Genomic DNA, 123,523 nt, shown 5'->3' on the forward strand with positions numbered 1-123,523 from the left:
AAAGCAGCCACCCCCGGCGCTGGGCTCCCGCATCCCCCGTCGCCCCGCGGGGAGCGGGGGAGCCCCGGCGCAGCCGCAGGGAGAGGAGGGGGCCGATGCCGGCGGAGGGGGGGGGTCCGCACCGCTCGGCGGCCGGCCCCGGAGTGCGAACCACCCCGGCTTACCTCTGGATCCGGCCCGCGGCGTCGAGCCCCGGCGTGCGCGTGTTCGAGGGATCCACAGAGATTTCAAGAAGGTAAAGATCAGAAACAGACTTTGGTAAGTAACCACACTTTTAGAAAGTAATATATCATTTTTGAAACATATCAGTGCATACTTCTTATATGAAAATATACACAATTGTATTTCATTCTCCAAAAAAGGAACAATTAAAAACAAAAGCAAACTAGCCCAAACACAATATATTAGCTGTTTTTTTGGGTTTTTTTTGTGTTTTTTTTTGTTGTTTTTTTTTCTTGTCGTCGTCATCCTTTAAAATTTTTAACGCTACACTTTGTTCAGGTTACACTTTTTTTGTCTTTTTTTTTTTTTTTGTAAATGTTTTTTTTTTCTTCATGCATTGTACACCTTTATAGCCTTTGAGAATAAATAAGCTCCATTTTGCTTCCACATCTCTAAAAACTGCAGCATTTTAACTATTGTCATTTAAATCGTGCAACTTTTTTTTTTTTGCAACACCCCTTTTTAAAAAATGGAAAACATATATATATTTTAAAACTAAACCCTATACAACGCAAAAATTCCAAATTAAAAAAAAAAAACAAAACAAAACCAAAAAACTATACACAATTGTAACTGTCAACAGTACAGATGAGCACAAGAAATAAAATTAGATCAGAAACATATTTATAGAAGCACAAAGGAGGGTGCTGTTTAGATTGTCATTCTTCTTGTTACCTTTTGAAAATAAGGAAGAGTTTACTGGATACTACAGCCTGGGGGGAAATAAAGAATAATGGCCCGGACCAAAAAAAAAAAATAATATAATAATAAAATAACCCCAAGCCCCCGATAAAATAAAGACCCCCGACAAACCAACCCCCAAAACCGGTTCACCGCGACGGTGAAGCTAATGCCGTATCCGACCCGGGGCATTCCCGCTTTTCCCACGAGCCGTACTTGCCCGTGGCACCAGCCCAGGGGATCGTCGAGTCCCGCCGCCGCGCTGCTGCGGATCCGCTCCGGCGCGGCGCGGCGCGGCACGGCACGGCACGGCACGGCACGGCGCCAAACCGCTCGCGCTCTCCCCTCCAGGTGGATCTAAACCTGCATCTCTACATAACCCAGAGCGTTTTTATGTCTCGGTTTTTGTTTTTTCCAGGCTCTCAGCTTCAAGGTAGAAGTGCGAACTTGGGAGTCAGGGTATGAAGTTAATGAGCAAAAATGTTTTTTGGTTTGTTGGTTGTTTTTTTTTTGTTTTTTTTTTTGCCCCCTCGGGGTTGCTCTGCACCGATGCTCCGGCGGCGCGGACGGCGTCGAGTGCCGGGGGGGGGTCTTCACCGCCTCCTCCCCGCCGGTGTCTCCGGAGCGAGCTGCTCTGCCGGCACCTCCTGCCGCACCGCTCCCCAGCGGGGGAGAAACCGCTTGGTTGGGTTTATTTTCTTTTTGTGAAGAAAAAAAAAATATATATATAGAAAATGAGACCAATGAGACGTCGTTAATCCCGCCTAATTTCCAAAGCAAGGCCGTGCAAAGAGCTCAGGTGCGTGTCCGGTGCGCCCGGCATCGCCGGGTCAGGGGGGCCAGCGAGGGCGAGGAGGACCACGGTCCGCAGCGTCTCTCCCGCTTCCCAGATGGACAAACGGAGGCGGAGGGAGGGAGATCCGCTTCTGTCGCCGATGCCGCGCCGGCATTTTGGAGGTGAGGTCCGAGCGTCTCCCCGGCACACGGCGGTACCGGCTCGGGGAGAGGGAGACGGGGGGGTTTAACCGCACAAAACCTGCCGGGAGCCCTCCCCGGCGTCGCGGGGCTCCCATCGCCTGCCCGAGGCCCTCCGGAGCGTGGGAAGAGGAGAGGGAATTAAAAATTCATCATCAAAAAAAAAAAATCATCATCATTTGGAAAAATGGTGGCAGAAATTTGATACTTCAAAGGTTTTCATGGGGAAATTTTAGCCGGCCCATCTCTCGGGGCCTCGCTCCCGCAGGCAGGGATTTCGGGGCAAGGTGCTCGCCCTGGGCTTTGGTGAGATGCCGGTACCCGGGCAAGGCTCGGCGTGAGCCGGCACCGCAGCGCATCGGCTCATCGGCGGCTCCGGCAGCTCAGCCCCGGGCTGAGCATCGGCCACCCCGGTCCCTCTGCCGGGTCTCCGCACCCGAACCGATTCCATCGCCGGGGAGAAGAGGAAAAGTCAGGGTAGACGTGGGCCCAGAAGGGACGTGCCGGCGGCCTTTCTGCAACGCCGTTTTTAGCAGCAGCTCGCGCACCACTGTGCCCGACCGGGCAGGGTGCGGCCACGTTTTCCCTCTTTGGCCATCGTTTCTCCCAGTTTCACCCAATTTTTGGAGTATCCCTCCTCCTCCAACCACTCACTTTAAGTCGCCCCTGTTCATTTCCTAATAATCATCAACTTTTTTGTCTTGCTTTTCCAATTAGAAACTTGGCGAAAAACGCTTGCTCGGGAAAAGTTTATAAAAAAAACCTCATAAATTTGCTTCTGTTTTGCCATCGTCCCAGTATGTTTTTATGCAATACGACTCATTTCAGCGGGCTGAGCTGGACACTGGATGCTCGGCGGAGGGCTCTAGGAGGGGGATAAATCCTACCGTGACTTTTTGCTCCTCTCTCTTTGCACCAGCGTGGGGGGAAGCCGGCCCCAAAGCAGCTCCCGGCTCCTCCGCAGCCTCCAGAGCCCATCCAGGCTCCGGATGCCGACGGAGCCGTTTGGCAAAGGTGGCATCCGGGCAGGTTTTGTGCCGGTTTGCGACCGTGACCCCAGGGGTGAGCGGGGCCGGGGCCGTCCCCGCGCAGGCGGTACAAGGGTGACGAGGCGGCAGGCTGGGACGGGGACGAGGGACCGGCATCCCGGAGAAGAGCGCCTGCGGGGAGAAAGCCATCCCTAAAGCCTAGCCCAGCCAGGAACGGGCTTTTCTCCTCCAAAACCTCAAGCCCTGAGCTGGCTGCGGCGTTTTGGGGTCAGGGCGCTGATGCCTGCCCCTGGGAAACCACCGGAGCAACCGGTAGCACAAAGAAATTCCTTGGTTTTTCCTCCTTTTTCCTTCCACTAAATCACCCCGTCGAGACTTCAGCAGATTTTCCACACAGCTCACCCTCACCTTTTGAGGCCTAGGAACCTTCAGGCAAAATCCCAAAGGATAATTATTTCAGTTGCATCCTTCAATAAAAACCATTTATTCCTATTTTTCTAATTTAAAGCTTTGGCCCATGTGGAATGGGAATGCATTTTTAAAATGCATTTACAAATTTTGGTTGGTAAAACCCGCAATTTTCTTTAAAAGCAGCAAGAATGCATCCTTCCTCCTCAAAGATGCTTCGCCCAGGCAGGGGCGAGACTTTCCCCTCTGCATTTGGGAAAGGTTAACCGCACTTTTAAATAAATCACCATGGCCAGAAAGAGTGGAGTTCCCGTTCCTGCTGGAAAGGACGCTGTCTGCATCTGTTTTTCACGGAAACAGGATTAAGCCTTAAAAATCTGCCTCTTCTTCCCCCAACACACCTTTACAGGACCCGGGCAGCACACGCAGGCTGCAGATGCGTCTGCATCGCATTTAATATTGAAGCCGGGCTCTCCGGGCCGCCCTCGGCCGATGCCAGCCTGCCTTCCCAGCCGGTTTAGGAAAAGCCTTTTTTAGGAAAAGCCTTTTTTAGGAAAATCTTTTTTTTTTTTTTAGGAAAACTGGCGCCTGCCAAAGCCCTTCAACCTTTCTGAGAGCTGGATCGTGTCCGAACCGCCCCTCGCTGCGCATGGCCCTAGGAGAGCCCAGGCGCTGCTCGAAAGCGTGTTTCGGGGATGCTCCGTACCCCATCTCCCCTCGGAGCCCGTCCTGCCGCAGGCGCTCTTCCCTAGGGATACGGGCCGACCTCCCGGTGGGGACCAAGGTCCCCGGGGTCTCGCTGGTCAGCGGGCACCGACTGCCGCCTGGTCCGCCCGGATCGCGGGGATGAGCGTCGCCAGGGTCTGCTTTTTTTCGGCGAGGACGCAGCTATTTGATTTCCGTCCCCCAATTCCCCACGCGCCCGGCTATTCCCGAGCCAGCGGCCCCCGGCCGAGGAGCGCCGTATGTACTGCGTGCGTCGCCTGCTGTGCTAGAATGAATGCCTACAAAATCCTAAAGCTATTTCTCAGGCAGTTTATGATAATTTCCCCCCACCCCATCCCATCCCCATAACCCGTTTCGCCCCCGCGCCCCCCACCCCACCCCTCCCACCCCCTCCCCGCGGCCCCGCTGCGAGCCGGCGGCGCTCCCAGGGACGACGGGGACCCGTTATGTGACCCAGGTATCCAACCGCATGCGCTTTACGGAGGGGCTCTCCCCCTCGGGCTCGCTGGTGGGTCGCAGGAGGCCCAGGGATGAGCCGAAATCGGGGCGGGCGGGATCGTCCCGCTCGCTGCTGCCTTCGTAGGAGCTGGTGTTGCTGCTGAGGCTGTCGACGGGCGAGCGGCCGGTGGGCTCGTGCCGGGGCTGGTGGGGGAAGGTGCTGAGCGGGGTGGCAGTGTTTCTTTCCCGGTTGGGCGAGACGGGCTCCGACTTGATGCTGATGTTGGGGTTGGTGTTGACAGTCAAAGTGGTGGTGTGGGACAAGTGACTCCCTTGTCTGGGCATCCGGATGGCGGGGGGACGAGGTTGGGAGAGGAGGAGGAGGAGGAGAGCAGGAGGGGAGGAAGGGAGAGAAACAGACGGAGGAGGAGATAACGGGAAGTCTCTCATTATTCATCTTTTCAGTGGCCTTTTACCCTCCAATCCACAGAATTCATAACCCGCATACCCTGCGTCTGAATGAATCCAGAATTATGAATCTGGATTAGATAATTAATCTGGATTAGATTACAAATCTGGATTCATCATTAGAATTATGAATTATCAGGACTCCAGAGTTCATAATCGGCACACTCGCCACGACGCATTGCTGCCGAGCCAGGATGAGACCCCGCACAACCCTGCGGGCAGCATCCCCCCTCCGCCAGCACCCCGCGACCCAGCCCCATCCCACCCGCCGTCCCCGCAGCAGCGACCCAAACACGCGGAGGAGAGGGACCGGCTGCGGCACCCCCGGCCCGCGGGCACCCCCCGGCTCTGCCCCAGCAGCCCCCGTGGGCTGCCCAAATCCGGCGGAGGGCTCGGACGGGCCGTTTTCCTCCAAGCCGGCAACCGCTTCGGCCTCTCTACTACAACCCGAAATTCCGTCCCGGCTTTCTGCCCGTCCCGCAGCCCTGCTGGTGCAGGACGGCAGCCGCTGGGGAAGCTGCTGCCTGCCCTGCCTGGAAAACGTCCTCCAGGCAGTGGAGAAACGCGCTGAACTCGCTGTGCAAAAGCCTGGTGCAGCCATGCATCCCCTGGCACGTCATGCCGGGCTGTCAGAGCTCACTCCTAAGCTGGCATTGGGGCAAAGTCACTGAATCCCTCCCCTTCCTCAATTCCTACCTCCTTTTGTCCCACGGTCTTAGTGTGATCACAGGCAAGTTGCTTCAATCTTTATTTTGACTAAGATACTCTGAAAAAGCTCTGCGTGTGGACGCTTTATTCCAGACTAAAAGCGGATCCACTTCAGAAAACCTGCTTCAATATAGAAGTGCATATATCTTTTTCCCTGGAGTAAAGCAATTCATTTCCAACTTTAAAAGCTACCCTCTTTCTACACTAGCAGGACCACTATTTCCAGACACCCTCCTCTGCAGCGACCATTCCATTTAACTCTGCTGGACCTCAGCTCCCCCCACGTGAGGACCACCCTCCCGCTGCGGCCAGACAGCAAGAAGCAGCTCTCAGAGAGCATCACCCAGCACCCCGCCGCCCTGACGTCATCTGGGGACTCCAGGGTCACTCCTACGACAGTGGCAGGGACGGGATTCCCCAAACTTTAGGAACCGGCTGCTCTGGCTCCTCCAGCCGCTGCGGGCACGTCTGCTCCTGCCTCCTCCAAGCATGGTGGCAACCCGCTGTGGTTGCCGGGGCCCTGCGGCGGGAGGCTGACGATAACCCAGCAGAGGAGTCACGGCTCAGGTTCTGCAGGTTTGGCACCTTGGAGGAATTCCCCGTTTCCCTCTTTCCTTTCCCAACATCAGCTCAGGGGCCCCTGGTACCCATTTCACTTACATTAAATTTCCTAGCGATACAGGAACCAGGTGCTGCTGCTGCTGCGGCTGCTGCTGTTGCTGCTGCTGCTGCTGTTGCTGCTGCTGCTGTTGCTGCTGCTGCTGCTGCTGTTGCTGCTGTTGTTGCTGCTGTTGCTGTTGCTGCTGCTGCTGCTGCCAGGCAGAGATGTTGCCAAGGGACAGCCCACCAGGTGAGCTGAATGCTGGCAGCGAAGACAACTCGGCGCTCGTCAGCTGATAATCTGGAAAGGAAGGAGCCCTTCAGTCATTTCAATGTCAAACCTACTCCGACAGAGTCCCGAGCCCTGCAAGAAGATGGAGACCGGCTCGAGAGACACAAAAGAGCCACAACGTACAGAATATCAGCTACCGCCGTGAGTTGCACGGGGATGCTGGCCACAGGACGCGTCTCTTAAAATCATGGCCTGGTTTGGGTGGGAAGGGACCTTTAAAGGTCACCTAGTCCGACCCCCCTGCCATGGGCTGGGACATCTTCAACCAGATCAGGTTGCTCAGAGCCCGAACTTGACCTTGAACATTTCCAGGGATGGGGCATCCACCACCTCTCTGGGCAACCCGTGCCGGTGTCTCACCGCCCTCAGCGTGACAAATTTCTTCCTTAGATCTAGCCCGAATCGAGCGTCAAGGTACGAGCCACTACAGGGTCCCCACTTCCACACCATCCAACGCCCACTGGTTACCACTGCCCCCCCCCCAAAGCGCAGCAATGGCAAATGCAGCCCCGCGCCCGCACCGATTCCACTCAGGACGGCCCGCGGCGCGTGGCAAACCCCCACGGACACCTCTCCGGCGGAGGGCGGCCGGGTGTAAACCACACGGACACACCTTTCCTCTGGCCCCCGGGGCAGTAAACCCCCGGTAGGTGCTGACCCCCGCCGTGGGTGCTCCATTCCCCTGTGGGTACTCCCTCCCCCCGTGGGTGCTCCATTCCCCTGTGGGTGCTCTGTCCCCCGTGGGTGCTCTGTCCCCCCGTTGGATGCTCCATCCCCCGTGGGTGCTCTGTCCCCCATGGGTGCTCTGTCCCCCCGTTGGATGCTCCATCCCCCGTGGGTGCTCCATCCCCCATGGGTGCTCTGTCCCCCGTGCGTGCTCTGTCCCCCGTGGATGCTCCATACCCCGTGGGTGCTCCCTCCCCTCCGTGGGTGCTCCGTCCCCCCGTGGGTGCTCCGTCCCCCCATGGGTGCTCCATCCCCCGTGGGTGCTCCCTCCCCCCATGGGTGCTCCCTCCCCCCCTGGGTGCTCCATACCCCGTGGGTGCTCTGTCCCCCGTGGGTGCTCCCTCCCCCCCGTGGGTGCTCCATACCCCGTGGGTGCTCCGTCCCCCGTGGGTGCTCCGTCCCCGCGCGGCAGCAGGGGGCGCTCCCCACCCACGGCCGGGCCACGCACGGGGAGGGGAAGGAGATGCTCCTTCCCACGCACGACTCCGGGAGCATCCCGAACCCCCGCCCAGCATCTCAAACCCCAGCCCAGCATCCCCAGCACCCCAACCCCACCCCAGCACCCCAAGCCCCACCCCAGCATCCCCAAAACCCCAGCCCAGCATCCCCAAAACCCAGCCCAGCATCCCAAAACTCACCCTATCATCCCAAAACCCCAGCCCAGCATCCAGAAACCCAGCCCAGCATCCCAAAACTCACCCTATCATCCCAAAACCCCAGCCCAGCATCCCCAAAACCCAGCCCAGCATCCCAAAACTCACCCTATCATCCCAAAACCCCAGCCCAGCATCCAGAAACCCAGCCCAGCATCCCCAAACCCCCACCCCAGCATCCAAAACCTCATCCCAGCATCCCAAAACTCACCCCATCATCCCCAAACCCAGCCCAGCATCCCAAAACCCAGTCCAGCACCCCAAAACCTAGCCCAGCATCCTAAAAACCAGCCTAGCATCCCCAAACTCCAGCCCAGCATCCCCAAGCCCCAGCCCCAGCCCAGCATCCCCAAAACCCCAGCCCAGCATCCCCAAACCCCACCCCAGCATCTAAAAACTCACCCCAGCATCCTAAAACCCAGCCCAGCACCCCAAAACCCACCCCAGCATCCTAAAACTCAGCCCAGCATCCCAAAACCCAGCCCAGCACCCCAAAACCGGGGCGGGGGGTGGATTTTACAAAGCGTGGCAAATCCTGAGGCAACACAACATGGGCCGAAAGCAACTGCTCGTCCAGGAGATGCTCAAACCCTTGGCCAGGCGCTTCCCCCGACCCCTCTGCATCTGCTGCAGATGCCCGCAGATCCCGAGCATTTATCGAGCGCTCGCCCTCCCTCCCCGAGCCCGCTCCCGCTCCCTTTTCTCCCTTTCTTCCCCTGTCGTTTTGGGCGTCTTGTGGTTTCAGCCTTCCCCACCCCAGCGGGGCCAAACTTGCCGGCAGCGGCAGAACACAAAGAGGTGGCTGCAAAGGCGCTGAACCGCTGCCAAAGCCGCCGGGCTGATCGGAGGCACACCCTACAGAAAATCCCAGGACTGGGCTCTTCACCCTGCACGCTGCTTTACCCCCAGCACCAGCCATTCTGGTTTAGGAGCTCCTGACACCCACTGGTTACGACAGCCGCCTCCGCAGCTAACGCCAAGAGCTTGAACTGGAGCCATCCCGTATCTCGAAGCTGCAAATGGTTGGGTTTGACTTAATCAGGCTGCAGAGCCGGCACGGGAAAGGGCACGCAACCCGGGCCAGCGGGAAGCTCAGCACAACCTCACCGGCCTGAAATCGAGACAATTCCCACCCCATTAATAGGTGAGCCCTGGAAAGACGAGGCGGCAACAGCCCAGGAGTTTGCACAGGGCATCTGCACCCTACAGCCCATCTACGCGGCGATAACCCCTGCTGCAGTTATCGCTAGCAAACATCTCAGCCACAGGCACCGAAGGCGCCCGAGTGGGAACGCTTCCCTGCCTGCGGTCATCTGCAAAAGCAAAATAAATACCGAAAGCTGAAATTCAGCCCCCCCCTCCGCCCGGAGCGGTAGCAGCGCAGGGCTCAATTAAAACCTATTTTGGGGCCGTCGGCTGTACGCAGCCCGGCTGCTGGACCACACGGCCGACGATGACTTCCACGCGGGGAGAGGAGCCCTACTCGTCACGCACAGCCAGGCATCTTCTGGCCTACACCTACTAATTAGGAGAGGGAGTTCCCACCACGCCTATTCTGGGTTCTTCCAGACAAGCAGCTTTTGACATTTTTGCAAACTTTTCTCTGAGCAAATGCCAAAATGAATTACGCAGGAAACCAGCAAGTCCTTAAAGTCTTCGTGGAGGTTTGACAGGTCGCAGAACCAACCCTTCGCTCGGGCAAGTGCGCCGTAACCATCGCCTCGGGCCGGTTCGAACCCCACCAGCCCAAATCTGATGGGCCTACAAGCAGGCCGGTTTGCATTCTTCCCAAACTTTTGGGGGCCTGACGCTCATTTTCATTAAGCCCCTGTTACAACATCACCCGGAGCTCTCAAGAACCTGGAGATGGGTGTAGCTGTAATTAGCATCCACTTAAAAGCACCTTCACGCTGCCGGCGCAGCGCAATGGGCTATAGCGTGACAGGATCGGGCCCTCACAGACCCTCTGGATACGACAGCGACTTCTCGTTATTTATAGGAGTTTCCCCTTGATTTTAATCCCATGAAACTCTTGGGCTCGACCACGTCTTGCGGCAGCGAGTTCCACGAGTGATGCTGCAGCTGCGCGGGGAGAGCCAGGCACGTGCTTCCAGCAGCACGTTTCCCTCTCCTATTAAATTATCCATAGAACCAGAGAATCGTTAAAGTTGGAAAAGACCCTTAAGATCATCGAGTCCAACCGTTAACCTATCACTGCCAAACAGAAAAAGCTCTTACCCGGGCCGCGCGCTCTTACCTGTGTTGTACGCCGTGGGCATGGCAGAGAAAGGCAGCCCCTGCGTCAGCAAACTCGGAGTAGCCACAGAAACAACCGGCGTGGTTAAAGAGTGAGTTGCTTGGGAGACACCTAACCGCTGCGTATTCTGCTGGGGAAGCAAACGGAGAGGGAGTTACAACCCAGGTGTATTTTACTCTGTCGTCCTTGTGGGTTGTGGCCCCCCAAAAACCTCGGGCTGCAGCTGCCCCCCTGGGCATGCACCAGCCTTTTCCAAGCAGCCGAGGCTGATCACAGAGCCCGTGGGACTGAGCAGGATTGATCCTCCGGCCACTCCGCATGGCAACAAAGCCAAGGGCAAACCACACCGGGGACAGACATTTCGGACCCTTGTGACATTCACTTGCAGGTCACTCGGCATCGGCCTCGCGTCACCTTTCTGCCCAGGGCTGGGCTTCACCCGCAAGGACCAGCAACGTTCCTGCAAGCATGGAGGGGGAATAACAGTGGGATGCCTCAGTCTGTATTCCCTCCGATGTACAAAAAATCACTGTTTCCCAGAGGATGCACTGTGCTCCTCAGGGAGTGAGACAGGTACCGAACAAAACCAGGACCAGCTAACGCGGCGCAGAGCCGACACGTCCTCCTCCCTGCAGCACCCACGTCCACGAGCGTGCCTCTAAGGCAAGCTGGAGATGCGAAGCACCAGTCTCAGGACTTTAAGGCACTCTGGCATCCTTAAACCTAAAATCCAGTGCTCAGCAACCTGCCGGCTTGATGCCCTCATGGGGTTTGGGTGACTCGGGCATTAGCAGGTCCACTGTGGAAAAATTCTGCCCTTGGACCAGTGCATGCCAGCCTCCCCCCGTGGTTTTCCAGGCACTTATGTGGGTGGATCTACGGGTCGGATTCAGCCCTGTTTACAAGGCAGATAATCTGGGCTGTCTCTGCTGATCTGATTTAAATCAGACTCAAGAGGCTTGACTTTAATCTGAAGCACCCCGGCGCACGTCACCCTGTGAAGACTGGGGCAGTGCCCAGCTTAAATCACGCCTGGCATGAGGCTGGCTGCGTCCCCGGGGACGCGGCGGGGAGCCTTCCTCCCCGCTCGCCGTGAGGCGCCGAGGGCTCCCAGGGCCTTTTAGGGTTGGGCATGGGACCCTGCGATGGTTCACGGCCATGCAGGACTCTCCTGGGATAAGGGTGGAGGCTAAAAGCCCTGCCCTTGCCACCTCCGGAGGGTGACAGCACCCCGGCGTGCTGGATTTGCAGCACCCTGCACCCAGATGCTGCCCAGCCCGCAGGTCCCTCCCCGCCACCCAGGGAAGGCGATTACCAGGGCTGTAATTGCTAAAGCCCTGGGGCTGTAGGAGCAGGTTTTCCTGGCCCAAATCCTGCTGGCAACCATCCTCGGCCGTGCCCACTGCCCGCGGGTTAAGGACGCTGCAGAGAAATGCCTTCACGGTGGGCAGGATTCAGCCCTGTCCCTCTCCTGTGCACCGGACCCTGAGCCAGCCCAGCAGGATGCGACCCGCAGCTCCATCCCCTCCGCGCCCTGGTAGCCTTGCACCGGGGCTCTGCGGCTTTCCGGGGAGAGCGCCGGCACGGGGATGAATACGGCTGCGACAGAGGGCTGGGGCGGTGGGACGCTGGCGTATCGGCCCCGGGAACGGGGCAGCAGCCATCGCCGTTACAGCACGAGGCGAGCGCGGGGATGTCAGACCCGGCTGCGCCGTAGGAAGCCCCCAAGTTTTCATCCCGATTCATGCAGGTAGGAGGTGCAGAGGTGTGCAAGCTGCCCCCCGCCCCGCGCCACTCACACCGCCGTGCACCTTGCAAAATGCTCCCGGTTGCAAAGTTACAAAACCATGCAGGCATGCTCCCGGTGAGATCGCTTGTCGCCGTGGGCTCGGTGGATGGATCCTGCTCTACCCTTCGGATTAGGAGCGTGTAAGAGAAATGGGGGGACGCCTCTCTGAACCCACTAAAAGAGCAGACCGCGCTCGGAGCCTAACGCTGTCAGGAGCAAACCCACGAGGTTGGCGGGGGCTGAGAACTGCGGGCAAAGGGTTAAGGGCAGCGGGGCAGGTCTCAGCGGAGGGGCAGCTGACTCATCCCGCTGCCTGTGTGTAAAGAGGTGGGAGTTGCCATTTAGAGAGAAGATCTGGTGTGTAGGTTGAGCAATATGGAAGGAACAAATCTGGGGAGAAGGTTAGCAGAGCAGGGGGGGGGCATCTGCACCAGGCGGGATGAATCCGCGGAGCAGCCGAGGCAACGCTCTGCTTTCCCCTTCCCGATCCAGCTGTGCTGAGGTCCCTGTCCCCCACTCCTGGGTTTCGTCACCCTCCACCTCCCCGCTGCCAGCTCAGCTTGGGCGAGGGCTGTTCTTCACTTCAGGCAAAAATCAGCCGGGTTAGCTCAGACTAACAATTAAAACCGTTCATGCCAACCCGGCTGATTTTTGCCTAAAGCAAGCTGCTCCTCCAGCTCGGAGACAGGCAATGCCCTCTGGCAGCGGGAACGGTGATGAGCAGATGGGGAGGCGGGTGGTGATTGTTTTCACTCTGCAGATGGGGAAACTGAGGCACGGAGCTGCTGGGAGGAGGGCCATTAAGCAAGAAGGGTTTTGGAGCATGGAGAGTGGCAGAATTCAAGTCTGCCAAAGCCCTGGCCAATCCTTCCCCTGGCCAAGAGTGTCTCCTTGCAGGCTGCGAGAGGTATTGGCTTACTCCTGTGTTTTTGGAGAGCTTTTCCCTGGCTGCGTTAGCTGCATCCTACAGCGGCTCTCGCCCTTTCCTCGCTGCGCTGACCTGTCGCCCATCTGCCCTGCACCAGAATAGCAACAGAACAGGGTGAATCATTGCCACAAACAAGGTGGTGTTCACTTTGCTGGCGGGGGGAGAAAAAAAGCCGTAAAAATAACACAGAAAACAGCCCCTGTGCACAAAGAAGGTTTAGGGAGTGCACTAGCCAGCCAGTGGATTTACACAGGCTTTAAATAATATCCTTAATATGGGAAGCGCCTGATTTACTCCCTATCTCTCATGTGGTGGCAGTGGGCCAGGTCTTCCCGTGCTGTAAACCGCGGTGGCTCCAGCGAAGCCCGCGGGGCAGGGTCCCGGGCAGCGGCGGTGCCCAGGCTGGCTCCGCGCAGCCCAGAAGGGACCCGGGCTGACCCCCCCCCGGGGAAACCAGCACAGCTTTTTTGGCCTCGCTGGAGAAACAGGCGCTGTACAGCTCCTGTCAGCTCCTCCTTTTCCATAGGGAACCTGATTTTCCTAAAAGGGCGTTTTTCTCGGGATTGATTTTCTGTGGCAGGACTGGATGTGACATTTGCGCTGGCACCCGCGTCCCGCCGCGTTCCCAGCGGAGGGCAAAGGGGCCGGTGTCCACCCTCTACGTGCGCCCCGCGCCTTTGCCGAGCCAGGGCAGGGTGCGGGGACCAACAGGACAAGCGGCCCACGTCCCACCCCGCCGCCATGCGCGCTCAGCGGGGAACTCACCAGAGCCAAGTGGTCCTCCGTCTGCCCGCGGGAGAACAGAGAGAAAACCGAGAGGCACCGTTAACTCCACAGCCCCGCCAACCGCCGCGCCGCCACGCTCGCCCGCACCGCGCCCTCGCCTACCGCGGGGCACGTACGGTTACGCTTGTATGGGTTACGCTTGTGCCCGGCGCAGGGCTTTGTACTGTGCTGGTTGCAGGGACAGGCTTTGCACCGTGATGTTTGCATCCAGCATGGTGCAAACAGGAATCCAAGCCTTCCTCCTCGGGTCTCCCCGCCGGCACGGCCCCGGCCAGCTCCCACCACTACGGCATGGATTAGGTGTCCGCACCGCATCTGCTCCAGCGCAAAGTCCACCCTGCAACCAGTCTGCTGGCAGGGGACACGCTCCCACCCCATCTCCTTGCAGACCTCTGCCGGGCACTCACCAAATGGTGCATCAACCCCTTCCCGCTCTGCGAGGTGATCACGCGTAAATCCGGCTTGCGGCTGTTGGTGGGGAGCTGCGTGCTGTGGGAGGGCGGTGGCGGGGACTTGGCAGGGATGATCTTGCCCAAGCTGCTGCCGTTGGAGACGGGAAGGAGACCTGGAGAGGCTCTGGCACTCACGTAGCCGTTTCCTGCAGGGAAGTTGGTGACAGAGAGGAAGGAGGTGAATGCACGGCGGTGAAGGCACGGCGACGGTGAATGCACGGCGGTGGTAAATGCATGCACGGCGAGCGGTGCCGCAGTGGGGCTCCACGGCTGCTCCTCCTCGGGAGAGCAGCACCACGTCCCCCCGGGCTCCCCAAAACCCTCCTGCACACCAGGCAGCTCATCCGCAGCCCCGAGCAAGCTCGGCAGCACCGGCAGCCACTCCAATGCCTGCGGCGGGTGCGTCCTCCCCACCGAGACCAGGCAAACCTGCCCCGGGCCAGGCAGGGGCAGAGGCAGGGGCAGAGGCAGGGGCAGGGCAGGCAGCCGGCCCCGAGCTCCCAGCGCCCGGGGCAGCTCCTCAACCTGCAGGAACCCATGATCATTACTGCAATAACAACCAATAAATATTACAGGCCTGATTTGCAGCAAGGCCTCTTTATGCTGCTCTGGCAGGGTACTGGGGCCCTAGCAAGGGGGGATAATTACTGTTACGTTCACTTTTAAGGTCTCTTTATGGTACCGGAGCAGAGAAAAGGGGCTGTGGCAGAGCGAGGACTCGGTTCACTTATCCCACTGCCCCTTTGAAGATCTGAGGTTCCCTCCTCCTCCTCCTCCTGCTGCCCCACTTAAGGATTTTATGTGCAAAGGGGAGGGGGGGGGAGAAGAAAGGAAAGGAAGAAAAAAATTTAAAAAGGAAAAGATTTGATGAACATCAGGAAAGGAATAAATTGGATCAGATTACTGTTCTGATGAGGGCTTTTTTTTTTTTTTATGAATAGGCCCCAAAGATAGAAAGGCGTTTAGCAATCACCAGGATTCAGCCCTCATATTCATTGCACGTTAGACCGGGAAAAATAGGTCGCTGATTGCATTATTAATCACATCTACCATTGCGCTACATCTGCATTTCAGCAGGCGGCTGGTGGCAGTGACGCCGCAGCCGTGGCGCGTGCTCATCGGGGGCCAAGCGCCAGCCGCTGCCTCTCCCAGAGCTGTCCCAGGGCCGGACACATCGGTGATGGGGTAAACTGGGCACGGGAGACGGCCACGCGCCCTGGGAGCCACGGGTCTGATCCCACCGATGCTGCCGGGGACGAGAGATGCTGCCCCACCGGGCGCCTGGGAGCTGCCCGTCAGGGATGCCCATGGTGGCATCCCTGTATCCGTGTCCCTGCCCGAGGGACGGGACCGGCTTTCCCGTCCCCAGCAAGGCGTCCTCCCAGTCCTGAATCACCATCAGCAGCCGTGCATAAGGCACGTGCCCGGCACCTCAGGTCCCGGGTACCTCCGTGCACCGTGAACTACACGCATTTTGCTTGCAAGGCCACCGGCTTTTATATTTATTAACAACGAAAGTGCATAAAATTCCTCGGGTGACCTTCGCTACCCACAGTGCCGGCAAAAGCCGACGGAGGCAAAGCCAAAAGAAATGTTAAACCCCTCGATATTCTCCTTCCCAAGGTGGCACGGACACGGATGCACACGCGGCTCTCATGGGAGCTGCCACTTTGAGGTACGCCACGGTATCGTGCGCGTCAGCTGGGGCTCGGGGTGGCCCCGGTGCTGGAGGGGAGCAGGTTCGGGTCCCAGCACCGCCACTCACCCCCAAAGGAGCTTCCCTGGCAGGGGATCTCAGGCGCTGCCATCGGAGGAGTCCCCCCAGCCTGGATCCAAGCTGGAGAGAGAAGGGCTGTGCTCCCGCTGGGATTTCGGGATAACCGTGACCCCAAGGGGTCCAAAAGCGAAGCCCCCGGGCTGCCTTTGCACCACCCTGGTGTGAATTTGAGCCTGGCAGCACCCCGTGCCCTCACAAAGCCGGGGATGGCCAGGGCACAGCATCAAGCAGAGTGGGCAAGGTGCTTCCCACCCCCAGAGGCACCAAGGACGGCGCACGACGGCGCACGCCGTGGTGGGCAGGCGGGACGCGGGGACGCAGCCCGCATCGCTGCAGGATCGGGCCAGAGGCACCCGGCGGCTGATGACTCAGAGGCAGCAGGTGATCGCTCGGTGCCGCAGAGATTGCAAGGGAGGAGGAGAAGGAGGAGGAAGAGATGTCCCAGGTACCCGAAAACTGCAAGCACGGTGCCAGAGCCGTGCTCCCCTCCTGCAGCCGGCGTGGGAAGCCCTGGGGATGGCAGGGGTCCGGGGACGGCGGGGGTGCGGGGCTGGCCGCGGCCGGGTTGTCCCTGCTCCTCACGCCCGTTTCCTGGAGCGGCGGCAGGAACGCAGGGAATGCTCCGGTGACGTCAATGCTGACATTCACAGGCCCTGCCAAGCTCCGCGCCACCGCGGCTGCTCCCAACAGCTGACGTGGGGGCGGCCTCGGGGGGGAAAAGGGGCCGCGAAGGTGGCTGGGGACCGCGGCACGATGGCCCCTTCCCTCTGCCTTCGAAGGAGCAGTGAAGCTCCATCTTGGGCACTGCAAGGGCGCCGGGGAGACGCCAGCCCCACGAACGGCCCTGGCAGGGTTTGCTCTGGAGGCACAGCCGGGGAGAAATTCCCCCGGCGCTGGCATGGCTGCTGCCCGGCACAGGGAAAAGGTTATTCCTGGCAGCGGCCGCGGTGCAGGGGATGGGGATGGGCGGCCGCGGTGCTGCAGAACCGCATCTGGACCAGCCCTGTCCGTGCAACCGGTGGAACCCGAGCTCCAATTTGGTTTTAATTGGGGCAACACCGAATTCCACGCTCCTCCTCTGTGCTGTCGGCTGGAGCCCCATCGCGAAAAGCCCCGAGCGGGTGACGAGCCAGGCTCCTGGTGCAAGGCTGCCTTCCCCGCTCCGCCTCGCCCGGGGATGGACGGCATCCACCCCGCTAAGCCCTGGACCGCGGCCCGTCCTGCCCCAGCCCGCAGCAGCGGTGCCGGTAGCAGCAGCTGCTTCCCAGCGGGACCCGGGGGCTGTCGCTGGTTTTTGGGTTGTACCTACGCAAGCGCCGGCCCCAAAGACCTCACCCTGCAGACAGCGGAGGCAGACTGCGGGGAAGGAGGTATTATTAGCGCATTTTATAGCTGGGGAGCTAAGCCACAAGGTCTGAGCCTCGTTAGCACTGAGGCTCTCGCAGTGGAAAGGGACCTTAATGAGCTTTTTTCCTTGCAGTAAAGTTCCTTTATAGGGCCCAAGCGCAACGAGGAATCAGGTGTTAAGTGACTCACCCGAGGTCAGGGGAGGAACTGGTTGCAGCGCGGGGAGCTAAACCCAGAGCTGCCCAAACCATGCTCCTCAGTGGCCATCTCAGTCGTCCCCTTGATTTGCAGCTCTCCCAAAGACCCCGGGGAGATGCCGGCCCCCAGGATGCGCACCCCGCTCCTGCTTCGGTCTCTGGGGTCCCCACTGAAACCAGCAGCCCCCAGCAAAGGTGCTGGTCTGGAGCTCCATGTGCCAAACCCTCCCGCTGCCAACAGCGGCAAAATCTTCCCTACCACTTCTCCATCGACCAACGGCGCTGAACAGCAAAGCAAAATCCTACGTTACGTGTGGGGAAACCGAGGCATGGAGAGGCAAACAGAGCCGAGGGCGCAGGTCCCGGCGCCCACACCGCTTGCCGAAAGGCAACGGCTCCTCACTTACCCACGGGGCTTGGGCAGGCTCCGTTCGTGTTGTTCAGGTCTCCCCCGAGCATCGCCCCTGCAAAGCAATGGGAAACACGGGGTCACCGTCCGCTCAGAAACAGGGTGAGCATCCCTCCTTTGGCGGGGGAGGAAGAGGGGGAGCACGAGGAAGGAAGGCAGAGGAAAATGAACGGTGGTGCCTTCCTGGGGAGAAAGTCCTGGGCAAAATGAGCAGCATTCCTGGTGATCAGGTTGGGAAACATTATCCAGGCAGATCCGTTTCCTTTGGGCAGGAGCCAGGCAGCACAGGAGCCCGCTCCAAAGGAGGCGGCTTGGAAAACACTGCGGCTATTTTATTCCAAGCCTCCCTTTGGGGGACACGGGGCCAGTGCTGCCGGGGAAGAGAGCCCCAGCAGCAAGACGTGAAACACTATCTCCCCTGTAATGTTCGCACCGAATGGAAACCATCCCCGAGCGCTGCCAGGACGCTGCTACGATTCGGCCTCCCACGGTCCCAACGCTTGGAAAGCGCTGCCGCTCCCCGCCGTGCCGGGAAAAACCGTACCAGAGGCCTTTTTATCCCCAGTAAACTGAACGTTTTGCCTCGCCTGCAAGAAGATTTCATTTTTTTCTGCCTTGTTATTGAGTTATTGCTGAAAGCCACCTATTCACAGCCTGGCCATGCCACGGGCGGTGATTTCGGCCAACAGCCGGCACGGAGGCTCCGGAGCTGCGACCGCAGTCATCCCAGAGCCCTGGGCAGGGGAATGAGGAGCCTCTGATCCCAAACCCCACCTCCAACCACCGCCCAACCCTTCTCACCCCAGAGGGGGAAACCCGAGATGGAAACCTTTTTTCCAGCCCCCGGCTCTCGGGTCCGGGCTTGCAGCGAGAGGCTGAGCCGCTGCCGTGCAGGAAAGCGCATTTGGTCCCCACGTGGGAACTTGATCAGGGATGGCGGTGGTCCCAAAAATATTTTACAGCTTGAGAAAGGGCGAGGTGACCCCCAAAATGTGGCAGCCACGGCCCTGCAGCGTCCTCCCTTCAAGGGACAGGGATGTGAAGTCCTGGAGGAGGGACCCCACCAGGATCTGGGGGCTGTGCCCTGCTGCGGGACCCCACTTGCACCCCAGACCTCGGCACCCGCACTGCTGAAGCGGGCTCATCCCCTTGGGCGAGCGATGCCGACCCCGTCCCCAGCCCCATAAACCCCCTTGGCCGCCCTTCTCCCGCGCCGTCCCCGAGCAGACGGCGTCGGCCAGCGCCGAGATACCAACTCAACGCTCTGCTGCGCATTTGCTTTGGAAACAACGCCGCAGCGCTCTGCTCGAGTGCCTTGCTAAAAAAACGTAAGGAAAAAAAAAAGTTCTTCTAACATGCAAGGGCCTGGCTCCTATAAACAGGATTTCTTCCGTGTCCCAGGCAGCGAGTGAATGGGACGCAGATGGCCGGACTTGGAACACCTCTGCGCTCGCAACCGCGAAATTATCCCCCTTCAAACGAACGGCGAGCGAGCGAGATGGAAACGGCGAGCCTCCAGCGGATTCTGCATTACAACGAAGCCTCCCTTTTCTTTCGGCAGAGGGGCCTGCGAGAGGGCAGGGGAGATCCCTGCCGCCGGAGCTACGGCCGTCCCTGCCCGGGGAGGGCTCTGCCGCCCAGCCTGGAGTGAGATGTTGCTCTTTGGGACCGGTCCTAGAGCAGAAAGATGCCTCTCCCTGAGGTCTGGGGGCCTCATCCTGGTATCCGAGCACTTCCAGCCATCCCCGAGACCGTGCAGAGCGAGCAGTAAGCAAACAAGCTGGCTTCGAACCACGGCTCCTGCTGCATCCCAGCCCAGGCACCTCTTTCTGCTCGCTCCGACCCAGCCACCCAACCTGCTTCTGGAGGCACCCCCCAGCCCTTCTCCCACCCCTCCAGCCCCTTTGCAAAGTCCCCCCTGAGCTCTCACAGCCCCCGGGACCGCAGCCAAGTGCCCACCGCCCAGACGTCCGGGCGGTCACCCTCACCGGCTCTGCCATTTGCAGACCATCTGTGACAACCAAAATAGCAGGCAGGGGCTTTCTGCACGCTATTATTATTTATGATCGCACTGCGGGAGAGCCGGGCCGTGGTCACACGTCGTCGTCCCCCCCCTCGCCGCTGCAGGGGACGCGGGTGATGAGCTCCTCTCCCCTAACCTGCCCTCCGCCACCCATCGCCAGTCCCCGCTGGAAACGACTGCTCCCTCCGATCTGTCAGCAGATCCGCATGAGTAATCGCTCGGCGACCAACTGCAACCAGCACAGCCCGACTCAGAAAAGCCCTTTTTAGGCAGCAGTCCCGTGTCACCGGAGTGCCACCGGCGAGCGGGATGCCGGCAGCCACCCCCAAGCCTGGGAATGGCGCCGGGTGACTCATCTCCTTGCGCTGCCCAACCTCAAAACAGATCCCTGCAGGGATCTGGCTCTCGAAAAGACCTTGGTAAGGCGAGGGGGGGGTCGCCCCCAGTTTGAGGCCAAGGCACGAACTGGGGGTATCAACCTCTGACAGGAGGGCAGGAGCATGGGCAACAGCCCTTCCAGGCTGCTCCGGCCACCCACGGGTGCCTGGGCAGGGGATGGAGGCAGCAGGGGTGTCCCCTGCCTCCCGGGATGCCCCGTGCTCGGTGCCGCAGGCCCAGCGAGGCTCTCGCAGAGAGGATGAGGAGTAGGGGGTGCAAAGGGTCACGGCATGGCTCACCTGCGCTGGCCGGCCTCTGTGGCAGCCCCGGGGACACGGTGTTTCTCTGCAGTGCCGGCTGCTGCGGCGAGAGGAGCCGGGGGTCCGTCAGCGAGGAGGTCACCAGGGACTGGGTCACCAGCGAGCTGCCCGGGTTGCTGAACTGCAGGGTGTTTTGGTTGGTCACCGGCACCGTCACGGGCATGGCGAAGTTCGGAGCGGGCACTGCGGACTGAACAGAGAGCAGGGGGTAAAGGGGAGCAGGCGCCGCCGGGCGAGGAGAAGGGGTGAAGTTCCTCGCTTTGCAGGCTCTGAGCAAGAGCGGGCCTGATCCTGCATCACAGTAGCAGCAACACCCCACTGCTGAAAAAGGGGGGACAGTCCGGGGCCCCTCAAGCCCGCATTTCACTGCTGTGCTGCACCCTGCCCATGCTGGCATCTCGAAGGGATGCACCGGAGCCCGGATCCCACCAGGGAAGGCCGGGAAGAGCAATCGTCTCTCCACTCGGACACGTCAAAGCTTTGCAACCGGTTGCTTTGGTCTCATCTTCAGACCGTATTTATTTACCCCCAGTATTTTCAGGGCAGCCTGCGGAGAGGTGGCTGGAAACACCCCAAAGCATCGAGGCGGGCAGCAGCAGGGTGGTTTGCCCCTGCCAGCACCGAGAGCGGCCGAGCTCGGCGCTGCCCTTCATCCCACCGCAGAGGCCAAGCAGCCTGCAGGGATTTTACGAGGCCGTTCCTCATCCGGTGGGATGGGAAGAGCCCTCCCAAAGAGCTGGCAGCAGATCACCAGTTTGGGTTGGCACTGCTGCCGGTGGCCGAGCATCTGGGAAAGGCTCGTTTTGCTCCGCACAGCCCCCGGGTGACACTGGGATCCATCCTGGCACCTCTGGGAGCTGCTGGGAAGGAGGAGGAGCTGTCCCCAGGGAAGCAGGAGCATCACTAAAGCCCTATCCTTGGCTGCGGGTCGAGGACCAGCTTCACCTACCAGCGTCCCCGCTGGAGCCAGGCTCGCCGTGATTATCCTAGCTGTCTTATGTCACTGATTTGCTCTTCGTTAACAGGAGCAGGCACCTGCTTAGAGGCTTTAGCGGGGGCTTTGCTAAAGTCCCACTTTTAATTTGTTCAGGGCTGGAGAGGGAGAGCAGCCCAGCGCCGGATGGGACCATTGCGGGGCCGGAGCTGGGACCCCGCAGGCCGCAGCGGCGAGGGCAGGGGGAGCCGAGCATCCCCCCCATTGCTGGGTGGGGGCTGCTGCCCTGCGGCCCCCTCCCCTCCAGAAATCTGCTCCTAGATGGGTGATTTTCTTTTGGGGTAGAGGGGAGGACGGGAGGAAGGAGTGGGACGGTGCTCACCCACGCCTCGCTGCTGGAAACCCTCCCCGCCAGCCTCTCAAGGGCATCCCGTCCTTCAGAGATATCCTGTGGCTGCAGCCAAGCTCAGAGGACGGCGGCTCTGAGCCTGCGCTGCGGTACCGCTCCGAGGGCCGCCAGCCCGCCGTTCAGAGGGACCGGCCTCGGCGTTTCCCAGACCTTTACACGCTGCCGGGGTGAGCTGTAACGCAGAGCCCTCCCTCTGCTCGGCCCCGGGAGCTTATTCTGCACGGCTGCAAAACCGGGAGGGGGAAGGTTTCTTGGGCGCTGCGTGAGCACCGAAGCAGCGTTGTGTAATAAATCACTGCAAACGCGGCTGCGTGCGTGCACGTTCCCGGGAAAGGAAAGGAAAAGCTAACCCCCGTGCATCGCATCTTAAGCAATGCCGTGATAAAGCCAGGAGGTTGATACACCAACCCGAGAGCAGAGTTCGGCTTTTAATCCGTATCTATCCCATCGCACCTTCAAACAAGCGTCAGGCCGACGCCGCCCCGGCGTGCAGCGCGATGCACACCCAGGCCACCAGCCAAGCGGTCCCAGGTCCCCCCCACCCCAGGGAGGACACAACTAGGGAAGGCGGCTCGCACATCAGTCCAAAATCTGGGGGAGAAGATGCACACATCAGCCAAACCTCAACAATTTCTGTTTTCACTAAAAGCGATTACAAACACCAAATGCAGAAGCCGTGCCGAGGCCTCTCTTTAGCGAACAAAGCTGTTGTTAAGCTTCCCCGGCTGCCGAGTCTGGTTAGTTCTCATCACACACAAAACCAACCCAGCTGGTTAAAAAGGAAAAGCATCTTCTTCAACCACACACGCTCCACCTGCATCACTCAGTCCCTGGCTGCCCAGGGAGGTTTAGTGGGGGAGCCAGATGCTACGCCCTGACTACGAAGCGCCCAGCACCTGAATGCCACCAGCCAAAATGACTTTAGGGCACGGACCGTTCCCTTACGGCACGTCTGGATGCTGCCTCTCGTGATGGGAGCCTGCTTGGAGCCCTCCCTTTGCAGCAGAAAAATACAGATGCTAAGCAGTCCCTGCTTTCTGAGGTCGTTTTGCACCAAGGATAAAGCTCTGCTGCCTTTTTGACCTATTTTGCACCGCAGCAGGGCTCGTGCAAGGCACTGGTGGGGTGCATGTCCGTACCCCCACCCCACACGAGCCTTGGCAGGGTGGAAACCTCCGGGAGGATGAGGCAGAGCCAAGCCTTGCAGAGCTAAGCCTGCACTAAACCCACCCCGGAGGGCTGGGCTTGCTGTCACAGCGGAGCTGCGAGCAACCATCACCGCCTGCACCCCGTTTCGTTTCACCTCCCCAGCTCTCCCAGGGCTTGGGGCAGCCACCCCTCCCCGAGATGCAGTGGATGGAGATGAAGATTTTGGGGTGCTCGGGAGGCTCCCGGAGCGATGCAGCGCTCACCTGCTGAGTCAGCAAAAAAAGAGCCGTGGATTTCACAAGACCCAAATTTCAAGAAAAGCCAGAATTTTAATTTGTGGGGGCTTGCAAAGCACAGAACGACAGAGATTTTTTTTGGGGGGGGGGGGGGGGGCGTGTGTAATTTTTGCAGTGCTGCATCCAGCCCTTGAAAACGAGCCTCCTTTCTGCTCCTGGCAGCATTAATTATGGCTGCAGCGACTCGGGGCTAATCCCTCTGAAGAAGCCTTGCCTGCATCAATAGTCTCTGCTCCCTTGAACTAACAACTAATTTGAAACGTGTCCCCCTCCTCCTCCCGTCTCCTGACACAAATCCCTTTCAGCGCTGTCCTGATGCCACCCCGGTGACGGCTCCGGGATCACAGGCTAAAACCTCCCTGGATTTCTGCCGCGGCCACCAGCTGCCCCGAGGGCTCGGTGGATTTGGGGGGAATTAATGCGGAATAGCCCAAACCAGGCTGAGCCTTGCAGGGATGCGAGGGGCCGGCACCCAGCGCCTGCTCGCACGGATGCTGGGGTCGTAACCCAGGCAAAAAACCCTTTTTGGGGGAAAAAAAGGGGCAAAAAAGGAGGCCTTAGTCCTGTATTTGCAGGAAAGGGGGGGAGAAGAGGAATATCCTCCTGCGCTGCCCGGCCAGAGCCAAGGAGGCTCAGGAACGCCGGAGCTAATGGGAACGGCTTTCCCAAGGGTTGTTCCCGCTTCTCCGGGTGGGAAACAGGAGGGACCCTCGAGGCCCCTCGTGCGTCTCACCCATCAGAGCCGGGGTGCATTCGGGGCTGCGGGGGGCTGCGCGCATCGGCTCCCAAGGCACAGCACGGCTCCGAAGCAAAGCCATGCAAAATCCAGCCCCCCCGGCACCTGGAGGCATCCGGGGAGGGGAAAGGGGGGGCTGCAGACCACCAGCTACTCACTGCGAGCCGGTAACTCTGCATCATTTTATCAAACTCCTCATCAATCTTTTTATATTTCTCCTCCGTCTGCGGGGTCAACGCAAACACTTCATCCCCTTCCGGGCTCTCGCACTCCCTGTGCTTCTTGTTCAGCGCCTGTTACGTTTGGGGAGGGTGACACGGGGAGGGGGGTGTCGGGGAGGGATCGGGGGGACGAGGTTGGAGGGAAATCGAACAGAAGAAAAAACAAAACAAAAAAGAACATATAATGAAGGTTTTCCGGCCAAGGGGCAGGTACTTACACCGTATCGCTTGAACAGGATATCCAGATCCTCGTTGCCTTTACGGTATTTATCCTCCATCAAGGGGCTCTGGTCTATCGAGTCATCGCCGTCGGGCTCCGGGCTGTCACAGCCGTTAAAACCTTTCTTTCTTAACGTCTGAAAACACAATCGGGACAGTTTGAGATCTGGGAGTGGGGATGGGGAACGTGGGCAGCTGCCTGAGACGGGCAGGTCCCCCCCAAAACATCCCCTGGCCCATAAAGACGAGGACTCGCATTAACGCCTGCACCCCAAGACGGCGTTGACCTGAATGGGGTTAAAGAGTCAGGATCCGGCCCTCGGGTTTCGACGCTGGGGTGTCTCTAATTAAGGAATTACAACGCGGGGATGGATGGAGAGAAACTTCTTTGCTTTCAAAGGATCTGTTTACACCGGAGCTGAATTTGGCCCCGTACCAGCTCAGACGCATTCGTCACCTACAATTACAACAACGACAAGGAGGGGAAATAAACCTTAATGATATCTGCTCTCCTGCTAAAAATAGGGAAAACCTTCTTACCCATAGGAAAATAAAAACCAAAATAATAAGCAAAAAGCGGCTTGCCCCTGACAAAAACAGGTGGGTGGCATTTACCAAATGCAAAGGTTGCACCCCAGCAAGAGCATGGCAGGAGAGGGCACGCGGCCCGGCGATAGCCCGCGGGCGCCGGAGACGGCGGTGACAACGGGGGTGACACGGGGGTGACGGTGACAACGCCCGGGCAGCAAACCCCATGCCAAGACCCGGCTGCAGGAGCAGCAAAGGTCCCGGGCGCTGCTGCAGAGAGTTAACGAGGCACCGTCGTTAACGGGAGCCCGGTAATCGCGCGGCCGGGCTAGGCGTAGGGCATCGCGAAAACCCCAAAAGCTCCTCGTTCGTGCTCAGTAGCCAGTTTGCAGATTGCGTTACGCATGCACATTTAATCATCCTATTTTCAAAATACCAAAAGCAATTAGGCGTTATTATGGAACCATCACTTGCCAATTTATTTTTTTTAGAAGTCAAAGCTACAGAATTTCCTGGAAGTCTTGATCTCTTTTCATGCCAAATTCAGCCGGGGGGGGGGGAAGAGCCTTGACAATTCTCCTCTGTCTTCCTAAACAGTAATAAACATCTCTATTTTGAGGCCAAAACGTATCCTGGAGTGGCTCTTCATCTACCTGCGAGCTCCGGGAAACACGGAGCTTGTAGGGGAATTTTTACCGGAGTGGATAAAAGCCGGCGACGTCTCCAGAAGGGCTGGAAATGCCGCGGGCAGGTTTGGCTCGGCATCGGTACGGCACAGCCCAGCCTCTTCCCGCACCTCTTGCTTGGTGGACGCTTGCACCGGGTGGCAACGGCCGAGCAACAGGCACCAAACCCAGCCCCCAGCCTGGTTTCCATCCAGCTGAAGCTTTTCACAATATTTTCAATTAAAATTACTCCTTCGCGGTCGTAATTTTAACGCTCGGTACTTAGATTTCACCTGCGGAGGGGAAAAGTCCTCATCCACGTCCAGCTCCGCCAGCGAAAGATCTGGCTCCCTCTTGCCCATGGCGGCACCTGAAGCCCTGTTTGGTGTTACCAATAATTCCTGCTACCTAATAATTATTACCTAATTACCTAATAATAATTCCTGGTACCCCTAATTTGTGTTATTTATTGTCTCTTTTTAGAGAAGGGTGGTGGGAATCTGAGTCACTGGCATGAAGGGGAGGTTCCCAGAGCTTTTTTCTGCAGGTTCCCGAGGATTTTTCCCTATTATTTTTCTATTTTTGTATGTGCCCTCGTTTGTTTTTAGAATGGGCCAAAAAAAGGAACGGGTGCTGCCGGTGGGGAAGGAACGGCTTTGCCTTTTTTTTTTTTTTTTTTTTTCTTTTTTGGAAACTGCTTTTTGCGGATTTTTTTTTTTTCTGAAACCTTTTGTTTCGCCGATGCAGCCCGAAGACGGAAAGTTGAGCCCTTCTTTATTAAAAAAAAAAAAAGGTTTTTTTCCTCCTTCTCTTTCTCTTTCAGAAGCAAAATGGAAAAAGTCGTTCCATGAGCAGTGGAAGGGATGAAGGCAGGTTTCCTTCGGGCGCACGCAAAGGGTGCCAGCTGGGGAGACTCTCCGGTGTCTAATAGGGGGCTGTGCTCACCTCGCAGCGGTTCTCTTTGCAGGGACAGTAACTGGATCTCTGGCCTCTGCCCTCCCATCCCTGGCTGGGAAACATGAAGGTAATCCCTCGCATCCCTGGGAGCTCTTCTCCTCTGCCCAAGGCTGCCAGCGGGTTCAGGAGTCGGGGGGTCGGACAAGCAGCCTCCACCCCCCGGGACCCTCGAAGATGGGAACCGCACAACCGAATTTTCGAGAGGTTTCAGCCGAGCAACAACATCCTTCTCCTTTCTAAAATCTGCAGCAATGAAACGGCCCAGGAGGTTTTAAGCAGCTTCCAGTTCCCCCAGCTCTGCCCCATATTTACCGCCCAAAGAAAGCGGAGGGAAAAGCAACGGGCCGCCGCCGCCGCCCGCGGCCTTTTGCCGTTCCTAAGCCCGCATGAAATCATCCCAAGGGTTGTTCCCACAACGACTCCATCGAGGAAAGCGGAGCAACGGGGTGAATGCAGCTCTGTTCGCCCAGACCCAGAAACCCCGCTCCGAGCAGCTCACAGCATCGCCCCGCTCCGCAGTTCCCAAGGTCTTTCCCCCTCTGTGGCTCTAATATATTTGGTGTCTAATACAGCTTCAGCTTAGACAGCAGCTGTTGCCTCGCGCTCTTCCCTCTCCCTGGCCACTAACTTCATAAAATTAGTCATAACTTAATTGTCTTTGAGACCCACATCTCCCTGCCGCGTTCGGTTCGCAGCATCCCGAGCTGTAAGGGGTCCCCGCTCCCGCAGGAAACTCGCCAGCAGCCCTAGGAAGCATCGAGCCGGTTGTGCACGGCAGGGAAAACCCTTCCCGGGCGCCGCAGGCAGCTGCCTGCAGCGTGAGATTGGATTATAACCCTGGCCACAGCGCGGGGCTGCCGGAGCTGCGGGCAGGGAGGGGAGGAAGGGGACGGGGACGGGCTCCAGAGCTGGCACGGCAGAGGACGGGGACGATCTGCGGCGCAGCGGGACGGGAAGCACCGGCGGCGGTGGGTGACCGGGGCCTGAGTCGCAGCGGGAGACGAGCCAAAGCAGCGCGGCTCGCAGCAATCTGCTGCTCAAAAAGAGAGCTGGGACAACAAAATGCCATTTCTAGCCATACGAGCGTCGGCTGCTGGGTTTTGCCTTTTTTTTTTTTTTGACAAAATTTCTGCTTTTTGACAAGATGCTGTAAAAGGAAAACAATCCTGCTGGAGCGAGAACGAAACCCAAAGATTCCCGTTTTCAGGATCTCTGCAAGGGCTTTTAGAAACGAGCTTTTCTTCTCGTTCCTCCTCATTCCCTTCTCCGGGGGAAAACCAGAAGATGCAGAGAGGCACGAAACTTTTTTGTCACTGGGTTGCATCCAGTGGAGCACGACTATTTTTCACATAAAGTAGATTTAAAATTCAATTCCTTCACAGCAGAAAATTTTCAAAGGAGACAAGCAGGGTGAGAACTTCACATGGAAAAAATAAAACCAAAGAAAAAAACGCTCATCATCAGCCCATCTCCCTGCCGCCCCCGGGTCCCCCCCAGTCATCGGGAGTCCCCCCATGGCGGGACCCGCTGCAGGTCCTGCTCTTCCAGGTGATGCTGGAAAGAAAACGATCCTAGCTCATACGGGAGCAGATTTCCAACCCGAAAAGGGTAAGAGAGCAGCAGGAAAGGCAGAACATGTGAGAGGAAACGATGCTCGACCAGGATGTGGTCGACTTCCCTTAGGGGAGGGAGACTCAACCGCCCCGGCTGGGGGGAAGTCTGGCTGAGGATGAGGGCAAGGATGGGAATGAGGATGAAGACGCGGCACCGGCAGCGGCCTCTGCACTTCGCCGCCTCCCCAGCATCCTGCAAAATGCCTGGTTTTACGCACCCTGGGGAAAAACAACCCCAAGGAGAATTAGGGAAAAATCAGCCCCTCCCCGGGATATTCAGGCAAGGAAAGGAAAGAAATCGCTGCGTGACTTTAACTGGCTCTGGAGCATCCCCGTGCCCCGCTCGCTCTGCTCTCGTCCAAGTCCCTTATCAGAAACTGGCACGTCAGGCGGGCTGCGAGGAAACGAGAAGCGACAGCGAGGAGCAAAGCCGGTGTGATCCCAGCCCGGGCGCGCACGTGGCACCCAGCGTGCCTGTCTGGGGGCCTCAGCTGTCCCCCGCCTGATTAAGGAAACCCCCCTCTCTGCATTAAGAGAGATTTTCTCAGACTTAAAAGCTTGCGATGGCCAGGACTTTGCCGGGCACAGAGAGAGCCGCAGGGGTTGCGTGGCTGAACCCCACTCCCGGCAGCCGCTGTCGATCCCTGACACAGCTGAAAGACGGAGGTGCCCCCACAGGGGATGGTCCCCGAAAGGCAGCCGGGGTGCTGAACCCCTCTTGAGCACTGGGTACACTCATCCCGGAGCAGCTCTGCCTCTCGCTAAATATCCAAGAGGATAAACCCCTCAAGGGCATCCCCGTGCAGCATGTGATGGGGTAGCCCCAGTGGCCGCCGCGGACTGCACCTCCCCAGGACAAAAAAAAAAAAGGGGGAATCTCACGTTTAGCGTTGTTTTAAAAGATAATCTGAACAAACCAACTTGTACCGCCCGGAGCTGGTGGTACCAGCGCCTTTGGCCCCAGCAGCCCCCCAGCCCGGCCGGGAGAAGAGACCCTGGCTCGGCCAAGCCTCCAGAGCCACCACTTGCTCCCCCTCTGCCAGGAAAATGAAATCAAAAGGCTTCTGCCTGAGTCCACCCTGGTCCCGATTGCTCCTCGGCCTTTCTGAGATGCTGCCAGACTCGTTCAGGGTTGCATCCCTCTGGTAGAGAGGGGCCACAGGCGTTACAGGGAAGGCAGACGCACGCAGCGGCCCCTTAAAATCCACTTAAAATCATATTTGGTAGCAAATTCACAGCCTGTGCCTTCACGGTTCTATAAATGCTTGATGCTGGGGGAGCTTCGAGGATGCGAAGATGCTCTTGGAGGAGTCAAGTTCAACTGGGAGCCACCAAGAAACCTGAGATAAACTGGGTCTGTGTCCGGTGGGGACGAAGCCGGGCCGGTGGGACCTGACCTGGGCGAGGGGAGATGGCAAGCGAGGAGATGGAAATCTGCACCAGGAGCAGGAATGGTCTCTCAGGGGTAGGGATTTGGGAGAGAAAACGGTAAAAAACTTAAAGCAGCCCTAACCCTGCTCCAAGATGAGACAAGGATGGGGAGGGATGCTCGAGAACCTCAAAATCTGCCTGCACCCCAGCGGCTTTCGCTCCGAGGCAGCTCTGCCGGCAAAACGTGCCGAGCCCGGCACGTTCCGGCTCTTTTTCTTGCCATCTACCAATATCCTTCCGCTCCCGATGTTCCTCTCCTTGGCTTTGGATGCAGATCCAGCTTTTCATGTGGTGCAAACACAGTATTTCTTTGGGTGCCAAGGACTGTGTGTAACTTGTCGGCTTGGGAGTGTTTGCATCTTGGACCATAAGGGAACAGAGAACGCTGCCCAAAATGTTTACGGTATTTTTAGGCCAAGACAAATCTGTTCGACGCTGCGAGCGCCGCAGTCTGAGCATCCCGGAGAGGCTGGGTGAGGCTGCGCTGACTAGCACGGCGGGGAACCGCGCCTGCAAAACCCTGGCGTTTTCACGGTGGACGGGCACTACCTGGCTCAAACGGGCCAAAAAGGACACTTTTGAACCATTTCTAAGGCCGTACACAACTGTGAGCTGGCAGAACAGTCTCCAAAGCCCGGCCAGGGCAGGCAGGTGCTGCCGGTTGCTTGGCCATGGCTCAACCCACTTCTGCTGCGGCGGCACGTCAGGGGGAACTGGGTGGACACCGAAGTGAAAACCTCAATCCAAACCTCTCAAAAAGACATGTTTCACGGAGAAAAAAAAGCATAAAAAGGCAAGATTTAGGAGGTAGGTTGGGTTTTTTCCTTCTCCTTCATGAAATCAAAGCCCCAGCGCGCTACCCAAGATGCACCAAAGGGGTTCAAAGGCAGAAGCGGCGCAGCCCGAGCGGCAGGAGAAGCCGATTCCTCCAGCGGCGCTTTGAAGAGGCGAAGCCTCGTGCCACGCGAGGTCCGAGCGGAGCCGCTGCCTCCGATCCACCCAGCGCCCTCCGCGGGGCTGTGCCGCTCCGCTCAGTCACTGACGGCTCTGCGGGTGTTCATTTATGCCCTCCTGTAACGTCAATAATTACCCAGCCATGCCTTTCGCTTGCCCAGGCGTAAAGGCAGCTGCCCACATGCTGAAAAGCGACAGCCGAGCAGCTCCCAGCTTCGTGGGCAGAGGGAAGAGGATGCAACCGATGGCTGAGATGCCGCTGGCACGCTCCTGCAAGCCAAACGCCCGGTGCTCGAGGCCGACGATGCTCTGCCAGCGCCAAGGACGAGGACAAAGCGGTGGGGAGGGCCAGCGCAGGGTCACCACCAGCAAATGGTGGCCAAGCATCTCCTGCGATGCTGGCAGCTGGAGGAGGAGTGCAGCCTTGGCGTCAGTGAGGTTTGGACATGGTGCCCTTGGCAGTGCTGGGGTTGGACTGGACTCGTTGTCCTTGGAGACCCACAAAATGCAGCCGGACAAGCCCGGAGCAACCCCACCTACCCATGAGGTTGGCCATGCTTTGAGCAGGGGCTGGACCAGAGGCACCCAAAGGTTCCTCCCAACCTGAATTACTCTGCGATTCAGCCGCCGGTGCCCTCCTACAACCCCACCATGTCTGTCTGAAACAACGGACAGGCAATGTCACCAGTTGCACCAAGGCACCCCAGTGCCGCAGCCCTGGGAGATGCCTCCAAAACCATCCCCTGGTTTCCCTGGACCATGGGAAAGTCCCACAAAGCAAACCTGTACCTCAATTTTACAGCAGTAGATCAACACATAACTCAAGACAGCTTCAAACTCTACCACCCAGAACTGAGTATTTTCATAGGCTGGACCAAAAAGATGCAAAATCAGGCCGGCACCGAGTGCCGAAGATCTGCTCGCTCCCATCCCCACCCTGCACCGAGCTGCCGCATCCGGCTGCGGTGCCAGACCCGGCCCTGGCTCCACCACAACGGCAAAGCCGGGGAGCGGACAGGCGGCCTCACCTCGATGATGTCCGCGTTGGTCCGGCTCTCGTGGGGCTCGTTGTACTCGGTGTACTTGAGCAGCACCTTGTCCATGTCGGTGCTGGCATACTGGAACAGCTTGTTGGAGTGGTTGAAGATGATCAGGGCGATCTCGCAGTCGCACAGGACGCTTAGCTCGTAGGCCTTCTTCATCAAGCCGAACTTGCGCTTGGTGAAGGTCACCTGAAAGCAAGGAGAGCCGTGGTCAGAAGCCGTGCCCGCGCTGCCACGTACCCGACACCTCCCAGAGAAAACTGGGATGACCACTGGAGGAAGAGCAAAAGGAAGGGGAAGGCAGAGGGAATCTTCTGTCCTCAGTTTCCCCAACTGGACAACCACCCCAAGCTCTCCTCTCTCACCTCCCTCTTCCAACTGGTTCATATCGCTGCCTATTTTGGGATCCTCCAAAGGCAGACACTTCACAAGCACAAAGATGATTATCAGCGTTGGAAATCACATATTGCCAAATCAAGAGAAAATACATTTCAGCAAAATCCCCAGCAGAGCTACCATCTGTCCGGGGGCTGCGGGTTGTTGGCTTTTTTTTTTTTTTTAAAGTTGAATATTCAAGCAGTGGAGATCTCATCCTCACTCGCTGCAGTAGCGCTGCGAGCACCCGACCCTGGAAGCCGCAAAGCCGGCGGGCTCGGCCGCCCCGATGCAGGTCGGGGTGCTGCTCCACACCGCTCGCCCACCCCATCCCTGACCCGCTCTCCTGCTTCCCAGCACCCACTTCTCCTGGGAGGCTCCACGTCCCCAAAGGCACCCCGAGCCCCCCGCACCGGGTGCCCAGCCGGCTGCTGCCTCCCTCTTGCTGTCCCCATAACCTTTTTGGGGCATTTTTCCGCATCGCCTGCCCACCCTGGGTCACCGCGCTCATGACTGCGTCCCCTGTCCTCCCAACCTGCCCTGCCTTGAAATAAGCTGTCATTAGAGCTGTCAGCTAACAAGGCGTCTTTCGCAGGACTGATCCTTGCGAGCTGGCTGGGGGACAGAGCTGGGCTCCAAAACCCCTTCCAGATGCCGGGCAGACGTTGGGCTGCATTTCCCAGCCCACGCTCGGTTCCCGCCGCGACGCTGCTAACAGGACCCAGCTGGCGGGGAGGGAGCTGGTTTGGGGCTCTCCGTCCCGGCGGCAGCGCAGACAGCCGCTGACGGCCCCTCACCCCCCCTGCAACCAGCGGCACGCTGCCGGGGAAAGGCGCGATGCTTGGCCAATGCCCTCTCAGCAAATAAAAAAAGAAAAAAAAAAAAAGGAAAGTAAAAAGCAGGGAGGTCACTGCTTTGCTTTAAGCTTTGCTCTCAGGGGCGAAGCAGCAGCCCGGGGAAGGGCTGGAGATGAGCCGAGATGTCCTTGGGCACCGAGAGCCGCTCCCTCACCGCGCGTGTGCATGGGAGGGTTTGACCCCACTTAGGGCCTCCACCACGGCATCGATTTTGCAGCTGAACAGCTTTAATTTGCAGTGCTGAGGGAGGAGAGTGAACGAGGCCATTGCCTTCGCTCAACTCGAGTTAGTGGTGCTACAGTCGCGGTCCCAAGAGCTTAAGCTGGAGCTTCCCCGTCCGCACTGGTGGTGATGAGCATTGCCACCACAACGCCACCAGCAGCACCCAGCACGCACCCACTGGGGTCCTGCACCCAGCGCCGAGCACCCCTTGAGATGCAGCCACAGCCCTCCGTGCAGCGGGATGGCAGAGCAGGGGCAGCCCTCGGCACGCACGGCGCAGGCAGCTGCCCGTCCCTCCCCGCCATCTCCCAGAGATGATTAAGCAGTAACGAGATTCGGCTCTAATCGCCTCATCCCCTGGGAAGTGCAGGGCTGGCACCCCGCGCCGCTGCTCCCCGCCACGTGCGCCCGCTCCCACCACGGTCAAGCTGCGAGCGCCAGCGCTCACGTTGCCAGCGTCCGCCCCAGCTCCGGCGTGCTGTGAGACAAATTAAATTACTTGAGGGCCAACGCTGGTGTCCTTGGCAATTCCCCCTCCCCGGTGGCATCCCAGACCTCTCGGCCACCCAAAAATCACTGCTGCCAAGCGCTCTCCCTGGCTGCTCCCAGAGACAGAGCCGGCAGCACCACACCGCAGCCGCTGCCGCACCGTATGGCTTCAGGTGGGACCCAGCTGCGGTGTTGCTCCTGCAGCCTGCGGCAGGACAGGCACTAAAACCAACCCGGCCTCCCCGGCGCCACACCAGCAGCGTTTCTGGTCTCGTGTCCCCGCTAGAGACTGGCTGCTCCACCGCAGCTCCGGCAGCAGCCGCGGCCCGGTACGGCGTCCCTCGCTGTCCCCCGCCGGGACGGCCCTGCTGCTCTGACTCACGCTCGAAGCAGCCCAAGGAACCCTCGAGAGGAAAACACATGGCCTCTCCGCCACGACAGAGGGAACAGCTGAGGGCGGTTGTTTCTGCAGCCACCAGCGCCAGAGACACCTCACCAAAAAACACCTTGCTGGGCGCTACGAGCCCGCTCGGCCAGCGAGATCGGAGGCAACGGGGTGAGGCCAAGGCACGCGAGCAAGGGGGCAGCTCTTGGCCATGAAGAGTAGAAACAAGCACAGTTTGGGTATTGCCCTTGAGCAACGGAGGAGAGCATGCGGTTACCTGCCCAAAATCAACCAACAACCTGAGCAGAGCCGAGCAGAACCCAAAGCACCAAATCACCCCGCTATGGATATTCGCTCTGCAGACAGGGTGGAGGAGCATCCCTCTGTCTCGGCACCCCTGCTTCTTGCAGAGAAAAGCGAAGATTTTCCGTTCAGCCAGCCCCATCGCACAAAAGCATCAGCTAACACTGCCCTGTGCATCTACCCGTGACCCGGGACAGAAACCCCAAACCTTCCCCTACCACCGTGCACGAGCCTCAGCTAGAAGAATTAACCTTATAAGTCTAAGAGGGTAATCAAATCTCATGCTTCAGGGCATAAGCCGATCACCAAAGGGGTCAGGAAGGAATTATTGCCCCACACTAGCGGGGGATTTTTGCCCTTCCCCTGATGCAGACCATATTGGCCGTTGCCAGAGTCAGCAGGCTGGCCCTGAAGGACTGATGGTCTGATCTGTTATGGCAAATCCTCTCCAGTAATTCCTCTAATGACATTAGTGACTCTTACTTGCTCTCCTCCCCTGGTTTTGGCTTCTGCTGTAATTCTGGCCTCCTCCGCGCAGGCTCGTGGTCCGTGCACCCATGGGGGCGCGAGCAGGGTGGCACTCACTGATGCTATAGGTTGGGTGCGAGACGCATGGGAAGGGCTTCACCTCGCAGCGAGGGCTTTGGAGAGCCCCTGTCCAACCCTAGCTCTTCCCGAGGTTCATGATGCCTCGGCGGCCCCGAACCACCACTATCGATGGACTTCACTTGCAGACCAAGTGGAAACGCAGGCACCGAGAGCGGCTCTGCCTCCACCTCCTTGCCTGACCACCAGTGAATCCCTCCTTCTCCAGCACATCCACGCGCTATTCCCATTCCCCATCCCTCTCTCTCCCGACACCCGTGGGTGCCGCAGGAGCCATCCGGGCGCTGGCACACGCTGAGGATGGTGCATGCTTGCCCGCCGCGGTTGGAGCTGCAAGACCTACGTTGCCAGCAGCAGCGCCACGGCATGAAACCCCATGCATAATTCAGCAGTGCCGGGCTGCTCAGCTCCCGGGGGGCCGCACGGGAGAGCCGAGCCGTGCCCCCCGCACCGAGCCTCACGGCGGGGCCGCCGTGGATGCAGCGACGGGCTGAGGATGCTCCCAGACCCCGGGTTTAAGCCAGCTTAGCCCACAGCCCGCAGCCGCGGCGGCCACATGTGCACGGGCGCTTCTCACCTCTGGTCTACAACAACAGCAGGGGAGGAAGGGAAGGGGAATGAGATGAAGCAAGATGGGACATTTCTGAGCCCAGAGACCAGATCCTGGCATCGCACACATACGTTATCACCCCCTTTGCAGAGGTGAAAGATGCCCCAGCCCCACGCAGCTCCCACTGCGGTGGATGGAGCAGATCAGCAACCCACTGCCTGGAGCAGCCGTTCGTCACGAAATGTCCTCTCTTCTTGGTGCGTCCTTGTATCCCAAAGAAAGGGAGCAGCGAAGATAATTGATTGCAAAGCCTGCGCTGATGACCAATTAAACAGCTGCCGCTTTGCTGACACCCGACTTAAACAGGGTTGGGTTTTCGGAAAAGGAAAGCGCTACGTGCCGCGCTCGCATGGGGAGCAATGCTCCCACGCTGGGTTTTGGAAAAACCGGCCCGTCCGGGGACGCGGCTGCTGTGAAGGGAAAACCAATGGCCCCCAGACCCAGGAGCTGGGCTTTGGGGACACAACCTGACATCTGAGACGTGCTAAAACCACGGCACCCGGCCGCGCTGAGCGACTCCCGCTGCTAAAACCCACCTGGGCTTGGCTTAGCCGGGGAGACCTCAGCAAGGGTCTGCATCCTCTCAGCCAAGCCCAGCGCCAAGGAGCAGCTCAGCACCCCCAAGAACGCCTCCCACCACCTTGGCTTCTGCCTTTGGCAGAGAAGCACCTCTTTCCTTTCCTGAAGGCTTATACAACAGGGCTAGGCTGTGCCATCAACCTCCAGCATTACCAAATATTTTCCGTTCATTTGAACTCCGAATGGGGCTCCAATAGCTGCAAATCCCTCTCTCCCCTATGCAACGTTCAGCAGCGCTGCCCCGTAAAATGCACTCCAGCTCCTTTAATAACCCCCAACGCCCCATTTCCTGCTAATTATGGAAATAAACAGTGCCATGAGCAACTGGGACATTATCAAAAAACATTTTATGCCCATCCCCCAGCCACCAAATAAAGCTGTAATGAAGAAAACCTGCAATTTTCTATTGTTTCGCTGTGAAGCAATAAACCAGTACATCCAATTCTGTTATTTGCCACTTTTTAAGCATTAGGAATATACACACATGCTTTTTTTCCCCTTTTTGTCTGGAATAAAAGCAGTAGAAAAGAAGCGTGGCAGGCCACGCTGCGGCATCTGCGGCGGTGGCCGGACTAAAGGCAGAGGCTTGGATCTGCCGAGCCAAACTCAAGGATCGCGGCAAGGCAGGGAGCGAAGGGATCTGCCCTTGTGGTTCCAGGGAAACGCATCGATGGAGTCATCACAGAGCAAAGCTGGTCCGGCAAAGCGCTGCCGCTCAGCCGGTCCGACTCCAAGAACACGTAAATTCGGGAAAAAACTAGTGCTTTTTTTTTCCCTCTGAGATAGGCGCGTGTATTTCTACACACGTGCACGTGCGTGCGTGTCTAGGGCTTGGCTTCAACACAGCACAAGGGAAAAAACCCTGGCCCCGTATAAGTTTTCAATTGAAAAAAAAAATTAAAAAAAAGAGAATAATTTGGGTTGTTTGCGTTCAGAAAAATGGATACTTGTTGTGGCTGTTTTTTATTGGAAAAACCTCACGGAAAATGTCAACTGAAATATATTTTCTGCAAGACAAAAAAAAAAAAAAAGGAACTAACTGGAGAAGATACTTTCTTCTGGAAAAGCGTTTAGATGGAAACGGCGCGAGGAGCTCCAAGACGAGGAGCAACGCCCGGGTGGGGGCCGCGGCTCCTCGCCACGGCAAAACGGGGCCGTTTGCCTGGTTCTGGGTATCCGCCTGAATCCGGCCCCGGTGCCGGGTTTCGCCCATCTGCTTATTTTATGGGTTGGGGAAAAAAAAAAAAGCACCAGTTGGCCCAAAATGGGATGGAAATGGGTCATTTTGAAGCAGAACCCTTAAAATACCCTGACGGGAGGAAGGCGGGCGAGGAGGGAGCGGAGAGCCGAAGGGAAAGCACTGACCTGCCGATTGCGCTCGTCCGTGATCCGCTGGATCTGGATCTTTTTTCTCCCCATCTTCTCCGGAAATCCTCACCGCACCGGCGACGACTTCGGTTCAGGGGAGGGGAAAAGTAACCCCCTTTTAAAACGCTTTCATTAAAGAGCTTGGGGGGCTTTTTTTATTTTTTCCCCCCGGATGAAAAACAAACCAAAAAAAGCCAAACCCCCCCCCAAAAAAAAAAAAAAAAAAAAAAAAAAAAAAAAGAGTTTAGCGGCACTCCTTGCTCAGTTCATGGTATCCTCCTGCGTGGCCGGATCCAGCGGGGCTGAGCCGTCAGCAGCTGCTCAGAAACCTGTGTAAGGAGAGAGACAGGCGTGAGACCGGCTGTTCCCAAACCCCATCCCGGATCCGGCACCCTCCCGGCACCCTTCCCACCGCCAGCACGGCTCCTGCCCCCCAGCCCACGGGAGGTCTCTGCTCCATCCTCCCGCTCAGCGCCGGGGCCAGGAGGGCTGCAGAGGGATTTATCCAACCTGGTCTCAAAAAACCCCAAGGATGGAGCCCAAAAACACCCGCGCCGCAGGACACGTGTGGGCTGGGCACGGCGATGCTCGTCGAGGAGGAGGAGACGGCAGCAACGAGCCTGTGAATCATTATTCCTCCGTGACACTCCAGACTTTTTTTTTTTTCTCTTAATAAAGTCATAAGCAGTCGAGTGGCTGGTGATTAGCTTGGGCAATTTAAATCCATCTCCAATTTCTGCATTAATCTTCAATTTGGAATTTTAAAATGTCTTTATTTGATTACTTAAAAAACCCTATAATCAGGCACAGACACCTAATTCTTATGGGCGAGGGGAAGAAGGCCTCCGAAGGAAGCCGAGGCAGCCCGGGGTTCAAGCGGGCTCAACAACAGTCGGATGCCGGTTGTTTCCATCCATCTGGGGGGCGTGTGCATCGACTCGGGGGGTATCTTCTGCTCTACACCTCTCTCCCCAAAGGGACAAGCGCTGCAGGTCCCCGGGGACCCGCACAGCTCCTTTCCCGGCCTCGCTCCGTGACCCCGCTCCGCATAACGGGGCAGGGACTCAGCCCCCTCCGGGCACCCGCATCCCCGATGCCGGAGGCTGTGTCTGGATGCACCAGGGCACAAACCGACACAGCCCCCCCAGCCCGAGGTCACCCCTTTTTTTCAGCGAGGATAAAGAGGGAAAGCCGGCCAGTTCGCTTGTCCGCAGGTATGTTTTTCTCCTGGTTCTCTCCCCAAGCGGCCAGATAAGAGCAGCAATAACATTGCATTTAAGGCGAGAATGCCCCATGCCAAGATCCGGGCAGAGGGAAAAGCCAGTCCCAAAATAGCTTCCTATCTGCCTCGACTTGGCAGCCCCCAGCCCTCGGTCTTGTTACAAAAAGCACGGAGAAAAAAAAAAAAAAAGAAGCTTTTTCTCCCCTCCCATCACCCCAAATTCACCCGCAGCATCCGCAGCCAGCCCCGAGCGCTCCTCCTGCCCCTCTCCCACCCCAGAGCACGGAGCCCCCCCGGGCCCCGCCGAAGCCCCCCAGCGACCTCGGCCCCGTCCTTCGCCTCCTCCTCAGACCACGCTCCAACAACAAACAAGCCCTGACGGTCTCACTCCCACACTTGGTTTTTGGGGTTCATTGAGTCATGTGAGTCACTTAAGCTTTTTTTTTTTTTGAGTAAAATTATTCATCGCGCATCGTGCTGTGGTTTCAGTGCTGGTTTGAGCAGCCAAGAGGGGAATGGGGAGAATTTCCCCCCCTGACATCCACAATTTGCTCTCCAGGGAAGACAAGCAGTGGGGAGCCCAGGAAAGGCCATTGGCAGGAGACTGGAGAGACGAAGGGCAACAAAAATCCCTTTTTTTTTCTCATAAATCCCACCAGGAAGACTCGTTGCAAGGACAAACCATACAGGGATGGCATTTGCTGCTTGAATCATTATTTCCCCAAATTGGTATGTGTTTCCCTTCCCAGCAGCAAATGGGAGGGACCGTCTGGCTGCGAGCAGCACCGGCACCATGGGGATGCCAAGCCGGTGCCGGGGGGACGCCCTTCGGCTGCTGCTCCACATCCCTCTGCGGGCGGTCCCAGAGCATCGCCGGTCCCAGAGCGATGGACCGTCCGCATCCCAGAGCATCGCCAGTCCCAGAGCATCGCCGGTCCCAGAGCAATGGACCGCCCGCATCCCAGAGCATCGCCAGTCCCAGAGCATCGCCGGTCCCAGAGCAATGGACTGCCCGCATCCCAGAGCATCGCCAGTCCCAGAGCATCGCCGGTCCCAGAGCGATGGACTGCCCGCATCCCAGAGCACCGCCGGTCCCAGAGCATTGCCAGTCCCAGGGCGATGGACCGCCCGCATCCCAGAGCATCGCCGGTCCCAGAGCATCGCCGGTCCCAGAGCATCGCCGGTCCCAGAGCGATGGACCGCCCGCATCCCAGAGCATCGCTGGTCCCAGAGCGATGGACCACCCGCATCCCAGAGCATCGCTGGTCCCAGAGTGATGGACCACCCGCATCCCAGAGCATCGCCGGTCCCAGAGCGATGGACCGCCCGCATCCCAGAGCGTCGCCGGTCCCAGAGCATCGCCGGTCCCAGAGCATCGCCACTCAGGCTGGCACTGGTGAGCAGGGGATGCAGGCGCCGGGCTGCCACAAGAGCATCCCTCAAAGGCCGGTGGTACGGGAAGAGCCAAAAGAAAAATAAGGATTTTCATTTCATCCACTGGGGCTGTCCGCTCGGCATTTCCACCACCGCAAGCCCACGCAGGAGAAAGTCCACAGCCCCGAGGCTGGGGGCCGAGGCGAGGATTTCACACGCGCAAAGAAAATTTGGCAGAGGAGGAACTTTCCACCGAGTTTGCTTTGCAGCTTTTCCCTTCGGAGTTGCCATTTCTTTAAACTGGCTGAAAAACATTCACCTTCACCATCTTCAAAACCACCAGCAGCAGCGTGAAGTAGCAACAGCTCCGCATCCGGACCCAGGGCAAGATGCTAATTCTTTCCTTGTGCTGCAGCTCTTGGACAGAGAAACCCTCTGAAAAGACAGCGGATTTACTGTCCAAACCAGAGAGGAACTCTCCAGAAGCAACAATAAACACTGGAGAACAACGGGCAGTAAATTTAAACTGAGTGAAAGGAAACATATTTTAACACAATTCGGCTGTGGGACTTCTTCACAGGATGCTATCGTGGCCAAAAGCTCTGCGGCGTTCGAAAAAGAGATGCGATGTTGGTAGGGACGAGAAGAAAACCCCGGCGCTGCTCATCCCTGCCCCGAGCTTCGCACAAGCCGGTGCTTCTTGCACGGGAGCGGCGGCGTTCAAATCACATTCCCCTCCCTGTGCCCCAAATAAAACCCAGGTGTTTTGATACAAACCACCTTTTTCAACTACCAGACCACGTTCCTCCTGCTGCTTTCAGATCCCAGCTCCAGGGTCCTCGGCACCCCAGCTGGATGGGGACCATCGTCCCAGCCTCCGGGCTCGCTCATGCCGCTTGATAAAGTCCCCCGCAGGAAAAAGGCGACTTCACGACACTTTTTTTGCTTGTCACCATGGGGAGAAAAGGAGCTGTAATGCTCTTGATCCTTCTCCCCTGCACGGGAAGGAAAACACCCCACGGTGAGTGCGGTTCTCGGATGGGATCAAGAGGAGGGATGGAGAAAAGCACGGCACTGCGTGCTGCCCTCCAAACTCATCCGACGGAGAGGACTGAAAACTCCTCCCTTTTCTCTTCATGGTCCCGGTGTTGGAGCTGGGGTTTTGGGGTGGGTTTATTTGGTTTTAGGTTGGGTTTTTTTTCCAACATATTTTTAAACCCAGGTATTTTCACGTTTCCTGCCCAGGTGGCCGTTTCAGAAAGTCCGACCACAGGCTCGAGTTTCTGATCACCATCTGCAAGCATAAGAAACCTGGAGAGACTCCCTGCCTCCGGCCCACCGCACCGGCGCTGCCGCTGCCTGCGCGGACCCGACCCCGAAGCACCCGCTCTGCACCGTGCACCGAGCCGGGCGCCTCTGGAGCTCCCTTTCCTCCACCAGCAAATCGCTCTGGCTCCCTAATTGCCCGCCCTGAGGCATCGGGATCACCCGTGACCCTCCTCCGTCATCAGGTGGAATTTAAGCACCTAAACGTATATATAGCCAAGCATCCAGAGCGCAGGGCTTTTAAAAGGAGTTAAACTCCTAAATAATATTTGGGGTCTTGGATGGTTTTATCCAATATCCCCAGTCATTAAATCAGCTCTTCTTCCTTCTGAGACAGCAGCTTCTTTCTCCTTAGCCTGGTTTTCCAAGGAAACGAGGCTCACGCCATCCCAAGGTGCATGCGGGATGAGAAGGCACCCACCCTGCCCAGCGTCCGAGCCCACGGGACCTTTCCATCCCATTTGGGATGAGGCACCAGCATCCCCAAGATGCGACACCCCAGCGAGTCGCACGAACGCCGGCGGATGGGTTAAGCCCAGCCCTTACGAGACACTAGAGAATCTCGGCAGCCCTGGCAGGCAGACTGGCTTGCCCAAAACGTGACCCAGCGCCGTTCTAAACCGGGTTTGAGCCAGCTCAAACATCATGAGGTGCGGCCGGGCTGGAGCAGGGCTGGGCTCGGGGCCACCCCGGGCACCCGCAGCCACGATGCCGCCATCCCCGGTGGTACCTGTCTCCGTGGTGACCATCTCCACGCAACCACCAAGCATCTCAGCCGCTACACCCCGCCAGGAGGAACCGCCGCGGCGCAGGGGTCCGAGGGCATCGAAAGGGACCTACAAACCTGCTGTAAAGCAAATCACGGGCGTCGCGGCGAGCGAACGGCGCCGGCAAAAAGTCATCTCGTCCCTCTTCAGCACCCGGAAACCTCGGCACGGATCAGGAAAGGGGAAATTCGGCATCGCCCCGGGGAAGCGGCGAGAAGCGCTGGGACGGAGGCAGCCCGTTAGCGCCCGCACCCCTCCCTCCTGCCCTACACCCCCTCGCGCGCTCGCACGAGTATGACTATCACAGCAATTAACACACATGCCAATTAGCTACAAGCAGGTGCTGGTTAACTCTGTGCTGAGTAATTCATAGCCGGCTCCAAGTAAATTGCTTTAAATTGGAGAGACGGGTGAGCGAGCAGAGTTGGCATTTTGCAAATGGGGGAAGAAAGAAAAAGCAAAGAGGAATCTCAGCTGGGAGATGTTTTTACACAACAAGGAATTTGGGGGTGCTGAATCCACGGCTCCGAGAGCTGGGGAGGCAGGAGAGCCGCTATCTCTTCCTATTTCTGGATTTTTTACCGGCTACACATATTTCCCATCTCTTTTACCTCTTTCTAAATGGTTTCACCTTGGCATTGCACGAGCAGCACGGTTCTTTGCACCACTCTGTAATTTGTCCCTTTTCCATTTCTGCTAAATAGCCCCATATTTCTCTCTGTGCGAGCAGGAGCACTTAGAGTCTCACATCCACTTTCTATGGCCATTTGCTATTTTCAATATACTTTTATTGCATCCCTTTTTAGTTGCCTCCTTACTAAAAGTTAGCCGTGACACGGCCGCTCCTCTCAAAGGCGATGACATTATCCGTCCTTCCTTAAAACCCCACCTTGTAAAGCCTTGTGCTCTCAGCACGATGTCAGCTTAAATAAACCAAACGTTGGCTGCGCAGCTGCAAAGGAAAGATCAAAAAGACGAATCCAAAAGCCTTTGGAAGATAAATAAAGGCAAATAAACGCATCCTTTCCAAAAATGTATTTTCCTTTCGAGCTCTGCATGGCCTTGCTTTTCCCAGCGCGCTGCCGCTGCGCTCACGTGCGGCACCGCGCTCCCCAATCCACTCGTGCAGAAATACGCGGTAGAGCCAGCGTTACGAGCGACGGCAAAATTCGGATGGGTTCATCGCGGCACCGGTTCAAGGGACCTTTTCCCCATCTCCATCCCCCAAACCGGGGCCAGCGCCACGGGGACGTCCTTGGCTGCGGGGAAACCTGCAAAAGCAGCTTCAAAGGACAGTTGGAGGCTGGGGAAAAAAGGGAAGGAAAAGGGACAAGAAGAAAAACGCTCTCCTGTGAAAATGCTGAAAGGACCGACGCGGCTCGTCTTACGGAGGAGATGAATGGGAGGATGTCCGATAACGGCATAGAAAGTCCCAAATTGAAGGGAGAAAAGCAGGTGACGGCTACGGAGGAGCACAGCCCGGCCCAGCAGCCCGCTCTGCCCAGGCCCCGAACGCTCTCTCCGCAGGACAACCCCATCCTCTACCCAGGATTTGCAGGAATTCTCCCAAAGATGGGTTTATCCTTACTTGGCTCCATCAAGCCAAGGGGCCGGCTCAGAGTAACGGGTCTGAACGCAGCGGGATGAGGGGTCCTCCCCTCCAGGCATCCTCCCCCGGGGAAGAGCGCACCCGACGGGACCGAATTCACCAAATGGGCCCAGCAGGACCAATATTTTGGGGGGCTCAGGGTTCATCTGCATACAGAAACGACCGCAACAACACCTTCCCCTGTCTTGGAGCATCTGCGGGCGAGGCAGGCCATTGCAAGAGAGCTTCAGCTCACAACCGATGGGTACGTGGGTTACAAGGTGCAGGGTTTGTCCTGTCTGTCTGCCCACGCCAGGAGAGCGCCCGTACCGGGGAAATGCTGCTGTGCTGCAAACCAGCCTGTGAGCTCAGCCTGCCATGGGAAGTGGTTTACACCCGCCACGCCGACGGTGCACCGAGCCGCTTGCCGAGCCCTTCCTCGTGCTGGGGTAGGGGTGTGGGGGGAACGGGCTGAGCGGAGAGAGGGAGCGATGATGCTCCGGAGGCGGCGATGATGCTTTGGAGGTGGCGAGAGCAGCCCCACGCCCTGCTGCACCACTCCCTGCTGCAAACTTGCAGCTTTTACCGAGAAAACAATTGAGTCAAGGCGCGACGCGGCTGCGCTGCCACGAGAAGCAGTCCGGCAGCACCCACGCAAAGCTCGGACTCTCCACCTGCTGTAAAAGAGCCTTAAAAGCAATTGCAAATAAAAGAGCAAACCTGCAGCCGAGGTGTCCAAGCCTCGGCCAGGGGCTCCCGGCACAATCCGAAAGAGCCGCTTCCCCGCCCGCGGACAGGGCTGGACTTCCATCCCTTAAGGACATGGATTTAGCTCAAAGTCACCTCTTGAACCCGACTGTTTAACTGCAGTTCTTGCCTTCCTGTTTCCTTTCTCGCTGACGGCCGGGCCTGCCTTTTGTGACTTAATTGTTGTTTTTTTAACATATCCTCCATGCTGACACCAAGGACTTTTAGTTTCCTTCTTGGTGGTTTCTGGATCTGCAGGACCGGCTTCCTTCTCCTCTGCAGAGGGGGGAAAAGCCCCCTTCCCTAAAATCCACCACCTGTATTCGTGTTAATGGTGCTCTTCCTATCCTGCAAAGCCACCGGCGTGCTGCTTGCCGTCATCCCACCAGTGAGTGACCGCCGCTGGACCGAGCCGGCTTTGCCGCGGGATGGGGGGCAGCGCCGGCAGGAGCAGCGCCGGCTCCCCGGGGCGATGCAGCAAAGGGCAGCCGCGTCCCCGCAGGGACCGTCCCTGGCATCGCAGCGGGCAGCGAGGGCAGGTGCCTGCGCTTCCCCAGCCCCGCTGCACGTACGCGTGAAGGACTCCAACTCGCCCGCTTAGCATTGTTTAGCACCTCTTTATCTACAAACCGAGATCAAAACCACACAAACATGCTAAAGTCCCCTCCAAAGCTTCTATTCTGGTTTCAGGATGATGCTATCTGGGTTCCTGTGTCGAGCCTCCAGATGCAGGCAGGGGGAGGGGAGAGGAAGGCGGCCGAAACGCGGCTCCGGAGCAAACCTCCCGCTCGGAAATGCAGCTGCAGGGCCCTGCTCGGCCAAGCCATCCCCGGGGCCGAATCCTGCTCGCCCAGCAGGTGCAAATCCAGAGTGGAGCTGCAATCCCTCCCGCGCACCTGATGCCGGCGGGACCGGGAAAGGCCCCGATTTCCCCAGGATCAGCAGCAAAACCAGCGGCTCGGGTCCTCCTGCCTGCGCAGGATCCGTCCCGCTGGCTGCAGGTACAAACCTCAGGAGGCTCAGGAGAGCAGAAGCGAGGCTGGATTCAATCCGGCCCCCGAGGAATTTTAAAAAGACACACATATTCCTGACCCAGATTCAGGCGCTCTCTGGAGAAAAGCAGATGCCAACCGCGCAGCCAGCTCTGCTGAGCTGTAACAAAACCACACGCCGTGCCAAGACCGGCAGAGTCTGGGGGGGGGGAAAAAAGCACAGCCCTTCAATGATGCTGGAGAACTGGCATTTGCCTGTGCAAGGAGGGGGGTGAAAGAAAGGATTTGGGGGACATTATTAAACCGGGGTTGATTTTCTCTTCCCCTGCAGCTCGTGCACCCGTTTGCACCAGTGTGCACCCAGGCAACACCCACCAAACAAGGGTGACAGCCCCGATGTTGGCACAAGGACTGGAGGCACCGTGGCAGCACCCAAACCAGGCACCCAGGTCCCCTGCAACCCAAATCGCACCGTTTCATCCCACGCTGCGGCTAGTCAGGGATGCCATCACATCCAGCACCCCGGGAGCGTGTCCCGGGCTGGGGATGGGTGACGGCGGGCACAGCCGGTGACCTTCCCCACGCCGCCAGCATGGCCAGAGCCAGCAGAGGCTGGAGGGGACATGGGGCAGCTGGCAGGAGAAGGGAGGCTGGGCAGGAGCCCTGGGCAAGGTCACCAGCAAGCCCATGGCCTCGCTCAGAGGTGGCCAAAAGCCAACCAGGGAACCGTCGTCACCCCATGTCAAGGCGAGGACGCGGCCTCTGGGAGGAAAAACCCGCGGGACCAGGGTAAGCGGCGTCCCAGGGTGGCAGCCGGTCCTCTCTCCTGGAGGGAGATGCCGCAGGGAGGGACGGGCAGGGACGAGCCACCGCACGGCACGGCATTAAACCGGAGGGGTCGGATGGCCCCTTGCTAAAGCGACCTTTAAAGCACTCCTGGGAATGGCGACGCACAAAGGCTGATGCAGGCGCTGGAAAAGCCCTGCGACCTTGAGCAACGACCTTGGCGGTGGCATCCTTGCAGCGGGGGTCACCCATCACCCCGAGCCAGGCTGCGGTCCCCTGGGCGGCTCAGCGGCTTCCCCGGGCGTGCACACTGAGGCTGGGGACCCAGCACCCCGCACCCCGCTATGGGCACAGCATCCCCTTTCCCAGCCGGGACCAACCGCCTGCACGGGGCAGCCCTACGCCACCTCCATCCCCATCCGCCCTCCATCCCCACAGAGGAGCAGCTGGACCACGCAAAGCCGTTCCCCTTCCCTCCCGTCCTCTATCCATCACCAGCTCCAGAGTTGGAGACCGGGGGTAATTTTCCCCTCTGCACTAAGTAGGGTTTTCTAAAAGAAGGGAAGCGAGAGCCCATTATCCGGCTCCATCGCCCACCCCCACGGCTCCCTGCAGGGCATGAAATAACCACCTGCCAGCTCCCTGTAGCCCCGCGCCGTGGCAATGATATCGCAGCTTCCCCTGTCACTATTGTCAGAGCAAAATTTAGATACCTGGTAATGAGGAGGTTTAATATGACAGATGAGAGGTTGACTCATTAAAAAAAAAAAAAAAAAAAAAAAAGCGAGAAGGAGAGAGAGCTGAATTTGGGGTCGGATCCTGCGCTCGTAAATCAGGAGGCTGTCAAAGTCGTCCCCATGCTGGTGGGGAGCAGAAGCAGCTCTCGACCCCAAACCAGACCCACGGTGAGGACTTTCGCCGGTGCTGAGGCCACGGGAAGGAAAAAGAGGGGATGGAGGGGGAAGACGCGGCTGCAGCTTTGGGGCCACCCAGCCCTGCTCCCCACCGAGCTGCCTCCCACCCCCGGCACGGCGGGATTCGAGCCCAGGAAAAGCCTCAAAGCCTCGGCGCCCGACGGCAGCGATGCTTCACTTTGAGGGGTTTTTTCTTCTTCTCGAATGGGAATCTGTACGGCAAGATGCAAACCTGGAGCGGGGGGAGCCGAGGCTCCCTTCATCAACAGCACCCAGACCCCAACATCATCCCCCATTTCCTCGGGCACCCCCCATCCCGAGGGTGCACCTCAGGGTGCTCCTGTCCCCCGGTGCAGCCCAGCGAGGTCCCCGCTGCCAGCGGTCATCGCAAGGTTGTCAATGACTTGCAAGTCCCAAAACACAACACACCAAAGGGGAACAACCGCTGCCTTCAGCTCCCGCATGGGGGGCAGGATCCCACCACCGGGACACGGGAACGGGGTCCCCAGGGGCGGCTCAGCAGCGTGAGGAGGGCGAAACCCCCTCTGCAGGGAATTTAGGGGCTCTCCATGCAAGGGGATGGGATTTCCCCCAGTAGCAGAGGGGACAACTCTCTCCCCGCGGTGGGTATTACCCAGGGGAAACTCCATCAGACCCGACTGCTGCTCCGAGCCATCCGTGAGAGCGATGGAAACCCACGGCAGCCCCGTGGGACATGGTGGAGAGCGAAACCACGCCAGGGAAAACACTCCTCTTCCCCCCGGCATCACCAGGATGGGATTGGGGATCCATCCTCCGCAGCCAGCCCAGGGCATCCTGCAGTCACCTTCCCTTCGCCCAAGGGCAACATGGCACAAATCTCCATCCCCACCTCAGCAATGCGGCCGGGGACCCCACACCCCATCCCCACCCAAGAAGGGACACCCAAGAGCAGCTTCGCAGACCCTCCAGCACCCAAAGCACAGCGCGGGCTCAGCCTGGGAGCTGGGGCTGCCCGGAGATCCCCAGTGCCATCCCAGAGCTCAGCCCTGGAGCACGATCCGCCCTCCCAGCGCACAACCCCAGCAGCGCCATTCCCAAAGGCTCAGCCCTTCCCCAAGGGCCACCAAGATCTTTCAAACCGGCCTCCCAAAACCACTTCTTTTTTTTTCCCACCCCCAAGCACTGGTGAGTAATAGCAGCAATGCCAAAAGTCACGGGGCTGCTGATTTTATTTGCATCTACCAACTGCTAACTGCATCCAGACCCAAAGCAGCTATCACACCCATCAGGTCCAAAGACACGAAGGCAATGTAGAAGCAGATGTTGCTCCTGCATTGCCTCATCCCACACTCTCGGTCAGGGTTTACACGTCCTAAGCTCCCAGGCGGGGAGCACCGGGCTCCCTAGGGGCTGCAGGGTCCTGCACATGTCTGGGGTGTGGAGGAGCTGGTGAAGCTGGTGAAGCTGGGAGCTTCCCATCGTTGGGAAGTGGATGGTGGTCACCAGCTCCACTTGACCATGAGAAGAAGGATAAGAAGCAAATGAGCTTAATTTGCCACTGATACAGCGACGCGGAATACTGGGAGGGTGACACCAGAGCAGAGCTCGCCAGAGAGTCCCTTGGAGAGATGGATAGGAAAGATCTGGCCAACACCACCAGGACCGGGCAGGACCAGGCTCCTGCCTCCATCCCAGCGCTCAAACTCAACCATCGCAGCTCTGAGCAGCCCCTGGCACTCCCAACCTGGAAACAAAACCACAAAACCTGGCGTCCTGGCCAGCTGCTTTTCTCGGAGGTGGACCTGCCCATCCATCTGTACACATCCCCACCATTTCCACCCCAAAAAACGACTTTGTTCTGTAGCCACAGGCTCACGCTCGGAGCCTGCTGCCATCTAACAGCTGGAAGCTTACCACTGGACACTGCTATCGTGTTTAATAAAGCAAACGAAGTCCACAAGCAGCATTAATTATTTGGGACTAGAGCAGCAGCACAATTTGCAAGCAGAGACCAAGGCCCCGAGGAACCGAGCAGAAAGAGCCATCCCTTGGCCCCGAGAGCTACGGCCCAAGTGCCGTGAGAGGAGAAGGAGCCACCGAAGCCCACCGAGAGGCACGGACCGGGGTCTGGCCGTTACCAAACCCAAACCGAACTCGCTCTAAGCGAACGGGAGGAACCAGGACAAGATGCCACACAGCAAAAACGGGTTTAACTTCCTCTTCCCCTGCACTGCCTCGAAAACACGGCAGCTCCAACCCAGCACCCAAATAACATTGCATCAGCCGCCGCATCTGCCGCTGGCACCGGCGCTCCGGGGACCCGCCGATCCGGAGCCCGGGCATGACACCGCTGGAGCACCCCAGGGACCACGGCGCACCGTGCTGCAGCCAAATCCAGGGCGGTGGGGGGACAAACCAGCTCAAGGTCCCGCGTCCCCAGCGTGACTCATGGCTGCTGGGACAGGAGGGTGCCTGCCGCGCCACAAAGGCTTTGCCGTCTGCCGGGATGAGATACGGCCCCGCTCCCCCGGCTCATCAGCAGCTTGCATGCACATGCATCTGTAGGCAAAAGGCTGACGGAGGACGGGGCTGGATCCTCACCCCGCGTTCCCAAGCCGCGAGCCAGCAAGGCGGGTGGGTGAGGATCCGGCCCCGGCTCGTCAGGCGGCCGAAATACAGCGAGACAGCTGGTTCTCAGCTGTTGCCGCTCACTCACAAGACGCACATTCTAGACACAGGCGCACAAATCCTGTCCTCACCGCTCCCCAGCACCGGCCCGGCTGGGCCACCGAAGCCAAGCCACGGTCTGCCCACACCGATGGCCTTCGCTGGCAGCTCTGTCCCGACCCACTGGGTGATGGTTCCCATTAGCAGGGAGAGGCGGCCTCATCCAGACCCCGTTTGGGGATGCATCCTCCAGGAATAGCGGGGAAAATTATTCTGGTTTAAAAGGGTTTTTTTTTAACCCACCCAAAGCTTGTGTTTTAGCAGGGAGGAGTTAGGCGGGGCAGGGGGAGTCCCCTGCTGCGGTCCCCAACCGGCCGAGCCCTTCTCCACGGCTGTGCCGAAAGCCACGTGCCGGAGGGGTGGTGACTTCAGCCAGCCCGGGGTTTTGGGGGCACGGATGCTGCCCACGTGCCCACCTCGGGCATCCCAGCAGAGCGCAGGGGCGATGCTCAGGAGAGCGACGGGGGTGCCCAGCTGCTGCGGGAAACGCCAAAATTTGGCACTTTCCAGAGGTGTCGCTACACCCCGGGTCTGGCACCCTCCAAGCTCCCGTGCCGGAGCACCGCCAGCACGCCGGTGCGGTTGAAGCCAAGGGCTCAATTGTGGGTCCCAGCCCAGGTTTCCGAAGGGATGGCAGGGAAGCCGCTGGGATGCTCGTGCGGCACAGAGGAGATGGACCCCGAGGGCAGGCGAGAGCTCGGGAGCCATCAGGAGTGTCACAGATAAACACCAGTCATGATTCCTCGTGGGAAAGGGAAAATATTGGGAAGAAAACCAAATAAGGCACTTTTTTCTGCAGACTTGCAAAGGGGGCGAGAGAGAAAGCGTGGCTTTCAGAAGGCACGAGTTTGCAGGTAGAAATGAAAATATTTCAGTCATAATTTTTGGCTGCAGGGTGGGGATGTAAGAATAAATAAATATAAATAAATAGCTGCCCAAATCGATTCTTTGCCCAAAAGAGGTGGAGGAGGAGGAGGAGGAGGAGGAAAAGGGCTTTGCAGCCGTCGCTGCCCAGGGCAGTACCGCGGGCAGCCGTTCGGTTTTGAAAGCAGAAACCCGGGACCCTGCAGCGGGGATGAGACCCGCGGCCCCAAACCCTGTCCCCGAACGGGGCCGACACCGCTGCGACGGGGTCCCCTGAGTCGAGCAGAGCGGAGAACCCGCTTCACCCACCCCCAGCGATGGTTCAAGGGTTGGGTTTAACCCAAAGAGTGAAGTTTATCTTCCAGCCCCGGTTGCGTTCAAGCCATCCATGAGCATCGGAGCCAGGGCAGCGCACGCGAGTGGTGCCTTGGGAGGGAAACACTAAAAGCACTTCTGAAGGCTGCCGTCCTCCTTCCTCTGGGTTTTCCACCTTAATTTTCACTGAAGTGGATATTAAGTTTATCAGCATTATTAATTCTAACCCCAGGCAGGATCTGGGAAGTCCCGGCCCCAAAGCAGTAACAGCGCAAAAAGACCCAAAAAAAAACCAAATCAAGATGGAAAAAGCTTTTGCTGGGATGAGCCAAGCCCAGTGCCAGTCCCAGCCCCACCACAGCCGTCCCTCGTGCGGGACCGGCCGGGCTGGTCTCCACAGCAAACCGAAAATTTATGAAATAGTTAAGGGAGGAGAAGGAACAGGAGCGCGGCGCGATGCTCCTGCCGTCGCTGGATGCGGCGTGGAGAGGTGCGTGGTACCCGGCTCAGCTCCCTGCGCGAGCCACAAACTCCCACTGTGCCGGGCACCCAGCCCTGGCTGAAAGGAAACGGCACCGAGCAGGAAGGTGTTAAAAAACCCCGGTACCAACCTCAGAGGAACCACAATAAATAACATCCCCAACACCCAAGTAAATACGGTGGGCTGCTCCCTCCTCGCCTTCCTGTTTGCTTTCGCAGATCTGGGCTGGGACGGCCGCCTCCAACCACCGGCTCCGTCCCGGCGTAGCAGAGCTCCGGCCGCGGCACCCTCCACCCGCATCGGCCCCGCCGCGGGGAACCGCGGGCACGAGCTTTCCCAAAGGGCTGGATTTTATCCCCCGGGAACAGGCACCAATCCTGCATCTGAGCCCGCGCCTGCTGCGTTCTCCTTGCTTGTCTGTGTTTGTTTTTATTTTAAGAGGAGGAAATCCCGGCTCACCCACTCCCCATCGCTGAGCCAGGTCTTCCCTCCGTGCCTCAGTTTCCCCCTCTCTCCATGCAGCTGATCCGCCCAACATGGGAACTCCCCCCACCGCCCAGACCCCCCCTCCCTCCCTCCCCACGCAGCCCTGGATAAAAAGCAACGGGTCCTGATTTACGGGCACTTTTGTGCTTTACCACGAACACAAAGGAGAGGGGAAAAAAGAATTAGAGGCACACTCACATCGAAGATTGGTGTCAGGAGCAAAAAGGGGGTCTGGGGCAAAACCCCCCCGGCAGAGCAGCGGCGACCACGGAGGCTGACAATAGATAAGGGCTCTAAATTCGGCACTGGGCTCTGTAAGGCGATCGGGGTGGGGGTGTGCCGGGCTGTTTATTTGGCTCCAAACTCCGCACCGACACTGCAGCGTCACCCGTGTTTAAAAAAGGAAGGAACGAAAAGACGGGGGGGAAAAAAAAAAAGAAAAAAAAAAAGAAGGGAGAAAAGTGCACGCAGACGTTTAACAATAACAACAAAATTAAAAAAAAAAAATCAAGAGAAAAGGAGCTGGGGTGGGGGGGAAAAAAGGAAACCCAGTTGGGCTGGCAAGGTTTAAAGAGACGCCTGTTTTATAAAAAGAAGTTGCTAATTTTAACTCTCCAGTGGAAAGAGTGAGAGGTACTTACAGGAGACAGGGTGGCTGCGTCCTTCTCCACGTCTGCTGCGCGCTGGCAGCCGGGAGGAAGCGCGCGGGACGCAGCCGCTGTCCCCACACCGCTGCCACCCCGAGCGGCCGTCACCGAGGCCGCCGGCCGGCCCCCGATTCCCCCAAAACCCCGTTTGGGGAGCGCCGGGGCGCACCGCAGCGTCGAAAGGGCAGAGGCAGATGTGAAGGCAGGAGGAGGTGGTTAAGCGTGCGGCAGGGGGAAGGGAGCGGCCAGAGCCGGCCGCTTGCGAACAGCTGCCGAAAGCAGCCCCCGGGCTCGCTTCCTCCACCGCCCCAAACCCGGGGACACGGCGGGATGGGGACAGACCCCGTGGGCACAGCGGGACCCCCAGGGAGGACGAGCCCCGCCGCTGGCTCGGCACAGTTAAGACAACATTTCTGTGCGGACATTTCTGACCAAGTTGGCTTTTTCCCAAAGGAAAAGGGCTTTGAAGACATTTTTCTCCCCCCCTCGGTGGCAAAATAGCAGATGAGCTCAGAAAACCGAAGCACAGGGCAGAGCCGTGACCACGAAAGGCCACCCAGCTCTGCCGGGAGTTAAAAGGTGACCTCCAGCAGCACGATCGCGTTTCAGCAGCCGCCCGGGCAGCAGGAAACCATCGCTTTACCGAACCCAGGATCCCACCAAAGTCCCAAAGTCGGAAAGGGGCAAGAAGTGGGATTTTTGGTGAGCCCACCAGCCGGTTTTTACGAGCTCTCGCCGGAGACAGGGAGGATCCTGCTGGATGCAAACAGCTCGGTGCCGGGTGAGGCGGCACGCTCACGCCTACGGCACGGTGGGAGCCCAGGAGCTGCAAACTCAAGTCTCCACCAGCATTAAACCTCCAAGGGCACATGATGCAAGGCCTTAGGCAGCAGAGGAGCAGACCCAGCGACCCAAAGGCTCTTCCCAAGCAGCTGGAAATCAGCCTCGGGCTGCAAAAATCTCATCGAGAGAGAAGCAGGCTGGCACAGACCCTGCAGCTTGTGCATGCGGTAACGGACACGTGATTTACCGAGCATGGCTGCAGTGAGATGATACGACCGTCTTCAGGACATGAAAGAGTCGATTCAATTAAGGTCACAGGCCCTAGAAGAGTTTTCTGCAGCAGATGCGGTTGGGCAGAGGGAGGTTTTCCTGGTGCGCCTCAAATGGGGCTGGCCTCAGGAAGACAAAATGCCTATTGATCGCGGGTAGCGATGCTGCACATCGCAGGATGCGAGGACGTGGCTTCATTGGGATTAAATCACCCGGTGCTGGTTGTCGCACGCTTCCGAGGCAGGGTCGATATTGCTCTTCTAATTGCTCAGCTCCTGTCGCTCACAGAGCGAAGGGGACGAGTTTCAAAGCAGTCCCCGGAGATACTTCTCGAAATCCTCCTCCCCAAGTCGCGCAACTTAATGCACCGCTCCCTGGAGCGAGCAATTATGCAGCTGCAGAAATCGCTAAACTGCTCCTCCCCTGCTCAAAACTCCGTGCCGGCACCGGCAGCAGCACGGGGCTTTGCGGGAGGACGCTGCCGACCCAAAAAACTAAAATTTGTGCGAGTCTAAAAAAGAAGGAGCTGTTGTAACTGGTCAATGTGGAGTCGGCGGAGCTGAGCATCCCATCTCCAGCAACAAGCAGCGATTTGGGGGAGAACACATGAAATTATGGAAAGATCCTGCCACCACCCGCCAGCATCCGCGCCAGGGGGACGGGACGCGCACGGTGCATCAGGACCGCGACGCTCGGGAGCCATGGAGGGCCCTGCCCTGCGCACCCTGCAGCAGACAGCCCCGTCATTCCTATGCTCCGTTTAATTATTCACCGCACTAAAAAGCACACCCTTTGGCTGGTATTTATTTGTGCCTGAAGCGAGCAGACCGGAGCCAGTCCCATACCAGCACCCAGCACTCTGCCGCAGCACCGCGCTCGGCCAAACCGCAGCAGGACGGACCTGGCCGAGCCTTCCCAGCCCTGCTCTCCTCCGGCACACCACGGCCCATCGCTGGCGCAAACGGAGCATCACCGAGATACGGCGGGGCCCCTCCACCGCTTTCACCCTGATGCAAGCCTGTGGAGCTGCTCTTGGTTTCTATCAGCGTAACCGACGGCAAGACGAAGCCCTTGGTCCTGACCTTGCGGAGGAAACGGCGAATGCTATCCCCATCTCCCAGCACCAAGCCTCCAAATAAATTACCTGCCCCCTCTCTGGCACTAAAAAGCCATCTCAACCCAGCAAAACTGCTCACTAAGCAGCGATGACAGAGTCCCCTCCTTTCAGGAGCTGGGGTCAGATTATTTTTAAAATCTTTCCTTTTATTGATTTCAATATCAGGTACAGAAGATACATTACACGAAACCGTAGAGCCCTCATAAAACGGGTCCGTGCCATTGTCTCTACCACAACCTCATTGCAGACAAGGGAGACGCAAACATTTACTGTAACAGCAATAAACAGGCAAAGAAGGTCGAGAAGGGAGAAAACCTGGACACAGGGCCCTCTCCCAACGGCACCTTATTTCTGGGGAACGCAAGGGACAAAATAACAGTGGGTTTGGCCACAAGTCTCGACCACCCAGGGAGAAATCAGGGCAGGAAACCCCTGCTTTGTGCCGACACCTCCATTTTGCAAAAAAAAAACCCAGAGCCCCAAATCAGTGCCGTGGCCGTGGCCGGGACCCGGCAGAGCCATGCCAGGCGGTGAAGTGAAGATGGGCGTTGGGGAACCGGGGAGGCACCCGCCGATGAGTGCGGGGCTGCCCGCCGGGCTGCAGGACCACGAGCGGGTGCCACCTCCCTGGCCCGCGCCAGCTTTGGGGACTCTGCAGCCCGGTCCCGCTCACCAGGACCCCCTTGCGCCTGCGGCAAGAGAGGGGTGCGCAGCCAGGCAGGGTGCTCCCTGCCAGCACGAGCACCCACTGCTCCTCCTGCCACCGGAGCAGAGCTGTAGGGTCAGATCCTGCACCAATTTGGGAGTCTGAGCCCCTGAGCTGCATCCAGCTGGGGTGACCTCCATTGGGGCCCCCTCCTCGCCCCCAGCCCAGAGCGGGGGAGATGCACGGCCCCCGGCAAGCAAACTCAAGGGGGAAGGCAGCAAGAGCCCGAGGGCTGGGATTTCCCTCCCTACCTGCTACGCAGACTCCTGCATCTTCTGCTCCTGCCAGAGGACGAGCTGCGGCCACCGCTCCTCGATCAAACTGCAAAGAAAAAGCGAGCAGCCATCAGTCTGAGGGGACGGAGGCAAGGAAAGGGCTCCCCGCACACCCCATCCGAGCACGGCCGGCCAGAGGGGACAACGAGGGGCTCCTGGTCCCCCCCGGGGCAGCCCTAGCTGAGGGGACAGGAGCTGGAGGGGTCCCCTCCTGCACCGCCCTGATCCTGAGCATCGCTGCAAGGGCCACGGAGGCCGGGTGGGACCTTGCCGGGCTTCTGCAAGGCAACCACAAGCCCTGACCTTATGAAATGTAATTATCGTTAACAAGGGACAAGATCCAGCCCGGCAGCGCGTCCGGCAGCAAGTCGTTCAAGGTTTCAAGTGAACTTCGCGATCTCTATGAAGTCCCTCGCGCACGCCCCGCAGGGAAAAACGCCGACCTGCGCGCTCGGATGCTTTCTCCTGGGAAGCGCGGCCCGCGCGCTTGGCCCAAAGCAGCCCTCGCCAAGAACAAAACGCCGTGGCCCAGAAGGAAACGCGGCTGCTAAATTCATCTCATTCGCCACTCAAAGATGGGAGGCGATCCACTGGGCAAAGCGCAGCGGTTTCAGCCAGCCTCATGCTGGTCATTCATCTACTGGTGGCCGTCACCCGTCTGGCGTGGGACGGTGCCTCCCCTGCGCAGAGCCCGTTCCCCACGGCACGCTCCCACAAGCGAGAGGAACGGTGCTTTCTCCCGCTGCCCAGAAGGGAAACTGAGGCACGGGGGCCAGCACCCGGCTCTCCGAACGTGCCGCGAGCTCCCGCTCCCGAAGCCGAGCTGCAGCCTCACCCCCGGCGCCAGCAACAGAGCGAGGAATTGTGCTCGGCTTTCTGGCGTCCTCATCCTCCGCTTCAACCACAAAACCAGCCTTCCTCTCCCCGGCTGCCTCCCCTCCCACGGCCAGCTCATTTCCTGACATTACAAAATTCAGCCTGAACAAAGCCGGAGCGAGGAGCGCGTGGCTCCGGCCAGGGCTGCACCTACCCCTTGCCCCCGAGGAGCTGCCTGGAGGGGACACCCCAAAACAGGCGGGGTACAAGCAGCTTTCCAGCATCCCAAGAGCAACAAACTTCACGCTGCATGGGCTGGGGTCCTGTAGATGGACCGGCCGCAGGGTTTCCCAGCATCGGGACAGACGGATGAGCTTGCCTCCGACGCGTCCACAATGGGAGAGCAGCAGAGACAAGGATGGGGGCCTCCAGCTACTGCCCCGCTTCCACCCTTTCATGCCCAGACCAACCTGTTGCCCCCCCCAGGACGCCCCTTTATGTCCTTTAATAAAAAAGAGCGTGGGGACAAGGACACCCACAGAAGCAGCGTCACCTTGCAAGTGCCACCCTGGGAGGTCCCGGGACAAGGGACGGCGCTACGTGCGCTCCCACTTTCTGCCTTATCTCAGCTGCCAAATCGGGGGTCAGGGGCTGCTTCTCTGCAAACGAGCCCCCCCCCGCACCGGGCCCCGCCGCGCCGTCATTACTGCAAACCCAGGCGTTACCCGCAGGGAGCAGGGCCAGGGCCGGCTCCGAGGGATGGAGACGTTAGCATGAGCGGGACCACCCTCGCACCAAGGGGCTGCATGAGATTGGCACCCATGCCACGGATGCCGTCCCCGGTGTTTAATGCAAAGGATCTCTCAATGGCCTCCTGAGCCCCCGTGCCTCGGCGTACAAACGGCTCTTGCTGATCTCGGCATCGCAGCGCCTTGCAGGGCTGGTGGCCGAGCACCCACGCTCCCTGCCGCTGCCCCAGCGTGGGGACCGGGGACCGCGGGCTGGGCTGGGTGGAGGATGTGCGAACACGTGGCTCCGGTCTGTGCCCGCGGCTGGCTCTGCTGCGGGCAGCCGAACCCCCGCCTGCCCCGGGGAGCTCGGGGCCAGCTCCACCATCCCACTGGGACGCAACGGGGGACACGCAGCCAAGCAAGACCTCGTGTGTCTGTACATGGAGTTGTCCCCACTTGGTGGGGGATGCCGGTAAACAAGCCGGGAGTGTCCCCGCAGGCTGCAGGATCCCCACTCGCAGCCCACCTGAACCCGGAGCCGCACACCCACGGTGCCAGGCCACGTCGCCGCCACGGGACAGCCAGTACACGGACCCTACGCCAACAGCAAAACTATCCATGCCTGGTTATTCGCAGTAGCCTACATCTCCGGCTCCCAGAGCCGAGCGGGCTGTTTCGATAATGACTGTGGGACACCACCTGACGCCATGCAGCCCTCGGCGTGTCGCGGTCCCCAGATCCTGACAACTAATGGCAATGCCTTTGCCGAGCCACTCTGGCAGACCCGCTTCCCCCTCACCGCAGCAAGGTGGGAAGCCCTGGGATGGCCAGGATCGGTCTCAGGCTATTTAGCCGGGCAGGCGGCTCTGACAGAGCCCACGTGCTCCCCTGCAAGGGCCTGATCCCAACCCAGCGCAGGGGCGCAACCCGGCGTCACCCAGCTCTGGATCAGCCCCCAAGACGGGGATGAACGGCACGCACGGGGAGACAGCCCAGAGACCACGGTGCACACAACCGTGAGCTCAAGGGCCCGATCCTCTCGAGCCCCATGGCTCCAGGGTTGCTTCACGCCCCGGCCAAGCTGCAGAAGCCGCTGCCCTTCGGATCTGATGGTACATCCAGCACCAGTAAACCCCAGTGAACCCCCAGTCCCCATTTTGCAGCGTTTTGAGCTGGTATAAAGGAGCAAAGCCCCCACCCGCCGGTGCTGCCAGCTCCCCGTGTCCGTCCACGTGCGTCCTGTGCCCCGGCGGGCGAGCATCCCGGCACGGCTCCCAGAAACTCTGGATTCTGGGGTGTTTTGAAAGGTCACCATCTGACCCACTGCGGCACGCAGGACCGGGTGAAAGGGACCCTACGCAGCCCCCAGGTCTCCCCAGCCCCACGGCACCGCCTGCGTTCGAAGCCTTTTTGTTTTATAGAGAGAAATGCTGCCCAGGAAAGGGGAAAAGTATCGTGTTTTCAAAACACTGTTATTTTATAAGCTGGGGAAAAAAAAAATCACATAGGGGAGGGATGGAGGCAGTAAAGGCAAGCAAATTCCCCTTTCTAAGTCAAAAAAAGGAGGGGAGGAAAAGGGGGAAAAAGAAGACAATCTTTTTGTCCAGCTTTCAGACAGAAATGCTGAGCAGACAATAAAATTGTTCCTGTTTGAAAACCCGAAGCTTCGGTTTCGCCCAGCGACAAACCAAAACACCTCGGGGTGGGATCTGCCCCGAGAGCAGCAGAAAAACCTCCCTGGCACGGGGGGACCTCCTGGGGCTCCCCGGTTGTAACTGATGTAGCCGGGCTGGTGCAACCGGCCGTGCAAAGGCAGCGGGTGGGCAGTGGAGCTGCTCCCGCCGGCCAGGAAGGATCCCGGAGGATGCGCCGGGATGGCTGCTGGTGACTACCCTGGATATCTGCTCAGCTGATGCTCGGCAGCCCCTGTGCCTCAGCCAGTCTTTGCTAATACCCCCAAATATATGTATATTCCCATATATAAAGATATAAACCCCCAAATACATGTATATTCCCATATATATGGATATAAACCCCCAAATACATGTATATTCCCGTATATATGGATATAAACCCCCAAATATAGATATATATTCCCATATATATATATATAAACCCCCAAATATAGATACCCTCATACATATATATATCCCCAAATATATACAACCCCATATATATATATATACACACACACCCGCCCACACCCCTGACTACATCCTATATACATGTAATACCCCCAAATAAATAATCGCCTTGAGCCGGCGGAGGAAGGGTCTCAGGCAAAACCCATCCTCGCCATGCGCAGAAGGCTGGAAGATGTTAAATCACTCAAACGAGCTCCCAGCCCCGTTATTAGATCAATCACCAGGTAATTAAGCCGCCGGCGTGAGCTCGCCTCGCTGCCTCGGCAAAGGAAAGCCTCAGCGCGGCTGGCTCGGCTCAGGGTGCCGGCGTCCCCGGGGTATCCCGCAGGGCCACTGCCATGGGGACGTCGGAGCGCACGGGGAGGAGGGGAGATGGAGGGGGGTAAATCCTCTGCTCTGGGGCTCCTCCGGGCCGGAGCGGAGCCGAAGGGGCCAAGAGGGAGGCGCAGATTGCGGAGGGGAAGAGCAGCCGACCGCAATCTCTCCTTCCCCTTTTTTCATGTTTCCTCTAGCAACGGGCTCGGGGCCGCAAACATTTGGATGCCAAACCTGAACTTCCCCCCCCCAGGCTCCCGACCCAGCTCACCACTCCTCTGCCAGGCGCTCGCGGACCCTCACCCCAAACCGGGGCGACCCCAGACCCCTGCCACGTCTGTCTCAGGGGGGTCCCGGCAATAGCAAGACCCTAGCAGCAGCCAAAAAAAACCAAAACCAAACCCAAAAAAACCGACTTTCTCCGTTTCTCCAGCCCACGAAACTAAGGCATCTCAGCCACGGCCCAGCCTCCAGTTTGCACCAGCCACTGGGAATATCCCCAGGGCTTAATTAGGCCTGATGAGTCTTTTACGTTTGGATTTCCTCTGGCTTGCCACCAAGAGGTGGGAAGGGACAAACTGGGAGAGATCCCACTGCAGGCAGGAGGGCCGGGCAGGACAGGCTGGCGGTTAAACGCAGCGAGAAACCGTGGCTCCCCACCGCCCATCGTGCCGGTTCCTGCACCCGAGTCACACCGCCGGCACGGCGACGGGGAGCAGAAGGGGAGACGGGAGGGAGAAATCCACCTCCAGCAGCACGAGCCGCTCGGCTGCCCGCCACGACGGTGCAGGGATGAGCAATGGCACAAGTGCGATGGCACAAGCCAGCCGTGCCGAGGACACACCCATGCCGTGCAGAAGGAGCAACCACCACCGGTGCTCCTCCAACACCTGCACCAGCTCGAGGCAGGGTGGGAAGCATGGGGGGCTCACTTCCCCACTCCTCCAGGTCACCTTGCAGAGGCTCTGCCCCCACGAAGGGTCCCAGTATGGGACCCCTGCCCAAATCCCAAACCCTGGGCAGGTGCTGGATGGCCGCTCTGCTGCTCTCCATCCCCGCCAAGCCGTGCTCCAGGAAAGGTCACCACAGCCAAGCGCGTGGCACAGCCGCCGCCGCAGGTGTTGCGACAGCAGCCGCTGGCGCTGCCAGGACTTGGGGGACGTGGAGGGGGTGCCGGGGGGGCAGGCGGCGCGCGCGTGCAACCGTTGGAGCTACCGAGTTTCGCTCTCGCCGGCTGAGTTCCCCCTTGGGCGGCGGAGATGCAGAACCGAAACCTCCAGCTGTATGGACGCAGGCGGGCGGGGGTGGCCGGGAGGCGCAGGAGGCCTGGGGACCGGCACGGGTTTCGGAGCAAAGCCACGCACCATGCCACGCCGGTGACCAAGGGACGGTGGAGGGACTGGGGGAAGCATGGGACGAGGGACGGACGCAGGGGTCTCCGCTGCTTGCAGCAGACACCCTGCTTCTGCGCTCTCCGCACAGCTGGGCCACCCGTCTCCTTGCACCCAGCACATCTGGCAGGAGCAGAAATACCCTTCAGCGTGTGGGTGCCTACACCTGGGCGAGCTCTGGTTTGCACGTCCCCCCTCCGAGAGCCCGTCCAGGGGCTGACGCTGCTGCAGGACGTCCCCGCATATCAGCCGAGTGCCCATCAGCAGGGCCGCGACTGCCCACACAGGGGGGTCCTCCTGCCTCGCAGCACCCCCCGCTCCTCCCAGAGCAGGGAAACTGAGGCACGGAGAGGGGAAGCAAAGAGCAGAGCTGGAAGCACAAACATCCCCCTGCCCAAATCCTGATTACCTCCCCCTGAGCAAGCCCCTCGCCTCCTTCCTTGCCCCATCCTGCTCAGCCACCAGCAGCAGGAGGACCTCGAGCCTAAAACAACCCCGAAACGCCCGAGGGCATCACAGGGGCTCCCATGAAAGCCCAGGGGTGCCAAGATGTGGGTGCCCCATACCCCAAGGACCCAGCTCTTGCCCTCACCCCGGTGACGGAGGCAATGCTTCGGGCCACATTGCCATCTGCTGGCACCGGCCCCAGGGCCCGATGGCACCAGCCAACCCGGCCACAGGCGTCTGCACCTTCCCCTATAGAGCCAGCAGCGGCTCTGCAGGTGCTGTGCTGGGCACCGGGCAGGTGAGCGGGGGTACGGGTACGGGTACGGGTACAACCGGCCGCTGCCACGTTTGATCGGAGCAGCCACTGCTTGCTTTCCTTAACTAATTTTATCCGACTTTGCGGCAGCCCGGGACAGCGCATGTGCAAACCCATCCCGGAGGTGCCAAGCGGGGCTGCGGGTGCCCCCACCCCGCTCGCATCCCCCAGTACCGGCCCAGGCATCGCATGAAAGGCCCCAGTGCTGCCCCAGGGATGCAGGAGGCTTACAGCAGCAGTAACAGCTACTCCGGATTCGCAATTCCAGCTCCTACCAGCATTTCCAAGGCCGAGGTAAAGCAGAGAAGGCACCATCAGCCATTTTGCCCCCCAAACTCCCCCTAAAGCCCTCCTGACTCCCCCACCAACCCCTCCTGCCCGCTGCTGGCTCTCCCCAAACGCCACAGATGCGATTCTCACTTGTCTTTCAAGCCACGCTCTCCTTTCTGTAGCACGGCAGGAAGGGGTCCTCTGCCACTGCTTTGCAGCCACTTCACATCCACATAAAGCCCCACGCAAGGCATGGGGGGGGGATGCAAACCCCGCCGGCGCGCACGCCAACGTACACCGGCAATTTATCACCGACGCTCTGCAGCCACTGACCGCCGCAACCGCCCGTGGATGACAAGAGCGGAGCTGGAGGAAACCAACACTGAGTCTGGTTCTTCAACGCACGCGTTGGCACCCACCGATGTCTCTGGAGGGCAGCAGGTCCGGGGCTGTGCCCTGGCAGGGGCGGCGGGTGCAAGGACCAGGCGGGTGATGTTTAAGGGACGCCATCCGCAACCCCATCCCAGCGCGCCGGGGCACACATCGGCGTGCTTGGGCACGCATCTGTGCCAGCCTGGCCACCGCCGTGGCCCCCCGCCAGGCAGGGCTCGCGCGTTTACAGCAACGACGTGGACCCACGCGAAGGGCTCACGGACGGCACCAGGAGTTGCCACGTGTGTGCCCGGCACCGGCGAAGCACACGGGGTCCCCTCGCCCCCCTAGTTGGGTACAACCCCCCCTTGGGCAGGTCCCCAAGGACCCCAAAGGATTTCGCCCAGGCTGATGCAGCATTTGCCCCCCTCCCCGAGCCCGGGAACCTGGCTGGGCTGGGTGCCCCCGTGCCCGCTGGCATCAAGGCCGGCCGGCCAGCACAGCTCTGCGAGGCAGGTCCAAACTCCAGGGCCACCGGGTGAGGTGTGGTGAGCCAGGGCTGCGCGCCAGCATGCGCCGGAGCCGGGCGGGAGGGAGGATGGGAGAAAATCATAATAATTAAGAGGAAAGCCTGGGCCCCTCACCGCCGTGCTCTGCTGTCGCCTGAGTCAGCAGCCGCCAGCCCCGGGGACGTTTTGCATCGCTGCAGCCTCCCCGGGCAGCTCGGGCTGCCACCGGCGGCTCGGCCTGTCCTCTCCCCATGGAAACCAAACAAACACGTTTGCCCAAGTCCAAAAACCTCCAGCCCACCCGTCTCCCCGCTCCGACAAACAGTGGCAGGTCCTAAGTCACCTCCCGGCTGCGATTCGGTGACACGCTGGGGTGGCAGAGGGCTTTCCCAGGGTGGGCTGGGGAAGGGGAGAGGGGCTGCCAGCCAGCTCCCCAAAACCCCGTGCAAACACGACTGCAAATGCAGAGGGAGGAGGTGGGCATTCGCCAGGACGGGGGACCAGGCAAACCTCCGTGTGCCCCTCGCTGCTGTCCCCCACCCCGGGGAACGGGGACCACCACTGTGCTGGAAAATCCCAGCCCAGCTCCATGGCCCTTGCTGGAAGCCGAGAGCTTTTTTTAAACTTGCTTTTAAGGGCGACTTGCAAACAAGAAAGAAAAAAGCCCTCCTTGTGCGGAGGAGAGATGGCTTTGTGGTTGAACACAGGACGCCTGGGAGATTTGCATTTAATTCTGGGTTGTGCTACAGATCCTCCTGTGTGTCCTGAGCGAAGCCGGCCAGGGCCAGGGCTGCTGCCGCCTTCCAGGCACCCAGCACCTAGCCACAACCCCTCCTCGCCTCGCTCCCCCAGCACCCAGCCTGCCGCTGACAGCCACCGACACCAGCACCCACCGTCACTTCCAGATGAAATCCCTGCAAAGGTGCTGGAAAACCGGCCGGCGCAGCCGCGACCCGAGCGGGAGCCAGGGCTGCTCAGCCCTGAAAAGCAAAAAGGGCGTTCGCCCCCAAGCCGGTGTGCAAACCTCGAACCCTTGTGCAAACCTCAACCCCTCGTGCAAACCTCGACCCCTCGTGCAAATTCTGATCCCTTGTGCAAACCTCGACCCCTTGTGCAAACCTCGACCCCTCGCGCAAACCCCGACCCCTCGTGCAAACTCTTCAGGCCAAAGCACTGATCCGGCAGCTGAGCGCGGCTCCGCACCCGCTGCAAAGCTGGGCTTGCATCCAAAAAAGCGGGAGCCACATCCCGATGGAGCGAGCCTCTGCCACCCAGCAGCCTCCCAAAACCCAGCAGGGAAAAATCCCGAGACGGAAAATAAAATCATCCTTGGGGTTACCCAAATCTACAGGTTCAAGCCCCAAAACCCCTTGCATCCTCGGCGAATCTCCGTGGGGAGGGCGCCTACTCCCCAAACTTCAGATCCACTTTTTTTTTTTTTTAAAAAAGAAAAGATTAAAATATTTCTCTCCGTCGAGGTGCAGAGAAACACTTGCACATTCGGTGCCGTCGTCAGCAACTCCTACACCACCCCCCACGTACGCCGCTGCGAGGGGAAAGCAGAAGGGGGATTTTATAGGCACCTACAGAGAAAAAAAGCAGCTCTCTGTGTAATTTGGTTAACCAGTCAACCGAGCGGCACAAATCCGTAGGAAACTGCCCTTGCTGCTCCCCCAATGACTCGGTCCCCCGTGGGGCAACGAAACCTCCGCGGCCGGCACAAGCGTCGCCTCCCGGCACCTCTCTCTGATGGATCGGGCCCCGATGACCTTTGGAAAAATGAAAAATCCCAAATGCAACCCCCGGTATGAACACGCCAGCACCGGTGAATGCAAAAAAAGGGGGTTATCAAGTCTTGCAATCGCCGGAAAAAACTCTTGGTGCTGCAAAAGGGGACCTGGCAGCGGCACCGTGGACCTCAGCATCTTTGGTGCTTTTTCCCCTTAAAACCCCAGCCCTGCAGTCCTGTAATTTAAAGCGAAAATCACAGCGTTCAGATTTAAAAGGCAGGGAAGAGAAGCAGCTCTCTGGCCTAGGAGCCAATTAAAACAAATGGAAAGTGTTTTGCTTTTTAATCTCGTGATTTTTTTTTTTTTTTTTTAGCTAATCCCTCCATTGGAAAGGGAAGACGGGCTCGTCGGTGGGATGCTGCCGGGGGGATGCAGCCCGTGTGCAGCCCCGGCCGGGACGGCGCCTTGAGCCCTTCTGCTCTCCATTCCCATCCCTTCTGGTTCTATTTATCCTGACTTTCTCTCAGAATTACTGTACCGGGGTAGAGAAGCAATAGCAGATCTTTGGGAAACTTAACAGGGGATTTTGCTGTATTTCTGTCTCTATTTATGAAGAGGGGAGTTTTCTATTTTAAAAATACTCTTTTCAGTTTGAGTTTTTCACCGGTTTGCCCGGGAGGGTTCAGAGGCAGGAAAACCCTCCCCAGCCCCTGCAGCCCCCTCTGCTCCCGTTCGCTTTGCCCCTTCTTAGGCGACAAGCGGGGTCCGATTCCTCACCTGGCTGGAGATCACAGGATCACTTGGGTTGGAAAAATACCTTTAAGATCATCGAGATGATGCTTTTCCCACTGCAAAGGGAGCCCCGCTCCTGGGAAATTCATAAAAATGGGAAGTCTTAGAAGTGGAAAGGATCACAAACACCCAGGAATGGGGTTTGGTTCCTTCTCCAGCCCAAGGGCAAGACCTTGGATGGGATGCAGCAGAAGGGGAAAATGAGACTCAGCCGTCCAGAAGAAGGGGCTCTGCTCACCCCCCGCCGCCGCAGCAGCGTCTGGCAGCGCACCGGCGGCAGGAGCCGGTTTGAACCTCTTTGCCGATCCAGACTCCATCCATTCCCACAAGCAAGAGGAGAGCCGGAGCGGGGAGGAGGCCCTTGGATGCCATGCCCAGAGTCCATAAATTACAGCAGGGAAAAAGAGTTGCATTTGCCCTATTTCTTATCTGCCTGGAAATTGCACCGCTTTCCCAGCTGCAAAGGCAGCTCTGTTCCCAAGAATTTCAGCAAAGCCATGACCTCTTTCCAGGATCGTACAGTATATGGTGGCGGGGAGCCAGGGCTAATTATAGGCACAGGAAAAGGGGAGAGAGGCGTTTGGAAAAGCTCTACCTTCCCAGCGGCAGGGAGCGGGGTGGCACGGCCCCGGCTGAGCCCCGCGGTGGGAGCACCCCAAAGGGCTGCGAAACCCAAGGCAAGGAGAGCGAAGCCCAGGGACCCGGCGCTCCTGGACATCACTATTCCCCTTTTCTGGAAGGATAAAAGCCAGCGCAAATCACGGCTCACAAGGCTCCCCGATTCCTGCGTGCTCCGGTGCAGAAGGGAAGCCCCACGGCGGGAGCGGGACCCGCCGCTGCTCCGGCACAGGCCGAGCATCAGCACCAGCACCGCCCCGGCTGCAGAAATAAATGCAGCGAGAACCGAAGTCGCTCAGTCCTACAACAGGAATCCGAGCATTTAGGGTTCATGCAGAGACCCCATCTCCTACAGCCAAGCGATGCCACGAGCCCCTCACCGTGCCCTCCTGCCCCAGCAGCTGCCAAAAAGCACGACCTGCAACCTGAAGGCAAATGAATGTGCCTTAGGCTTTAAACACCAGCAAAGGCTCTCGAGCAAGCCACGTGCAATTTTAGAGCCTGGTTCACTTTCGTTTGCTGGGCAATGTCAGAGGAGTCACCTCCCTTCCCCTGACCCCACTGTATCTGGCACGTAGAAGCGGACGAGGACACGTTAACATTCGTGCCTGCGAGACCTTCCAGCAAAGAGGAGGCTGGACAGGAAAGCACTAAAACAGGCAGCAATTTTTTAACCACCAAGCTCCTCTTCAGAGCCACGTTTCTACACCAAAACAAAAACCAGGGAAGATAAAAATCCCACCTAATTTTTTTTTTGGGGGGGGGGGGGAAAAGCCAGCAACCCTCTCGCTTGCCGCAATGGTTTTCATTTTCCACCAAATAAAATTGAGTCTCGGCTCCGGCTGCTCGCTTATCCCCCTGTATGCTCGCTTCCTTGTTTGCTTGCGCATGTGGGAATGTGTGGGTGTGCGGTTTTTGTTTTGCTTTTTGCAATCACTCTGCAGACCATCTCCTGATGTCTTGCAGATCGCAGCCTGCAAGGCAAGCGTGCTCAGCCCCGCTCCATTATCCGCCGAGACAGATTTTCCACCTCTCCGGCTTTAGACTCATGCAAGGCCGCCCTCCTCCTCCAAAGCAGCTTCCAAAAACAGGGCTTGCAGGTATCCCGACCCCCTGGGTGCTGCAGAGCTGTTGCCGTCACCCAGTCGCCCCACAAAGGTCCCTGCATATGGGGGAAGGATGCAAAAGCTGGGTGCTGCGAAGGGGAGCGTGGCTGTGCCGGGACAGGCCGGGGCAGCCGGCGGCACGGAGCAGCAGGGCACCAGCTCCAGCCTCCCAGCGGGAAAGCGGCCGCTCGCTAAGGGAAGGAATCTGCCCGTGGCACGCTGGGTCCAACCGATGCCCTTTTTAAGGCTCCTGCGGCAGCGGGAAGGGGGTTAAGCGCGCACCGAGCTCGCCCTCCTCCTGGCATGCCGTTCAGGGTCACCTCCCACGAGCTCACCGGATAACCCCGGCTAAAACCTCACCCTTGGCACCCGGGTCCGCCGCAGCGGGGGCGCTCAGAAACGCTCCTAAGGAAGACCTAGCCTGAGCGCAAACAAAAACCAGCTCTATTTTACATTACACCCCACCCTCCCCGGCACCAACACCCCAGATGGGCACGTCCAGCGATGGAGGGGAAGATAAACAGAAACGATGTCCCCGCGGTCCGCACCAAAGACACCGGGACCGCGGGCGCCCAGCACCCACTCCTCTTCGAGCAGCCAAGTGGGAGCGGGACGGAGCAGCGGGCACCCATCCCCGCAGAGCAGAGCCCACCTCACCCGGGTACCCGGCACATCCCAACGGAGCACGTGGCGCCGGCGGGGACGACACAGCCCCTTCCCGCCCCGGCTCTGTGGGCGATGCCGCCACGTGCGGCTCTAAGCCCTAACAGGATAACAAGCTCACAATGAGATCCTAATGAAGGATTAGCGAAATACAGTTTAAAGAGATTAAGGCTGGGTGCAGCACTGAAACTTTTTTTTTTTTTTTGAGAGCCTGGCAGAGGTGAGACCTGGATTTCAGCCCCTGCCAACATGCAGGGAGCTGGCATTTGCCGCCGGCTCCGGTGACTCGGGATGGTTTTTCTGCCGCAGTTGTGCAAAGAGGGGCCGGGGCTGCAAAAAGGATGGAGGAACACAAAAAAACCCCGCTCATGGCGCCTGAAAGCCCTGCCCCAGATGCTTTAAAAGCGAGCCAGAGGCTTCCTTCATCTCTCCCCTCCCACACCAGTCCCTTCCCATCTGCATCCCAGCTGCAGGCAGCGCGGGGAGCGATGCTCTCCGTCCTGTTCATAATGACTGCTGATGTTATCCGCCCGAGCCGGAGCCTTCCAAGGAGCCCCAGGGAAGCAGGTACTCAACTCTCATTCAGGGAAAGTTATTAATATTAATTTCTTGGCTCTACACAAACAGAGCAAGAAGTCAGCCCTGGCCTCAAAGAGCTCGGCGCAACTGCCAGCCCCACGCGCGTCGAAAGGTCAGGAGTCTGGTTCGCCCCCAAATCAAACGATGATGTTTTAAAATAGAAAGCAACACATCTGGGGTTGCTTTTTGGATATTTTTGGCCACTCATATTTTTCCTGCAACCACAAACACCAGAAACTTTCTCCTCCCAAGAAAGGGCAGCGTGACTCTCACCCCATCACGGGAATCCAGGAGCTGGGAATTCGCTAAACCAGCCCCAAGACTGGTAATGCCTGGGGGTGAATGGGCAACGAGGCCGGCGCTGAGCGGGCAGCGCGTTCGCTGGCCGGGATGGGCTTGTCCCACGGGCAGCGGGGCGACCGCTCGAAGCCCACCCCTAATTTCAGCCGAGTCGCCCAAAGCCACGCGACGAAAGGGAGGTGGGGAGGGGATCTGACAAACATCCCCGTCGAGAGACTACAAAACAAATCAAATGAAGATGTTTGGAGCGGATCCAGATGTTTACTAATGACGCACATGGAGGTATAAATAATTATCCGGTAGGAATTTTGTTCACAGGCAGCTCTCCCTTATCTAATCAGATCTCAGCGCGATGCAGCCCCGGCCCCCCCCCGCTTAAAAAGTCTTGAGAAAACCAGATGCAAAATAAAAAAACTCACTAGGAGGACCAGTTTAATCCCATTAATCACTGGACATTCGGACCAGAGCTGCCAGGACTCAGATCTCATCCAGGCACAGCTCTAGGAGGGAGGATTTTCCCCCCCCCCCCCCAGCGGGAGAACTGGCGGAGGGCCGGATCCTGCGCAAGGGTGCGGAGCGGGGCCGGGAAGCCAAACCCTCGCACCCTGCCTCGTGCACGGCACCGGGTGCAGGTAAGGTGGCATCTGCGGGGACAGGAGCCGGCCATGGCATCGGCCGGATCCCTCCACAGCGGCCGCCAGGAACTCGCCAGCAGCTCTCGCCTGTAAAATCCCAGCTGCTTAAAATACACCACGAACAGAAACCTCCCTTGTCCGGCTGCGCGTTACCGACCGGCGACTTCAGAGCCCCAGCGCCGCAATTACCTAAAAATAAATGGACCACAAACCCCGAGACGCCGAATGGCAGAGGGGGATGAAGACGGCAATGAAGGCGCCCTGGCAGCGCCGAGCCCGGCAAGGCGGAGGGACCGCAGCCGCAAGCGACGGTCGCGGCATCACCGGGAAGCCCAAGCCGAAGGGTTCACATGCAACCGAAAACCAGGTAGAAAAAAAGGCTTTAACAGCTCAAAAAAACCCACCTGAGCCGAGTTTTCCCCACTGTTAACATCACCTAACCCACCGCCGCTGCTGTGGGAGGTGCCGGCATGCCGAGCAGCACCGCTGCCCCCCGTGCTGGCAGCCCTCGCCCCTCCGCCCCCCCGCCAGCATCACCGATGGTTTTCCAAAAATTAAACCAACCCAACCCACCGTAGGCGAGGCCGCAGAGGGTTTCGCAGAGGCCGGAGAGGAGCAGGGTTGGAAACTTACTGTAGAAAATTGGCCACTCGGCTCTGGCTCCTTGTCCCTACTGGTGGGAAAGTCTATAAATCTCTAATAAAGAAAAAAAAAAAATCCCCTCCCATTTTTATTCCTTCTCTCTCCCCCCCTCCAAAGGATTGCGAAACCGAGAGGGCAGCCGGGGCTTGGATCTGCAGCATTTCTGAGTTCCTACGGAGTCTGGGCTCCCTGCCACCAGCAACAGCGGCTCTGGGGGTGTGGAAAAAGGGAGGAAAAAAAAAAAAGAAGAAGAGGAGAAAAAAAAAAATCAGAAAAAAAAGAGTCCTGTTTATTTTGGGGGATGAGAGAGAAAACTTGCAATGCACAAACCAGGGAGGGTGGGGAGCGCGGCTCCGGCATTCCTGCAGGCACCGCGCACTTGGTAATAGAAAAGGCTTTTGGTTAAAAAGCCCGGATTTTGGGTGGGAATACCGAGCTGGCGGAGGATGCTCTTTCCTGGGGTGCACACAGGCGCCGAGCGATCTCCTATACAGGGTGTGCAGCACCTCCCGGGGCAGAGGGACCCAGCCCAGGGAGCACCCATGGGTGCTAACGGCGGCCCTGCCCTGCCACGTCCCCCCAGTCGCAGTAAGGGGAATTACCGAAGACGGGCTGGAAGAAAAGCCTGCTCCAGCCGTGACCCAGATTCCCCTCCAGCCTGATCCCTCACTGAAGTCATAATCCTTGGAGGGCTTCTGGTCCTCTTTTTTTTTTTTTTTTTTTTTAAAATACATCCCTGCGCGTTGCCATGGCGACGAGGGTGATGCTATAATTTCAGCATTATAGACTTCAGCGCAAGAACAGGAGGGAGAAGAAGGTTGAAATATGGACGAGCTGCACTGGGAATGTCTTTAGGGAAAAAGAATAAAAAAAAAAAAAGAAAGAAACAACCAAGGCGGCACTTCGGCTTCATGAGCAGAGGCCGGGGGAGCGGGGCTGCCCCACAGCTGAAGGGACGCGGGGGACGGGGGGCAGCTCCTGCCCCGGGGCAGGGGACCCGCTCCCGGGCATCCTTCGGGGAGCAGCTTCCCTGGGCACGGACGCTCCAGACCCCGCAGGCTTTCGGAGGATGCAGGCTGTCACCCTGCCAGGACAAAGGGACAAGTCCTAAACTCCCGGGCGGCCCTTGCAGTGCCCAAGGCAGCCCCGAGCAGGAACACCCTATTTCGGGGCGGCCTTAGCTCTGCCCACCACGGCTCAGCACCCGGCTGGTGGCAAAACCAATCAACTTCGCAAAGAAGCAGCTCCAAAAGAGCTGCCCACCCCTTTTTTTACCTCTATTTTCCACCATCTTTCTTTTCCACCTTGCTCTGCCCATGTCAGCTCCCGGTGGCATCCCATTGCCAACGGGATGCAGGAGTCCCTGAGCTCCCGTCCGCCTCCCGACGGGAGAAAAACCCGCCGCTGCTCCGTGTTTTTGCAAGACCATGAGCTACCTCTGAGTGCTCTTAGCATCACGCTATCATGGTTCGGCCCCAAGAGCCCCTCCGTTGGTGTCACCGAGTTTTCAGACTGAAAGGCGACCTGTGACACCACAGGAGGGATGAAACTGGACCCGAGCCGGAGCCCCGAGGGCTTCAACCCTCCCAAATCCCAGGAGCCTCAAGCTCTCCTGCAGCACAGGAACAGGAAAATTGCACGAGCAGAAGCTAAACCAGTTTTAACCGCGTTTCCACCACCACCCCCCATGCCCCTTCCCGCCCCATTGCCAGGCACCGAACCGGCACCCGCCGTGACGAAAAATTTCCGCAAGACGCACAAATAAAAATAAGATCGTACACAAACACCTCTGCCTAAACACAGCCCAATGGCCCGTGACCCCCACCACGAGGGAGACGGGCTGCCAGCGGGCTCACGGGGTCCCAAAGGAAGCCAGAAAGCCCCGGGGGACGCCTCGCCCCACGCCATGCTCGCCCACGCACCCTTCCAGCGCGCGGCTGCAAGCGGGGAGGTGAGAACAGGGCGCTCCGGTCCGGTGCACGGCACCTGGCGCAGCGTCCAGCGCTGCTCCAGCCACACAGCCTGCGCCCCTCGGCTTCTCTCTCTGCGCGGTGTGAGAAAAATCCCGACGGCAAAAACCGGGTGGCCGGCATTGGGAGGCACGTGGAAACCGCCATCGGTCCCGTGCCGGAGCCACGGTGCCTGGACACAGCTCAGAAAGGCAGCTTAAAGTGGGGATCCTCGGAAGGCGGCATGATGCTGGGACAAAAGGGTCTCCTGAGCCCATAAATGCTTGGAAAAAAAAAAAAAATTACAGCGTATCATTGCAAAAATGGGAAATCCAGGCATGGGGCAGCGGGTGCTGCCCACCAGCCATGGGATCCCACGCCGGGGCTCGCAACGCTCCTCGGTGCAACGTCCCATCTCTATCAGGCTGGGACCAGACCTTCAGCAAAGCTTGTATAACCTCAGGGGAAAAAAAAAAATTCAGAGCATTTTGGTTCGGTCCCCAAAGGGGAGCCAAACCCCCCCAAACTCCCAGCCCTAGCGCCCGACCTGTCAGCCCTTGAGCCACCAGGGTCGCTTTTAGCGGTGGCCTGAGCTCCATATTTAGCCTCAAAGGTATTTATCTTTGAGAAGCTAAAAACAAAGCTGCATTTGCATAACAAAAAGACCCCGTTTGCTTGGTACATGTGTAGCATCGCGGGGAGAAGGCATGCAAAGCAGCCTTCCTCCCTCGCCAAGCAGAAGGCGCTGAAGGTCACCCGAGCGGATGCTGAGCTCGCGGTGGCTGGTCCTCTCCGCTGGAAAGGACAAGGCAAGAACATCTTCCCTTACGGGAAGCCTCTTCCCGCCCTTCCCACTTACATCTCGTCCAGCTGGAGCAGCCCTCTCCGGCACAAAGGCAGGCGTGAAATTCTGCTTGCTAAAGCACACGCTCGCGTCTGGCCTTAAACCTCAAAGATCAGAGGGCAATTAACAGGTTTTTTCCAAACTCTCTTGATTTGCAACCAGAGCCGATCTCACCGTTTCCTCTCCTGGGTGCCAGCAGCCGGCCGGAGCGAGGACACGCGGCTTCGTCCCGCCTCGGGAGCAGCGTCTGCGGGGGAGCGGGGCGGCGAGGAACCTGACCCTTGGCAGGGTGCAGCGAGGTGCCGCGGCTCAGCCGGGTGCGGTGAGCCTTGCCCCTGCCACACTCCTTTGGAGGAGGGAGAGGTTGGCCCAAAGGCGGCTCCCACGACACCCAGGGATCCCGGGAGCACCCAGGACCTCACCCCACCAGGACCCCCACCCTCCCGCAGGAGCAGGCAGAAGATAGGGCAGCTCCGCGCTCACCCGTCCAACGTGCCGGGTCGGCACCCGCTGCCACGCTGTGCCCGAGGCTCAAACCGGCACCTACGTCATTGTTTTGGGACAAAGTCCCTTCGCGAACCAGTGCCACCCAACGCCCTGTCTCCTCCTTATCTCGCACCGGCGCACACCGCCGCAGCACCGCGCTGCTACCAAAACCCCTTTTGCCCCGCCACCCCCGCAGCTCAATTAAAGCCCAACCATACCCAAGACCAAAGGGGGATCACACCGAACCCCAAAAAGCACTGATGCGCCCAACGCCGCCCCAAAAGACAGATGCTCGCCTCTCCCCCTGCAATAAAACGCCAGCTCTGGGGAGAGGATTGATGGAGGGAGCAAGAAGCAGCATACCAGCCACCAGCTGCCGCGGGAAGAGGCTTGGCTGCCTTCGCCACCAGCATCCTGCTCCAACCATTTGTTCTGCTTCTATTTTAGAAAGCGATGGGGCTCGGCGCTACGCGGCTCCCAACCTCCCCACCGCCGAGCGAGGCGACAGATTTCTGCAAAGAGGTAGCGCCGGCTCCGCTCCCCATCTTGGCAGCAGCATCCGCGCGGGGCCGGAGATATTTTTGAACGAGCGAGTCGAGAGGTGCTAGTTTTCCCGGCGGCTCGTTGCCGGCGCGTGGGAAGGACGGCCGTGCCGAGTCAAGGAAGGTTGGGGATGGATCCGTGATTGATCCCTGTGCCTGAAACCCAGGAGATGGGGCACTGAGTCCTCATAAGCTGCGCAGAGCGAGATGTCCAGTGGCGCACCGAGTTCCCTGGGAAAGCATCCCCCAAGAGAAGAGGCTGGAGAGCAGCCTGGCTCCTGCTGCACCCCAGCCCCGCAGCCCTGAGCCCTTCCCAGGAGCCCCCACACCGGTCCGTGCACTCGGAGGGGAGCCCGGCACGCAGACGCTGCCCGCGCGATCCCAAGAGCTGCTCCTCACCGGAAAACCAGACCGAAAACTGCCCCAAGCCCCCGTCCGAGCAAGCCCTGCCTTCACCCAACTCTTCCACCCCGCTTCCCAGTTATCGAAATAAATTTGCTGCTACCACAAGGTTTCCTTAAGGGCAGAGACGCATCTCCAGGGAGCACGTGGTTTATCCCCAGGGATAACGGTGCCCGGAGGCACCTCCTTGCCTCTGCCATGACCTCCCCAGTGGTGTGAGCACCGGAGGAGACGCTCGGTGCCGCACACCAACGCTTTGCTTTCCCCCATGGTTTTTCCAGCAAGTTCTCAGACGGTCTGAGCGCCGCACACGGGGCTCTGCACCCGACGGTGCGGGTGCCTCAGCCAGCGGATGCCGCCGAAGTCAAAGCTCCCTTCGGCATAATTTTAAAGGCCAAAATTCCCCCTGGCGCTGCCTGGCAGGGAGACGGTGCCGGCTGGCAGAGCCAGGCTCCGGCAACGCCGGGTTTTTAACAAGCTGCAGGTTCTTCAGCCACTCCAACCTGCCACCCCCTCATCCAGCCGAACGGCACCGGGGTCCCCTCCCGGACAAGGTGACGCAGAGCCCAGAGATGCTGCGGGTGCGGCAGGACACCGCACCCCGCCGGGGACAGCCGCGGTCCCCAACCACTTGCGCTCAGGTAAGACGGGTTGTTCCTCCCAAGGCTGAAAGCTCGCTCGCACGCCGGCGGGAAGCCTGCAGGTACCAGCTCCACGGGGACATTTATCACGATATTTAGACAACGCATGACAACTCAGTCCTTACCTACAGTTACGCAAAGAGACGGCCCCTCTCTGCCTCCAAACCGCCTCAAAACTGGTCAAAACCCACTCATTTCTTCGCAGCCCCGAGCTTTGCAGAAGGTGCTCTCCCATGGGTGCCACCACGGAGCAGGAGCACCCACGCCTGGAGCCCGATCCTGGCCATTCCCCGCCGCAGCCCCTAATCGCACTGGTTTATCTCCCGCTCCCAGCAGATGCTCTGGGTGCAGACCACCGCGGCCTGGGGCTGCGGGATGGGACGGTCTCGGCGACTGCACTGGTAAAAAAAAAAAAGTCTGGCCGGTCAAAATAACTCATCCACATTTTTTTTTTTTTTCATTTTTTTCTTCCCTGCCAGTGGAAACTCCTGCTGCGGCACCGTGTCTCAAGGTTACTGCTTGGGGTGGGGGAGGATTTCAGGTTTTACAATCGAAAAATTCCAGACAGATACACAGAAACATTGCCAGTTTTACTAAACAGAAGTCCTTCATCCAATTTATTTAATTTAACTTACTTTTTTTTTTTTTAAGCTTGATGCAGCAGGTTTTAAGCAAACCCCATTTTTTCAGCCCCCAAAATTTCGACCGCTTTGACAGAAAACTGTCACTGATGCCGTGAACATTTTCCATTCTCAATTTCTTTTTTGAGGAGAACCAAACCAAACCAATCTGACCCCACAGATTTTCCCCACCTGCACGACATGGGATGTGTTCCTGGGTATTTGTTTCTGCGGTGCCTAGCAATTTTTCCCTGAAGTCTTCCAATAATTGGAAAGGAAAATTTCTCTTTTTTTTAAAAAAAAAAAGTTTCATCTTAAAAATAAGAAAGAAAAAAAGATGCTTTCCAAGAGGATGGAGAAAAGTCGCATTGTTCCAAAAGGCACTTTCATTTAAAAAGGAAGATGAAAACTTTCAACCAGGGCTATTTATAACCGCTGCTTATATCCCAATAACACCTTCCACCGCGCAAGCTCCGCTGCATCCTCCTGGGCAGGTAACACCCTGCCGACAGCCCCCAGCACCCTGCCGCGGGGTGCAGGATCCGGCCTCGCAGGCGATGCAAATAATCCCTGTTGCAGGAGGAGGAGGAATCCCTTTGCTGCCTTCCCAGAGGAGCCCTACAAGAGGTGACCCCGTTGCAGCCCCGGGGTGGCCTCGGGTCGGGGACCCGGCTCCGTGGGCAGGCGCTGCCTCCCAAATCTCTTTACTATTTTTTTGAGCTGCGGGGGGGGGGGAAGAAAAATTAAAAAAATTCAGGAGCTGCAGCTTTGCCCTGCCTCCTTCCAAAAAAAGGCCGATGCGGCAGCAGCGCCGCAGCGGGAGGTCGCCCGTCCCCGTGGCACCCGGTCCCCCACCCGCTCCCCGAGCATCCCGGCTGGGGGGCGAGCGGAGGCACCTCCTCCTGGAAGCGGTTTTGGGTTTGCGCCGGACGCTTGCTGGAAGCTGTTTGAAGTTCTGGAAAGAGAAATGATTCCTCCTCCTCTTCCTCCCTGCCCAGAAATAGGTCATTTAATTACCACCTTTCCAACCCCAAAACAACACTGACTCAAGGCAGGAGGTGGGAGCTCTTCAACCCCGCGCCAGCTCATGCCCAGCAGCAGCCCAAAGACACCGCGGCACGGCTTTGACCTTGAGATGTTTTGCGCCGGCAGGACCCGGGCGTCGGGGCAATGTCAGCACGGACGGCAAGGACTCAGCTCCCCCCTTCTGGATTTCAATTAGCGCTGTTCAATTAAAGCAAGGAGGGTCGGGGAGGCGGGTGCTGCGGAGCCCCGCCACGCACCGCCACCACACACGGCCACCAGGCGCGGCCGGGCGCCGGCTCCAGGAAAACCAACGGCTAATTGCACATTGTGAAATAATACGTGTCCTGCTCGGCACCGAGTGAAACGTGCAGCCCCGGCGCGGTCCGGTCTGGCTGCTTCGGGATGGGACACCGCGGTGGCTCCTGGGTGGTGGCCGGAGCCTGACACATCCCGGCGCGGGCATTAGCCTGCCCTACCAGCTCATCCTCACCGCGCGCACCAAGGCACCTGCCCCGGCACCGCTCTTGCCGATTCGCGCTTCGCTTTCGGCAGGCCGGGGAGCAGCAGCACCGCTTGCCAGCAGGGATTGGAGCGGCACAAAGCTGTTAAAAGCCCCACTGGGTGCCGTGGAAGCACCCGGCATCGGGAACGGGCCCCGGTGGCTGCTCCGGCATCCCAGCGCTTGACCGCAGCCAGGACATCTCACCACCACCAGACCCCTCCAGGTAACACGGACCCTGGCAGCAAGGAGCCCCGACACCATCGCATGCACCTCGTCTCATCCATACCTACCGCCCTGCTTTTATACAGGGGAAGAGGCTCACCTATAGCTCGGGAGAGAGCGGCCGGGGAATCGGGGAGCAGCTGCAACATCTCCCGAGCTTTGCTGCGAACCAAAACGAGCCGAGCTTCCCCAAAAAACTCTCCCCGTGCAGCTCGGCGGCCCCACTCCCCCCATCTTTTTAGCCACCATTTAAGAGAAAGCAAATGTCCAGCCCACCCCCCCAAAATAAATCCCTCTGAATTGATTTCCCGCGTATTTAACAAGCCCTCACTCCACGTGGGCACTTTTTTTTATTATTTTTTAAAGGATGCAAGCTCTTGTCCGTTTTTCAAGCGGTGGGGAGCTACAGCAGGGAGACACCAGGAGCGGAAGAAAAGGAAAAATTAAAAGAAAAACCACAAGCAAACCAAACTGGAGTGCGAGATGAAAAGCGACAGATCTGTGGAGGTAGAGCTGCTGGCAGGCAGACGGCTAGATCCATCTTGAAAGCAAAAGCAAACTGCTGCTCAAACAAGGCAGAGGGAAAAACCTAGAGGTCTTCCGGCACTGCCTAAGCTCTGATCAAACAAAATGATTAACAAATTTCAGCTTTTTATTGAAAGCTTCTCTAATTAGAGGAAAAAAGGAAAGAAAACTAAATAAAAAAAAACCTGAGAGGCGCATCCGATGGTAAAGTAATAAATACCGTCTCGGGGAGGCGAGGGGTTGATGCATCCCGTAGTCCTGCCGTCACGGGGAGGGCGAGCGCGGCCGGGGGCACCCGGCTCCCACCCCGCAGCACCCGGCACGGCCGCGGGTTTCTGAGCCTCCCTTCCCTCCCCAACCCTCCTCCTCCTCCCTGCCCCTGCTCTGACTCACTTGCGTTTTGCTCACCGCGTCTGGCTCAGCGGCAGAGCCGTACCTTCCCGGGGGCAGGACTGTCATTTGCAATAGAGTCACCTCCGAACTCCGGACAGCTCAGCCTCTAGGAACTGCCAAAATAGCTATAAAAATAAGAAAGAGCCCCTGGCCCGAGGAGCTCGCCCTCCCAACAGATGGGACGGCCACGGAGCGAGGCAGAGGGGATATTTTTAGCTCTGGTTGCAGATGGGGAAGTCCGGCACGGCGTCTGCACGGCAGCCCCCACCGCTGCCCGTGCTAGCTCACCACGGCCCGGCTCCGGCCACCTCCGTGTGCGCTCCTGGGTATTAACGGGATTTAACGGGATGCTGCCTGCTCACTTCCCAAGCCTCGGGCACCGCCTGGCCAGGGCCGGCTCGCAGCACCGCGGCTCTGCACAGCATCTCCGCCGGCACTGGGCTGCCAGTGGCACCCGGCGGGGCGGCAGCGGTCCGGCGAAGCGGGGGCGATGCCACCGACACACATCCCTCTCCCTCTTTCCCCTCCGTTCCCAAAGAAGCCACCGCAAAACGGCCGCGGCCCTGCGATCCATCGCGGCGGGGGGACGCCAAGCAGCATCCCGTGGCAGGTCCCTCCCGGCATGCACCGAGCGATGCCGGCCTGATGCCGGGAAGTGCTCTGGCTTGGAAAAAAGAGGGAAAAGCAATTTCTGCCCCTCACCGCTGCTGCTTTTTTAAGTTTAAATGACTCGCCCAGGGTCACAGAGCCCATAACGGAGCCCTCCCCTACTGGTCCAGGCCCTCCTGGTCCTTCGGGATGAACCGGGCGGCATCACCCACCCACCCCCCCCCCGCTTTCATCCTCCCTCCGCAAGCCGGGGCCTGCACCGGCATCGACACCTCCCTGCCAGGCAGCTGCCAGCGGCGGCTCCCGGCACGTGCCAGCACCGCGGCAGCTGGGTCCCGCTCCCGTACTTTTCGTCCGACACTTTCGGCTTTGTTCTCCTTCGCACAAAGCCGCCGTTACGCTGCCCTGGCAGCACGGAGGGACCTCGAAGTGGATGTGGTTTATGACCATATTTAGGCTCCTTTACGTTGCCAGAGTCGCAGTAAAGGGTTGCGGCGTTAAATGAGAATCAGACCCCACTTGTTTCACTTGGCAGCCTGGGAAAAATCCACCCTGGGCAACTCCGGCACCGTCCGTGCCTCCACCCTGCCCGCTTGGGGATAGGATAAAATAGCAACAGCCCTTTCCAGCTCTGCGGTTGCACTTCCCAAGCGGAGCCGAGAGCCCCACAGCAGCGAGGAGGGGGGGATTAAACACATTAAACACACACACCCCCCTGAGAGCAACACCAAAGCGTGGGGAAGCAAAGGGACTTGCCCAAGGTCACCTGCTCACAGCACCGGCACTTCCCAAGGTCCCCGGAGCCCCCCAGCAGGACCGAGCACACGCGGGGACGTGACCGCCCAGCACGAGGAGCCCCCGAGCCGGTTTGTGCCGGGGAGGGGCCGGGGAGGAGTAGAAGCGCCGAGCCACCAGACACGGGAGCTAATGCCCCTTCAACACGAGCACGTTAAATCCCTGCCATGACGGAGGTGACGGCGCTTTTCCACCGCGCTGGCAGCACCGACGAAACCCGAGCAGCGGCCCCCGCCGCTCCGGAGACATCGGCCACCTGCTCCCAGCCAAGCACAAGTGCGGATGCCTCAGCCTGGCAAAGCCATGACAACTGCAGGGGCTGAAAGGCAAGGAGGGGGGGGGGGAAGGAGAAGCCCTGAGGCCCGTCCAGAGGTCCGTGACCTTCAGGAGCCCACGGGCAGCAATCCCGAGGGCAGGGCAGGCAGCTCAGTTTGAGCTCCCAAGGGATACGGGCAGCCCCAGCGCTCCCTGGGCCAGGGCCATCAGCATCGAATCGGTGCAGGGAAGGAAAGAAAATACCCAGGATAAACCTTACCTACACCCAAAATCCACAGCCCCTCGCCTGGATGAGGGGACAGGGCTGCCGCAGCATCCCCATCGCGCCAAGTCCGGTACAGCCCCGTCCCCAGCAAGGTTTCGGGCTGGCTGTCCTGGGACAGGGATTTAAGAGCACCCACCTCAGCGGAGCAATGCCAGCCTGAAAATTCACGTGGGACCGTGCACTGCAGGAGAAGAGGCTTTGGAGGGGCAGGATCGGGCCTTCCCCGGCGAGGGGGCTGGCAGAGGCGGTGTGCCGAAGGGAGGAGGCACCGGGGGAATCCGCACCAGCTGTGCTCCACTTACCGGTGTCTGCCTGCCTGCCTGCCCAGACCCCTGCCTGCCCAGACCCCTGCCTGCCCAGACCCCTGCCTGCAGGTGGGGGGAAGCATCACTGGCCAAAAACGCGTGGCAGCTCCCGACAGCCGGGGAGGATGAGGAGGGGGGGACGCCCCAGCTCGTGGCCGTGCAGAGCCGTGGGGTGCCACGGGGCTCCCGGGGCACGGAGGGAAGAGCCGCGTGCGTGCACACACGCGTGTGTCTCGCTGGGTGTGTGCTGCTCTTGTGCACAAGATGGGGGGGGAAGCAAATAAATAAAAAAATAAAAGCCAACAACAAAGCCAAGGGGGCGAGCTGGTGGGAAGGAGATAAGCCGCTGGCAAACAGGCGTTACAGATGCTAAACAGCACCCAGGTGCCGGGACGCCCTGTCCACCGCATCCTTCCCCCGGCATCGCGCGGCCCCTCGTACCGCCAAGCCGAGGAAACGCTCAACGTCCCGGGGAGGCCATGGCGGCTGTACCGGGGGCTTTGCCCCCCACCACGGCACCTCGCTCCGGCCGCTGGCAAATGGCAGCCGCGGCGCTGTGCCCCCACCGCCACCGGCCCGGAGGAACAAACAATCACAGCTGTCAGCTCCGGAGCCGGCACCCGGCCAAGTCATTGAAGCTCCAGGACTCGATTTACCGCCGGCTCGCCGAAAAGCTGCTCTTGCCAATCAACCCGCAGCCCCCCGCACCGGCACCCCGAGCCTCGCCGGCGGCTCACTCCGCCGGCGGTTCCCCCCACAGCACCATTACCGTCACCCCATGCCCCAGCAGGGTGGGCACCCCCCCCCCCAAAAGCTGCTGGACCCCGCTTCTCGCTCGGTCCCACAAGCTCCTGCTCCGGGGTGGCGGTGGTCTCGCCGCTGGGCTCGGGGACTGTCACCACGGGGGTCTGACGGGGGGTGCAACCCGCCCCAGAGCGGGGTGAGCACCCCCCTGTGCCTGCCCCCCACCCCATCGGCAGCACCCAGCACCGGCAGCACCCAGAGGGACCCATCCCCTTGCATCCCCCCCCCCCGCCCCTCTCACCTGTCCCCCCGCAGCGCCCGGGCCGAGGCGACACTTCTTCCCCTTCCTCCCTCTCCCTCCTTCACCTCTGCACCATTTTGGTGACGGTTTGTTTTGAAGCGGCGGCGGAGGAGGAGAAGGGGGGGGGGGGGGAGAGAAGAGCGAGGAGGAGGAGGGGTGGCGGGGGGAAGGATGTGCTCTCCGCCCCCGCCGGCTGCGCGCTCCGTGCTCCGGCCCCGCTCCGCCGCCCATCCCCGCCGCCTCGGGGCGGCACCGCGCAGCGGGGGCCTGGCGACAAGGGGGGGGGGGGGGGGGGTGGGGGTGTCCCCCCCTCCGGTACCCCCCCCCAAAGCAGAAACACAGACAGACAGACAGACAGAGCTCCTCGCCCTCCCGAAGGCGGGAGGCACGGCCCGGGGCGGAGGGGCGGGAGGGCGGCGTTCTCGGAAGTCATGGCAAAGACGTTAAGAAAAAATAAATAAAAAAGAATTAAAAAACGAGAATTAAAAAAAAAAAAAATGAGCAAGACGAGGTTTAAAAAAACCCCCAGAAGCGCGAGAGAAGGACGGGGACCCACCTCTAGCGGGGCGCGGAGCCCAGCCGCCTCCCGGGGCTGCGGCGGAGCCGGCGGGGAGCGACCATGGCCGGGGCCGGCCCAGCCCAGCGTCAGGACGCGGCGCGGCGCAGGGCGCGGGCGGCGGCGCGGGCAGCCAATGGCCGCGGCGGCGCGGAGGAAGCGGAGCGGGGCCGGGGGCAGAGCCGGGGCCTAGGGGGGGGCGAGCCGGGGGCTGGGGGGGAGCAGAGCCGGGGCCTGGGGGGGGAGCCGGGGGCTGGGGGGAGCAGAGCCGGGGGCTGGGGGGGGGGGCGAGCCGGGGGCTGGGGGGAGCAGAGCCGGGGGCTGGGGGGGCGAGCCGGGGGCTGGGGGGAGCAGAGCCGGGGCCTGGGGGGAGCAGAGCCGGGGGCTGGGGGGAGCAGAGCCGGGGGCTGGGGGGAGCAGAGCCGGGGGCTGGGGGGGAGCAGAGCCGGGGCCTGGGGGGGGAGCCGGGGGCTGGGGGGGAGCAGAGCCGGGGGCTGGGGGGGGCGAGCCGGGGCCTGGGGGGGAGCAGAGCCGGGGGCTGGGGGGGGGGGAGCCGGGGGCTGGGGGGAGCAGAGCCGGGGGCTGGGGGGGGCGAGCCGGGGCCTGGGGGGAGCAGAGCCGGGGGCTGGGGGGGGGCGAGCCGGGGGCTGGGGGGGAGCAGAGCCGGGGGCTGGGGGGGAGCAGAGCCGGGGGCTGGGGGGGGCGAGCCGGGGCCTGGGGGGGAGCAGAGCCGGGGGCTGGGGGGGGCGAGCCGGGGGCTGGGGGGGCGAGCCGGGGCCTGGGGGGGAGCAGAGCCGGGGGCTGGGGGGGGCGAGCCGGGGCCTGGGGGGAGCAGAGCCGGGGGCTGGGGGGAGCAGAGCCGGGGGCTGGGGGGCGAGCCGGGGGCTGGGGGGAGCAGAGCCGGGGCCTGGGGGGGGAGCCGGGGGCTGGGGGGAGCAGAGCCGGGGGCTGGGGGGGCGAGCCGGGGCCTGGGGGGGAGCAGAGCCGGGGGCTGGGGGGGGAGCCGGGGGCTGGGGGGAGCAGAGCCGGGGGCTGGGGGGGCGAGCCGGGGGCTGGGGGGAGCAGAGCCGGGGGCTGGGGGGAGCAGAGCCGGGGGCTGGGGGGGGCGAGCCGGGGCCTGGGGGGAGCAGAGCCGGGGGCTGGGGGGGGGCGAGCCGGGGGCTGGGGGGGGCAGAGCCGGGGGCTGGGGGGGCGAGCCGGGGGCTGGCGGGGGCGAGCCGGGGGCCTGGGGGGGGCAGAGCCGGGGCCTGGGGGGGGCGAGCCGGGGGCTGGGGGGAGCAGAGCCGGGGGCTGGGGGGGAGCAGAGCCGGGGGCTGGGGGGGCGAGCCGGGGGCTGGGGGGAGCAGAGCCGGGGCCTAGGGGGGGCGAGCCGGGGCCTGGGGGGGCGAGCCGGGGGCTGGGGGGGAGCAGAGCCGGGGCCTGGGGGGGGCAGAGCCGGGGGCTGGAGTGGGGCAGAGCCCGGGGCCTGGGGGGGGCAGAGCCGGGGCCTGGGGGGCAGAGCCCAGGGCTGGAGTGGGGCAGAGCCGGGGGCTGGGGGGGGGGGCAGAGCTGGGGCCCAGCGGGGGAAGAGCCCAGGGCGGGAGTGGGGGAGAGCCGGGACCCCCCCTCAGGGTTTGGTGCTGAGCGGCGCGGCCCCACTCGTGTCGGTGCTTCCCCACAGCAGCAGGATGGGGAGATGTGGGCTCCGCCATCCCCCGTGTGCCGCCGCGCCGGGGGGACGGGGGGGTTTTGCCTCGAGCTCCCGTAAGGGGGACGAGGCGCAGGTCAGTGGGGTCGGTGGGGTGCGGGTGGCACCGTCCCGGCCCTGAACCCCAGGGCTGGCCTTGGCACCTGTTCCTAAAAGCCACGCTGGGGCACCTTAGTCACCCCTCGCCCCGGCGAAAGGGCCGGTTCTGCGGTAGGGATGCTGGATCTGGCACCAGCACAGAGCCCTCGTGGGCACAACGCCGCCCGGCTTGCCCCGGTACGAGCCGCCCCGTGCCGCGGGGCTGCTCTCGCCTCCTGCGTCTCCAAGGCGTGGGGCTCCCGCAGGACATCGGCGCGAAGCCGGCCCTGCCCCAGCCCTTCCCCGCAGCACCAGGTCCTCGGGGCCATGAACACGCAGCCGAGCGCACACCGCCGGCACCGACCAGCCATGGCGAAAGGCTTCCTGCGCTCCGTGGCTGCGGGGCCGCAACGCCCAGGCCCAGCTCCAGGCTGGGACATTGTGTTCCCTCTCCTCCGGCTTCTGGAGCTTCAACCCGAATAAATTGCTCTGTGGTTACCCTCAAGAAATCCAGCCTGTTGAACGACGACTTCCACTGCAGCGCTCGCGCTGCGCCAGGGCTGTTTGGGGCTGTGGATTGGGGCAGGACTCTGATTTTTAGGGGGTTGCAGACCTGGTGCTGTCCCCATCTCACCGCCTTGTCTGGTGCCGCGCAGCCGCGGCGTCAGGGCGGCGCTGGTGCCGGCAGCCTCGGGGCTGGGGATGCGGATGGGGCCGGTGGCTGGAAGGATGCGGACCTCCCGCCTGCACCCCTGGGCCCGGTGCTGGTTTTCCCACCGGATGAGCTCTCCGGCCGGCGAGCGCTGGCCGGAGAAGTGCCGTATGGCACAGCCGGGGCTCGGCACGGGCTCAGCATGGGGCGCAGGCTTTCCTTTCCCAGGGCCGCATGTGGCGTGGCGGGCCTGAGCAGGCTCCCGTGTGCCACAGAAAGCAGTAAAAATAAAAATCAAGTTGGTGTGGGGCTGCGCCCGGCGCAGCAAGCTTGTGCCAGGGGTCAGAGCCTCCCCGGGAGATGGTTCGTGGGTCCCCCTGACCGGCGGACGTGCAGCCCACCTGCCTGTACAGCCGGCACGGAGCCAGCCAGCCAGTCTGGCGGGAGCCCGATGCCCCAGAAGACGGGGATGCTGAGCGATGACTGTGTCACGCACGCGGCCGCTCTCCCAGCGTGAGGGGGCTGGGGACCGGTGACGAGGGTGTCCCAGCCCCGCTGGGTCGCGTCCGGCTGGAGCACTGAGAATATGGGCGCTCCCTGAAGCACAAAAACAGCCGCAGGGGAGTTGCCGGGCTCGGGGGAGCAGAGCCAGCCATTGCATTTTTACCAAGACCATGCCTGTAACCATAACCGTCACCCGGCTCGCAGCGGCGCACGGTCCCCTGCGCCGGCCTCCTGGCTCCCCCGCGGCACAAGGTGCTGCACAAACCCCAAAAACCCAATGACCTCCCCAAAGGCCTGGGGTGATTTGGGAGGCTGGGGTGTGCTCCCGTTGGGGCTGTTCCTCGCGGCTGGCTCTTCCTCCAGCCCCATCCCAGGCCGGGAGGGGAGGAAGAGGTTCCCCGATGCCGGTGACTCAGCCGAGGGGGACGTTTTGCAACACACTGGGCGTGGGAGGAGGCTCCCGGTGCGTGGAAAGTAGGCGGCGAATTATCCGAGGTGTGCGGTGAGCACGTGGCGTGGGGATGCTCACCGGCAGGGAGCAAACGCTGCGGGGAAAGGCGGGTGGCGAGCGGACCTGCAGCCCGGAGCTGGGGAAGGGGGTCCCACGCCGGGGCTCCCGGGGGGACAGCGGATGCTCGGGGCCGGGATGGCGGCGAGGCCGCAGCCGGCCGCCCTGGGCTGGGCTTTCTCAGGGTCTGGTGCGTGCGCCCCACACCGCGGCGCGGCTCGTGCGCCTTTCCCGCATTAATGTGGGGCAAATTAAGCAAAACCACGACTATCTCCGTTGGGGCAAGAGGTAAGAGGCACTCAACGGAGAGGCCGGAGCCAACCCGAGCATCGCCAGCGGCACGGGCACCTCGGCCGCCGTCACCCCTCTGACTCAGTGACACAGTTCCCTGCCGGCTCCTTCCCCCATCGCAATATGTATTTCTCGTGGACTTTTCAGTGTGTTTGGCTTTTTGGGGCTGTTTGTTGTCAGATAGTTATTGTATTATATTTATTGTTAGAAATAGGGCTATTTTTAGCACCCTGTTGGTTTAGATAGAGATGGGATTAGTCATCTCACCAAGAGCTGTTTGCAGTCTCTCCTCAAGGATTCTCTGGGGTTTGTTTTCCAATCAGCTGAGATCATGTATCCAAAGAAATAAAAAATAAAAATAGTCGTAATAATGCGCAGCAGCCGAGCTCCGGTGCCTCTCTGCGAGCTACGGCGTGGAAACGAGGGAAGGATCCAATCCAGGATATTTATGAGACGAAGACGAGAACATTACTATGAACCTCAAAGTATTTTGGAAAGTCAGTTTAAGCTGTATTTTTTTTTTTTTTTTCTCTTGGGAACCAAATGCTGAGTAACTCCCTTCCCACACCAGGCTGATGGCTTCGTACAGCTGGTACGCAGCCTCTTGACAGTGGAAATTGCTTTCCCTTGCCCTGTGCCAGCGGGTAGGAGGCAGGACTCCTGGGTCTTCCAAGATGTGCAGCCACCTACACCCTCAGGCTATTAAAAAAAATATATGACACCCAAAAACCTGAAGTGGGGAAAGCATTTGCTCCTTTCCTGCACCGAGAACTGGGAAGACGGGAGCGGAGCTGGTTGAAGGCTGGTTTCAAAGCCAAGAGGCCGAGAGCAGCGTCCCGTGCCAACGAGCGGCAGCTCTACCCTCCGTGCCGTGACTTTCGGGCGCTCTCTGCCTCCATTCCGCCTCCGAGCCGAGCGGGAGCAGAGCTCCCGAGCTGGTTTTGGGGAGACCAGTTTGGCTCTTAAAAAAGATCGGAGTCGGATGCGGCGAGGAATCAAAGTCGGCGCCTCAACTCATCGCTCGCTGGCGTGGAAGCGCCGCCGGCGGCACGTCCCCCGGCAATGCCGGCGCCCTTGGGATGCTGCAGGGCTTGAAGCAAGGAGGGGGATGTGGGTCTCCTGCCAGCCCCACGTCAGCGGGACCCTGACCCTGTGGGTGGGTGGCGATGTCCTCGGCGGTGGCACAGCCCACCGCCAGGGACGGGGGAGCAAACACCGACCCGGGGAGAGGAGCCGGAGCAGTGCAGCGAGATGCGCGCAGGGGGTCGATCCGGGCTCTCCAGCCCCGAGCCGAGGGACAGCCCCGGTGACACCCCAGGGTCCCTGCCACCCCCGCTCCCTGCAGCACCCGTGACCCTCCTGCCCGCGGGGTGACGTGCCCAGGGCACGGTGCAGCGCAGAGGCTGGCACACTCGCTGCACACCTGACCCGCGGGGAGGACGAGGGTGGCACACGTGCGGTGACGAGGCGGGGTGGCCGTGCGGGTGGGGAGGAAGCGTCGCCTTCACGTGGCTCACCCCGGCCCCCCCACGCCGCCCACCCCGCCACAGGCACGCTGCGGGCGGATTATCTGCCCTCGCAGCTGGCGGAGGCCCCAGTGTTTGCTGGGAGGGGGGGACGTTGCATGGAGCGAAGCCACCGGCGATGCTCCCAGGGGACCCTGCCAGGATGGGTGGCAGGTCCCTCCTGCCCCGGCCGTGCACCCACACCGGCCCCGCGGCCCCCTGCTCCCTGCAAACGGTCCCTTCCTCCCTGCCCCCCTTCCTCTCCAAGTCTAAATTCTCCCACAGCGTCCATTGACGTCCTGCCTGCGTCACCGTCTCCAGCACAACCAGACAGCACGTGGGAGAGGCAGGTTTAAAGCGGCAGGGCCCTGCGAGGACTCCAGCTGCGCGCCCCGGCAGCGGAGGGGGGCACGGGAGCCCTGCCGGGGGGTGCTGTCCCCCCAGACCCCGCTGTACCCCCCCCCCAAATTGCACCGAGGTCCTGGCGCAGCCGGGAGGGGTCTCCTGGTGTCACCCCAGGGTGAAGCGGGGAGAAGCAGCGCAGTTTGGGCTGAGATGAGGCTTTTCCTCTCCCGTAGCAAGGCTTGCATGGGAGCGTGAAAACATTTTGCTTCCAGGTCCGTGCCTGCATCCTCCCTTCCTCCCCGCCGCTCTCCAAACCCACCCCAAATGCGGACCAGAAGCGCTGGCAGCCAGGGAAGGCAGCTTGCGTTAGCCGGGCAAGCTCACAGCCCCAGCTCCCAACGCCAGAGCCAGACTCCTGGAATTTTTTCCTGGCTGCCAGACCCCAGGCCAGTCCTTGCGCCTTTCTATCTGGGCTTTGCCTGTGCCCAAATTAAGGTGCAGCTCGGCTGCGTCCTGGAAACAGGGTTTGCACGCAGGGAAAGCACAAAACTTCTGCAAGGGCGTGGGGTGCAGCGAGTTTTGCAAGGGTTCAGGCGTGGGGTGCAGCGAGTTTTGCCAGGGCTCAGGTGCCTTCCCTGACGCCCGCTCATCATTTCTGCTCCTGGATGTTGTCTTGCAGCTGCAGTGCTGCAGGACATCAACTTCCCCGTGACTCAGGGCTTCGGGGTGGGTTGGGAGAGCAACCCCCCAGCTCCGAAACAGCCCTGCTTCCTCTCTGTGTCCACACTGCAAGCCTGGGGGCTATTTTTGTCCCTTCCCTTCTATTTATTGTTCCAAAGCCATGTGCGGTTGGAGACCGTGTGGTGGTTGCTTTATGATTGCTTCCTTCCCGCCCATAACCTTTTGCCTTAAAACGGGATTCGCCCTGATCCTCAACCCAAGGCCGGGAAGCTTGGGCAGCGTGCCACCGGCGCTGGCACCCCAAGGCTCGTGGGGGACAGAAATTCCTGTCTCTGACCCCGATTTTGATGCAAAGCTGAGTGCAAATGTGCTGCCCTTCAGCTCCCAGGGCACAAACTCACAGCCCCGAACCTCCTCCCCTCGAGCATCCCCAGCCCCTGCTTGGTGCCGCCGGCAGCGCCTGCGCTGCCGCGCTCGCAGCCAGACCCGTGAAACGCTCTGCTTTCGAAGGCAGACAGATGGGTGAGTGGGAACCATCACGGCGAGCCCTCGAACAGGAGCCGCCATGAGAGAGGGGGGAAAAAGAAATGTGAATAAAAAAGCAGGTTGCAGAAGGCAGCCAGCCTCAGCGTCCTGCCCAAAGTCCCGCAGAACGTCTGCGGCCGAGAGAGGGTCGGAGTCAGGGCCGCCCCTTCGCGGGGGGACAGGCGGTGGCAGCCCTGTGCGAGCGTCCCCGAGGACCCGCCGCAGGGACGGCTCGTTCTCACCCTCTCCAACACCCGGCTCGGGGCACCAACGCAAAGGGAGGGTGCCCCCCTCCTGAGCTGGGCTACCAGGGTTGGCTAGAGGCTTGGACCAGCCTGGAGACCACTGGGCCACCAGCCACAATAAATCGGGGGGCGGGGCGGGTAGGATCCCACTGCTGTCCCAAAGCATTGGCTTGAGCCCGGCCACTGGTCAGGACCGTTTGCCGGCACCGCCGGCACGCTGCTGCCTTCGCCCCTCCGCCGTATGGCGCGGTATGGGCTCCGCACACCACGGCTTATGCTCCTTGGGGTCACGGCCGGGACTAAACCCTGACGGGAAACGTCCAAAAGCTTTGCAGGCAGCAAACCCAGCCGGGGCTTAGCTCAGCCCAAGCTGGCAGCAGCTTTGCTGGTCCACGCTGGAGGTTTCCAACTGGGACAGCGGCAGCGCCTGGGGCAGAGCGGGCACAGCGAGAGCATCCCCTGACTGCCGCTGCTGGGGGTTTTATCGGCAAGGGAGGCGGCTTTTAGCACCCCCAAGGGTTAAGCCCAGCATGCATCTTATCAGCTGACTGAGGCTGTGAAAACGTCTATCTCGGCAGAAAAACACTGTGGAGCATCTTGCAATTTCCAATTAACTAGATGTCTCCTTTTCCTTGCAAAGCAGAAACCTGCGGCTCCGTTCTCCCTTTCCTGGTGCAGCAGCCGGCGGGGCAGAGCTTCAGCAGGCTCCCCGAGCAAGTGCATATCCCTCGTGTGTGGGAGTAGCTGCTGACTGGGAGCAGCCCAATTTCAAGGAACTCCCAAAAGTTACAAGCCTTAACATCTTGCTGAATCAGAGCGCGAGATCCAGAGCAGCTCCATGCTCTGCAGCCTGGAGAAAGCAAAGATCTGGGTTTCTGCAGCCAGGACCTCTTTGCTGTACACGACAATGCCGTTCCCCTCCTGCAACCCTCCTTGAGACACTATCTGCAATGCCTGCACGCAACGCCTGGCCCTAATGAAAGGGCCCAGCACCTTCCCCATTGCCCAGCCAGTTAAACCTGCACAAACTGAGCCCAGCGCACACAAAAAAACCTCTCCTGGGTGAGGTCCTTATCACCAGTGAGTCAAAGCAGCCTCCCAGCCGCGGGTCCGACCCGTGGGTCCGACCCATCTCAGCGCTGCCAAGCCTCGATGCAGACGGGAGGTGGCCAGGGCTCTGCACCGCGAATTCGGCTGCGTGCCGCCGTGCTTCGCACCGCGAAAAAAGGCTGGAGCCCTCCCGGCCGTGGCCCTCGGGTGCGGGACCCCCTGCGAGGCAGCGGCCGGGCTGCCCTGCCTGCTGCTCACTTGATCCCGTCTCCTCCCCGCCTAATCCGTGCTCCCCTCCCGGTATCCTCTGCTCCACTTTAATGCCAAACGCTGGCCGGCAGCCACTCGGCTCCGGCGGACGCCTTTTCTCCCGGTTATGCAATGCGCGGCTGAGCTGTTTGCCTTTCTCTGCGAGGGAGTTTTGGGAGGCCGGGAACCCCGTCTGGGGAGCGGGCAGGTCCTGGGGTGCCCCAAACGGGGACCGAGAGGCAGCAACGCTGGCTCCCTCCCTCGCCCTGCCCCTGGGGCTGCTATCCATTCCCAGTCCCTTCCCCTTCTCCCCTTTCCCGGCATCCCAACGCTCCCACGGGGTCCAGCCCTGCTCCCTTTCCCCATGGGCTCCTCTGCACTGCAAGAAGAGCTTGCTGCGAGCTCGCGGCGCGCCTGGCGCGGCAGCCCGGCTAACCCTGCCGTCTCACAGCCGGAATAATTAATTACACTCTGAGTGGCACTTGCAGCCCCGTTTCACATCGCTGTGCCTTGGGACCGCTGACACCGAGTCCCGTTTCGCTCCTCCCGAGACCGAGGTTTGTGCTTAAACCCCCTCAAAGGGACAGCGTGGCACGGGCACGGTCCCCAGTCCCCGCACCCCACGGGGCAGAGCCCTCCCCGCGAGGAGCCCCGCAGAGGCTCGAGCAGCGCCTTCACCTTCCAGGCGATGGGCTTATCTGCTCCACCGCAGACCTGCTTTCATGCCGGAGAGCTTTGAAGATAAGTGAGGGCTTGGGAGAGCGGGGGTTTAAGGCTCAGGCTGCCGCGTCTGGGGATGCTATTCCTGGGCTGCCATACACGGCAGCATCTGAAGCACAGGCTGGGTGGTCAACCATGCCACCGGCTCATTTTGGGGTAGATCTGGGGTGCCTGCTGCCAGTGCCTGGAGCGGAGGAGAAGCCTCCAAGCTACACTGGGTTGCCCGAATGGGTCCCCTCCTCACTACAGCCTGGGACCCCCATCCGAGGCTGCCATGCCCTTCCAAAATCCACCATGACATAAAAAACTGCCAAAGAGCCTCTTCCAGGGAACAAAACTTCCCCAAGCCCGGCTGCTTTGGAGGGCATCCCGGCCATCCACCGCCGGACCCTTGCTCCCGAAACCCGGCAGCCTCCCTGCACCCGTCCGGTGCCCACCGAGCCGTCGGGGGGAAGGTTGGGACACAGCGGACATTTTGTTCCCTGCTCTCCCCTTAAATTATCCTGCCACATATAGTAGATCTCGGTGCTATTTTTAGGCCTTGCTTGTTTAATTATTGAGAAAGATTTTGAAGGATCTCTTGAAGGCGAGGAGACGAGCACCCGCGGGTGCTCACCAGATTTCTCTTCCCGCTGCTGCCTGCGGAGGCTGCTCAGCCCCGAAGCACCGGGCAGGGAGCAGGGCCGCAGCGGCTGCCACCCCCCTTTGCCGCACGAATCCTCCGACACCGGCTCCTGCCTGGGCTTCGTTTGCCTGCGGGGACGGCCGTGGGGATGGGGAGAGCGGGGCTGGGCGTCGAAACCGGTGGGGGAGCAACCCCACGGCAGTAACCGCCTCTCGCGCACGAGGAGAGCGGCTCAAGGGGCTGAAACGAGGGCAAAACCTGGTCCCCAGGGTGACGCTTTGCCAGCGCAAGGGACCACGTGCACGAGCCGTCGGAGCCGGGAAACGCTGGCTCTCAGCTAGCAAAAACCGGTGCCATCCCAGCGCCGGCTTCCACCAGGAATGGATCCGGCCCAGAATTCACCGTTTTTATTTTTAACTAAAACGGCCACTTTTCTCGCTGAAAAATGACCTTATTCTCAGCTCGCCGAGTGGAATCGCAATGGCAGGAGATTTTTTTTTTTTTTTTAAAACCCGTTCCTTTCATGTTTCCACTTACAAAAAGCCAAAAGGAGGATGGCCTTTATTTGAGATTAAAGGGTTACGGTCAACTTGAAGTCTGCTGAGATTTCAGCAAAATCACACCTAATGAAGTAAGAGCCAGATACTCAACTGGCATCAACAGCCATGGCTTTATCATCTTCGCTTTTGCACCGCCTCTTCGGACCTGCCAGCAACCTGGCCCAGGGACTTCAAGGAAAACATTGATTTACCCCAGCTGCTGGGCTCAGCCAGCCGGGATTAACTTCCAGCAGCTGAGGGTATGGGCTGTTCAGGGTATCTGTGATCTGTCCATGTTCAAAACATGGAAAACATGTAAGGAAACAAAATATATATATATATATATAGTCATGTATTTGGTCTGTTCATCTTCCGCCTCTTGGCCAGTTTGGGTACAAAGGTAAAGATATTAATTTTAATAGCGCAGATACTAAAGTGCTACAGGTTGCATGAAAATAATTATCCTCTACGAGAGACCCCCTGCTCGCTCCGGGGGGGGACGGCGGGGTAAGCCCGGCTCTGTACGAGACCCCAGCCACGGCGCGGGGCAGCTGCCCCAACGCAGGGAGCGTCTGCGGTCCGAACCCCGCAAAGCCCCGTCTGCTGCGGACCCCGCGCCTGCATCCAGCCCCTGGTCGCGCGCACCCCCTCTGCCTCTCCCCGGGGAGGTCACCGAGCGATGCCGCACTGCCGGGATGCTCCAAAAACTCAAAAACTCATCTAAACTAATTGCTGCGATTAAGGACGGTGGGGTGAAGCCGGGCTGGGGGGCCTGGGATGGGCACCTGGAGGCAGAGCCCGGCTGGGCTGCTCCGGCGGGCGCGGGCGGGGGGGCGAGTTGTCAGCCCCTGCTCCTTAACACCCTGACAAGCTTATAACTATTTCATTTGTTACACTGTGAACCTTTTTAAATTAATGAACATAAGGTTGTCACGGTTGCTGTGGCGACGACACGTTGCCGGGGCAACAGCAGCGATGCAGAGCCTGCGGAGTGTAATCAGGGGTCAGGCTAACGATGGAGCCGGGATGTACGTGGGGGCTGCTGGAAGGGGCAGCGAGCCCCGGCGCTCCCACCAGCCCGCTGCCCCCGCACCGCTCTCTGACCCCCGAAACCAGCGCCGACGGATGGGAAAACCACCGTTGCAGCGCTCCCCTGCCGCTGCCGCCCTGACCCTGGCGAGCAAAATTGCCTCGACACCCTCGATGGCTGGACGGCCCGAGGATGCACGTGCTCTGAGCGAGCCCAACCCGGCTCATGGGGAAGGAGGTGGACTCGCAGACCCCATCCCACGGTCGCACCGCCTCCCCTTTCCATCCTTCCCGTCCCCATGGGTCTGTCGGGGTGTCCAGCCCCTCACCTCGCAGTGGGATGCCCCCCAGAGCAAGGGCGGCTGAGGCAGAACAGATATGGCTGGGGGGCAAAACTGCGGCTCCGGGTCCTCTCCCGAAGGGACACGAGGACAGCGGGGTGGTTTGGGAACGGCTCGCCCTGCCTCGCTCTTCCCACCAGGCAGGGGCTGGGGACCGAGAGGCCTCGGCGCACCGCCACAGCCCTGCCCCGGCATCTCCCCACCCTGCTCGTTCGGAGGCTGCGTGTCAGCCAGAGCAGCCGAGATTTTTGCAGCCACAAAACTCTTTAAATGCTTTTATTTCCCCCGCCCCAGCAACACGCTAGAAAAGGGCGGGGAGGGAGGGGGCAACTGAACACCTCTGCAAAAACCCTCCCTGAAAGTCGGAGCAGGAAAACGCCTTTGCGAGGTCTCCTCTTTCTGAGTCGAAGCAAAGGGACCTCCAGCCCCTCTCGCTCCGCAGGGCGCAGCTCGGCAGCCCCGCGCGCACGGTGCTGCACAGATGCCACCATGCACGCGGCATCCGTGGCCGGGGAGGTCACGCAGCGGGGACCCAGGGAAGGCGAAGCCCTGCCGGGGCGCGGAGGGAGGCTCTCTGCCCCCCCTGGAATTAGGGAAAGCGCTGGGGTGAAGCCTGGGCGGCTGGGACGAGGGGAGCGGGGTGCAGGATGGGGACCGTCCCCTCCCCAGTGCAGGGTGCGGTGGCCGCCCTCTGCTCGGGGCAACGCGGCCAGCCCTTCTCTGCGGCTGACATCTCCCCGAGACCAAAACCAGAGGGTGTGAGCAGGAGAAAAATGGGGTGGGGAAGGCAAGTTTCGAGGCTGGGGATTTTTCTGCCTCCTGGGAAGGGAGCTCTGGGCTCATCCCAGGACCGACGGCACGGAGGAGGGCGGCCCTGTCCCCAGCAGCCCTCACTGACACCCCCAGGGTCCCTGCAGCATCACGGGGCTGTGGATGCTCTTCTTCCCTGGCCCTTTCAGGGTACCAATGGCCCAGCCACTGTTTGCACCCAGACACCCCGCCGAGCCCTGCGGACGGGAAAACGGGCGGCTGGTACGAACCACAAACACCAGCTCCCTTTCCAGCCCCCACAGATGCACAATATAAAGTAAAATATATTTTTATATGCATATGAGAAATATTTTTATATATTTTATATGTATATATGACATTTGTAGGGTTTTTATATATATATATATATATATATATATATATATATATATATATTCAAAAACCTCCCCCAAACCAGCTCAAACCCATTTTCTTATCTAGCTTTTGAAGGCCACTCGGCGCTGGGCTGCTGGAAGGAGGCTGCCCCATGGCGAGCGAGCACCGCCATTCCACCCCATTCCACCCTTCGGGGCTCGCGAGGCAGCTCGGAGCAGGGCTGCCGAGGACGCACGCGTCCCCGAGCCCGACTCTTTGTGCTGAGGTTTCATAAGCGCGCACGTGCACGATGCCATACTGCAGATCTTTCAGAACCCTTCCAGCTCTACTGCCTGTCAGGGAAATGTCTAAATATTTCTATTTTCCCCAAATACATTTTTCATCAGAATTGGAAAGGGGGGGGAAAAAAAAAAATCTAAAAAAATCATGAAAACACTGAAATCCGCATTAGGGTTTGAACAAAAGCAGCATCTCGTAATTGGGCGGAGGATGCACCCTCAGGCCCCCCGAGAGATGGATCCGCACGCCTCTCTCGGGGCTTGGCTGGGTTGTAGCGCACCATGAAGCCCTGTTTCCCTCCTACTGATGGGAGGCAAAGCCCGCGGAGCCCCAGGGGGACGATTTGCCTTGCTATCTCCTGAGGATAGCCACCGCCAGCGAAGAAACAGGGACCAGAGCGGAGCCTGGCTCTACTTGTGTCCCAGATAACGCTGTCACCCCACAGAAACCAGGCTCGACCCGGCGAGCTCAGCGGAGAGGCCAAAGGGTGAAGGAGATATGTCAGAGCCTCCCTCCCGCTGTTAAAAGCAGGACTGTGACGCCCGGGAGGGACGAGTGTCCAGGAGACCTTCCCCGCCTGGCCCCGGCTCTGCTCTCCATCACTCGCAGTCAGCCGCCGGGAGCTGCGGCGAAACCTCGCGAGAGCAAATCAGGAGAAAAAAAGGAAATTAAAAATTAAATTTAAAAAAGCTCCATGACCTGCAAGGGTGCTTGGCTTCACTTGGCGTTTGTTTTCCAGCATGTCGCCTCCAAGACTGGATGGTTTCGGGTGGGGAAAGGCATGGAAGCCGGCTTCCCCACAGCCTGGTGTGAACTGAGCAGCTGGGGCTGAGCCCCATCGCTGCAAGGATCAGTGCAGCAGCACGCAGGGGCTGAGCATCGCCCTGGGGCTGAGCCCCATCGCTGCGAGGACGTGGTGCAGCAGCACCCAGGGGCTGAGCATCGCCCTGGGGCTGAGCCCCGTCACTGCGAGGATGCGGTGCAGCAGCACCCAGGGGCTGAGCATCGCCCTGGGGCTGAGCCCCATCGCTGCGAGGACGCGGTGCAGCAGCACCCGGGGGCTGAGCATCGCCCTGGGGCTGAGCCCCGTCACTGCGAGGATGCGGTGCAGCAGCACCCTGGGGCTGAGCCCCATCGCTGCGAGCATCAGTGCAGCAGCACCCAGGGGCTGAGCATCGCCCTGCGGCTGAGCCCCATCGCTGCAAGGATCAGTGCAGCAGCACCCTGGGGCTGAGCCCCATTGCTGCGAGGATGCGGTGCAGCAGCACCCGGGGGCTGAGCATCGCCCTGGGGCTGAGTCCCAACACCACCAGGATGAGGTGCAGCAGCGCCCAGGGTCTGAGCATCGCCCTGGGGCTGAGCCCCGTCACTGCGAGGATGCAGTGCAGCAGCACCCTGGGGCTGAGCCCCATCACTGCGAGGATGCGGTGCAGCAGCACCCGGGGGCTGAGCATCGCCCTGGGGCTGAGCCCCGTCACTGCGAGGATGCGGTGCAGCAGCACCCTGGGGCTGAGCCCCATCGCTGCGAGGACGCGGTGCAGCAGCACCCTGGGGCTGAGCATCGCCCTGGGGCTGAGCCCCATCACTGCGAGGATGCGGTGCAGCAGCACCCAGGGGCTGAGCCCCATCACTGCGAGGATGCGGTGCAGCAGCACCCTGGGGCTGAGCCCCATCACTGCGAGGACGTGGTGCAGCAGCACCCGGGGGCTGAGCATCGCCCTGGGGCTGAGCCCCGTCACTGCGAGGATGCGGTGCAGCAGCACCCTGGGGCTGAGCCCCATCGCTGCGAGCATGTGGTGCAGCAGCACCCGGGGGCTGAGCATCGCCCTGGGGCTGAGTCCCAACACCACCAGGATGAGGTGCAGCAGCGCCCAGGGTCTGAGCATCGCCCTGGGTCGCTGCTTGTGAGGTCCCTGGCTCCCACTCCAGTCGTCCCACCACCAACGCTGCCGCCTCTCCCCGGGGCTGCACGAGTCCCCTGACCGAGCTTGGCAAGAGAAGGCTTATCTTTCCAAGAGGGTCATTTCCAGAGGCCAAAATATGACCCGGCAGCCAAACCACAGCTTCCCCTTCCAGCAACACCAGTCAGCATCATGTGCCTCGGGTGATGCTGTGCTCCCTCCCTCCGCTTTCCTTTTTTATGTGCAAGAATTTAAAAAAAAAAAAAAAGAAAAAAAAGGCAAAGAAGGAAAAAAAAGCGCAAGGAGCCTGGCCTTACAGAGCCCTGCAAATTCAAGCTGGGGCCAGCTTCAGAGAAGAAAAGACCAGCAGAATCTGCTCCAGCAGCAGTCAAGGCTAATTAAATAGCAAATGCATCCGTTCCCAAAGGATTCGGCAGTTTCTAGCTGCAGCTGCCGCTGACCTGCGACGCGACCTTGGGCTGCAGCCGACCGTTGTTACCTCTCTCACGGTGGCTCAGCACCCCAATACCTGGGGTAAAGCTTGCTGCTGCGGGTACCCCGTTTTGCACGACCGTCTGCGTGCTCCCATCGGCTCGGCCGGGGACGCTGGGTGCCACGGGGCGCATCCCAGGGGCTGCTCATCCCCAGCCACGCTCCCTTCCCGCTGCTTCCCCTGCCCTAAAGCCAAAGTCACTCACGCAGAAAGTACCTGCGGCTCTTAACATCCCTGGGCAGGAGGGACTAATCCCGTTTTCCAGATTAAGGCAGGATCTTGCCACGTGGTGGGTTGGAAATAACGCCCGACTCCCTTCCCCGCTCCGACCCACGGCCATCCCGACTGCTCCCCGCTGCCTCGCTGGGGCCAGGACCCCCATTTTACTGTGTTAGCCCTGATCCCAGGATTTCATTCCTCCCATTGCCCAGGTGCGGGGCTCGGTTTCTCCTGCTCGGTCCCTGGGACAACCTGCCACCTCCCTCCCCACTCCCTCTTTCCCAGCACCGGGCGCCCGCTGCACACCCACCTCCGCTCCCTAATCCCCCCTAATCCTCATTTCTGCCTCCGCGGCGGAAAGCCCTTATCGAGCTCCCTTGTCTAACTCGGGAGCAGAGATAACTCGCTATCTCCCACCCCAATCTCTTCCATACTCTATTTTCTTCCTGCCCAGAGTTGATTTCCCTCACCTAATTGCCCGGAAAGCTCTTTTCCCTTCCTCTAATCAGTCTGGAGCAGACTTTCTCTAGATAATTGTGCCGAGACCTGATCACCCTTCTCATCTCCGTCTCTCCAACACTCCCATTTCTTCACTAAACTCATCTGCCGGCGCTGCGTTCCTTGGTCTAATTATTTCAAGGCTTCGTTGAGTTACTTAATTGCTTGCTTGCCTGGCGCCCATATCTGAAAGCTCCCAGAGCATCTGGGACAGGACTCGGGTCTGAGTTACCCTGGTATAACTGCATTTCCAGGGAATAAACTCGCTCCAGGTGTGCGAGGGTGTGAGCCCAGAGCGAAACCTGCTTTTAAAAAAGAAACTCTCTGAAACGAAGAAGTTGCTGCTTCCCGTGGTTGGAGGAGCAAGGCCTCCTCGGTCGGAGCAGCAGCGCCTGCAGACGCTTCGCTGCATCCCACGCTGAGTTGCAGGGGGCTCGCACCAGCCACGGCCAACAATAAACTCATCTTTAGGCCAGGCTGGGAATTTACCCGTGCTAATGTCAAGCTGAAATAGTCCATTAAACTCAGCCTGGTGCCCCAGGTCCCCACAGCCCTTGGAGGATCCGGCTGGGACCGTTTTCCCCCCCTCCCATCCTTTCCCTTCCCAGCAGCTCCACCAGCCCCATGGTAGGAGCCGTGGGGGTCGGTTTTACCGCCTCCGCTCCCCGATTCTCGTTATCACCCAACCTCGTCCTCTTTCCCAGGCTAATTGATCCACTGTTTTGTTTTCTTATCAAATTGCTCTCAGCCTCTGATGCTCCTCTAATCAATTCTCAGCCCTATCTGTACCGAGGACCGCTGGGAGACCTTTCCTTGCAGCCACCGCTGTATCTGATCGCTCGGGGACTTTACCTAATTGGTGTAAAACCTGATTTCTTTCTCTAATCGCTCCGAGGCCCTGATTCACTTATCTAATCGCTCCAAAGCCCAGGCCTTGCACACCTCTCTCTGGAGCTCCGGCATATCCTTCTCCATAGGTTTTCCCCCCCCCCGCAGGTGGCTCGGCTCTCTTGACTCCCTAATCCCTCGGCTGCTTGATCTCTTTAACTAATCCAGCCAAGATTTGGCTCCCTTGCTCGGCTGCTCCCCTAACCCAGTGCCAGGAGGGGTAAACCCACCGCGGAGTCATTGTCTCCATCTTCCCCCCCGCAGCAAAGCACAATCCTGCCGCTCTCGGGTTTTTGCCTGCTCCTCCCCTCCGACGGTCCCCTGGGAAGGGTGACGCACGTCCCTGGCACCCCATCCCCTGGGGGTGCGATGTTCACCCCGGTGATGAAGGCACAGGCGCGTCCTGCAGCCCCCCCGAGGGTCACCCCCCGCCAGAGGAATCTCCCCTCTCTGCCGGGACGGGGTGCACCGGCTCAACCAGTTCCCACTCTGCTGCACCCACTGGGCCGGGCACAGGGAGGGGACAGCGATGGGACGAGGGGAACGGCAGCCCAGGGTTTGCCTCCTCGCAGGCAAGGGGGTTTGCAACGCCGCTGCCGTGGCGTCGCATCGGCCCTTGCACCGAAAGGGACCCGGTGTCGCCTTCGCGGGCTGGAGCGCAGCTCGCCCAAGCCCTTTCTTTCCTCCTGGTGAGTCACGTCCTCTGATTCAAGCAAAAGAAGTTGACGGGGGGAAAACATTCACGAGCGCCAGCCGGGAAGGATCCCAAGGCTGAGGACAGGGTGGCAGGAACAGAGCAGAGAGATTTATTTTTTTATTTTTTCCCCCCAGGAGTTTCACAGACAGACGGAGAGCGAGTCCTGTCCCGCGGCGGCTCGCGGCGTGCCGCTCGCCGAGCCCTGGGGCACGCTGCCCAGCGCGGCGGGCGGAGGGGCCAGCAGTGCCCAAATCCTGCCTCCTTGCTCCAGCAAGCCCTCACGCTGGCTCTCGGCGACAGGGCAGACCCCAGACCTTCCCTGACCTCCTGCCTGTGGCTCCGGTCCCCTCCGGCCGGCGGTTTCAGCCCCGGAGCTCATTCTTTCCCCTGGAGCACCCGTGCTGAGCAAAAGCTTCCCCTTCCCAGGGCTGGTGGGGCCACGGCCCCCGGCCCACGCTGGCTCAGCGGCACAAGGTCACTCCCGCCTCGCCCCGGAGCCGCACGGGGTGACTCACGCCTGGCTCCCGGGTCTGCTCAGCCCCACACAGGGAGTTTTTTGGGGTGGAAAGTGCTGCCCCCCCCCCCCCATCCTGGGAGTCGGATGTGGCTTCAAGTCCCAGCTCCGTCCTCTTATTGCTGCAGTTTTCCTTGCTCCTGAGGCTTGGGCTGAAGCTGCACCCAGAGATGGGATGGAAACCATACGGCGAGGAGGGGACGGGGCTACGCAGAGCTGGAAGCAAAGGAAACGGGAATTGGGTCTCACCGCGTAGCTACAGCACGGGCGCAAGAGAGCTGGGGCCTGATCCTTGCTCTCTCCATTTGGAAGAGGGAACAGGGCAGTGAATCTCTGTGCTTTGGGAGTTTTCAGACCCTCATCAGAGCAAAGTGGTGGTTTTTCACCACCCCTACAGCCCCCGGGGTTTTTATTCCCCCTCCCAGATGGCTCCAGGTGCCACCGAAGCCCCCCCGGCCCGGGGGTGGGAGGGTGCAGCGGGAGGCAGGAGGCCACCCAGCCCCTTCCCGGGTCCCTGCCCTCCGCACGGGGCCGGGAGCACGTTCCCAGAACCAAGCAGTGGGAATCTGGTGTGTTTATTTGCAATCCAGTGCTGACCCCGGGACTGGGAGGAGAATGAGTCAGCTTCCAGTTCAGGGCAGGATTCCTCATCAGGCCTCTCCTTTCAGTTAAAACAAGCGCCATTTGGAGATGCGGCAATTAAATCAGTTAATTAAATTGGCACTTCTAACCAGCGACAGGCTGCAACCTTTCCACGCCGCCACTTCTTGTGCAAAGCGGGCTGGAAAGCAACCGAGCCCCCGAACCGTTGGCTCGCAGGAATAACGACCCAAAGCAGCGGGGTCTGCAGGCTCCGGGGAGCTCGGTTCTCCTGCCGCAGCCCCCCAAAGAGTTAACACGCAGCTCTGGCGCTGCTTTGGCTGCACAGCGCGGTGCCTGGCCCCCAGGGGCAAAGCCTTCGCCCACCCCCTGATTGCTCTGCCCTGGGGATGCCGCAGGCACACGCGGCTCCTGCTCTGACGGATGTCAGCGCTCGCGCAGCTCCCGGGGCTGCGGGAGGGAGCGAGGGACTCTGGGAGCATCGCCATCCTCCCCGAGCACCGCTGTCCTCCCCGAGCCCGCTCGTGGCCCCTCTCCCTTCCTCGGCCACGCTCCCCTGCCCTGGTCACCCCGGTCCCAACCTGCCCCTCGGGAGCCCGGCTCCAGCCCGCACAGGCAGCAGCCACCTCCACCCCGCGCTGCCCAGCCGGCAAAGCAGGAGACGAAGCTACGGGAGATAGAAAGCAATCGAACCCTGCCTGCCTTAGGCCACGGTTTGGTGCACCGATCTAAGAGGGATGACTCCTGACCTGGACGGACGCGGGGGCACCCACGTACGGCACCCAACGCCCTCGCAGCCCCTCCTGCGAGCTGCGCACGGTGCTGCACAGCAGCAGCCGCCCCCCCCCCCATACTGCTGGTTTGCTCCCCTTCTTCTGGACAAGACAGAAGGGGATAAGCCCAGAGGCTCCCCAGGCTCCCGGGGAACAGCGGGGCCGGCTGCTTTCCCCGCGGACAAGGGTAACCCATCAGACCCTTAAGCCACCCGGTCTTTGCTCGTCTCAGGTCGCTCTCGGAGGATGCCGTGGCCCAGGGGTGCAAAGCAAGCGCCTGTCCCAGGCTCACCCAGGAGGGCAGCAGCTGAGCAGGGTGCAAATGCCACAAATGTCACCCCATCGATCCCCCCCACCCCAAAGCCCCTGTCCTCACCGGGCCGGCAGCTTCACCCTGCCGAGCTGAGCCCCGGCTCCTCGCCGCGGAGCGCGGGTACCCGCGATGCTACAGCCTGGCATGTCTTCCCGGGGTTGCCAAAGCAACCGCAGAAACACAACAAACAGCAACAACACACAGCAGACAGTCGGCAAACATTCCCCTCTTATTTTCTCCCCAGTTCGGTTTGTGCTTTTTCCCCTCTCCCACGAGGAAGCTGCTACCATCGGAAGGGAACAACAATATTATTCTTAAGCACACGAAGCCTGCGCCATCCCAGCAGGAGCCGCGTTGCAAAGCTCCCGGTGCTGCCGGGAAGGCGGCTGCTTCTGGGGAGGAACCCAGCAAACCCGTGCTGAACCCCAAGTCCGACGCGGGCAGGCTCGCGCCGCTCACCTACCTCCTCGGTGCTGCAGGCGAGGTCTTCGTGCGCTGAGTAATCGGGGCCGTGCCAAAGCCAGGTTGGCCAAGTAAGGTGAATCCCTCCTCCCGGGCAGCCGCGGTGCTTTCCCGGGCTGTTGGGATGTCCTGACCTCGGGGCTGGGATGCACCCGGTACGGCCCAGCCCTGCTGATTTTTACGTCAGCTTCTATCCAACAGCGCGTTTTGGGGAGGGGGGTCCGGGACTCAGCACCCTTTTGCACAGGAGCACAGGAGCATCCTCAAGGCTGAAGCAGGAGCAGGCAGAGGATGCGGCCGCGGCCGGCTGCGCCCGTGGAGGGGCCACAGGTGCACGGACACCCCGGGGCTTGCCGAGGCAGCGCCGCAGCCCGAGTCCCGCAGCCGCCTTAGCGAGGGGGATTAGCGGGCGCAGCGTAGGGCGCGGGCTTTCAAAACGGGATTAGCATCGCCGCGGCACGTGACGCTGGGGGAGAGCAGCTCTCCGGGAGCGCTGCCTTCGAGCCAGCCCGCCCAGCACCAAGCCCCCGCTCCACCGGGCCAGGCAGCCCCCGAGCTGTGGCATCAGGACCCTCAGCAGCAGCTTTCTGAGCCCAGTTTAACAACTTTTCATCCTTTTCTTGGGTTTGTGGTTTCCTGCGAGCCTACTGGAGTAGGCAGACGATGCTCCCAGCCCTGAACCTTCCTGTGCTCCTCCATCCGATCTCACCTCTCCCTACCAAAATCTGGGAAACCCCGGACCCAGCAGCCCCAGGGGGGGCCTGGCAGCACCTATCCCCACTGATTACACCGGGCAGCTGCCTCCAATCTCCTTAACTCCTGCAAACGCCGGTGCCACGGGCTGCAGGGCTTCTCTCCGATGCCCTGGAGCCAGCCCGATTACAGTTCAAATATTTAACACATATCCCAGACCCTGCGCCATTTCTCTCTCCCTCTTGCACACACACATATACTTAAGCATAAACTTACACGCACACTTCTGTTAACCCTCTCAAATGCCCTTTTTTCCTCTTTTTTTTTTTCTAAAGCCCACCCATCTGGTAGCTCATTTATGCTCCTGAAGGCAATTATGGCCCTAAGTAACGAGGGAGAGGGAGCGGGGCTGGAGGAAGCGGGGCCGGTGCTGCTAAAGGGCTTCGCAGCACCTGGGGGCACGGCCCCTTCGCCAGCACCCTCCGGCACAGCCGCCAGCTCCTCTGCGGAGCCAGGGGCACTGGATCGCGGCTGGGTGCAAGAGTGCAGACCTGGGAGGCCAGCGAGGGGACTGAGCGCAAGCATGATGCGTGCAGCCACGCAGGGAGTGCACGTGGCCCCAGGCACCAGACGGTGCATGGGTGCAAGGCGCTGGACGTCCATGGGTGCAAGGCGCTGGACGGTGCATGGGTGCAAGGCACTGGATGGCGCATGGGTGCAAGGCGCTGGACGTCCATGGGTGCAAGGCACCGGACGGTGCATGGGTGCAAGGCGCTGGACGTCCATGGGTGCAAGGCGCTGGACTGCACATGGGTGCAAGGCACCGGACGGTGCATGGGTGCAAGGCGCTGGACGTCCATGGGTGCAAGGCGCTGGACGGTGCATGGGTGCAAGGCGCTGGACGTCCATGGGTGCAAGGCACCGGACGGTGCATGGGTGCAAGGCGCTGGACTGCACATGGGTGCAAGGCACCGGACGGTGCATGGGTGCAAGGCGCTGGACGTCCATGGGTGCAAGGCGCTGGACGGTGCATGGGTGCAAGGTGCTGGACGTCCATGGGTGCAAGGCACCGGACGGTGCATGGGTGCAAGGCGCTGGACGTCCATGGGTGCAAGGCGCTGGACTGCACATGGGTGCAAGGCACCGGACGGTGCATGGGTGCAAGGCGCTGGACGTCCATGGGTGCAAGGCGCTGGACGGTGCATGGGTGCAAGGTGCTGGACTGCACGTGGGTGCAAGGCACTGGATGGCGCATGGGTGCAAGGCACTGGACATCCATGGGTGCAAGGCGCTGGACTGCACATGGGTGCAAGGCACCGGACGGTGCACGGGTGCAAGGCACTGGACAGTGCATGGGTGCAAGGCACTGGACATCCATGGGTGCAAGGCGCTGGATGTCCATGGGTACAAGGCACCAGACGGTGCATAGGTGCAAGGTGCTGGACGTCCATGGGTGCAAGGCGCTGGACGGTGCATGGGTGCAAGGCACCAGACGGTGCATGGGTGCAAGGCACTGGATGGCGCATGGGTGCAAGGCACTGGACATCCATGGGTGCAAGGCGCTGGATGTCCATGGGTACAAGGCACCAGACGGTGCATAGGTGCAAGGTGCTGGATGTCCATGGGTGCAAGGCGCTGGACGGTGCATGGGTGCAAGGCACCAGACGGTGCATGGGTGCAAGGCACTGGATGGCGCATGGGTGCAAGGCACTGGACATCCATGGGTGCAAGGCACTGGACGTCCATGGGTGCAAGGCACTGGACGGTGCATGGGTGCAAGGCGCTGGATGGCGCATGGGTGCAAGGCGCTGGACGTCCATGGGTGCAAGGTGCTGGACGGTGCATGGGTGCAAGATGCTGGACGTCCATGGGTGCAAGGCACTGGATGGGACCCGCTGGAGCTGGACTAGGTGAAATTTGAGCCTCAGGGGGAGCCCAAATCTCTCCCTTTCTCCCCATCCCCAAACACCACCTTTCAGGACGGTTTTTGCAACAGGTTGGGGCAGGACCTGCCCTTCCTCCCCGTCCCATTTTGAGTTGGCTGTCCCGGGCTGGGCAAGCCCCACGCAGCCCCCAGCAAGCCCAGTGCCCCGGGGAAAGCCCACAGGGCAGGGGAGAGGCCAGGCGCCATGCGTGCAAGGGCGAGTCCCCTTCCCCTGCCTGCCTCAGGCTCACTTTGTCCCAGATTTGGGCGGCGCGGCCCGGATCGGTGTGCCCCATCCATCCCTCCGGCCGGGGCTACGCCACGCCAGTTTGCAGCGCGGTCGCATCCAGGACCCCGCGGCGGGAGGCTGCCGGTACCCACGATGCTGCAGGGTGCCCGGAGCACCCACAGCGCGCGGCACGGCGCAGCACCCACGGCCGGTGCCTGGGCTCCCACTGGCCACGGCCACGCCGCTTTCCCCCAGCTTGCAATGACATCTAGTGGAGCTGCCTTGGGAAATCGCTCAGCCCCAGCAAGGCGCCGGGCCTCCTTCGGCATTGCCAGGGCTGAATTTCCCCCTCCATCCTCCTCTTCAAAAGGCGTGGGTAGGAGGCAAGAGCCAGCACCCAATTTTTGAGTCACGGCTGGCCACCGCACAGCTTTCCGTGAGCCAAAAAAAATCACCTTTTCCACAGCAACACTGAGTCGCCTCCAGCCTGTGCCGAGACCGATGCAAGGCGTGCGCTTACCGAAGAGCTGGGGCTTATCATCGTTGTGCAGAGCCTTCTGCTGCCCCTCCGTCCCCGAAACATCACGAATAAACGGTTTCAGGGTGTCAAACGCTGTTCAGCAAAGCCAAGGGCTGCTGTGGGAGGTGGCTGGTGGCAAACAAACCGCACCAAGCCGTAGCCAGAGAAGCACCAGTTCTTCCTCTGAAGGCAAGGGAGAAAAAAAAAATATATGGTAACCAGAATTTAAAAAAAAAAAATTAAAAACAAAAATGTGGGAATGGGTAGCGGGCACCAGCCGCTGCCCGGGACCGCGTCCTTGAGGACGGTGCGGCACCCGACAGGTTAACCGCAGCCCGGTCCTATTTTAAAACTGGAAGAGTGCTGCAGCTTGATCCCGATTCATTCCTTCAGAGATATAATCATAGTCTTTAGGAGATGTAATCATAGTATTTATTTAAGAATTAAGTGTGTCTGAAAGTGGCCTAAATTCCCCGTGCAAGAGCTGAGTCGATGCCTCAGCGCCTGACTCAGCGCTGCTTCGAGGGAGCCGGTCCCCGGCTAACGTGGCAACGACTCCCCTCGCCGTAAGCCGTAAGCCAAGGGGGCACCCAAAGGCCAAAGCCTGAAAGCACCCAGTGAGGGAAAGGAAGGGGCAGGGGAGGACCACAGAGCTGGTTTAAGGAGAAAAAAAATCATCCAGAGCAATTCTGTGTTTTCTTATACATATTTATTTAGAGTAAATGAGCAAGGGCAGCGCAGCTGGGACGCAGCGCAGAGGGTGGAGGGGTAAGCGCTGTTTGCAGCTTTTATATGACAGAAGGGAAAGAAAAAAAAAAAATACATAAAAACCTCACAAACAGACATCACTTCCCAAAGACAAGACGGACAGACAGACGCCCTAGCTGCCAAGATATCAGGGTACCGTTGAGCTGCCTCAGGGCGCTAAGGCAGTTACCAAAGGGGCGATGGAGACGCCCAAAAACGCTCCTTTGCGGAGCAGGTTTGAGACCCGCTGCTCCTGTGCCCCAAGGAGCTGGGAGGAGGCTTGGGACCACCACCAGCTCCTTTCCCACCCCGTGGAAGGGGCTGGGGAAGGAGCTTACAGGGAGGAGAAAGTGCTTTAAAAGCAGCCGGACTCGGTCGTTATGCCACACTTGAAAATTAATTCATAATAACCAGAGCAAAGCAACAGGGGAGAGAGCAGCCACCATCCTGGCCAAGACAGGGCTTGGGGTTGCTCCACGCCGGCTGCCAGGCACCAACGCGGGGCAGAGGAGAGGAGGGGTCCCTGCCCCCGTCCCCCGCAGACAGCAGTGGCTCCGGGTCCCCCTCCTCCGTTTCTGCCCCCAGCCTGGCTGGAGAGCAGGCACTGAAATTCATTTTTAAACAAAATTCTCCTATTGCACCTCGATTTACTAGAGCAGCCCACGGCTGCCTTCACAAGCAGTTACAGCCTCTATGTTCTCCCTCTCTCCCTACTCCTATATAAAGTCTAATTCTGACATTTCCCCATCTTTAGTGGGAGGAAGAAAAAAAAATATATATTAAAATACCTTTATTTCACCACTAAAATCCCGTGTAGTGTCCAGAAATCCCTAGTGTCCTTGAGCAGCCAGCTGTTAGCAACACAGGAACTAAACAGCCAAAATACCCCCCCAAAAGCTGGATTTTAAAAACTACACGCACCGCAAAAGCTGGGGCAGCCGCATCCTTCCCGCGGGGAGGGTCGGGTACCGGCTCACGCCGGCGCAAGCCGCGGGAGCGGGGGGCTCCAGCCAACACCGATTTTGGGTTGCGCAGGGCCGGGGCTGAGCTCCGAGCCCCCCCGCTCTCCCCTGCCAGGCGCCGTTGGCTGCGAATGCCCGCGCACGCTGCATCCGAGCAGGAAAACTTCGTTGCAAGCAGCAGCCTTCCCCGCCCCGGGGACATGCTGCCCCCGGACCACCGAGCCCGAGGCTTCTCTTTGGCAGTTTTGCATCACCCCTCCGCCCCCCGTAGCCCTCCCCACCCCCACCCCACCCCCCGTTACTTCTTGAAAAACTTCTTGTTGAGGAGGAAAATGAGGAGGTTGACGTTGACTTTGGCCTTATCGAACATCTTCATGACTGCTACACCCTCGTATTGCAGCTGCAGCAGGTCCTGTGGGAGAGGTGACCGTCACGGCAGCCAGCCCTGGGCATCCAGCCAGGGGAGGGGGCTGTCCCACCCTCGGCACCCAGCTGCAGCGTTCCCGGGGGTAGGGGGGAGCCAGCACGGAGCTGGGGTTGCGTCAGGACAGGCTGCAGGGAGATGCACGGCGAGGCCGGCCCCAGCTCGGGGCAGGGCTCCCCATGGGCTCCGCGTCCCCCCCAAAACCAGCCAAGTGCGGGGACCCCATCCACCCCCTGCACCGTGGGGCACCGGCAGCCCCAGGACGGGCTCCCCACCTGGTAGTGCAGCTGGAACCGCTCCATGTCAACCCCCATGAATTTGGCTTTCACCTGGAACCTGCCCGACTCCTCGCAGGGGATGATGTCAAAAATCACGTTCCTGAACCTGAAGGGACAGAGCTGCTCGCTACCAAAAGGGGCTTCGCGGCTTTAACGCAGCCGAGGAGCAGGTCACCCACCCAGCGCAACGAGGCCAGACCCACAGCCCAAAAACCCCTCTCCAAATCCCAACTCTCCCATGTTCTCCCAGTAATACCCGAAACAACTCGCCCCATCCTCGGGGGAACGATGGTGGGCCCACGTGCACCCTCCTCCCGGGCTACTTTCCTCTACCTGCCCCAGCTTTGCGCTGCAATAGCTCACCCCGCGGGCCAGGGGCTACGTACTGGCTGAGCGGCAAGTCCTCGATCTCCAGCAGCACTCCCTTCTCGAACAGCCGGGCCGCCGTGTAGTGCAGCGACTGCAGCTTCTTGTTCTTCCCAGTGACCCTTGAAGAGAAGGGATCACATCCTTGGAGCTGGTCTCCAGCCACACGCGACCCCTCGGACCCCCAACATCTCCGGGACTCACAACATCCAGGTAGCAATTAAAAAAAAAAAAAGGGTTCTTTTCATTGCTATTTTTTTAAATTATTGGGTTTTTGTAAGGAAACGTACTTGTTGCTGGCTGCCAGGTTGTCGAGGCAGGTCTTGATGTACTGGTTGTAATAATCAATTTGCTCCTCGTAAAACAAGGTCTTGGCGTTGAGGCCCTGCAGGGTCTGCCTCAGCTTCAGGAGCTCCCCTTTGCGGTGCTGCCGGTAACGCCTCTGGTTGCGGATATCCTGGAGGAACCGAAGCCGCACAAGAAAGCCGATATAACTCGTTCTGAGCTTTATCGAAGCACCAGAGCGGGATCTCAAGCGGGTTTAGAGAGGTGACCTCCCAACTCGGTGTCTCCCAGCACACCTTGGCCAGCTCGTTGATGAGCTCCTGGTACTGATGGGCAGAGTCCACGAGCCCCAGGCTCTCCAAGCGCCGCAGGTTGCGGACGATCTTGCGCTTCTTCTCCTCCAGGGACAGCTGGCTGTTAGCAGCCAGGGAGCGGTTGCGTTTCAGCTTGGCAGGGGTCTGGGCATCCCGCAGCGCTCGCCTGCGCAGGAGGTGGTCGTGGTAGGCTTCCTAGGGAGGAGAAGGGGGCGAGCCTGGCACACGGCTGGAATAGGATGCGAGGAGATGGAGCAATCAACCCCCCCCTCACAGACACACTTTGGTAGAGTCTCTCCTGGCCCAAAACACATGCTTTCTCTGAAAAATGGAGCCCAGCCACTGCTGGAACATAAGAGCAGTGGCCAAGCCTTCAAGAGGAGCAGGGTAGCTTTTTGCTGGCTTGGCTGCCGCTGGCTTGGTTGCCAACGGCTTGTTTGCCATTTCCCCAAGAATTTTTTTAGCTCATCCCCGGTAGCAGCCTTGCGCATCCCCACCTCGTGCTCCGAGGCCACTGTCCACAGGATCTCCGGGAGGGAATCTCCTGGCTGGGACTGGATCACATCCACCAGCATCTGCTTGGTGCTGGAGACCAGAAGGAGAGGTCAGGCATCCACTCCGGACCATCACCCTCCTCCACTGGAGCAGCATGTTATTTAGTAACCTCCCAAGGGTTTCTTGGCCCCTGGAGCATCCCAGCTGGCACCCCGACCCCCAGGAAGCTCCCCTGGAGCCTGCAGAGCCCATCCTCACCTCAGCAGCAAGCTCCTCGTGTCGCTCTCCTCTCCGCTGGCCACCGGCACCAGCTTGCCGGTGAGGGTGAGGGAGATCTCCATTTTGCTGAGCTGGGAGAGCACCTGCTCAGCACTGCTGTCCGCCGGGCTGGGAACGCTCTCCCCTGCGAGGGCAGAGAGAGCCCAAGTAGCCACATGAGGCTCAGGAGGGCTGGCTTCCCCATGCCCAAAGCAATCCAGCTAGAGCTTCATGCAAAAAAAGCATCCCCATCTCCATCCTCCTCCTGCCGGGGTGGGTGGTGGGCCCCGGAGCTCTACCTACCGACAAGGGACTGGACCGTAGGAAGCTCATCAAGATCCTCCAGAAGCTCGTGCAGGGGGTCTCCGTGGTGCGGCGCGATGGAGTCCTGGTGCTCGAGCAGGAGCTGGATGGTGCAAGGGAGGAGAGTCAGTGGCAAAGGGGCATGCACAGACACAGGGAGCGAAGGCCAGTCGGGAGCGATGCGATACCCTTTGCACCTGAGAGGGGACTGCAAAGTTATGAGGTTCAGGGAAGGACAAGCAGCAGAGAACCTGCAGGACCTGGACTGTTTAGTTGCTTAAAAAGGAAAAAAAGGCCAGGAGGAGCTGTGCTGGGGTGGGATACAGAGGACCATGATGAAACACAGCAGAAAGCCCAGGAGGTGGGAGCAGAAGTAGTGAAGCCTGCTTTTTACAGAGCAGTTTTATGCCCTTACCTTGTGCGTGTTGATGAGCTCCCCCACTGTGATGTAGATGACCGGTTTGGCCACTGCCACCATCTCCGAGTACTCATCCACGTTAAACCTCTCTTCTGGCTCAGGGACGCAGCAGGCAGCGGAGATGAACCTCCTGCAGAGAAGGACCTCTTCGGTCAGCTCCAGAAACCCTGCCGCTGGCTCATAGCCTCATTCCCACCCCAGTGCCGTCCTGGTGCCCACCTGAACTTGTTGTGAGTGTCCTCCAGGTACTGGTTCACCCCACAGAGGTGCGCGTTCTCCCTGTCAAAGGCCTTGCGGGCAGCCGCATGCTGCAGCACTTTGGCGATGGAGCCCAGGCTGCGGCGGTGGTCAGGATGCAGGGCCACCCCGGCCGAGATGTCCACGATGTCGAAGCCATCAGGGGCCACCACCGCCGGGTTCATGAAGCGGTAGTAGAGCAGGTTCCCCACGATCTAGGACACAAGACAGGCTGGGCGTTGGAGAGCCCGCGGGCTGGTGCCCAAGGAGGTGGTAGCTCAGCAGGGAAGGCCGTTCCATCCTTGCGCTGCCTGGTGGGACCCTCCCGGAGGGGACAGCAAGACGGAGAAGAGCCCACTGTTGGCATTTCGTAGAATGGTTTAGGTTGGAAGGGACCTTAAAGATCACCTAGTTCCACTCCCCCTGCCATGGGCATTTCCTTAGTGGATCAAGGAAAAAAAAAACATTGAATTGAAGGCGGTTTTTAAGTCAAGAGGACTTGACCTTCTGTGGAGGGACGCTGGCCCTTCACATGCACACAGAGTTCAACCCCACCAAGCCGTGCAGACCCCCCCAGCCCCAGGGTACCTTGTCGATCTCCTCCTCCGAGGCTTTGGGGAATTTCTCAGCCAAGGATGTCCTCAGGATTTTGGCCACGTAGCGCATCCCATAGCTGAGGAGAGGGCAGGGAGAGGTCCATCAGCACGCGGGGCAGCACCAGGCTCGGCCACCCCGCCCCATCCCTACTACCCATCACCCAAGAAGCTGCAAGCCCCCAGCCTTGGGGTGATGGAGGAGCCCATAGGAGGGGCTGGAGGCTGCAGCATCCCTCAGCTCCCTCCCCTACCCCGCTGCCAGCCCAGACACCCCTGGAGGAAGCCATCATCCTCTGAGATTACCACAAAGCTCAGCTGCTTCTTTGCAGACACCTCAATGTCCGAGTAAAGCGCTCGGAACTGGAGTGACAAAAAGAGCCAGCCCACCGGGGCATTGCTGGAGGAGCAGAAGCAGCAGCACCCACTGATATTTGGATTTCCCCTTGTTGATGGTGCAGTAACTCAGTCCTGCAGCAGCTAAGGGGCCGGGAAGCCCCTCATCACCCAACCTCCCTTTCTAAGGCCTTGCTGAAGCTACGTTCAAGCCAACAGCGCTGCAGGGATGTGCACACACGCCACTGAGATACATACGGGATGGTGTCTACAGAAGAGGTGATGGCAGAGACGAACTTGTCCGTCATCGCGAGGAGGTTGCGGATGGAAATATCCAGCCGCCTTTGGACCTCGGGGTGGCTGAGAGCCTGCTCAGGGCTGACCTCGTACGGGAGCTTGCTGTGGGTAGAAGACAAGGTCCCCATCATCATCCCAATGCCCGTCACCCTGTGGTCGGGCTAAGCCTCCTTGCCCAGGGCCTGACCTTTTCTGCCCACTCTGCGATTCGGTCTGGTTGATCCACGCCTTGTAGATGTCCACAGGGTTGGTGCGGATACTGAGGGTCTTGTCCTGCAGGACCTCCTGCACCGGGCCACCCAGGATCTGCCGCAGGGCATTCTGCCCGCGCGCGTTGCGGTAGAAGCTGACCACCAGCCGGATCACCGTGGCGTTCCCCGTCAGGATGTCATGGATGTTGTCCACCTTGGACCTGGGGAGAGAGACAGGATGGATGGGATGAAGACGATGGACCAGTGTGTGCGTTCTCCAACGCAGGAGGCAGCAGCCAGAGGAGATAACTGCATCCAAGCTGATGCCCCTCGTTCAGCCTTTTCCCGGACCTGTCCCCAAACCGGGCACCCATGGCCACCCACCTGATCTCCTCCTGCAGCGCTGTTTTGAAGAGCTGGAGCAGCAGGTAAGCCTCCCGGGGGTTGGACGCATAGTTGTAAAGTGTGAAGATCACTGACTCCATGAACTTGGTGGACTTGTTCTGGGGCATCTGGAAGATCAGCCTGGCCAAGTACACAGGCTGTGTCTGCAGGGACAAGGAACACCAAGCTAACCCCAACTGTCAGGGAGGTGGCAGGGGGTCAGGGTCCCCGCGCTGCTCCCCCAGCTGCGGTGGGCGCAGCAGAGCCCCACCAGCCCCACCTGCAGCAGGTAGAAGAGATGTTGGTAGGCCTCCAGCTTCTGCCGTTTCTCCTTGCTCAGCGACTTGAGCCCCTTCTGCTTGTCTATGGACATCATCTCCGAGAGCTGCTCCTTGTTCTTCTTGGTCAGCTTCTTGCAGTGGGAGACCACCTCCTGCAGCCACGCGCGCAAGGAGAGAGAAGCGTCGGTGACTGCCGGCAGGCTCCGGCATTCAGCCCAGCTTTTGGGGAAAGTCAGAGGGACCTCGATGCTCCCCAACCCCTTCAACCACTTTAAAGGCAAAGTGGAGAGGAGTTCAAGCTGTGACGCCAAGGAGGGGAGGACCAGCTCTGTGCTGGCTGAACAAGGCCCCAGCCCTTGGGCACTGCGGCAGAGCCGCATGAAGTGGCCGAGGTCCCCCCACCACCGCCATGCTCCCCACCTGCAGCGTGATCCTGTTCTTAACCAGCAGCCCGATCTTGATGTCCATGAGGTCCAGGTCACTCTCCAGCTGCCGGCTGGCGCGGATCCTCTTCACCACCTCCTCCTGCAGCCGCAGCACCTCCGACTCCTCCCAGAAGTCGTGCTGGCTCTGCTCCAGCAAGTGGATGAAGCGCCGGACGATGCTCAGCGGCGGGCTCCTGGCATGGACTGCGGCAAAGCACAGCACCGCCATGAGCGCTCGCGGGGACGACTGAGCGGCCGCCCCCACCACGGACCCTCGGACTCCCAGCATCTCACCAAGACACCCCATCCTCCTCCCCAAAAAAGCATCTTCTTGTAACAGCAGGACACAGGACAAGGTAGCACCACGCGGTGCAACACCTCCCCAGGAAGCCTTCGGGAGCAGAGGGGCAGCGAGAGCAGCCCCAGGGCTGCTCTACCTAATGCCAAGGGACCACCAAGCCTCTACCACTCTCATGCTTGCCACGGGGACACTGGTGGCCAGCCTGCCACTGCCTCCCCACCGCGCAGGGCCAGCAAGGGAGGAGGCAGAGTCCCCTTCCCAATTAATTATAGCCACTTCAGAGCAGAGACGAGCAGGCACTTACCCAGCATCCTGTAATCCCCGCGGGCCTTGTTAGCTCGCACAAAAGCCTGGATTTTAATTACAGCTTTAATCTGCCAAGACAAACAAGGGGGTGGGGGATGTTTCCCCACGACATCCCTGAAACACGCGGGGAGAGGAGGAAAGCTGGACAGGCACCCGGCTGCCTGCTCCCACCGCTGGGAATCTGCCGATGCCCGGGATGAGGGTCTGCACAACCCCGGAGGGATTTCAGGATGTCCCCCTCCTTAGCAGTTGTCTCCCCTCCGTTTGCTGTATTTCACGTGCTGCAGCAACTCCAGAGGCGCAGCTTCGCTTCCCGCAGCCGCACACCCCTTGTCCCCAAAATTTCCTTCCCCTCTAACGGGCATTTTGAAGTCCTTGCTGGTTTTTCTCTCCTCACACTTTACAGAGCCTGATAGTTTGGCTTCCAGACCCACCAGGCGCCTTTTCCTTCCCATCTGTCCCCATGCAAGGATACACCAATTTCTCCCCGCCGCAAGCGCTCGGGGGCAGAGCTCCAACTGCACCCTCAGGATCGTCCCCCTCCATCCCCACAGACGGGGACACGCTCCCCGGAGCCCTTGTACTCCCCACCCCATCGCTCACGTTCTGCCTGAAGTAGCGCAGCCTCTCCTGGTACTTTCTCCGAGCCTGCCACATCCTCACGCCCGCCTGGATCTGGGAGAGATGTTCAAGACGTTGGATACTGGAAGGACTCGCTCGGCCAAAGCGAGCCGGCGGAAAGGGGGAAAACCACGGGGATTTTTGCAAGATATTCTCCCCCAGCCCAACCTCCCTCCATGCCCTGGTCCGGCTGCCATATTCCCCCCAGCTGCCTCTTTACTGGGCAGGGGGAAAAGCCACGCTCGTTGCCGAGCAAGCAGGCGGCGATGCCCGATGTGGGAGCAAAGGGTGAAGGAAGAGTCTTCCAAACCTTTATCACAGCGCCTGTGTTGGCTTGCAGGTAGCGCAGCCTCTCCAGGTAAGCTCTGCGCTGCTTGTACCCTCTCCAACGAGCCTGGGCATGAGAAAAACAACCAGCTGCCGAGACCTGCGCGAGGTCCCTGCGATGTCCGGTTGTTTGTTCAGCGAACACGCAAGAAGAGGGGATAACATAGCATGGGAAAAGAGAGGAAACCAGCACCCAAAGAAGCTGCTGTGGAAAAAACAAGCCCTGTCCCGTCTTCTGCAGTATCGTGGGTGGGTCCCGGCTATTAAACGTACAGAGCGGCAAGCACTGGTGCTCCCCGGACCCGCTGGAGGATGCTGCAAGCGTGGTTTGCATCCCCCCCGCACAGAGGAGGGACAGATTCTGGCTACGTCACCTGGATCCTGATGGCAGCCGGCCGCTGCTCCCGCAGGATGTGCCGTCGTGCCGCGAACTCCCGGCGGACGAGGAAGCCCCGCAGCCGAGCCTGCAGCCTCACCACGAAGGCGATGTTGGATGCCCACAGGCGCTCCCGGTCGTGCGCTGCGGTCACTTGGGTGACAACCGACTGCGGGGACACGATGCACCGCTTCAGCCCCCACCAGTTCAGCCCCAGCAATGCCACCAGCGCCCACCAAGCCCCATCCTCCCCGTACCTGGATCTCCTCCCGGCTCAGGTGCGTGGTGTTGAGGCCACCATCGCGCGGGCGCTGCCAGCTGCCCTCAAAGGTCTGCAGGCTGAGGTAGTACTCAGCGCCGTCCGTCAGCCTGTGCCGGATCCAGATTGGCTTTGCACCCCCTGCATGCCAAGACGGAGAGGTGCTGCTGGGGGGTGCTGCTCCCCTCGAACAGCTCGGGCAGGAGTGCACCCCAGGCTCCTGGGAGGGAAGGTTTTGCAGCCCCCAAGCTTTTACCCGTTTGTCTCTTGGTGGCCATCAGAGCCGCGAGCTGCTCCTGGTACGCCGCGGCGCAGGCGCTCACCACGCCGCACAGGGCCACGTCGGGGTTGCACAGCACCCGCAGGGTCTGCGCCGCCTTCCCCTCCTTGATGGCCTGGTTGATGGCGGCGGTGCCCAGGGCCACTGCAGGAGCAGAGGGAGCTCACGTGAGCCCCTTCTCGCCTCCCCCTTGCAGCAGCCCCCTGGCCAGCGGGGCCAGCACCCAGCACCCACGCCGGGGAGAGCACTCACTCCTCCTGGCTGCCACCGTGTCCCGGTTGGCCCTGCAGACCCCTTCCTGGATCTCTTCCCACCAAAGCACGGCTCCATCGTCCTCTGTGGCCTGCGAGACGGGGAGACAGCAGAGAAGACGGGGTCTAGTGAGCCACGCAGCCCCCCCAAGAGCTCCAGCCGCACTGGTCTTGCGCTACATCACCCCTCGAGCACCTTCTGCGTTGCAAGGTGCCGCGCTGGCAGGGGGATGCCATGCTGCCAAGGCGGGGTACCGCACGGATGGGGGCGGGGAATGCCACCCAACCTGGGCTTTCAGCCTTCGTGCCCGGGCCAGGACGTCGTGGTAGCGCCGAGCGGTCGGGAGAGCGACATCAGGCAGGGCGGCCGCCGGCAGCAGCAAAGCCGCCAGCGTCTTCTCGGGGTCCGCCTGCACCAGCGCCTCGTTGATCAGCCGGACAGCGAGGACTCCTGCGCGGGAGGGAAGGGACACGCGGTTCACCTCCCCCAGTGCTCCAGGCACCGATGGAGTCACAGCCCAGGGTAACGCGAGGTTCTCTAGTGTCTCATTAGGGCTGGGCTCCCAGGGCAACCTCCCTCCCGGAAAGTCTGCAGAACCCCCTGCTCGTCCAAACCCCACAGGGGCAGGACTCACGGTCGTTTTCGTCTTGCACTGATAAATTGGTGTTGTTCACGCTGTCCTGAATGTCATTCCAGCTCAGGAACTCTGCTCCCGCTTCCCTAGATTGGCCTTTCAGCTGCAGTAAGTCCTCAAAATACCTGCAGGAGACACGCAGGGCAACGGCTCAGTGCATTTGAAGCAGGAATGGTGCCTGCCAGAGCCAGCTGCCTTGCTTTTCAGAGGGGAACAGGTAAGGCACAGGGCAGGGAGGCTGGTGAAACAAGCCCACACAAAGCCCAGACCCCCTGACCGTCCCCTCCCAAGGGATTGCTCCGCACCACCCACCCCAAACACCGAGACCATCTCCTTACCGCTGAGCATTTGCATCCTCAATGCCCGAGAGGCCCAGGGCTGAGCTGACCAGGCTGCTCCAGAGCCCGTCAGCGTCCCCGGCGTCCAAGGCTCGGTTAACCAGCGCCACGGCCGAAAGCATCTCCACGGCCACAAACAGCTCCTCCTGCGCCAGCTCACCCTGCACGGGGCAGGCAGAGACACTGACCCCCATAGCCCCATCCTCCGGCCCCAGCAGCCCCCCGAGGTGTGGGGGAAGCACCCCCCATCACCAATGGGACCCAGAGCCCGTCCCCGGGGCAGCTCTCACCCGTGGGTGCTGGCGCTGCAGCAGGGCCAGCTCGCGTTGGTACAGGGGGGCGGCGAGCGGGTACACGTCGGGCAGCTGCGCTGCAGGGTCCGTCAGCGCTTCCAACGTTTCGGCCGGCATCCCTCGACAGATGGCCGCGTTGATCTGGCTGACGGCCCGCAGCACTGAGGGAGAAACTGGGCTGAGCTGGCATGGGGGGGGAATTGCAGGAGGTGGCCGTGCCCCATCTCCCCTGGGGCACTTGGCCAGGCAGCCGGCAGGGCCACCAGCTCCAGAGGAGGCACCAGGCAGCACAACCCACCGCAAGCACCGCATCCACCCCAGCCACTCACTGGCTCGCTCCTCCTCGCCCTTCTTGTTTGCCGCAAGGATCCCTGCCTCCACCTCCTCCTGCTCCAGCAGGTCCACGTAGCCCAGCTCCTGCAGTGGGCAGAAAGAGGGGCTTCTGGTCTCACACCAGATCCTGCGTGTGCTGACGGAGCAGCCACGCTCAGACCCCTTGCAGAAAGCTGCTGATCTGCAGAGCGACTCCCTACCCGGGGGGGGACACCCCCGCAGCCCCCGGGTGCCACCCCAGCCCAGGTACCCCACGCCCGCAGCCTCCTGCCAGCCCCTACCAGCGCCTTCTGCTCCCGGTCCGTGCTGAGCTGCTCCAAGTACCAGTCAAGGTTGTCCCGCTGGAGGCCGCGCAGGGCCAGGACGGGGTCCTGCAGCGCGCGGTACAGCGCCGGCGCGTCCTGTCTCTCCAGGGCATCGTCCACCTCCTCCAGAGCTCCGTGCACTAGGAGAGAGGCCAGTTTACACCGAGGCGAGCGGGTAAATCATCCCACAGCTCCAGGGAGCAAAGGGAGCTACAGGTGAAGCCTGCGTACCAATAATTTTAATTTCTCCTTGGAAATGCACACCCAGCCCTGCTCCCTGCCGGGTCTGAAGCTGGCCTGAGCAGACAGCTCCTTTCTGCTACGCCCACCACCCCGGGCAGGCTCCCCCCTCCAGCCTGGGGTACCACGGTCCCACCGATAAACTCTGAAGACCCTCCAAGAAGCCACAGCTTTGCTCACTGTTCACTTTGTTGATGTTCCCTTGGATTTCAGCCTGGGTCAGACACCGGTCGTAGATGTCCTCTCCCTCGGGGATCACCTGCAGGTACTGGAGAGGGACTCCCGGCCCTGAGCTTTCCTCCCAAGCGCACCCCAACAGCGCACAGCGGGGGTCCCCTGCAGATGCCTGGGCTCATTTCCCAACCCCAAACCCTGGGTCAACCAGCCCCCAAAGAGGAGTCGTTTCCCCACCACTTATCAGCATCTCCCCACCTTCCGATCAGCACAAGGGCTCCCAGGCTGTGTTTTACCCACCAAGCACGGGGACGGTCTCTGACCGAGAGGGACCCCTCCAGCTGGAAGCAGCCACCAGCACATCAGCGAAGGGGCTGCTCCTCTCCCGGCCCCCCCGGGACCCCCCCTGTGCCCTCCTCACCCTGTTCCTGGCATTGCTGCCCTTCTCCAGCTTCGCCCGGCGGAGCACCTCCTGGTAGGCAGCCGCCAGCACCTCGCGCAGGTCGAGAAGCATCGCGCTGGGGTTGCGGAGGGCCACCATCGTCTGCGCCGCCACCCCCCGATCCACCGCTTCGTTGATGGCCAGCACCGCGGCATGGACTGGAGGCAAAGCGGGAAGGAGGCGGGTGAGACGGGGCACGGAGGGCTGCGACGGACCATCCACTAGGTCCCGGCAGGCAGTGGGACAAGCCGTGCCACATGCGATGGTGGGTACCCCCTCTTCTCAAAGAGCAAGCTGCAGTCTCCAGTGCCTGGGAAGTCTCGGGGTCTCTACAGCAAGCCCAGGTAATGCAAAACCCCGCGTGCTGCTGGCCGGGAAGGGGCCGTGCCAGCCCTTGCAGCCATGCACGGGTCTGAAGGAGAGCAATCAGGTGCCTCCGCTGCATCTCAGAGCACCTCTCAGTTTGCCGACCCCAGATTTGACGTTCGAGGGCTGAGCCAAGATCCTGCTACGGGCTGACGCACAGCACCACTCCCCCCGCAGGTACCCGTTACCTGCTGCTTCGTCCACCGAGAGCTCGTTGGCCAAAATGCCCCCGATCTTGCTGAAGGCGGGCAGCTGCAGGCCGTACTTCTCCAGCTCCCGCTTCATGTTGTTGATCTCCTCCTCTGGAGCAGAGCACAGAGGCGTCACCGCTGAGCACCAGCGCCGTGGTCCAGCCCAAACCAGAGGGGCGCAGAAAACACCCGCACTGGGGTAAGCGTCACCGAGGCAGCTTTGGAAAAGCTCGCTCAAGGTCTTCCTTCCCCACATCCCTCCCACCGCAGGGACTCGAGAGCATTCCTGGCAAACCCTCACCGCCGGCCCCCAGCCCAGGTTCCCCCGTGCAGCGCCGTACCCGTGAAGTCCACTTTCCCGTACAAGTCCTGGATCTGAGGAGCCAGCCCCAGCTTGAAGAGGTACAAGCTGAAAGACGAAGCAGACACACACCATGACCGTGCAGTCACTTGCTTCTCCCTCTCAACACCTCTGCAACACCGAAGACTGTCACCCCAACGCAGGAGGTGACACCACCGAAGGGCTCGCGAGCACGAACACGAACCGTGACGACAGTTTTGGCCCCGGGACCAGGCCAGGGACGCCCACCTGAGCGCGTGGATGCAGTAGACCACCCGGGGCATGTTCTTCTTGTCATAGATGTCGGTGGTCTCCGGGTGGAAGATCTGCCGACAAGACAAGAGACAGCTCAGGTGGAGAGGCCACCGAGGTGGTCCACGGGGTGTCCAAGGGTGGGGGGCCAGAGACGAAGCCCCCCTGCAACACCAGCGCGACCCTCAATGAGCCGAGCCGGTGGCGTTGCAGCCCCGGTGCTGCCACAAGAGCAACGGCCAGCGCGTCCCCTGGCCCGGGGAGAGCGGAGGGGGGACAGTACCGAGGGAAGCCCCACGTGGCTCATGGCCTCGCGCCAGTAGTTGATGTTATCCGTGTGCCGAAAGTGAAGCCCGGCTGCCTGGAAGAGAGGGAGCCGGGATCAGGTTGAACCCCACCTTCTCCCATCCTGGGGGTCCCCCTCTCCCCCGAACCCACCCAGCCAGGGCGTGAGGTTAAAGACAGGCAAAGCCTGCGACCCCCCGGGCAGCGCAGCTCAGAGACCCCGCTTGCAGCCCTGCTCTGTTAAATCCTCCCTTAACGATGGCAATCCGTGCGTCCCTCCTCGCTTCGCATTCACCAGCGATGGAAAGGTCCCTGCAAGCTCTGGGGTATGTCCCCCCCGGCACCGCAATCTTACCTTGTACCGCGTCTGCTCGCGGTCGTAGATCTTCTTTAGAGGGACCACGGTGGGGGCAAAGCAGTGGCCCAGCTTGGCCAGGACGACCCCGTTGCGCAGGCTCTCTTCCAGCTCCGTGGGGGGAGGCAGCTCCTCGCTCAGGCAGGCCTCCATCCAGCTGGCAGGGCGGAGACGGGGCACGGCACGTCACGGACCCCCCGGACCCCCACCCAGACCCCTTCCAGCCATGAAAAGCAGCACCCAAAGGAGACACCCCCCCCCCCATCCCCATCAATCCCCCCCCCCATGGCAGGGAGAGGTCGGCCCCCACCCCTTCGCTGCGGGGTTTAGCAGAGGGGCGTTCCTCAGTTTGGGTGCAACGGCGTGGCTGAGCGCCCCCCAAAAACCCAACCCCAAACCCACCTTTGGAGGGCCAGAAAGCACCCAGAGCACGCAGGATTTTGCGGCGTTACGCCTTGCAGCCTCCCCCCGTGCCTTATCCCATTCCCCCCCCCCCCCCCAAATCTGAGCTGGAGGCAGAGGGGCTCCCCAGTTCCAGCCCCACCGCTTGGCTTCCTCCAGGTGACACAGGTACTGGTAGGCGACGTTCTGCCTCCTCCGCTCGTCCATCTCCTCTGCGGTGAGGCGCTCATCTGGGCAGCGACAGGGGCACGCCGTCAAACCCCGCTAGTCCAGGGGGGCTTTTTTTTTTTTTTAAGCACCCATCACCACCCAAATTCAGATTTCGCAAGGGAAAGGCAGGTTTTTGGCACAGCGGCCTCGCATGGGTGGCACCACGCCGAGACCGGCGGTGGCGGTGGCACCGGCCAGGCCCTTCTGGCGGCTGAGGGAAAGTTTCCAATTTCCCTTTTTCTCAAAGTAACGGCCGTGGCCGGCACCCAGCGCCCAAGGGGGGCACGGCCGCAGGCTTGGGGTCCTTTCGTCCTGCTGGTGCTGGAGGCACCCATGACTGCTGGGGGGCACCCAGCAGCACCCCTCAGGATGTGTCCCCTCCAGCTTGTCCCCAGTTGCCCTACCACTGTCCCCCACCCACCCACACCCCCAGACCACATCCCCCTGCACCCCAACCCCCCTGCACCCCACTCCCCTGCCTGTTCCTCCACATCCCCCTGCACCCCCAAACCTGCCTGTTCCCCCACATCCCCCTGCACCCCACACCCCTGCCTGTTTCCCCACATCCCCCTGCACCCCCAAACCTGCCTGTTCCCCCACGTCCCCCTGCACCCCACACCACTGCCTGACACCCCACATCCCCCTGCACCCCCAGACCCACCTGCTCCCCCACATCCCCTTGCACCCCCCCACTGCTGCCTCCCCCGCATCGCTGCCGGCCCCCCAGGTGCCAGCAACCCCCCCAACCGCCCCACCCCCAAACACACCCCCCACCCCTAAACCCCCCCCAGCACCCCCCACCCCCCACCAAACAGCACCAGCAGCAGCACCAGCACCAGCACCAGCATCAGCATCAGCACCAGCACCAGCACCAGCACCAGCACCAGCACCCCCCAACCCCCGGTACCGGTCACTCACAGCGCAGCGGCCCCGCTCCCTCCATGGCCGCAGCCGCCGCGGCCCCACCCGCGATTTGAATCTCCCGCCGCCCACGTGACGCCGCGCGGGGGCCGCCGGGCGCTGTAGTCCCGCACCGGCCCCGGGTGCGGGGGGGGCCATGGGTGCGGGGGTGGCACAGACCGGGGTGCGGGGGGGGGGGCCATGGGTGCGGGGGTGGCACAGACCGGGGTGTGGGGGGACCCATGGGTGCGGGGGTGGCACAGACCGGGGTGCGGGGTGGGGGGGCCATGGGTGCGGGGGTGGCACAGACCGGGGTGCGGGGGGGGGGGCCCATGGGTGCGGGGGTGGCACAGACCGGGGTGCGGGGGGGGGGGGGCCATGGGTGCGGGGGTGGCACAGACCGGGGTGCGGGGGGGGGGGGGCCATGGGTGCGGGGGTGGCACAGACCGGGGTGCGGGGGGGGGGGCATGGGTGCGGGGGTGGCACAGACCGGGGTGCGGGGGGGGGGGGGGCCATGGGTGCGGGGGTGGCACAGACCGGGGTGTGGGGGGACCCATGGGTGCGGGGTTGGCACAGACCGGGCTGCGGGGGCCATGGGTGCGGGGGTGGCACAGACCGGGGTGGGGGGGGGGGGGGGGCCCATGGGTGCGGGGGTGGCACAGACCGGGGTGCGGGGGCCATGGGTGCGGGGGTGGCACAGACCGGGGTGCGGGGGGGGGGGGCCCATGGGTGCGGGGGGACCCATGGGTGTGGGGGTGGCACAGACCGGGGTGCGGGGAGACCCCGGGGCACAGGGAGCATCCTGGGGTGCAGGGGGTGGGCACACCCAGGTGCAAGGGGAGCCCATGGGTGCAGGGGAGGGCACAGCCAGGCACCAGCCCACGCACCCCGGGGGGATCTGCACCCACCGGAGGCACCCGGCCGCCAGCAGGGGCACCCCCAGGCCGCACCAGGGTCTCCCCACCCGGGCTGGGCCAGACGGGGGCTGTTGGGGGACCCCAGGGTGTGCCGGCCACCCCAGGGTGCCCTTCACCCTCGCCGCAGCACACCCATACACCAATCTGTCCCAACCCTGAACGTGCCCCCCGTTAAACGAGCCCACAGCGCCTGCCGGGAGCTCGCCGGGACAGCGAGGGGCTCTTGTGCCATCCACCCCACAGTTCACGCCGGCGCTGCTG

General features: G+C 60.4%; 2 protein-coding genes across 11 annotated transcripts; both read right to left on the minus strand.

The window, feature by feature from the left end:
- Nucleotides 1-4,399: 4,399 nt before the first annotated feature.
- On the minus strand, nt 4,400-103,028 carry MEF2D (myocyte enhancer factor 2D). 10 transcript variants are annotated; one of them, XM_087772208.1, is made up of 12 exons: nt 102,605-103,028; nt 55,844-55,913; nt 37,496-37,827; nt 31,690-31,893; nt 24,513-24,650; nt 20,529-20,739; nt 17,827-17,883; nt 14,054-14,244; nt 13,626-13,646; nt 10,144-10,273; nt 6,276-6,516; nt 4,400-4,776 (listed from the first exon to the last, which is right to left on the minus strand). In XM_087772208.1, the coding sequence occupies exons 3-12, from the start codon at nt 37,547-37,549 to the stop codon at nt 4,446-4,448; spliced, it is 1,578 nt and encodes a 525-aa protein (XP_087628334.1). In that variant the 5' UTR covers nt 37,550-37,827; nt 55,844-55,913; nt 102,605-103,028; the 3' UTR covers nt 4,400-4,445. The 10 variants fall into 10 exon arrangements, with proteins under 10 accessions (XP_087628334.1, XP_087628340.1, XP_087628339.1 ...); XM_087772214.1 differs by lacking the exons at nt 24,513-24,650; nt 102,605-103,028 and adding exons at nt 24,232-24,366; nt 82,247-82,345 and having other exon boundaries at nt 10,144-10,270; XM_087772213.1 differs by lacking the exons at nt 24,513-24,650; nt 102,605-103,028 and adding exons at nt 24,232-24,366; nt 82,247-82,345.
- Nucleotides 103,029-107,976: 4,948 nt separating this feature from the next.
- Nucleotides 107,977-122,403, minus strand: IQGAP3 (IQ motif containing GTPase activating protein 3). Its single transcript, XM_087771928.1, has 38 exons — nt 122,364-122,403; nt 121,378-121,465; nt 120,834-120,990; nt 120,477-120,554; nt 120,191-120,267; nt 119,943-120,010; nt 119,599-119,712; nt 119,024-119,202; nt 118,609-118,696; nt 118,165-118,328; nt 117,880-117,967; nt 117,548-117,711; nt 117,258-117,418; nt 116,920-117,044; nt 116,572-116,735; nt 116,286-116,376; nt 116,010-116,177; nt 115,752-115,894; nt 115,493-115,663; nt 115,102-115,185; nt 114,774-114,845; nt 114,169-114,238; nt 113,559-113,767; nt 113,138-113,290; nt 112,858-113,021; nt 112,470-112,694; nt 112,244-112,384; nt 111,645-111,729; nt 111,039-111,271; nt 110,817-110,949; nt 110,402-110,504; nt 110,099-110,243; nt 109,843-109,930; nt 109,328-109,540; nt 109,037-109,203; nt 108,767-108,868; nt 108,378-108,486; nt 107,977-108,090 (listed from the first exon to the last, which is right to left on the minus strand). The coding sequence occupies exons 1-38, from the start codon at nt 122,386-122,388 to the stop codon at nt 107,977-107,979; spliced, it is 4,923 nt and encodes a 1,640-aa protein (XP_087628054.1). The 5' UTR covers nt 122,389-122,403.
- Between the last annotated feature and the right edge of the window lie 1,120 nt (nt 122,404-123,523).

Source organism: Nipponia nippon, unplaced genomic scaffold, assembly GCF_047370975.1.
Source record: "Nipponia nippon isolate SJK-2023a ecotype South Korea unplaced genomic scaffold, ASM4737097v1 scaffold_36, whole genome shotgun sequence".
Lineage (NCBI taxonomy): Eukaryota > Metazoa > Chordata > Aves > Pelecaniformes > Threskiornithidae > Nipponia > Nipponia nippon.

Excerpts from the sequence above, each read along its gene's own strand:
- MEF2D (XM_087772208.1), bottom strand. The coding sequence starts at position 37,549 with ATGGGGAGAAAAAAGATCCAGATCCAGCGGATCACGGACGAGCGCAAT. Across the intron at positions 14,245-17,826 it reads AGCCTGCCCAAGCCCCGTGG|GAAACGGCTACGTGAGTGCC; the intron begins GTAAGTGAGGAG and ends ACTTCCCTGCAG. Across the intron at positions 6,517-10,143 it reads GCCCACGGCGTACAACACAG|ATTATCAGCTGACGAGCGCC; the intron begins GTAAGAGCGCGC and ends CTTCCTTTCCAG.
- IQGAP3 (XM_087771928.1), bottom strand. The coding sequence starts at position 122,388 with ATGGAGGGAGCGGGGCCGCTGCGCT. Across the intron at positions 117,045-117,257 it reads GAGGATGCAAATGCTCAGCG|GTATTTTGAGGACTTACTGC; the intron begins GTAAGGAGATGG and ends TGTCTCCTGCAG. Across the intron at positions 113,022-113,137 it reads ATCTCTTCTACCTGCTGCAG|ACACAGCCTGTGTACTTGGC; the intron begins GTGGGGCTGGTG and ends TTGTCCCTGCAG.